Below are 130,218 nucleotides of genomic sequence, written 5' to 3' on the forward strand. Positions count from 1 at the left end.
AGCACTCTCATCTGACACTAACTTTTAGGAACTGTTTCTTTGGTCACATGTTGTTTAATCATGAAACATGCAGGTCCACAGTGGACAGTATTTTCATTCATCCTGAGCATTGGCAACCTTTCCAGTTTATTGCAACATGTGTTGATGCAGAACCCAATCCTATTTGTCCCTGAGCCAACAGCATTGTCCCAGCAGTGCTGGCTGTTTCAAGAGGCAGTCAATATCCATGTGAAGCCATGTTAATCATTTCCCTGAATACCCAGGGTATGGAGGGGGTGGGGGATACTGTATCACAGTCTGTGGGGCTGCAGTATAACGTGGAGGTAGGTCAGCTGAGTGCTCCATCTCATGTTCATAACTGTATGGTGGTGGAGCCACTGAAATGGGAGAAAAAAGAACACAGAGTTAAAAAACTGTTTTTCAGATGCAGCCTTCAAGTATTTTCTTGCTGATATCCAGACTTGCATGCAACTGATATAAAACCTGGCAATTCATTCATTTTTTTCCCCAGACTGCCATTATACAGTCAATTTATATCAATGTGAGTCATTGTTTATTGCCCTTTACTTCCCTCCTTAGCTGTGTGCCTACCAACAGGCTGTGCCTGTAACAGTGTCTGAGTGCCTGTATGGCACATGATACCAGGAGAATGTGGTAGAGCTAAACATTTTTGGGGGAGAAAGGCTGAATTTATCAGATCCATTCCCTTCCACCTCCTTCAGCAGCAACAGGGATTTATGTAATGTCAAAATGATGGCAGTCAGGGTTCTTGATCTCCACAGACACCTCAAACACCCTCTGGATCTCCAGGTGCCACACCATGGCAAACACATCAGCATCACACTCCCAGGGCAAGACATCTTAGCATGGCTTGGGCTGAGGAAGAACAAAGCTTTCACCTTGCTCACACCAATGGGGACATCTCAGGAGAGCCCAGCATTCATAAACTGGATTAGGCATTTAGGAGGCAACAAAAATAATCAGAAGTAGCTGAAAACTTTTTCTCAGTTACTTCTAATAACATTAAAGAAAAAGGATTAATTCACTGACAAAAAAGACAGTGAATGCTGCAGAATGATAGCAGGTAAGAACTAAAGGCTCTTTATCAGCATCCAAATAGAGTATTCTCTACAAATTTTAAGGTCCAGAGTCTCCTCATATGTCCATTTATGTCACCACAGATGCTCTCCTGTCCCCTCCATAGATGTCTCAGGCAGACTGGCAACAAAACAGTACTAGCAAAGAGTGGAAACAGAAACCAAGGATGTTTGTCATGGGGGAAGAGACTCAAATCCCACTGCGCCATGAAAAGCATGCTCTGCTCTCTTGAACACTGCACTGCTGCTGTGGCTGAGGCAGAAGCAAGAGCATCCTCACACTCGCTGTTCCTGTCCAAAGCAGGTAATGGCAGGGGCAGTGTTGGCCACAAGCCATGCAGCCAAACCAGGCCAGTCATTATTCCAGAAGTGTTCAAGACAGCAGGGAACACAGAAAACACTTCCAAGCTTCCCCATCCTCCTCTTGCTGAGAGGAAGAGCTGCTCAAACTGATGCTTGAACTAGAGGCCTTGAGGTGGAGTCAAACTGCCTAGAGATTGAGAGATAAGGGTGTGTCATTGCAGAAACAGACTTGGGGAGGAAAAGCTTACAGCCCTGGAGTTTTCATTTTGTTCTGCTTTTTACAGCTTGCAGCAACTATTTATTTTTGAAGTAGCTCTTCATGGTTGAGAATATTGCCATTTCCTTTCATACTCATCACTGTACACAAAACAATGTTGAAATTATAAGGATGATCACAGATGCTTTCAATCTAACTGGAAACTAATACTGTGAGGGAGAAAACAGACATTAGAGCTGGTATAATAAAGGAATACATAAAAAGTATTGCATAGCTTGTTGATAAGTATATATAATGCACCTGAGGTTCTCTGCAAACTCTGCAACAGGAGGGAATATAAAAGTAGGGATCTCTAGGAGTGGGATGACAAGACTTCATGCATGGAACACCTCTGTGTTTTATCACAATGAATTCCCAAAGTAATTGCTCCTGAATTGGTAATTAACAATGTCACTGAATTGCATAAACACCATTATGCTGCATCCAGGGCCTGCTTTTCTCTTCAACAATGTGGCCATTTCCATATGGTAGATGTGGAATTGAGGCAAATGTGCCTTGCAGACCCCAGCTGGCTTGGTGCCACCTCCTTTGGTGCTCCCAGAGTGGTGCAAGTTGACAAGTGTGGTGCAGTGAGTGACTCTACACCAAGCTGGCTCATTCACAGCCATATGTACCAGCTCACACTCACTCTGGACACAGCTGCACTGCCCCAGAGGCAGGAGGGGTCCCTACTGTCCCCTGGGATGCTGCAGACCCTGTGACACCTCTGGCTTAGACCCTGTGCCTTCCTGCTGCTGCCTGCACCTCAAAAAATGACATCACAACAATTCTAACTCACAGAGAAGCTTGCACTGAGCAGGTCCAACACTCCGCTAACTTTGACTAAGGCACAAACAGGTACCTCAGCACCATGTCCCCACCTGGGGCTGGGGGAAGGGGGTAGAACTAGGTGATCTCTTAAGGTCCACCCTAACCCAGTGCATTCTGTGATTTTATAACCATTGTCTAAATTTGTACTCCAAATTGCAGTTCAGGCACGATGCCAGATGAGTGCAGAGATTGAGCACTGCATTCCTAGCCAGCAGTCCCTCCTGCTGGGACATGCAGTACAGAACACCCTGCAGAGATGCCCACGGGCTTTTGTAGAAACCAGCTGAGATCCTGCAGCACCCAGCAGTGCTTGTGAGCTCTGGGCAAAAACCAGGCAGCTCAGGTGGCATCAGACTCCACATCACTACTCAAAGCCTTTGCACTATGGTCCACAGACCTTATTGTGCAGGTTTTCCCCCTTCTGTGATATGCCTGGCCTCCACTATATTGGACAATGCAAAGGAGCCAGCTGCACATGAAGAACAAATACAAAAACCAGAACATTACAGAAGAACAAGTGATCTATAGCCAGAGAGCCTCCAGCACAGGGAGATGGAGGCTTATTTGTCCTGTAAAATGCAGCACTGCCCTGAGCAAGGACTTGACACACTCCTGCAGGCTCCATGAGCCACCCACCTGTGAAGTGTGTCCCCTGGCCAGATCTCCTTAGCCCACCCAGCAGCTGAACAAGCTCTCCCAGACAGAGCTGTGCTGCCAGACACTGCATGCTGAGCTGCCCTGCCTTTCTCTGCAGGAGCTGTGCTATTCCCCTCCAGACTGAGAAGAGCCTCCTGCTGTAGTTACATTCCCCATTTACTTTGTGCCAGAGACTGAAATAGTTCATGCCTCAAACACTGATATAAAAGAGTTTTGCACATTATAACAAAAACTGCATAAAGAAGCTACAACCAAAGAAGCTTCCCTGAAGATCCCTGACAGGGATTTTGGACTGTAAGTTAAACCACCTAGATAAGATGCTATTGTTCAGGGAAAAACAAAGAAGGCTGAGGGAATGTATCCACAAGAAAGCCAAACCCAGCACAGATTCTTCCCTGGCTGTGTTTGGTGTTGGGGAGACCACAGCCCACAGCAGCCAGGTTTCCTCTCCCCAAAAATGAGGAGGGGCAGGAGTTTTTGTGTGTAACCTCTGGTCAGAGGCAGTGAACACCGATCCTCCCTTACACAAACCAGCCCAGCTGTGAAGCCCCAACCCCACAGATGACATCTATGGGACATTCATGGAGAGGCAGCTGAGGGAGTGCCATAATCCATCAAAGACCCCCTCCCCACCAAAGTGCCCCCCAGAGTCATTCCTGAAGCCTTGCACCACAGGACTGCACGTGATGCAATGAACCCAGAGTCTGTTGTAAGGGACAATGGCAAAGTCCCCCTGCCCCAGGGAGGTGCCTGGGTTTTCCTACCTGGACTGAGCCATATCATCCCATTGGATTCTATACTTTTTTGGGGGAACCATCACCTCCAAGAAGCCCAGCTGGAGAGGATCGATGGAACTCGCTGGGATCCATGGAGTGGTGATATTTTCCTTATTCTGTCTCTGTCACCTACCTTTCTGCCCCCCACATATTTTCTATTTCTTTCTCTCTCTCTCATGTCAGACCAAACCCATACTATTGTCACTGGCACATGGTCTCGTTTGCATCTTAATTTGGGCAGAGGCATTTCTAACAATTTTAATAACCAGATCATGAGTGTGGAGCTGTAACTCTCCAAGGATAACACTCCTGCCACGACCACAGGCACTCTGGCAGGGCTGAACCTTTGGTTCCTTACCTGGGTACGTGTTGATGGTGTTGATGTGCGTTGCTCGGATGACCCCGACTCGAGTCTCACGGGTGCTTTTCACGCACATGCAGATACAGATGGCAATCCCAGCAAGCACTCCCATCATAAATACTATGCCAAAAACAATTCCAGCTATCGCTGTGCCTCTGCAAGGGGAACGCAGACATGCAGTCAGACTCAGACAAATCATGTTACAAAGCAAAATTATTTTCTCCAGAGCAGCCTCTATGTGACAAAAACTGCATTTTAATTACTGAAAAGGCCTCAAATCTTGATCCAACAAAAGGCATGATCCATCAAGGCATGTGAATATGAAAAATGAAAGACATCTGAAAAGAAAATGAGAAATTCTTTCAAAGTCACCTTTGCAATTGTGTCAGATCACTCTGCTGATTTATCATACATTAAATCCTCCTGTTTTAGGACCATCTAAATTTATCTACTTTTACTTACATTATGAGGAACAATTCCTTCCTTTTCCCCTCACCACGTAGGATCTCTTTTTTTCTGAAAGGCTTTGGTGTGGTGTTGTAAGGTCCTCAAGACAAGGTGAGAGATGAGAATTTGACTCCATGTTCTCAGAAGGCTGACTTATTATTTTATGATATATTAAAAGAAATTATATACTAAAACTATGTAAAGAAAGAGAAAGGATACATCAGAAAGCTAGAAAAGAATGATAATGAGAGCTCACGACTGACTCCTCAGAGTCTAACACAGCTGATGATGATTGGTCATTAATTAAAAACAACCCATACAGAAGGAATCCAAAATGCACCTGTTGGTAAACAACCTCCAGACCCCATTCCAAAGCAATGAGATGATCACTGTTTTCATTTCTTTTCTGAGGCATCTCAGCTTCTCAGGAGAAAAATCCTGGCAAAGGGATTTTTCAGCAAATATCATGGTGACTTATTGGTATGATTTTCTTTTGAAAAGAAAGACCAAGTTATCCCCAGCAATATATTTCAGAAGCATCCATGTGCATGATATACTTTCACAGAATATTGTCATTGTTTTATTCTAGGTCAAAAAGTCCTCCTGCTGTGCTTCTGAGCCCACAGATTAAGGATAACATCCCTCTTCTCAAGGATGAGCAGCATAAAGCAAAGCAACACCACCCTTTCACACATTTGCTGCTTCAGCCAGCACACATATCTGAGGCTTACACAATTTCATTTAAAATGATCCAGAGGAAAGAATTTAACTCAGCTCCTGAAATAATGAATCCGAATTTCCTTGAAATTTTAATATAGAGAAAGGAAAGAAAGCTTTATTGTACTCACACGTTGGAGAAAAACCTTGGAAAACCTCAAAAAAAAGAACCTCACTAAGAGACACTGAAGAGCTTCCAATACTACTGAGAGCAAAATCAGACTTTTTGATGAACCCTGCTTCACTCAGGTTAGTTGCCAGCTACAGGCAGTTAAGCATGTTATATGAAAGATGCTATTTAAAGCCTACCCTTTCATGGAAAAAGCCCAGTGACTTGACAGAAATATTCTTACTTTGTGCCTCTCTTCATCTTCCAGCAAAGACTCCAAATTGCAACCTTGCTGGCAACCTTTCTACTGAATATTTTAAGCAATCCAAATGGATAGTTTGTCAGCACGAACAAGCCTCACTAGGAATTACTGCAATGTAGAGAATACAACAGGCACTGCAATACCACAAATATTAAGAGAAGTCTAAACCATAGTTTAGATTCCCCACAGAAGCATGGGAAAACATAGCAGGCCTGTTTTTCAAAATGCTGATCGTCTGCTCACTTCAAAAAACTGAGCAAGAATCAGGATGGACTCAATACTTGAAAATAAGATCTTCTATTTGGGAATCTAAATATGAATTTTAGAGCTTGTTTTTAGGCCCCAGCTATTCAGGAACTTGGCCATGATTTGCAGTACAATCACTTAATTGTGCAGCATAAGTAAACACAGAACATATGGTGTTGTAATAAATACACTGCCAGAGAGCTAAATTGTTTTCTGCTGTTCTGTAGCAATGAATGAAGAGTGTGCAGGGAGAACAAATCTGGTAATGTTTTGCAGAATATATGAAGCCCTAATTAACAGAAGCCTAACTCATGACAGCAAACACCTGGCTGTAAAACCAGTAGCTCAAAATGCCCAGGAGATCAAGTGCTTTGCATTAACCACCATGAGTAACTGAGAAATACACTTAGAATAACTGGCATCTAAGAAAAAAGAAGTCTTTTCCTTTCAGAGATGCTCTTGGAAGAAAATCAAGGCAACAATATCACTGTCTTGAGGGAAAATGTCATAGGAGACAATAGTTTGATTCAGAAGATGCTTTAAACCTTGACTCTCTTCATTCCAGAAGATTCTCTAATAATATCACAATTAAAAACTATGGTACCCCTTTTACAAACAAGTGATTCGCTACTGCTTTTGCTACATTCACTTGGTGGGTGAAGCTCTGTAAGCACTGCATCAGAGTTGCAGGGAACTCCTTTATGCAGAAATAATCCCTCTCCCAGCTGGATTCCCAGCAGCAGAACCAGTCACTTCACTGACCACTGCCCTCCAGTCCTGCCCTGCTCTGTTCATGGCCCACTGCTGCCCAGCTCCCACACCCCTGGCACACTCTGCCTGGCTGATCTGCCAAACCCCAGAAACCACAGAAACAGCTCCTTGTGCTTCCAACCAGCTGCACCCTGAGGAAAACTCAACCTCCAACCCAGAAGCATGTAACACACAGCACATATTACGTTTCCATGCTAAATTAAAATTCCTGTATTAATAAAGCCCGTTGTGTAACAGTTTAAATAGTTTGCCTTCACTATTTTCAAAGGCAAAGGCATCCCATTTACTCCAGAAGTGTTCAGCCAGATTCCATACCCCATTTGTGCTGAGAAATGGGTTGCACTCTTCATTGGCAAGACACAGCTGTAGAAAGCCCCTCTGCATCTGCCTCCACCTGAAACTCAACAAGGACTGAGGTTCACTGTTAGAAAAGGCCTCTGAGCCTAAGCACAACTATACTGATTGAGAGGACTCGAGGAGATGTACTCTTTCAAATGTACACAACAGAATACACATAACTCCATACCACAGCTAATGGTGAGTCAGAATGCAAACACACTCTGACTCACAGACCTGCCCTTGAAGCCCCTCACAATGGCCCCAGTGAAACCAGGAGCTCATCGCCTCCCCTTGGCTGCATCTCCTCAGCATCAAATCCTGGCAGGACAGTGGTCATGTAGCAGCTTTTCTGGGCACACAGCACAAAAAGAAACGTTTATTCTTTTTGTGGAAAACCTACAACTAGAATATATGAGTTGGAAAATCCCAGCTTTACAGAGACAGGGCAATGGAGTGGCATTTAAAAATATTTTATTCCAGTATCAGTCTCATTGAAGGGTGAGACATAAGAGATGTAAAATTCATTGCTGTTCTATCAGAACCCAAACTATTTCCTGGTTACAATACCTTATAAATAATTTTCAGCCTATTAGCCTTTGCCACACAATGCTACTAATACTTCTAACACCAATCACCTATTACTTACCCCACGTGGTCTTGCTACAATGCAACTTGCACAGTTTTAATTCTCCAAAATATGTGGTCTTTTTGCAAGGCCATCATTTGAAACTTGTTTCAAGTTCAATCTCTCTCTCAACAATGCCATCTCTATTCTATGGCCTTTCTAAGTCAGCACACCTTATCTCAGAGTTTGCATAGAACTGTACAAAAAAATGTACAAAATATACAAAAGCTTTGTGAGCTTTCAGTCAGGTTTTGAGAATTCTTTACAACTCCATTTCTCATATGTATGAAGAAAAATAAGCATGTATTTTTTTCTAACATGTTAAGGCTTCTCTTTGCCCTGTTATAGAATTTTTGAAAATAAATATCCTAAAAGCAAATATGCCTTTTTATTAAAGCCTGCTTGCTTTGTCCCTCTTTCACACATTGATATTGTAGATTTCTTTACAGAGATACAGAGGAATATAGTGGGGTTTAAAGCTGTTCAAGGGAAAGTGCCCAAGAGAAAAAGCGACGCTTCTTGTAGAAGAAGACTAAAGCAAAAGAAGACTTGGAAACTACACAGCAGAAATACAGAGCAACTAGGAAGTTTTTTAAAAAAGGGAACATTTTGAAATTGAACAGTTTGAAGGAAAACATTATGCAAAGTCCTGACAGGGGAGGTATAACTTACCCTGAAGAAGGCTTCAAGCATCAGCTCCTTATTGCTCTTCAGTACAATCTTTTATACCCTTCATCTTACAGAGCATGACACCTGTGTGCCCCCTGTACCCTTTGGTGGTTGGTCAGTGCACCTTGGCACTCCATGGCTCGTTACCTCCAATACTGTTCACCCGTCCTGCACACCTGTAGCCCATCAGGGATGAGGCTCAGCTGCAGCCTCACTCCCAATTTCCACAAACTGTGTGCCTGCAAAGTCCTTCACAGAAACAAAGCCAATAAAGAGGAGAGGACTGCCACAGAAAAATAATACATGGGAAAGTAAAGACTGAGAGGGGAAAAGTAATTTTAAAGCTGTAGAAATGTCAAGAGACACTGTCAAGATAAAAATCAGCTATTTAAAGAAGCAGCTTTTCTCCTGTTTTTAGCAACATCCCACTGGAAAGAATATAAATCTCATTCCCAGCTTAACATTTCTGGCCCAGACAGATTGGTTAATTTTTTACTGTATCACTTGATGGATTTCTTTTCTGCAAACCTGTCCAGTCTTGACCTAAGCTCAGGTAAATTTTAGGACCCACAGCCTCAAGTGGCAAAGAATTTCCTGACTTAATGGAAAAGAGTCATATAGTCACAGAATGATTTATGTTGGAAGGGACCTCAAACACCATCTAGTTCCAACCTCCCTGCCATTGGTAGGGATGTCTTTTAGCAGACCAGATAGCTCCAAGCCCATCCAAGCTGGCCTTGAACACCTCCAGGGATAGGACTTCTCTGGACAACTTATTCTACTACTTTGCCATCTTCTCAGTAAAGAATTTTTCCTTAGCATCTAATTCAAACTTCCTTCTGTCAGTTTAAAACCACTACGTGTCTGACAAACTGTCCCCTCTGTGACTATTCTTAATTAAATACCCAATAGTTTTCTCTGGGGATCCCAGCCCTCAGCTCATCACATACCAGCTACCCCTTCCTTCTGCACTGCATGTGATTTTACAGACATTTAGAATCATTCCTGCCAGCCAACTCTTCCCCTGCAGAAACCTGGTCCCTCTTGGCTGTTGTGCCTACAGATTCCTTCATGCCTTGAAGCCCTGGCCACTCCTCACTGCATTTTGTTCTCAACCTCTTTTGCTGTTTCCTGAGAGCATGGTATTAGATTTGTTTTTCTTGACTGTCAAACAGTCAGGAAAGAAGGTTTTTTGGCACTATTTACCATAGTACCAAGTCTCATTTCTGAGAGTAATGTCAGTCTAGAGCCCATGAAGTTCTCTGGGAGCCCAGCTCACTTTATAATACTGTATCAATTTGGGAACTCTCATTGTAGAAGGGACAGTGCTCTGCAGCAGAGATGCATTTATACTGGCATAAAGGTATTTTCAGCCTGAAATTGCTGATGTTAGCAATTTTACAACAATTTGACCAAGTATGGCACGTTGTTAGAAACATGTGAGGATCAATATTCCCACTGTCTTCACAATATTCATTACCATGTTACTGCAAGAAAGATGTGCCATTCTCAGACTTCGCTCAGCTCATCTCTTTCATCTCATCATCTTTCCTAATTCTAGTTCTTTATGAATTCCCCAATTAATTTATTGCCAACTCTCTGTATTTATGATTTGTTGACACTGTACCTCTAGAATAATATTAGTAACAATGCATGCAATACACTTTGAAAAACTACTGCTAATATTAATAAATGCCCTTTAATTTCTCACTCTTCAAGGCATTTGAAAAGAAGCATTGTGCCAGTGTCAAACTGCAACAAAGCTAACTGTTTTTTTAAAACTCACTCTCTGAGATAAAATAAAACAGAAAAATCAATGATCTTTCATACTCTGATCCAGATATTCTTGTTTGGAAAAAATTACTATTTGGACTCAGACTCAGTGTGATTCAGAGGGAGGCAGTGTTGGACTATTTATCCAATTTGGTTGGCAAACCCCTTGGTTACTTGGACTAATTACAACTGCAGCAGCAGCACTGCTCAACTTTCACCTCTCTAAGAATCAAAGCACAAGAGAAGTCAGGATGACAAAGTGAGCTTCCAAAAAGTTATTAAACCCCAGTTATGGATCACTTTTGGCAGTTGGGTTGCTGAGTATAGACATCTAGGAGAATCACAGGGTAATGGTATTTCTAGTAATTCTTAACATATCCTTTCTAACACTGATTTTAATTATAGTAGCTTCTACAAACTCCATGAGCTCAATGCAGGTGCCTAAGTCACTATTCTGACTTCTGGACATCTTACCAGCTAGATCCTGGAATCTCTGACTTATGGACAGTCAAACCTGCATTGCTTTACCCAGGAGTGTATCTTAGATGGTATTTGTGAAAAACGCATATTTTATGATTGGCTTTTTGAAAATATTAAAATGAATATTATATGTGTTATGTTAGAAAGTTATGCTGTATTAATTTTTTAAGCAATGTGTTGAATATAGTTTTAGGTTATAACATAAAGTTGAAATAGAAACTATGCTATGTAAGATACTTTTTTTTAAACAAAGGACTCGCACTGAGATAGCAGCCACAGGACACCTAAATCTTTCAGAGAAAGAGAATTTATTGCTCCATTATCAGGAGAAACAAACTTCCTGCCTCGCTCAGCCCTGAAGACCCCGGTTAGGACTACAAGGAAGAAATTGACACTGACCAGACAGAATCCTTTTTTCAAATGGAATTTGTGCATCATGTATGAGGTGTATGAATATGCAACAGATTATTGTTTTTAAGGGTTAATCCTCTGTTAACATGTGTCCTTTTTCAGGCTTATGCTGCCCAGAAAAAGGTACCTGGACATCTCTAACTCTTTGTTTCTATTGTCTCATATTGTCCTAATCCAAATTGTCCAAATTATTATTACTCTAATTATATTGATATTTTTATAACCATTTTATTACTATTAAACATTTAATTTATTTTTTTTTTAAAGTGATTGGCGTTTTTCACAGTATTTCTGCCCAGCCTGAAACCAAACCTGTAGAGTCACAGTTGCCAGAAAGAATGATAGTTCAGCACCTTTTGGCATATCTGCTGCCTGCCTAATGCCTGTAACAAATCCCCAAAACAGCCACAGATGACATGATTTTGGCGTGACAGGGAACATTCTGCACAAAGACACAGTGAGGCAGTGGTCAGCGAGACAACTGTGCAGACACTGAGGGAAAGGGTCAGGAGATGGAGCTTTTAACACTTTCACCAAGGCAGGATGCAAATGACACACAGATTAACTGATTTTTTAAAAAGGAAGAACTGCAATTGCTGTAATAAAAAGTAGCAATTCCTCAATATTTACAGGTCAATGCACTATACAAGAGAAGTTAACGCTAGACATGGAAACCAACAGAGAACTCTGCCATGCTTCAAGGCATTTTCAGAGATGCCCTTCATTATCTTGCTGTTTCAACAAGGAAGCTATCTTGTCTTCATTGTTTCACAGCTCTCTATCTGTTCTAATCAACTTCAGTTGCAGAGTTTTGCATAACAAAGGCCGGTCCTTCTTATATTTCTCTACATAAAACCATTTCCTTGACAGCCTTTTGCCATCCAGCCACTACTGCAAGCATTGCAGCATGAGCTGTTGGTGGAGGTGATGCCACATACTTTTTGTCTTTTCCTTTTATATATTCTCTGTATTCTTTACACATGTATTTCTAGCTCTGTAATCTATCATTGTATCTGTGGCTAGTTTTCCCACTACTTTTCCCCACCTTTTCCCTAGGCAGAAAGACAAAACATATTTCAGAGCTCCAAGCCCCAGGGGGTACAAGGCTCCATATTCTATCTTGGTTCTTTCTGGGAACTAAGGCTGAAAACCAGCTCTTCAAGACACATTTTCATGAACAAAGTTTAGTTTCCATCGGAGGGGGGAGAATTCAGAGAAGGCTGAACTGGGGAAAATTGCATCAGCACTTATGTCTCCAATTGGTGATTTTTGTCAATTATGCTGATTTGCTAAACTTACAAAACTGTATTCACCCCATGTGGGCGAGGGCATTTTGTGGAAACTTTCCCTATCTGCCTCTGGAGGCCTCTAATAAAGACCAACCTTTGTATCACCTCCTATACTGATATTATCTTGAAAGTGTGTTGTTTTATTTCTAGGTTTAAGTCATCACTGGCAGAGCTGAGAGTTAACCTCCTCTGCTGTCATATTTCCTTCACCTGGAATATCTTTGTTTCATTGGTTCCTTAGCCGATGAAAGGGAATTAAATGGTAATTTGCAGAAAATCCTACAGCTCCTAACATGATAACCATACCTATTTATTGCAGTTTCTGTAAAAAAAAAAAATAGCAGCAGGACTCTTCATTTCATTTAGGGGGCAGAGTGTGAAAAAATTTAGACTTTACTCATCTGTTTATTTAGAGCTGGGACCTAATCCCCAGACAGGGCATCCTCCAGGCATTTCACAGAAGGGCCTGTGTTAGCACAGCAGAGGCCAGGTGGCTCAAAGCACAATGAAGCCTTACGTTTTTAGCTTTTATATTTTTCAGATGCTGTACTACATTAGTGTCTAACTCTGAACTTCATACAGAGTGTTAGTTGTCACGGTTTTGGAGAGCAGCATGCAATAAGAACACAGTGAGTCCATGAAGCAACAGCTGAGGTTTATTGTTGGGTGTTCTTTTATAGGCTTCAAATTTCCTGCTCTTAAACATCTGATTGGTTGGAGTCTTAGCACCGCCCAGCTCACTGGCCAATGAAACGTCTGCGTTCAGGATTCAATGGGATTGGCTGAGGTCCCCCGTTTGAGTTTATTAACATTAATTATCATACCCAGGGGCTTGTTTACTTCTGTTCTTTAATGAGCTAGGCTGGTCGAGTTGGTGTCTGTTATGGCCAATTTATGTGTGCAGCCACAGACCGGCTGTAGCTGTCACAGTCAGCAAGCTCTCATCATAGTTTGGTCAGACTAAACAACCCTTCCAGGCCTGAGAACCAAGGTTATCATCACAGCCTCAGGCTTGAAAAGTATAAACAAAAGTAAACTGGGGAGAGCAAACTGGAGGAATGTGACTTAACGACCTGAAGCTGTAATTGGACAATTAACCCCTGATATGAAAACAGACCAAACTTATATCTGCCTGAAAATCTCATGACTGTCATCCATATTGGGTGTAGGTTGTGGGAATCATTAAAATTAGAGGTAAAATTGTATTTTAAGGCTTACAAGCAGGTATTGTATTCAAAATAAGCAAGCATTGTTTTAACCAAAGGTATGTGTACTTATAGTGGTTGGATAAATCTACTGTCAGTATGCTTTTGCTTTGTGTGATTGGTTAAAAAACTTTTAAAGTGAGTTGTAACATGGAGTTCTTTAGCTGCTGCTGAGGACGTGAGCTGCTGGCATCTTCGCACTGTCCCAACCATGTAATGAGACTGATGCTGGAAAATAAACCAGCTTGAGACGTGTTCCACAGCAGTCCTGTCCCGTTCGTGATTTTGTATATACTGTCACAGACATATTCTATGAAAAATCCTTTTGCAGGATCTTTTCTCCTGAGAAGCTGAGAAGCTTCAGCTCCTCCATGTTTTGCTGCTTTGGAATATGATTTGGAGAATTGTTTACCCAGCATGTGAAATTGTTTTTACTTGATGACCAATGACAGCCACCTGTGTCAAGGCTGTGAGCAGTCACAAGATTTTATTATCATTCCTTCCCATTCCTTTTCTTTGCTAGCTTTCTGATGAAATCTCTTCTTCTGTTCTTTTAGTGTAGTTTTAGTATATAATTTTCTTTTAATAAAATAAATATCATAAAATAATAAATCAGCCTTCTGAAACATTAAGATTCTCATCTCTTCCCTTGCCCTGGGACCCCTGTGCACACCACCACATTATTATTCTATATACACCTGTATCATAGCCTCTGAGAGGCTTCTGCACTGCCCACATCACTGGAAAAGCATTCAAGGAGCAAAACCAAACTGGAGGCTTTAGCTCATGTTGCACCTTCTGGAAAGCCCAGCAACGTTCCTGTTCATTTTAATGGAATTTGTGCAGAGACCAGCATGGTGAGGGAGGGAGCACAGGGACCCACCTGCTGAAAAAGTGTCAGGGCTGTTTCCAGTTCCCTGGTGGCAACACCTGCACGTGGAAAACAGCTTTGATTGCAAGGAGCCAAGCCATTTTCGATTCTACACATGGCATGCATTGAGCTTTGCAGGCACTGGAATTCATGGTCCTTTCCCAACTCTTAGCGTTACTTCAGTTGGACTCTTTCATTGACATTTTAATGAGTGATAAATCACTCCTGAAGCAGAAGCTTATTGCCTTTTCTTCCTTTTTTTTTTAAGTTATTGGAGAATGAGGGAAGATAGAGGAGACAATTTTGCCATTTAATGCAGCAAAGGAGAGGAAAATTGTAACCAAAAATCCTTTTCACAACAACAAAGTGAAAATAACATTGAATAAAACAAAGTTATAAAATATCTGAATATGAACAGATAACACTACCTTAAGACCAGAAAAAATGCCTTTTGACCGTTTCATAAATCTGATTCTGAGAATATAAACTTTTCCTCAAAAATGCATTAATTAAATGCATTTATTAAATTTCAACTCAGATTAGAGAATTTTACTGCTTTTAGAATTCTATGTGTTAGACAAATGAAAAATATTTAGGTTTTTTAAAATAATTAAATAATGATTGAATAATCTGGAGTGGTTCTTGGATGATCTGGCAGAAAAAGTGTGAATTAGGACATTAAAAACCTAACATCATAAATTATTTTATTCCATGTTAAAATCATAAAATATGTGCATTGCTTGAGCAACCATGCAATAGCTTTTTAAAACTGCAGTGCTAGCTAGAAACATACATTTTGAGTCTAAATAAATCTTTCTGAGCTTTGAATTACCCAGCAAAGGGATTTTTCCCTCATATCTTCATATGAAAATAATAAGACACTGAGAGTTTAATTTTAGAAATTCTAAAGCAGATTAAATGAAAAAAATGGTTTTCATCTTTTTCTAATGTACTTTAATACTCAAATCTTACCCCTGTGAAAGCAATAAAAGAGCCTCTCCTTCATTTTTTTCTTTCTGTCAGATTTACAGCACCAATTCAATTTTTCTTCCCCATTCTCTCTTCCCAGGTGCTGTGTCAGAGCTCATAAGGGGCACAAAAACCCAGTGAGACTAAGCCAGAGGACATTCTGATTCTAAATCACCATTTGCAAAAATCTACAATGAACTTGAGAGTATTAACATAAATCTTTGCAGGATTCAAACCTTATTACGAAGCATAAGCAAATTATGGTTTTAGTGGTTTGGAATATCCTCATTAAGCTTGCATGAAATGCCATTTACAAATGGAAAAGGTGTTAAGTGCTTGGATATATGAATCATTTTATGCTTCTGGAGAAGAGGACTATGAGTCAGAAAACTAAAAAATCCTGAAAATTAAACTATACTTAGAAAAACATGCTGTGGCTCCTGCAGGTTCCACGAAATGATGGAAGTTGCTTTATCTGGATGCAGCTACGCTGAGGCTGCAGAAGTCACCACATGGTAAAGACATGCACACACACATTAAGTAATGTTGAGCTAGGCTTGACCTCCTCCACCTCAGCAATCACTGGGGCCTGGAGAAGAGCCAGTTACTGATGAGCCAGCAATAACTTCCCTTGCAAACCCATGGAATCCTGGCTCAGCTACCTGCGTGGCCCAGGTGGAGGACAGAGAAATGCCAGCAGTGGGGTAACACAAACAGAGGATCCAGTCCCTTCATCCCCTTTCCCAGGAGATGGGACACTTCTTACTCCTGCAGAGCTGTGCAGAAGAGACACCCCCTGCACCTGGTTCCTTCCTCACAGTTTTGGTGACGTGTTACCTTGCTTTTTATGCTAATGAGATAAAGGAAAACAGAAACACTTTGCTCCCTCCTCGCTGAAGCACAAGGAAGCCTGGCAGAAGGCTCTTATCATATCTGAGAGTAGTTAAACACAACCAGGAACACCAAAGTGCAACCAACCTTCAGCTGCCCTTTGCCGTCCTGTGTGCTCTAGGAAGTCCATGCACTTTGCCACAGCTGGTGTTAGTCATGGGAAGAAACATCAGGATCCACAAGCCAGAAGACTGGTAGCAAAACCAGATGGAGTGACAATCTGAGCCATTTTGACAGAATGGTCTATAAACACAACATTTTGTGAAGGTTCCCTTGAGGTAAATCCTGCTGTTATGTCACAACGTGTTACTAATCTAAACTTGACACCATCTTGCAACAGCATGAAGGAGGTGACTGAATGCCATTACATGGCTTGCAAGATATTGAAAACATCAAAAGCATCCACAACCACTAAACAACATATTAATACTGTTTTCATTAGGATATATGCTCAATATGTCCAATTTTTCCCCCCAAGGATCACAGTCCATTATAGTCACTTCAGAAAAATGTGCAACTGCTGAAAAGAGCAGACAGGTTGGTCAACAGCACAGTCAAATAACACAAAGAAATTTTTACCCAAGAAAGCAGGCAATTATTTTCTTTCTATATATTGCAAACCACACAGCCCACTGACTAAACAAGAGTTATACTTTTGAATCAAGAAATATACTTAAATGTACACAGTTAACTAATACAGTGAATGTGATGAGTTGGAAGGGACCCATCAGGATCATCAAGTCCAGCTCCTGGCCCTGCACAGGACACCCCAAGAATCACATGTGATACACACAATGGATGTCTACTCTGCCATGTAAAAGCTCCCCAAAACAAACCCAGTCCACAATCCATCACTTAGAGAAGGGATGAAAAAAGTTGTTCCACAATTTCATATCAAAATGATGGGTCAATTTAAAAAATATCACAAGAATTAGCAGACATGTAGAAAAAGCTTGTGAAAGAAAAGATTCTCGATGGCAAAAAAAATATGGCTCTGGAAGAGCTTTCCAGTAGATGCAGCAGGGGTGAGCTACTGAGAACTGTGAACATTGAGCTTGGCACACTTATGTGTGCCTGTGATAGTGGGAGCCTGGTTGCACTGACCTAGCAGTGCAGGGCAAGCAAAAACCCTGCATTCAGAGCCAAGCTGCAGTAGGTATGAAAAACAATACACAGATATCAAAAGGACTTACATCCCTCTGAGTCAGTGCTAAGTCACCAAAGCTCTGGGAAAGCTCTGGGTGTAGGGAAAGGAAACAAAGAGCTTCTAATAAGAAAAGAAAGGACTATGCAGTCAAGGCAGGAGAGATGTAACAAGGTGCATAACAAATAGCAGAAGCATGGTAGCTTTGCAGAAGAAATTGTTATACAAGTGCTTGCCTTAGAGAAACAAAGCTGATGTTGCTCTTTAGGGAATCAACCATGTGTATTATTGGTTAGTCATTAGAACATTTATACTATTGGCTATCCAGACTCATGCTATTCCAGCCTGATAGTAAAAATATTATAAAAGCTATGCACACTTTTAATAAATGTTTCCAGACACACCACATCTGGGGACTGTGCCTCACATGTTGCATCTGGGCTCACAGATTGAGAGAGGGATTAACAGCCTCCATTCCAAACTTCTCTAAATTTAATTTTTTTTTCTTTTTTTTTCAAAGCAACTGCATTAATCAACTAGTCCCACAGAAAACACAGGAACACTCTTAAGCAAATATTTACTCCAGTACAGATATTTTTGTTCCATCAGGACCAAGGGAGATGAGATAGCACCCTTAGACCTGTCTCATGGCATAAGAGTGGCATCCTTGGTGGTACCAGAAGCGTGTCACAGATCAGGCAGTCTGAACTGCCAACTCAGCGAGATTAATTTGACTGCACAGCAAATTTTCTGAGGTACGAAGTAGAATTACGCTTTCCCACTTTGGGGAAGGCAAGTGGTAAATGAAAGAATAGAGTGATGTGAAGCAAAAAGGCAAATGGTACAATAAGGCAAAGAAAGTAAAAAAGGGGAATCTAAGAGTTCTAATCTAAGGTTCTTCAAGTACATTAAAGAACCAAAGAGGCCAATATAACAAAGAATTAATTGGGCCTGTCTGTGCTGCTGAAGATTTCTCCTTGCACTTCTCAAACTTCAAAGGCTAGATACACTCAAAAGCCAAGCTGAATGCAAACGTCCTGATTCAACAAAACACTGCATCACTAAGAGTGGAACATGTTTAAATGTGGCATGGGGTCTCCAGCACTGTCCTGGTGTGCTTTTCTATTCCCTTACCATCTGCTCCATGGTTGCTGTAGCTTTAAGGTTGGTCTGGGGGAAGAAGGGAGCTTTGGGGCTCTTATGCAGGCTTTTTCAAAGCCTCACTCCCCAGGCCTCCGTGATGCAGTGAGAGTGGTGGTTACTTTGCTGCCTAGCTAGTCTGGGATTTTCTTAGCTTAGGCAAGAAGTTGGGGTTTTCTCCCTTTCCTTGGCCTTGGAGACTATGGCAGCAATCCTTCCGTGGCCTTTGTTTTTGGGTTTTTTTCCCTGAACTGTTCAGTCCGGTTTGGTCCAAGGCCAGAGGGAACTATCAATTGTAAACTTTGTTTTGATTTTCTTCGTGTATATGCTATCACAGAGGCATCAGCAACCTCTCTAACTGAGAAAATGTTGAACACTTCTACCATGTCCACCTTCAGAGCCATCAGTGGTTGCCTCTGCTGGACATGGTAGAAGTGTTCAACATCTTCTCACAGAAGTCACCTCTGTGGCCGTTCCACTACCAAAAAGTAGGCTGTGCAAAACCAATATAAGAGGAAACACTCATTTTAAAGTGATTTTCTCCTAAACTTGTCTCCAAACTGACACAAGCACTTAAGGGGAACAAGAAAAGCAAGAAAGGAAAAATCGGTGATAGTATGTTGGACCTGGTAGAAGCAGCAGAACACCTTGAGTCTAGTATGTGACATCAAGTGAAATTGAAGGAGCTGGGGAGAAAGACAAGAATTAACAGGATTTTAGGGAGATGACACAATCAGGTCTAATCCTATGTCAAGCTAATGAGGCTCACTGACATCTCTATAGCAATCAGAATTTTATGAGCAGTGGTGCCCCACCTCTGTAGGAAAGACATTTTTGTGTTGTTCTTGTGAGCCAGCAAAGGCTTTCTGAAGATAAGGAATGTCCTGTATCTCTCTCAAGGTACCAAGGCTATCACCATGACAATGTGAAGAGAGAAAGTTAAAAGACACGGACTTCAGTTGGCTCACAGAGTGATGTGGCTCCTTTTCACCTATTGAGGGTTTTGTTTCTTTTTCATGACCAATGGGCAGTGTATGTGTTTGTTAAGCAAATGTAAATATCCTGTAAAACTATAAAGGCAACGTGTTGCTTTAATAAATAGCCCTATACAGCCTTCTGATTTGATTGTGTCTCAATTTCCAAGCAATAGCCTCACTGTTTCTCATCCTTTATATGAATAGTTGTCCTGGTTTAGGGCAAATTTGGGGGAAAACCTCTAAAAGGGTTTCCTCTAAAAAGCAAATTCAAGTGGTCCCTCTCCCAGCTGGTTTGGGAAAAAGATTTCCTTGGAGAAAAATGGAAAAAACTGTTTATTTAACAGGCAAAGCATTCACCAGCATAAAAAATGAACATTAAACAGTAAAACCTCTTGCTGAGATGACAAACTCAGAAAGTCCTTTTGTGGGCTGTAGCTCAGCTCACTCAGTCTCTTATCAGTCCCTCTGGTGCTGGAAATGCAGCCCAGGCCTGTGAGCTGACAGTACTCTGCTGGGTTGTAATGTCACCATCCGCTCGTACAAGCAGGAGTCATGATGGTTTATTAACTGATCTCAGAGTGCAAAAACAACACAGTGGGGATTTCAGCATTAATCAAAAAAAAAATGCACCTTTTATTGAGTGCCCACAGCAAATGTGATAGAAGGATTAGAAAGGAGATAAAGGATAGAGAGAGAGAGAAAGAGCAGGGGGATGTAGCTACCAATGGAGAGATGAAATCCTCATGGTCCAGCCAATAGATCCCTGTCACATCAGGGAGAATCTGAAAGTCTTTGGTTAACTCAGGGGTCTGTTATCGTCCTCCAGGGGAGGGGAACAGGTACAGGACAGTGGAGAATAAGTCCACTGAGAACAAGTACAGACAGTCCAGTTCTGAAACAGGACAAACCAGTCCCAGCAGTGAGCAGGATCCATTGTTTCAGGACTGGTTTCTATGGGAAACCAGTCTTGGTCCAGCGAACACATCTGCAGGTAACACTTGGCAGACATCCCAGAGTCCCTGTGTTACAATTTTAAGGGTCTCAGTCTCAGCCCTTGGGAGGGGGCTTCAATCTCTGTCCTTGATGACGGTCGTGAGGCAAATTAGGGAAATTTTGAACTGTCTCTTACATGGGTGCAGAGCAGGTTTAAACAGTTCCAAGAAAAAAACCACAGTGCAGGGAACTTCTCTGCCTCAGCTAAAACTAACTAAAAGCAAAGGAGAGCTCTCTCTCACTGTCTGTGCTGCAGACATCACAGTCCAGGAGAAGGATGCAGGGGAGCAAGTGCAGCTTCTGATAACAAACTGCGCTTCTTCTCTCCCTCCCTTGGCTCTCGGAACCATGCAAAGCTTATTTCGGGGCTAAACAGACAAAAGGGCAAAATTTATTTCTGGGCAGACAAATGGGGATGTGAGCATAAAATCACCCTAGGACAAATGTGAACATTCCAAACAGAGTGGAAATTTGGGACAGGCACACCTTAGGAACAGGACAGCAATGTGAGGGTGATAGGAGTCAGTTCCAGACAGCTGACACAAGAGCATGCAGAATGATGCCATGGCTTCATCACCTGGCACACACATATATTCCCACCAAAGAATGAGATCACATTATGGAAAGCCACTATATTTTGGCCACATGACAAAGACACATCCAGGCACAGACTGAAAAAAGACTGATGGAGAACAGGAACACCAGCTGACTAAGGTGCCAGCTGTATTAATTAGCAAATAAGTCACTTGCATATATGAGGAATTATAATCATTGCACAGGAGCAAAGTACCACCAGTAACACAAAAAAAAAAATTAAGACTTCAAAAGAATGGAGGAAAGCAAAACATTACTGTGTATAATGAAGAAACTAGAGAAAACAGGGAAAACTATGGTGGTGTTTCATCATACAGTTCGATTTTTAAACTTCTTGTATAATTGGATCAAATGGATAGCCTACACACTGAGTGGCTTTTTTTGCAGTTTTGCTATTACATACTTCAGCTACATTTGTCTGTCTGAACAAAAAAACCCCACGATTTATCAGTCATGGAAAGGCATTTTTACCCGTTTCCAATGGAACCCCCTTGTCTACAGCACTGAATAGAAGGTAAAGTCAATACAAAACCCATAGAGAAAGAGAATACAATGACTGGTGTAGATGGAGTAATGGAGCAATTCAATGGATGTATTTCCTGTCATAAAAAGGCTCTTGCACATTTCTTATGGCTTGCCAGCTTGTGAGTAATGAAGTATGTGATCTTCTAGCTACTTAATTGTTGTAATGTTTCTATGGTTGGGTTTTGCTTAGGAGTTATTTAATAATCCTTTTTTTCACATTCTATTTCTACCCTCCTTTATCACATAGATGATTAAAAAGAAAGAGATTTACTGCTTCTCTTTTTCTGATCAGAAAACTCATTTGGATAAAGTAACATACATGCCTTCATGTTTTCTAAGCCCTTAATTTCAAACAACAAACATCTGTTTAGAAAGTGAAGGTTATGCTAGACTCATTACCAGATTATGTGGTATGAAGAAAGACCCTGTTGTAAACAACAACTTCTGAGATGCACAGAAACAGATAAATGAAATGCTTCCATTTCAAAAGACAATTTAATGAAGTTCTTTTTCCTGTTTTTCTCCCTTCAAAAACAAGGTTCGGGAGATTTCAGAGGAAAAGGTTTTCATTAGTAATGAGCATCTTAGCAAAAAGCTCATAGATTTAAATCACAGAGGTCCTTTGTTCCTATTTAATTGTCAAAGGAAACAACAGTGTTTTAGTTTTGCCTTTTCCTCATTTATTAATTGCACAGAGAGCTGTTTCATGTAGCATATTTAATTCCTCCCAGAATCAAACTCAACAAAATCAAAATGTAAATGCTGCCCGAGCTGTGACAGCTCAGACTACTGGCAAGCAGTTAAGTCTGAGTTTAAATGCATATCCAACACAGAAGTCATGATCACATAATCTGCTTTTCCTGGCCTTATAGCTGTGCTGGATTTCCACAGAGGAACACCAAGGCTGCATTTTGGATTGCCTTTTGACTGGCATTCTGCACTCTGCTCGTGCTCAGCCTCACTGGACACAGGCAGAGAAAGAGATGATCTCTTTCCCAGATTGCTAAAGAGCTTCACCTCTTTTTAATTAATCAACACCACACATGTGTGACAACATTCACAATACAGAAAACAGCTCTTCTTTCTTCCCAGAGGACAGAAAGTTGTTTTGGATCCCCAGCTGGCTTGAGAGAATGTAAGTCTATGAAAGCTGACAATTATTAACCCAGATATTTGCCAGACAAGGATCTCCTTTAGAGAGTTTCAAAATAATTTCTCCTCTCCATAGCATTCAAATGACCCTTACTGTACTTTGTTCGTGTAAAACTATGGTAAATCAGAGAAGATATAATTTCTCCAACTCCTGTACCAAGCAGATAACCACACTGCAACCCAGCACAGGCTGAATCAAGGAAAAGTGTGAGGAGCAGTGCAGATGGGCTCTGATGGGCTGACCATAGCCACGTTCCCCACTGCCTGTGCCACTCAGAGTGGGGAAAAAGAGGAGCTGGGGATGGAGGAGTGAAATTGAGCCTGGGATAAAGCCTGAGGGAGGAGGGGAGGGAAGGGGAAAGTTCTCAAAATGAGATTACATGTTTAAAGAAGACATGTCCTGACCTGCTTTTAGGAAAAAAAAAAAAAAATCTGTGACTTAATCATGCAAAATTTCAGATCAAAGGAGTATAACAACTGCTGACTGATCTTCAAGTCTATGCACTGGAGTATTTAGCCATAAAAAAATCAGAATTATTAAATGTCTTCTTCGAGATGTGTTGTGGCAAACAGCACTTGCAAGAGCCTCCTCTAGTATTCAAATCCACCCAGATATACACAAACCCTTCCAAATGTGTCAGAGCCACTCACACTCAGCTCTAATTCAATACCTATTTATATTTGTTGAAGAAACACACCAAAGACAAGGTGCCAACTTGGTGCTGAAGGCATGGTTTCAGCATTTCAGCAGCCACTCTAAAGAACCCCCTGGTTAAGGCCTTCACACAGCACAGCTCTACATCAGGCTGGACAAATGCTAGTGAGCTATGCACTCACAGAAGTGAGAGATTGAATCTTGTTCTACAGGAACCCTCCTTCTTATAACGTGCTGTCCTATGCTCTTGTGTCCATCATTCCCAACCACACGTGGTCTGGAACAAGCTATTCAGAATGAGAAACTCCTTTGATGCTTGTACATGGAAAAAACAATTTTGAAATGAAAAAAACAGAAAAACAAATCAAAGCAAACATTCACTCAGTAATCAGGAAAAAAATCACTTGTCATTCTATAACATCCATCTTAAATACATGCTTTGTCATTTCCACATGAATGAAGGATTCTGGTGTTCTACCATAATTTTACTTACTTAAGCCCAGGAAGCATGTGATCTGTTTCAAACACTGTGGATCAATTCTGTATTAAAATACCATCACTCTGCCTACTCCTTCAAAGTGCCATAAAATAAACTGATGGGAACACTGGAACATTCCCCAGGTATCATAGCTGAAACAAAATTTGCATCAGAGGAGTCATTCTAAAAAAAAAAAATAAACTACCACCTTCCCACTCAGTCTTCCCCAAGTACCAGGCAGTCCATATGCCATGTCATTTTTATCCTCTCTGGTTTTAGTCAAGGATATAAACCTGTGATAGATGAGTAATGCAATGATTGACTCTCACAATTAACAGACAAATGTCATGTATATAGGTTAAGAAAAGTTTTATAGATTTATAGTTACGTTTTACCCCCTAGTGTGGTTATCAAGGGACAGCCAGGTTGGGACATCTGTGAGGGCTGGCTTGTCACCACGGTGACATCTGACCTCCAGTCAGGGTCTGAGGAAGTGAACACCACTGGACAGTGAAGAAGGGGTCAATGGACAGAACTTTGAGAGGGGTTAAAGGGTTAAAAGGCAAAGCATCCATTGTGCGGGTGAGCACATGGTGGGAAAATCCTCTGCTCCCAGCACCATAACATTTTCTCTATTCAGTCTTCTGTTGTACTTTTTATAAGGTTTAATAAACCTTTCTAAAATTATTAAAAGTGAGTAGCCATTTCTCACAAACCAAAAATAAGTCACAGACTGCATGCTAAAGGCTAAGGAAGTTTCTAGTCTAAGTGATGCAACAGAAAATAAGATGCCCTATCATGAAGAACCACATTTTATGTTTCATTTAGGTTTGCCCTTGCACATGAATGTATGACTTGTGAGATGTGACGTGAAAAATGCCTATGTTATGATTGGCTTTTCACAAATATTAAAACACATATTATATGTCTTGTGTTAGAAAGTAATGCTGTATTAATTCTCTTAAGTAGTGGGTTAAATATAGTTTTAAGTCATAATGTTAAAATAGAAACTATGCTATGTAAGATACTTTTTTTCTAAAGAAAGGACTCACAGCAAGATAGCAGCCACAGGACACCTCAATCTTTCAGAGAAAGAGAATTTATTGCCCTCTTATCAGAAGAAAAAAACTTCTTCCTGCCCTATGAAGAAGCAGCTGACACTGACCAGACAGAATTCTGTATTTGAATGGAATTTATGCATCATGTATGAGGTGTATGAATATGCAATAGGCTGTTGTTTTTAAGGGTTAATCCTCTGTTAACTCATGCTGCCCAGAAAAAGGTACCCGGACATCTGTAACTCTTTGTTTCTATTGTCTCATATTGTCATAATTAAAATTGTCCAAATTATTATTACTCTAATTGTATTACCATTTTTATAACCATTTTATTACTATTAATTTTTTGAAATTTTAAAAACAAGTGATTGGCATTTTTCACATGTGACTTTAGTTAAGGCCAGAGTCAGGTCCATTAGCAGGCAAGCTTCTCTTCTTCCTCACCAATGCAAAGACAAACAGCAGCACTAGAGCCTATGTTTTTTAATCAAAAGTTTATTCCTGTATTTTTCTCTAGATAGAAAATATTTGTAACCACTTAATTTCATCTGCCGTGATTTTTAAAGCACTGTGAAACATGCTATTCATACAACATTGTTAAAGGGTCAGACTATTCTCACCTAGAATCTGTTCAATAAATTCCACCAACAGCCAAAACATTATTTAACAAAAACAAACAAGTGAATAAAAGTGAAAATGAAAAAAAAAGTACTCAAAGCAATATGAATTTCAAATCCAAGTAATTTGAATTACTACTCAATCACTATCAACTCAGTGTGAGAAACCACTTCAACAAAACATACAAGATTTCTATTCACAGATCTCTTCAGCTCAAGCTTGAAACAAAGTTCTCACTATCTCTAAAGCTTAGCTCCAGAAATTATATTATTGTACACAAACTAAGGACAGAACCCACAATTTTAGCAAGCTTTCTGGTATGTTTCAAAAATTCATGTAACATGAGACCTCAAAGGAATACCAAAGATTGTAACCAGCAAGGAAAAAAACCAAACCAAACTGAAAACAACACACCCAAACACTGCCTCAGTTTATTGCCAAAACATAGCTTTGCCACAGCAAATTTACACTGACTTCATGAACACAGCACACCTTTTTTTTTAAGTGCAAATATACTCACGAAAAGACATTCCCAATGTAGGCATAATATGAACAGCAGTAGGGAGCAGTCCCATCACAGCAGTAAGCCTTGCAGCCATTATCACACTGAGCCAAACAATCTTCTGTTGAATAAAAAAAATATCACTCATGATGTCAAACATAAAAATCTTGCACAGCACAGCTTTGAAGAAAATGCAGTCTAACAGTTCCATACAACCACAGCACTGCCCTTGAGGTGTGATCTGAGTCTGTAATCCTAACGGCAGCCCATGCCCACTCATTCTGCATTTCAGACTTAGGTGCTTTCCCTATAGCTGGCCATATCAGCTCCACCTTATACTTAATCCTTTAAAGTGAAAAGGAACGTTTGGAAATGCCAAGAAACCGCAGACCAACTTTTCCATCTCAGCAAGGAGTCCAGAAGAAACCTGAGTCTGGGCTGCCTGTCTTGTTGATCTGGAGGGTGGCAAGAGAGAAGGGAGCTCTCTGAGAACAGGCTATTTCTCCCAGCCTAGGGCTCCCTCATCCCTTGCCATCTGGCAGCAGCTCCCCTCACTGTGCTCCAACACCAGGGCCATGGCCAGTGTGGTAGGGCAGTGCCCTCTCTGCCCCACTGAGGACACTTGAGGCCACAAGTGGTCCCAGCCACAATGCTCTGCTGGACAAAGCAATCTGTGAAACAATAAGAGAGCTCTTTACAATTAAGAAACACAGGAGAGCATCTATCTTTTTATTCCTATGAGAAGCTATTTTAACAGTATCTATCTCTCGTGCTGTCATGACATTTAGTGGCTTCAAAGCCCTAAGTCAGGTTCCCCCAAGAAGATGACACTGTACTGCCACTGCACTGTAAAAACATTCTTGGGGGTCACCGTTCCCACAGTCAAGGCTTCAGCTGCAGCCTGGATAAATTCAGAGGGACTCTGTGCCCCACACACCATCACCCTTGGTGACCTATTTGGTCACATACTGAAGTGGCAGAGACTCGAAATCAGCGATGGCAAACCATGCTTCTGCATTCCCAACGCACTGTAGCTCCCCCTTCCCAGGCTGCAACTCCCCTGAGAGGTTCTAATTCTCCCACTGCCATTACTGCCTTTCATCTGTGCTGACCCTTTTGGTTGGTGTGCAGGGATCCGGGCAACTCCTCCTCCTCTCAGCTTCTGCCACGCTCCCATTCCTGCCCCAAGCAGGTGAAAGTTCCCACCTTGCCCTGAGACTCCTTTGCTCACTGACTCATCTCCTTCGCGGCTGACCCATCTCACAGCCTGACTGCTCACAGCATTTTAGCAGCTCAGCTCTCTGAACCTGCTCACACTTGGTCTCTGTTTGAAAATGATCACCAGGCATGGGCTGGAGAGGGCTGCGCAACACAGCACATTGGTCAGCCCAGGCAGACACACCCTAACCCTGTGAGATGACCTCTGGATTAAACAAACACATAAAAAACCCCCAGAACAATCAACCCATCATTCTGCCAACCAGCCCTGCCAACAAGTGAATTAAGGCAGCCAGCAGGACACCCATCTCCAGAGGGAGAACAGCCGGCCAGGGGTAGCACAGGCACTTCTGCAGGAAGCAGCAATGCAGGACTGCCACACAGGGCACCCCATACCAAGGCTTTGGCACACCCCTGTGCCAGCAGCTCCGGGCTTTTGCAGTGTCACCTCTTTTCTGGCATGGGTACTCACGGCTCCAGCTGTGCCATGCCAGGACACCTCCAGGCTCTGCCCTGGTGGGAGAGCACCAAGGTGCCTTCACCCTGCACATCACAGGTCTATCCTAGGGGGTGGGTTCACAGAATCACAGAACGGGTCAGGTGGGAAGGGACCACGGTGGATTATCTGGTCCAGCCTGAACCATCCTAGAGCACATATGGCACGGGATTGCATCCAGACGGTTCCTGACTATCTCTGTTCAGGGAGACTCCACAACCACTCTGGGCCATCTGTTCCAGCTGTGTGGACACCCTCACAGTAAAGTTCCTCCTCGTGATCAGGCGTAACTTTCTGTGCATCAACTTCTGCACGCTGCCCTCCCCGCTCCTCTGCTCAATACCACCGAGCCTCTGCTCCATCCTCCTGGCACACCCCCTTCAGATATTTACAGATATTTATACACGTGAATAAGGTCCTCTTTCAGCCCTGTCTCCTCGAGGTTTACTCTCCCTGCAGCCAGAGAGGGGCTCCCGCTCTGCTGGGACACCCCGGGGACCCCCTTCCAACTCCGTATGCCAATTCAATCGGAAAAGCTGCCACATCTGACCAAAACTTGGCCGGCCCCGCTCACACCCGCCGCCCGCAGCTCCGCGCCCGTCCCCTGCCCCACGCCGGTCCCGCTGACCTGCCAGAAGGAGGAGGAGGAGGAGGAAAGGGGGAAACAACACCCCGCAGGCCGGGTACCTCTCCGTCCGGCCGCGCCGCTCCATGCCGGCTGCAGCACGGAGCCGCCGGCCGCCTCATGGCGGGGGCGGGCCGGCCTCATGGCGGGGGAGGAGGGCGGGCGGAGCCGGGAGGGCTCCTCGTACCCTGCGGCCGCCCCCGAGCGGGGCTGGCGGGTCTTGGAATGTTGGCGGCCTGTGTGTGACTCCGGTGTTCTCTTTTCTGCCTTCCCGCTGCCTTTGTCCCGCTCGGCAGCCGTGGGTGACCCGGTACCGGTGTCTCACCGGAGGGATGTGAAAGGCGGCGCCGGTGTTTGCGCCGCTTTGATCATGCGGTGTTCGAGGGGGCTCCTGCCGTGGTTTAAATCGAGATTGTCTTTAAAGTGGGATTGAAACTCTGGTTGTGAGAAAAACGCCAGTCACTTGTTTTTAAAATTTTAAAAGTTTAATAGTAATAAAATGGTTATAAAAATGCTGATACTATTAGAGTAATAATAATTTGGACAATTTGGATTAGGACAATATGAGACAACAGAAACAAAGAGTTACGGATGTCTGGGTACCTTTTTCTGGGCAAAATAAGCCCGGAAAAGGACTCCCGTTAACAGAGGATTGACCCTTAAAAACAACAGCCTGTTGTATATTCATACACTTCATACATGATGCATAAATTCCATTCAAATACAGGATTCTGTCTGGTCAGTGTCAACTTCTTAATCCTAACGGCGTCCTGGATCCTGAGCGAAGCAGGAAGAAGTCAGCTTCTTCTGATAAGAGAGCAATAAATTCTTTTTCTCTGAAAAATTGAGGTGTCCTGTGGCTGCTATCTGTTGCGAGTACCTCATTCCTTTCTTTAAAAAATATCCCACTTACATAGTTCCTATTTTAACTACTAAAGTTACCTTTTAACTACAAAACTACATTTATCATACTATTAAAATGTTAATACAGCACTACTAATCAATATGTGAAAAACGCCAATCACTTGTTTTTAAAATTTTAAAAGTTTAATAGTAATAAAATGGTTATAAAAAATGGTAATACAATTAGAGTAATAACAATTTGGCCAAAGTGAATTAGGACAATATGAGACAATAAATACAAAGAGTTACAGACTCTTTCTGGGCAAAATAAGCCTGAAAAAGGACACCCGTTAACAGAGGATTAACCCTTAAAAACAACAACCTGTTGTATATTCATACACCTCATACATGATGCATAAATTCCATTCAAACACAGGATTCTGTCTCGTCAGTGTCAACTTCTTCCTCTGAATCCTAACTGCGCCTTCAAGGCAGGAAGTTCGTACCTTCTGATAAGAGAGCAATAAATTCTTTTCTCTGAAAGATTTAGGTGTCCTGTGGCTGCTGTCTTGCTGTGAGTCCTTTCTTTAGAAAAAGTATCCTACATAGCATAGTTTCTATTTTAACATTTTTTAATAACTTAAAACTATATTTAACACAGTACTTAAGAGAATTAATACAGCATTACTTTCTAACACAAGACATATAATATTCATTTTAACATTTGCAAAAAGCCCATCATAAAATACATTCATTTTTCCCACAATACAGCAAAATACATACAGTAAATATCTGTGTAGAGCCATATAATATGCACTTTTCACAGGTTGTTTGTGGCCTGGGATCAGAGGCATGGCCTGTTTGTGCCATGGGGCCGCAGCGTGTTCCCAAACCTCAGATGGGCTCGTCTGTACTGCCCAGCAATGAATATGTTCCGTGACCAGGCCAGAACAATGCTCCTAAGTGCACTTCAGGAGTGATTTTTGATAACTATTTAAATGCTTCCAAAACTCATCCCCCTGTCAAAATTTCCACAAATATAAAAATATTTGCTTTGTGGTCTCACAAATCAGATGGGTTAGCTCTGACTTTGCATGAAGAGCTGCAGGTTGAAGAATGTGCTTTGGAAGGCTGAAATATGCACACAAAAAATGAAAAACATCCACAGGTTTTTCGCTCATAAAAGGTTTCCTGCTGTTGGCTGCTCTGAGGGGAAGGCTGACACAGAAACATACAATGAATCTTCTTTCCCAGACAGACCTGCCATCAGGTTTTTTCACTCTCATGTCTTTGTTGCAAGCATCCAGCAGCTACTCTAATAGAAAAAAGCTCTAGAAGTAAAAGCCAGTGCAGGGCTGCACCACCAAAATCACCTGTCCTTCCCTTCTCCACTGCATCTACCATTGTGTTCTCTGCATCTTGGAGCCTAAAGGCAGGCACAGTTGTTTCCACAGAGGGTTTGGAAGAAGCATAGGTAGCAGCACAAGTAGCTCTTGCTGAATTTTAATCCTTATGACTGCCACGGTGAATTCTGTTGGTAGGCCTGATGCCTTGGGGTTTAGCTTTTATATTTTTCAGATTCTGTACTGCTTTAGTGTGTAGTTCTGAGCTTCATATAAGGGGATAGTAAACTCTCTTCATAGTGAAGGTAGACAAAACAATTCCTTCTCTAGCTGGGGACTAAGGACAAACAATCCAAATCTCAGGCTGAAGAGCAGTTACAAAAGTAGAAATATTCAGCAGCTGGTCCCACAGAAAAAAGTGCTAGAAGAAAATGAGCCAAGCTAGAATTCCCTTTTTTTTTTTTTTTTGCAGCCTACCAGATGCACAGCCAACAATAAAATTATTTGTTTTCTTTCCCAGCGCTATACATGCTCATGTTTTTTTGGTCTCAAAGAGCCAGGATCCACAACAGAGATCTTACCTTACTTAACTGCTCCCACACTAACACGACAGAAAAACACTTGCCTTTTTCCTGGGCGCCGTGAGCACTCATAAAAACAACCACACGATGACGCTGTCAACTTGAAAAGAAAGGAGATGGAAAACAGGATGCGCACCTCGCCTAGCTCTAATCCATGCCAAGTGCAGATCCAAGTTGAAAACGTTGCTCCTCTCCAATCAGCTATGTCAGGACAAAAAGAGTTCGATGATCTTCCCCTTCCAAGTGCAGACTCGTATTTGCACCACGCTCCAAAGGCAACACGAACTCCTTTGCACTAATAAATCTTTTCACTCTCGCAGAGTCAGTTACAAACTTGAACATATCAGGCCAAAAAGCGGCTCACGAATATGTCAGCTGAAAAAGCTCTTGCCACCTAAAACTTTAACCAAACCCATCCAACTGCATCCATCGAAGAGAAGAACTTCTCAAAAGCTCTTCTCAAAAGAAATGGCATACCCTCCTCCTAAACAGGCGGCCTCCAGGGACTGACCCCATACAGAGGTGCCAGAACACTTGTTACCAAGTATTCTCTGCCCCTAGGAGTATATCAGCTGCATACCAAGACCGAGCGTGGAGAGTGCTTACCTTGTCCAAAGTAAGGGCACTGCCAGAATTCCAGAAGATCACCTCTGAGGAGTGGAAAGCACATCCCTATTTTGTACCAGAGGGTGGCCATCTATCCCCATTGGACAGTGTGAGGACCATGGTTCCTGCCGAGGTCTTTTAAATGTTCTGCTGATTAAAATAAAATAAAATAAAATAAAATAAAATAAAATAAAATAAAATAAAATAAAATAAAATAAAATAAAATAAAATAAAATAAAATAAAATAAAATAAAATAAAAATCACTACAAAACCAGCATGAACATCTCTGAAGATGGAAGGGATAGGCAGTTCCAGACCAGCCACAGGCTGAAATTTCACCTGCATTCACTTTTTAAAAAAATTTATTTTGATGTTCCAGTTAAATCTGGTATCTTTTAAGGACTGTTTGCACACTTAAGGTTATTCCTGGCCTGGTGGCCAGAGCACCTTAGCTGCAGTCTTGCTCCACACCATTGGGTGTCATCTTAAAACCACCAGTCCTGGACTCTGTAGCTTTATCCAGGCTGTATTTCAGTCTATTCTTGCTGTGCTTTCCAATAGGAATTTCTTGAAAAGGTGCTGTCCTCTTTTCCCTACTGCTATGAGTATCCTTAAAATTGCAAATGCAGGCAGAGGTCCAGCAGTCTGGGTTTGTGCAGCATGGAGGAATAAGGAGGCTTGTATGAAATGGGGGCAGAGATTTTATTGTACCTGCAGTAATAGAACAAGTGTGAATGGTTTTCAACTGCAAAAGGATACGTCCAGACTAGATATGAGGAAGAATTTTTTTCATTCTAAAGGTGGTGAGGCATTGGCACAATTTGCCCAGAGAATCTGTGGCTGTCCCATCCCTGGAAACATTCCAGGTCAAGTTGGCTGCAGCTCTGAGCAATCTGAACTTGTTAAAGGTGTCCCTGCTCATTGCAGGGGGGCTGGAACTGGGGGATATTTAAAAGTGCCTTTCAACCCAAACCATTCTGTGATTTGATGAAACTCACACTAATGGCAACAAAAGTCTGGAAATGGCTGCTGAGGAAAAGAGTGTGTTTGGGTTTTTTTGTTTTTTGGGTTTTTTTTTGTTTGTTTGGTTGGTTGGTTGGTTTTTATTGTTTTTTTTTTGTTTTGTTTTTTAATAATCCCAGATGAGGTTTGTTTTAAACAAACTTAGGTCAGAGGTGGCTTTCCTGAATTAGAACCAGTAGCGGGGCCAGGACACTGGAGTCTGTTTTAATCCAGATTACTGGGTGGTGGAAAACAGTCTACACGTGAATGTAAAAACCCTTCATGGGTGCCCTGTGCTGTCTGTACAGAATTCTCTGTACAGAATTCTCTGTGTAGCATTTTAGCACCTTGAGCAGAAAAGTTTGAAGCAGAGTTATGTCCTTGCTTTGTAGCAGACGGATGCAATGAGAGCATGGATGTACTGTGGGAAAACAGAGGGGTCAATGCTGGTGTTTGATGACAGCCCAAATATTGAACATGGGTCCAGATTCCCTCCCAAAACCAAATCAAGTTCACCTCTGGTTACATCTGTCTAAAGATACATAGAAGTGAACATGGAGGGGTACATGGAGGGGAGGAAGGGTGGCTTTTGGGCCCCTAGGAGAAGCACTGAACTCATCACCCAGCTCCACTACAAATCTCACCCTGTTCAAAACTCTCAGCCTCGTTACAGATGGGTCCTCACCTGCAAAAAAGAGACTGTCACAGCAGCATGTAGGCATCTCACAGAGAAGAGGATCTATAGCTCAACAGAGCCTCTTTCCTTGAAAAAGCCTCTAGTTTGTTTATGATCGAGGTTTCGTGATAATAAATCCCCTGACAGTTGAGGTGGGAGAGGTCACAGGACAGAGAGAGAGGCAGGGAGGTATCTCAGGACATGGCATCTGCATCTGTTTTTCTCAGCATCCCACTGAATGGGGAAGGAAGAGCCTCTAATTACATCTCACTGTTTCTTGTCATGGAAACAGCTGAACCAGGACCCTGAGCAGGCAGGTGAGGCAGTGCATGCTGGGCAGCTGGGTGTGTGTTGGGCTGCTGTCCCTGGTAAGGAGCAGATGGTTGGAAATACTCAAATACATATACAGTTTATTTTTTTCTCCCTCTCCTGGGGGAAAAAAAAAAAAAGAAAGAAAAAAAAATACAACACTTCTCTATTTCTTTGACACTTTGGCTTTCAAGGAAAGCTTAGAAGTCCTCCATAGCAGAATGTAGATCTGCCAGTTCTATCCCTCAAATAGAGGGGATACCCTGAGCACATCTACCTAGAAACAGTGATCAGAAAAAGGAAAAATGAAACAGGAAGATGAAACAGGAAAATCAGTGGATGTATTACCTCAAAATCCCAAGTATTACTGAAAAGCACTAGGTCAGCCCAAGGATGTTTGGAAGCCTTGAAGCAAGGATCCTCCTTGACTTTCTGTTTTCCCTCCCCTTCCTTCTCTTATTCTGTCACATTCAATGGTCTCCATGACTGCCTGGATTTCGTAATGATGATTAATGAGGATATTTGCACTGTGAAAAGGCTGCACACCTTGTCCTTGTGCCTGTTGTCTCTGAGTGACCAGACTCCTCCACAACAGGACATTTTTTGCCTGGTCCTCTCTTAAAGCTAATGACAGAGCAAAGTCTGGGCAAAGAGTAAATGACACAGCTGGGTTTGGACAAAAGCATGTCCTTGTCCTTGAATGGAAAAATGCAACAGGGATCCTTTCCCTCTGGGGAAAAAAGCTGTACTGTGTTTTGTTTCCCTTGTGAGCTGGCTCAGACCATGTTTGAGCAGATATCTGCCTCACAAGGACACAAAGCTGCAGATCTTGGGCACTGACAGACCTCCCATCTACACAAAATCTCAGGAGCCTTGCAACCCACATGTTCTTCAATGGTGATGCCCAAGTCTTTCCTTTCACTAACCAAGATGCCCTGGCAGGATGTGGTGGAGCTGGCAAGGAAAGCAAGCAGATGTTGGTTTCTTGCAGCCAGGAGGTGATTTCTGGACTAAATAGAGGATCCAAATTTGCAGGAAGGTGTGTTTTACTGGGGAATGCCAAGGGGAATGTGCTGTGCTGTTGCAGCCCATCCTGATCAGTGCTGTGCCAGCCTGCTTCTCCCCAGTCTCTATAGCTGCATCCCTAGAGGTGCAGACACGTGTCCTCTCATATTTACTATCAAATAAAACCTATATTATTGACTTTGCCATGTGGTCTCATTTGCACCTTCATTTGGGCAAAGGCATTTCTAATAACTTTAATAACTGTATCATAGGAGTTGTGTATCCTGTTTTGAAGGGATTTCTTTGGACCTAAAAAAGATACTTTCTGCAGCTCTGGTGTTAGCCTTTAGAAAAACCTATCCAATTTAAGATGAAGCTTAAATTGCTAAATCCAACAAGGTAATTTGTCTGATGAGGATAGGCAGGTTTTACTAGAAGGCAGATCTTTCTAGATCTTTTCCCTGCCTAGACTCCCAGCCTAGCGGGAGCCAAGAAGCTGTAATGGGAATGAATTACGACTTCCTTTTGCAGCCAGTTATGGGTCTGTCCATTCCCCATCTGACACTCATCTCCCCCAGCCTCTGACAGATGCACTGAATTACAAATTCACATTGCAATCCTGTCCAGAAGAGCCATGATAAATGGGGACAATTAGACAGTTATGTCAGCAGAATTGACCAAATACTTAAGCAGCTGACACAATCTGAATAGATTTCTATTAGGAGATGGGGATGGAAAGGCCATGTGGTCCACAACCAAACCAGTGGACTTGTTACATGAATTTCCACTCCGAATGAACAGGATTATTCACGGCTGTTGCTGTAAAAAGACAAATCTTGTAAATACAGACTCTCTGAGGAAATGTTTAGACAGCACAGTCCAGTTTCACCCTGACTTTCCAGCCACTGGGCCTGTGTGGGCATTCCCTTTCCATTTGCTCAATGTCTGACATTTACAAGATGTTGGATGCACAAACATGTCTCCAGCAGCTCCCAGCTTGGGGTAGCCCCAAGGGCCAAGTTCACTTTTGGGAAAATCCTGCCCTGCTTTGTCATGTAATAAATATGTTTCTTCTGGAAAAATTTAGGTATTGGACTCTTGGTTTTCCTCTGCTGGGTCAATGCTTCCCTTTTGCCTTCTCTTGTGGTGGTAGAAGCAACTCAGACTCTCCTTCAAAGGGAGAGGAAATCCTGACTATAAAAGCAATGACCATTTCCATCATTAAAGCTGTGAGTGATTAACTTGCAAAAGGCATCATAAAGGTGTCAGCTGTGCTTAATCGTATTTGGATGGCTTTATTACTCTGTTCTGACACATCATCAGTGAAATTACCCTAGAAATAAGCAGATGTGAGCAGAAGTGTCTCATGTGGTAAAGCACAGACTCTGCTGCACTGATCCAGTGTTAACCTGTGCTCAATAGACCACTAGTGAGCTATAAAACCATGAGGTGTTTCACAGAACAGAAAACACATGAGTTGTGTATTGCTGAGGTCTGGAGACATCATCAACAGCTGGTCCTGACTATCATCAGTATCTGAAAGCTAATGTAGGATTGTACCAATTATCCTTATTTAATTATTTTTTAATAGTCATCACTGTATAATTGTGCTTTTCTAGAGCAATAAGCTTATTTCCACCAAGGGGGAATATTCTGTTTTTTCTCCCCAAATCCATCCAGACTATTTCATTCATTGCCAAACAGCAGATACAAAGTGCAGTGTATCTCCAAATTGCTTGGATGCTCTTAAGATTGAAAAACATCTGGGAAATCTCTAATGCCCTTACAGAAAATATTGAATGAAGCACCTTCTTCCACCCAGCCTGAGTGTCACACTCAGGACTTAAAAGATGGATCAATTGGTAAGAGAAGCCAGTGGCACGAAGTCCCCAAGCAATTTAGTTGTCGTGTCCAGAGGAAATAAGCCACGCATTTGGGATTCACAGTGGGAGCAGGACATGTCCATGGCAGATGCCCCATCTCTGGAAGTATTCAAGACCCGGTTGGTCGCGGCCTGGAGCAACCTGGTCCAATGGAAGGTGCTCCAGTCCATGGCAGGGATTGGAATGAGATGAACTGTCTTGTCCCTTCTCACCCAAACCTTTCTGTGATTCCTTGGTTCCTTCAAAGATGGCATCTTGGAAGAATTTAGCAGCCAGGTTTCCCCACTGAATGTTGCAATCTTGTGGGTTTGCCCCAAGAATTTGCCATGATAGCTTTTCCCTGTGGAGACTAGTGGTTGTAGTTGCAGGATTTTAGTACTGAAATTAGAGCTGCTCACTGAAATATTGATGTGCAAGGAAGAGAGAGGAAAGCAGCTCAAGAAATGGTGGTTGAAGTGTAAGGCAGTAAAACAGGGTGTTTTCCTTGCCTCTTCCTGGGGAATGGGTTAAACGTTGGATTGAAACTCACAGCAAATATAAAGACAATTAAAGGTCCTGGAAATCTCAGCTAAGGATTTAAAGGTAATAAATAAATAATGCCTTAAGAGAGGAGTAACTGAGAGTTCTTGGCTGGGTGCATGACAACCCTGAGGAGTCAGGAAGGGCCAAATTTTGAGTATGTCAAGTTCCAAACAGCCCAGGGTTTTCATTCAAGCTTCTCCCTAAGCAAAGAAGAAGAAAAATGTCATAGTCGCAGGGAGTCTTGCTAATGGAAATATTCAATAACCATAATTTGAGCTTGGCTTTCTCATAAATTCAAAGCAATTTCCCCATAATATCAGGAGAATATATGGCCTTTCTTGAGGCAGCAGAAACACCAAATAAATCAAATTTTTAATTCACTTGAAAACATTTTCCAGCATTTCAGATTTAATTTGTCTGATGAGATGGAGTCAGATTGAAAACAGAGATGCAGGGAAGCAGGAAGAAAATCAGAACATAAAACCAAGCAGATATTAGACCATATGCATTAGTGAACCATAACAACAAAAAGGAAAGGAGTCACAACCCTAATGCCCTGAGAAGCAGTCTACCCAGAACAGTTTGAAGGACCAAATCTTTGACTTTTGTGGGTTTTCCCAAAAAATGTACATTTTAATAAATGGGTAATATATGACTACCTCTGAGCTTGTTGTTGCAAATGGGTTAAGAAATGCACAGAAATCAGGTACGTGGTCACAGAATATACTTTCCATCTCAAGGCTGGTCCAATTCACCTCTTGAGCATCCTAGGAAAAGGGTTTTTCCTAACTCTGCCAGCTGGGAGCTGAAGCAGTGGGGAATGTTTCTGAAAGTGACTCCTCTTCAAAACCCCTTTTCATACATGGGGAAACTGAGGCAGGCAGTAAGATGACTTTTCCAAAATTAAATTACAAACTGAGTAAGCCCTTTTGCGGACTTATAAAATTGCAGTTCAACCATGCTGGCAGTCTCTGTATTTGCTGACCACCCCCAGTAGCACCACTGGATTAGAAAGTGCCTTTTTTGGAATGGAAGCCACCAAGAGCAAGCCAAAAGTGATTAATCAGCAGATCTGTGACATCTTGTGCTGAACACCCTAAGCCATAGAATCACTGAATGATTTGGGTTGGAAGGGACCTTAAAAAGCATCATCTTCCACACCCCTGCCATGGGCAGGGACAACTTTCACTATTGGAGACTACTTCAAGCCCCATCCAGTTTGGCCTGGAACACTTCCAGAGATGGGGCAGCCACAGTTCCTCTGGGAAATCTGAGCCAGGGCCTCACACCATGACAGATAGGAATTTCTTCCCAGCAGCCCATCTAACCCTGCCCTCTCTCAATGGGAAACTATTCCCCCTTGTCTTGTCCCCCCATGCCCTTGTCCAAAGTGCTTCTCCAGGTCTCTTGGAGCCCCTTTAGACCCTGGAAGGGGCTCTAAATTGGCCCCAGAGCCTTCTCCAGGCTGAACAATTCCACCTCTCTCAGTCTATCCCCAGAGTAGAGAGGGTCTGGTCCTCCTCACACTGTGCGCCTTGGGATGGCTCCTCTCCACACTCTACAGAAAACCCTCCAGCAGAAGCTGGAATTTTGGGAATTTCCATGGGACTGTGGCACTGCTAGAGCTGGGATTTGAGCTCAGCACCTTCCCCCTCCACCCCACTGGCATCCCCAAGGACAGTGCATTCATTTGGAGAGGCACTGACCAAGCAATTCAGCCCAGGAGGGTTAAGGCTGATGGTTCCTGAGTGGCAGCTCATGCTGGGAGACTCATGATGTCAGATCCACTGGAGAGAGAGAATAAAAAAATGGGAATGAATTACTCTTCCCACAGTCTGTTTTTATTCCCTGCTGCTGCCTGTTTCTGGACAACTTGCTATTGCTGCATTTCAATTCAAGACTTATTAAAAAAATCACTGGAAAGGGGCAAAATTGACTGACTTTGCCTTGTTTCCAGCAGAAGAGATGAGATTTATTTTTAATCTACCTGTGTCTCTGCAATCATTACCTGCTTTCCAGCTGTGTTGCTAATGAGTGTCAGGACCATCATTTTACTAATGGAGAAACTGAGGCATGGGCAGTGACCGTGACATTCCCCAGGACATGGGTAGGGATTATTCCTGGGATCTGAAACCCCTTTATGTGGTTCCTGTGCTGCAGCCCCGAGCCAGTCACATGGAAATTGCACTTTATAGATAGCAATCTTACTGACTGCTTTTGCACACTTCTCTGTATATGATTTTTCTTATGGGTAATTATTATGGAAAAACAGTTGCAGAAGCAGAGGAGAGAGGCCATGGTCCATGTGGCAAATGAGCATGAGCTCCATGAGCAGACCTCCAGACTGACTGGTAAAGCAGAAAAATAGCGTGGTTTAGATTGGTTTAGTAAGGAAGCAGGCTAAAAAAATCTCCAACCAACATTTATGGATGCAGAAAACAGGAGGGTTTTCAGAAAAAATAATCATAAAATACATTTCCACATGTTGGAAACTGGAATCAGAGCTGCTTGAACAAGGGTGGCTGGTTTTGCAGTCCTGTACCTCTTTAGCATAAAAAGACTACAAGAAAGATGGAGAGAGACTATTTACAAGGCAGTGTAGTGACAGGACAAGGGGAAATGGCTTCACACTGACAGGGGGCTGAGTTGGATACCATATTGGGAAGAAATTCTTGGCTGTGAGCGTTGTGAGGCCCTGGCAGAGGTTTCCCAGAGAAGCTGCTGCTTGGAAGTGTTCCAGGCCAAAATGGATGGGGCTTGGAGCCACCTGGTCTAGTGGAAAGAGTTGTAACAAGATAATTTTTAAGGTCCCCTTCAATCCTGGTCATTCTATGAATTTATGTTTCTAAAATCTTTCCAAATGGGTTCCGGGAAATTGTGCAGTCCTACCTCCAGTAAGCAAAATCCATAAATTCCAGAAGGAATTTACCTTCTGAGCAGTGAGCTGGAAGAGGTATCAACTGGCACTTCAATCCTCTGTCAGTCATGTCATTGCTCTCCAATGCACAGAGCCAGGCTGTGGGCTGGCCGTGTCTCCATGGTCAGGACTTACCAGCTGTGCTTATCCAGGGAGGTCCAGGTTAGGAAGATTGGGGTAGGAAGGTAAGGACAGGCTGGGAAGGTCCTCTCCACACAGCCACCCCAAGATAGGGGGTTTCTAGGAATCAGGGAGCACATAAACCTGCAAGGAGAATTGTTTCACTTCTTTAGTGAAACTAGTTAGAGTAGGTGATGCTCAGGGTAAGGTGGGTGGATGTGTGAACATGCTGAAGAGAAGTGAGGTTTTTCTCTCTTTCAAAAAAGAAAAGGAACTTGGAAATGACAAGTGATTTTAAGAAATACTGCTATAGGTTGCAAATGCCTGTGTCTGAAATCTAGAAAAATGCTAAGTTGAGATTTAAGAGCTAATGCAACTATAGTTTTGTCAGTGGTGTGCCCAGCCCAACACTTCAGTCACACTGCCTTCCCCACAATGCTTCTTTCTCATTTAATGCCCAGAAATTACTGGGGACAACCCAAGGCTCAGAGTAATTGCACAGGCTGATCATCCCAGCATCTCCATGCTTGGCTACAACATAAAAAATGTAGACTTAGCACCAAGCTTTCCCTAACAGAACTAGGGAGCCAGCCAGTGACAGCGAGAGGCAGCAGAACATGGGTGCAAGGTGCTGCAGTGGTACATTATCATCATTCACAGGCAGCAAGGCGTGGGTTGTGCTGAGGTGCTGCTGCTCTGCTCATCTCTGACAAATATTGATATATTTAAACATGATCTGGACTAGAAAAACACAACCAGATGTTGCTGGCTCTTGGGTGACGGGATACCTGATAGCCATTCCCAGTTGTGCAAGGACTGACATTTACCTTGTGACACCACCACACCTCCACCCCAGGGGCCTTTCAGAACAGATCATGCTCTCCACAGCATGTTTATTAACCACCTCTCCACCCTATGCTCCAGCTGCACCAGGGATGACACTGCCTCTTGGAAACTGGACCCGCAGTGGGAGGCATGGCAAACACAGGGTCTGGGGGAGGCATGGCAAACACAGGGCCTGGAGAAAACAAATCACCACTTGACCAGAAAGAAATAGACCCCGAACTCCCAACAAAAGTTCAGATCAGTGTGGTTTGGGGTAATCAGTGCCTTATGAGGAGTAAAAGACCTTTAAGACCCCCCTGCCCTGTAGTTGCCCATCTGAGGTTCTGTTTCATTTTGCTCAAAAGAAAGTGTAGGTGTGCTGTGGAGCCAGGCTGGCTTGGAGCAACCTGGTCTAGTGAAGGGTGTGCCATGGCAGGGGCTTGGAATGAGATGAGCTTTAAGGTCTCTTCCAACCCAAACTATCCCATGATTCTATGATCGTCTTCCCCACCTTTTCTTCCCTATCTCTTCTACCTCCTTTCCACAGCAACCCTCTGCTTAGTCTGCTCAGGAGCAGGAAGATGTTCATAACCAGATCTCCTCACAGACTGAGAATAAGAGAAACCTCCCAGAACTCTGGCTGTTGGATTTGCAGTGGGTAGGCTGGAACCCAAACAAGCACCTAGGCATGATAGCTCTTTGTCACACCCACAGCAAACCAGCTCAGCAATACTATTTGCTGAATATTTGATATTTTTGTAGAAATTGAAAGAAATAGGGTTAATCTGACAACATCCATCCAGCTCTATCCCCACCAACAATACAAGGGAAAACATAGGATCACAGAATTGTTTAGGTTGGAAAAGCTCTCTGAGATCACTGAGTCGAACTGTTCCCCCAGCACTGCCAAGCCCACCACTAACCTGTGTCCCCAAGATCCACATCCACAAAGCTTCTGAATCCCTCCAGGAATGGGGACTCCACCACTGCCCACGACAGCCTGTGCCAGGGCTCTACAACCCTTTTGAGGAGATCATTTTCCCTCATATCCAATGTGAACGTCCCGTGGCATAATCTGCCATTTGCTTTAAGCCAGAAATCTCCCAAAATGGTCAGTCAGGCCAGTGAACTGTGAGCCAAGGCTGCAGAGCCAGACAGGAAAAAGCAGGTCGACAAAACAAATTCCACCATGTAAAAGCATTGATGTGACTTGGGATGGGTATTCCAATGACCAGAAAACTTCTATTTGCGATAAACAGCAGGATATGGCAAAATCATTGAGCACTGACTTTATCCTGAGGCAAACAACCTTCACAACTTGTACATTTGTGTATAAATTACTGCAATGAGGCAACACCACTGTGCATTTATGCACGGAGAAGATGCACAGTTGTTGTGGTCGTAGACACACAGATCCATTTTAAACAGACTCCCTGCTATATAAAGGGTGGCTCAACAGTTCCCCTTGACAGATGAAAGGAGAAAATATTCGCTGTCAAGCAACACCTGAGCAACTCAACAGGCAGAAATGGCTCCAGGTACTTTTTATTACAGTTTTAAAGGATTTGTCAGTGCTGCCATGTGTGTAGGGTGAGAGGAGATGATGATGGGGTGGTATGGGGTGGGATACACATGCTCTGTGACAGCCCTAACTTAAACTATTGCACTTTATAAACCAATGAAAAAGAATACCTTTCCCTGCAATGTGACTTTAATTCATGAATAATCTTTAGTCTAAATAGGCCAAATCCTACAGGCTCCAGGGCATTTCTCCTCCAAGGGGTATTGTCTGAGATTAAGTTTGTGGTCTTCGCAGCAGACGCTAGTGTGAGTCAGGTGTCAAAGGCTGAAAACATTTAAGGCTGACAAAGATCACCACATTCTGCAGTCATATCCCAGAGAGCCAGTCAGAGCACAGGTAATGCCACCATCTCTGCCCCAGTGAGGCAGACAGCCAGCATCACATCAGCAGTACAGCCTAAACCATGGCTACAGTGCGGTGCCTTCATCTGGCACTCATCATCCCCTGCTTGCTCATGTAACCAGAGTGCACCATGCTCTTTTCACGTGGGCAAGGACTCATGAGAAAAGGAAAACCATGAGTGTATCAGGGAAAAACATTGGGACACATACTAGTTTTCATGGAGCAGCCATGATTCCACGCAGGAATAAAGTGCTGGTAACGCTAGGAGAAGCACAAACTATTGGTGGGGGCAGGTCTCGGTGAAAGAATTTCAAAGAATTTTGGAGAAGGCTAAGCTTACTCTTGGTGCCAAGAGGCACCAAGGAAGATGAGCCTTCAGACAGCATGGACAGAAGAGACTGGGAATTAATTCCCAGGTGCCACTCCCCAAATCCTCAACCCGGTTTCCTGAGGATGGCTAACACCTTTTGCTGTGCCTTGCTGCAGGGTCATGGTTCTCTCCTCTCACCATTGCTGTGATCACTCTGGGACTGCAGTGGCCACAGCAAGCGGCTGCCTTTCCCACCGTGCCTCTTTCCAGCCTGTTTGCCAACGCTGTGCTGAGGGCTCAGCACCTTCACCTCCTGGCTGCCGAGACATACAAGGAGTTTGTAAGTGCTGTGGTCTCTGGTAATCTCCTCTGCTTTGGTTTTATGGCTTCAGGACTGTGTAACAGACTCCTTTCAACTATTGGTATCTGCTTTGTCCTCTTTTGATGAGGAGAGAGGGTGTAAACGGGATAGCACAGGTTATGTCCCAATCAGACTGGATCCTGTTTCCTCCTCTGCCCCCCTACTCTGATCCTGCTCTTTCCCCCTTCCCAGGACTTTGGCTGCCCAGGATCAGCTGGGACATGGCACAGATATGTGACAAGAATTTCCTATCTTGGTCACCTCTGGCCCTGGGAGAGTCTGAGTGCTTAAAACTATCTAGTTTCTTCTGCTGACAGGAGCTGGCATGAGCTGTCCTTGGGGGTCATTACTCCTTGGGAGAACCTAATTTAGATGTGGTTTCTGTTCACCTCAACACCTTGGCTTAGGATGACCTTTAGGCCCAGTAGCTATTGTGCCAACACAATATTCCTACCTGCCAACCCTGTCCAAAGGCACCTCATCATTTTTTTCTTGCAAAGAGTAACCATTCAGAACAGATTGGGAAGTGTCTGAGATTTCCAGAATATGGGCAATAGATCTGTGTGTGTTTGGGATGTCTCCATAGGAACGCACCTATATTCCAGAGGACCAAAGACACACAAACAAGAATTCCCAGGTAGCATTTTGTTACTCGGAAACCATCCCTGCTCCCGTGAAGAAGGATGATGCTCAGCAGAAATCAGTAAGTTTTTTTCACCCTCAGGGCAAGCACAGACCTGCCTGAAGAGCCCAGCTGTTCTTCACTGCAGGAACAGTGTTTTCATCTGTGAACACTTGAGTGCTTCATCCCTCTCCTCTCTTTTTGATTACTTGAACCCTGCATAAAGAAAGAAATACTTTTCTGGGCTACACTGTAAATCACATTCCCATCCCAAGCATGGGAAAAACTATTGTCTGCACAGGTCTGGGTGGTGCTCTTCAGCCTGAAAACTTTGTGTCTGCTGAAGCTGTAGGAGTGGTAGCATCTCCAGGTTTTCCAGAGGGAGCAGGACTTGCTATCAAATACCCCTGCACAGCTTTGACCCTTTCTTATCCTAATTTCAGGACATGGAGCTTCTTCAGTTCTCCCTGATTCTCATCCAGTCCTGGCTGACCCCGGTGCAGTACCTAAGCAAGATGTTCACAAACAATCTGGTTTTTGGCACCTCAGACAGAGTGTATGAAAAACTAAAGGACCTGGAAGAAGGAATCCAAGCTCTGATGAGGGTAAGTTGCAGCATGTAGCATGACTGTAGAATTAGACAGAACTAGATTAAATAGAGATCTCTCATACAGAGGGCCCTCAGCTCTCACGGATCCTTGAGATATCTCACCACGCTCTGAAGATCAGTGACTTTAGGACTTTGTTTACCTTTAGATAATGAGATCCTGATACTGCACATTGGGTTTCATCACTAGGGAGGATAAGAAAACCCAGAACAGATGTTAACACCCATTGCAAAGGGATACTGCTCAGGAATCAGAACAATTCACCCACAAAGTCTTCCCAAACCCAGCAACAAAAAAATATTCAGTTGTACTAACAGTAAAATAATATTTGCTACCATCTCCATGCAAAATACATCAAATTGTGGCAAATTTTGTGATTCACAACATTTTATAACAACATCTGTGTACAGATGGAAACCTGCACTCTGGTGTTTCTCTCATACACCAATACAGCATCCAGAGAGCTGAAAGCTGTGGGGTGATCCTCTTCAAGGAAGAACTAATCACAGATTCACATAATGGTCTAGGTTGGAAGGACCTTAAAGCTTATCTCCTTCCAACCCCACACCATGGGCAGGGACACCTTGAACTGGACCACATTGCTCCAAGCCCCATCCAGCCTGGCTTTGAACACTTTCAGGGATAGGGCAGCCACAGCTTCTCTGGTCAACCTGTGCCAGGGCCTCACCATGCTCATAGGGAAGAATTTCTTCCTAATACTTAATCTAACTCTCTCCTACTTTTGTAAAACCATTCCCCCTTGTCCTGTCTCTATCTGTCCATGTAAAAAAGTCACTCTACCTTTGCTCTAAGTCCCCTTTATAATCTACTTCATTTTTGCTTTGTTGCTTTAAATGATTTTAATGTATTATCTGCCAGGACACCTTTTCAGTTATGTTTATTCTGTAATTAAGTTTATCTGGCAGACTCACCCTGTAGCTGGAGCTCTGTGACCTGCAGCTGTGAGAAATGAGTCTGGAATACTGTTTACATCTTCCAGCATTAAAATGACTCTGAAAGTCAGACTCAGAGAGTAAACAGAGACTTCTGTCCTGGCACTTCAGCAGGAGAAGATAGGGATAGGTATCAGTACCACATCCAGATTTTTGTGCGGGTGAGAAATTCTTTACTGTGAGGGTAGTGAGGCCCTGGCACAGGTTGCTCTGAGAAGCTGTGGCTGTCCATCCCTAAAAGTGTTCAAGACCAGGTTAAAGGGGGCTTGGAGCAACCTGGTCTAGTGGAAGGTGTCTTGGCCCATGCAGGGAGGCTTCAAATGAGATGGTCTTTAAGTTCCCTTCCAACCCAAACCAGGTTGTGACTTCATGATTCTATGATTTTGGTCCCTGTTTGGGATGTGCTTGGGCATTAGGAGATGGTACACAGAAACCAGCCAAACTATCATATTTCACCCATTTATAGCTCCTTTTCCTTAACCAAAACTTTCCTGTTTGTGGCAGTTGGTGACCACAGCAGGGCAGGAGGAGTGCAGCTCTCAGCTCCAGATGTACATGGCTTGGGTCTGGATTAGAGCTTTGTTTTCTGGCAAAGGGGGAGAACAGAGATAATTATTTGCCTGGTTCCATCTCCTTGACTGGAGGAGGTACAGAGTGACCCTGCAACTTACTCTTTATTTTAAAACCCCAAAGACACACTCCTCCCTCCCTGCAGCCCTGTGCCCACTCCCTTCTCACTGTAGCATCACCCCAGCATCACTGCTCTTCCTGCAAACACATACACTCAAAAATATGTTTGAAATATTCTTTAAGACTGGAGGGAGAAAGCCCTGACCTCATTTAAAGTTCAGTGGGAACTGTGGCACGGGGCCTGTGGAAGATCATAGAATCACTGAGGTTGGAAAAGACCTCCAAGATCACCAAGTCCAAAACTGACCACTGCCTTGTCAACCAGACTAGTGGACTGAGTGCCATGTCCAGCCATTCCCTGAATTCCTCCAGCGACAGTGACTTCACCACCTCCCTGTGCAGTCCCTTCCAATGTTTAACAATCCTTTCTGCCAAGAAATTCTTCCTGATGTTCAACCTGAAACATTTCTGGCACAGCTTGAGGTTGTGTCCTGTTGTCCCGTCACTTGTTCTCTGGGAGAAAAGCCTGACCCCTACCTGACTCCACGCTCCCATCAGGGAGTTATAGTGAGAAGGTCCACCCAGAGCCTTCTTTTTCCAGTCTGAGCCTCCCCAGCTACTTCAGCTGCTCCTGGTGCTCCAGACCCTTCCCCAGCTCCATTCCCTTCTCTGGACATGCTCAAGCACCTCAATGTCTCTCTTGCCAGGAGGGGCCCATACCTGCCCCTGGGACTGGAGGTACCCCAGCAGTGCGAGGGCCAGGGGGCTGTTACTGCCCTGGCCCTGCTGAACACACCATGGCTAACACCAGCCAGGTGCCACTGGCTCCTTGCCCACCTGGGCACACCTGGGCTCATGTTCAGCCACTGGCAACCAGCACTCTCAGGGCCATTCCCAGCCTGGGGCACTGCATGAGGCTATTGTGGCCCATGTCCTTCCCTGTGGCCTCCAAATCCTCTTGCAGGAGCTGCAGGACCGAGGCCCCCGGGGTCCCCAGATCCTCAAAGCCACATATGAGAAATTTGACATCCACCTGCGCAGCGAGGACGCGCTACTGCAGAACTATGGCTTGCTCTCCTGCTTCAAGAAGGACCTGCACAAAGTGGAGACCTACCTGAAGGTGATGAAGTGCCGGCGCTATGGAGAGGGGAACTGCACCTTTTGAGCCCGGTGACAGCTCCCTTCCTGCTCCAGCCCCTTGCTGACCGTGGCTGCCCTACTTCTCTGAAAGAAAACTGGAGAATAAACCTGCTACCCCATACTGCCAACATGTCTGCTTCTTGGGGTGGGACAGGCTTCTGTGAGGGGCTGGGAGGGAGGAGCAGCCAATGGGACAGGGTGGATTTGGGGCTTAGGATGTGTATTTGGGATTAAAGAAGTGTATTTGGAGCTTGGGGGGATAGGGGAAGCAGATTTAGGGATAGCTTTGTACTGGGGTGTAGGTTTGGGACTGTGGGTAGGTTTGGAGCTGGGGAGGAATTCGGGAGTAGATTTGGGGCTGAAGTGTGGATTTGAGTCTGAGGAGGGTGGATTTGGAACTAGGGGTGCAGATTTTGAGCTGGGGTATGGATTTGGTGCTGAGGATAGATTTGAGGAGGTGGGTTTTGGGTTGGAAGGGATGAAGTTGCTCCAAAACATGTGGAGCTGGTACTGATGGCTGGATTTAGGGCTTGAAGGAACAGAGTAAAATAAAGAATAAAGTTCAAGAGAAGGTGGAATAGGCTTGTATCCCCAAAGAAGACTTTCCAGACATTTGTTTGGAAAAGGTTCTGGGAAAAGGTCCTGCTGTGTTTTATCTTTACTTTTCAGTATGAAAGTGATGAAGACCTGTCAAAGGTACTCAGAGAAGCTGTGACTGCCCCATCCCTGGAAGTGTTCACAACCAGATTTGATGGGGCTTGGAACAACCTGGTCTGGTGGAAGGTGTTCCTTCCCAAGCAGGGGGGTGGAACTGGACAATTCTTCTTAAGCCAGACCACTGTAGGATCCTACGCTGTGGTTCTATGAGTATGAAATAGTCTCTCTTGGTGATGGACATTACATGGCCAGAGCCCCAGTCCTGCTCCAAGCTGTGACACATGAGCACTGCCACAGCCATGTCCCAGCTCTGCCTCCTCTGTTACCAGGCGACTACAGGCAGTTGTTCACACCTGCTCACACATCCCATGTGTGTTCTGCTCCTTCTGGCCTTGCTACTGGCAGTGGACCTGTGCCCAAGGAAGGTCCACTGGGCGTTTCCAGGCAAACCCTGCTTCTACCTCAGCAGCAGAATTTGCAGGAAAAAGGGGTTTTCTGAGGGATGACAGTGTGACTAATTTCTTTGTAGAGATTTCACTGATGTCAGAGACTAAAATTGTTCAAGCCGCAAACATTAATATAAAGTTTTGCTCATTGTAACAAAACCTCTATAAAGAAGCTAGAACCAAAGAAGCCTCCCTGATGATATCTGATGGGCACTTTGACCTGTTAGTTAAACCACTAAGACTAGATATAGGGAAAGCCCATTAGAACCAGGGTGATTGACATAGAACATTCTGGGATTATATATATTCAGAATATATATATATTCAGAATATAATGGGTGGATCTGGGTTGACAGACGGGAGAGAGGGTTAGCACAACTTGGATTGACAGGGCCATACAAGGAAAGGAGGGGAGGAACAGGGAGATGGATACACTGAGTCACAGCCAAGAGGCGGGAAAACTTGGGAATAAACAACTGGGCAGAAACCATCATGAGGGGATAAAACGGGGGTACATGGACCAAACCATTGTACTCAACAAACACTGAATAGTGTTTGTTAAGTACAATGGTTCGGTCCCTAATAACTTTTACAATAAAACAACTGCAAAACTTATAAAAACATACTATCACAGGTATGTCACCACCCAAATGTTACCGGGCTTGCAAGGTTTCCTCAGGGGTGAAGAGAGAGACGAGAATCTGGACTCCATGATCAGAAGGCTGGATTTATTATTTTATGATATATAATACATTAAGACTATACTAAACGGCATCAAGAGAAATGTGCAGAAGCTGCTAAGCTAAGAATAGAATAGGAATGAATCAACAACGGAGCTCTCTCTGATTCTGTCCCAGAGAGAGCTTGTCTTTGATTGGCCCTTAATTGTAAACATGGAACGTGGCCCAATCACAGGTGCACCTGTTGCATTCCACAGCAGCAGATAACCAGTGTTTACATTCTTTCTCTGGGGCCTCAGCTTCCTAGAGGAGGGAAAAATCTTAAAGAAATGATTTTTCACAAAATATGTCTGTGACACCCAAAGAAAAGATGCCTTATTCCAGTCACTCCATTGGACCATAAGGAGGATGCTGTGAACAGCCACATCCTGGGGACACAACCTTAGTTGTTTCAGCCTTTTCATCATCCTTAGGGACAATGTATCCCCCTGCATCCAATTGTCCTGTTAGGGTTATGGTTTTCCTGTGTTTGGTGAGAACATCCCCCTTAGCCATCAGAGCCCTCATGGGCCTCACAGTCCCCATTGATCCAGGGTTTCTTCTCCTGGGGATTCCTCCTTGCTCTTGGAGACTCTCACCCCAAGCTGTTATTTTATTCTTGCACAATTAAATTAGCTGAAGGATCCATACATCTGAGACTGTGCTGTGGCAAACCAGGGGTTGAGCCAGTAAGGAAACCCAGTCTGATTGTGAGTGTAGAACGTGGAGCTGCCGAGGGACCTCGGTCCCAGCTCAGGTGGTGTGAGTGTAACTGCCACAGTGGGTCCTGGATGGTCCCACATGGAACAACAATCCCCCACAATGGAACAACATGGAACAACAATCTGCTGACTCATATAAGACCCTAGGCCATTACCTTTGGAGTCTCTTCTCTAAACACCTGACTCCCAGCACCACATGAATTCACCTTGGAACTCTGAAGCATGAAGGAGCCAAAGGATCCATGTTAAAATTCCCTGAGCAGGTTCCATCTGAATTCCAAATGTCTGCTCCTATGTTTGTCGGGTGATTTTGGTCTCTCTGTTGGTGCAGTGGGTGAAATAGCTGGAGTGGGCTGAGTATGAATGTGCAGCCTGATCAGTGTAAAGCAGACAGGAGCCCTCCCAAGGCCTACAGGGCCTTGGATCCCCCAGTAAGGCAGGCAGGGCTTTGGGGTCTCTTGTAAGTTGTTCAGGGTGATGGGGTCCCCCATAAGGCTTGCAAGGGAGCCTTGTTGGTTTGGAGCCTCTTGTAAGGTGTGCAGGTGTGTACTTAGACTTAAGCAGGAAGTCCATTACTCACTCATTTCTAAGGTTGGGAATGTGCCATAGCTATACTCTACAAATGCATGAAAGTAATTACATTCTTTGTGATTTGGTTTTCTATTTGTAAACAAGCAAAAAACCACCAGGTGTCTTGCTTTTTTACAGCATCAGAGTAGATGATGTCGTGTTAACAGATGGAGCCCTGGCATTGTTTGGGATTGGTGTGTGGATGTATTAAATTTAGATGCAAAGAATTCATATTTTGCTATTGTAGCAAGGCTTTGTCCTCTGTTTTTTGTGCAATCCTTCATGCAATGCATACTTCATGTAACATGCTTCCAGACTTCTGTGTGTGCTTCTCTGGGCCACAGGATGCCAACACTAGGGAGTTCAATTCCCTGGACATCAGACATGTAAATATAAATTTAAATATTTGAGATTATCATCTCTGGCTCAGTTCCGGGATATGATTCATGTAAGCTATTTTTACTGTTTTCCTTAGCATGAGTTGTGTTGTTTCCTGGAAGTGCTTGTTTCTCTCCTTTGGCTGTGAAGAAAGCTGGAGTGAACCTAGACAAATCTGGATAAAATATGGCTCTGGTGATGCTTTCAGCTCCTGGTTGCCTTTACTCATGTATACAAATAGAGAACCATAGAAACAACTATAGAACCATAGAATAACATAATTGTTTGGGTTGGCAGAGGCCTTAAAAGATCATCCTCTTCCAACCCCTGACATGAGCAGGGATGCTTCCACCAGACCAGTGTGCTCCAAGCCCCATCCAACCTGGTCTTGAACACTTCCAGGGATGGGGCAATCACAGCTTCTGTGGGCAGCCTGGGCCTGGACCTCACCATCCTGAAAATTAAGTGTATTTTGCTTGTGCCTTATAATTGGTTGTGCCTATTAAAATATTGCATATGTGCATTTGACTTCTTAATCAACCCTTCCAAGACACTGGAAGGGACACTGGAAGGGACACTGGACCAACATCCTCAATTCAGTTTGGTGCAGCAGTTCTGATCCTGAAAAAATGTCCTCTCAAACCCTAGTTCCTCTTTGTAGTGGGTGGCTTTGGCTGGATGCCAGGTGCTCAGCAAGCTGCTCTATCACTCCCCTTCCCAGCGGGCAGGAGAGGGAAAATAAGACAAAACGACAACTACTAGGTTGAGATAAGGCAGTTTACTAAAGCAAAAAGAAAGCAAATTCTTTTGCACGCGTAAGCAAAGGGGAAGAAAGTTTAACATCTACTTCCAATGGTCAGTCACTTCCCCAGAAGTAGGATTTTAGCATTTTGCATTTGCTCTGAAAGGCAAACACTGTAGGATAATGAATGCCCACTGTTCTTCATCCCTTCCTTAGCTTTTATATCTGACCTAACAGCATACGGTGTGGAATATCCCTTTGGTTAATTTGGATCAGCTGGCCTGGTTCTGCCTCCTTCCAGGATCTTGCCCACTCTTAGCCCTTGATGGGGAAGGGCAATGTTAGAGAGCACTGCTCAGAAGTAGCCAAAACACTTGTGTGTTATCAACACCTTTCTATCTACCAATGCAAAATGCAGCACTGTGAAGGCTGCAAAATTAACTTAAATGAACTTAATGAACTGGAAAAATGAACCTAATCTTTGTCAGATCAAATACACTTTTCCAAAAAAAGATAAAACAACTACCAACCTTGCCTCACAGGTATCCCTAGATCACCAGGACTGCAGCAGATCTCCCACCACTATGAATGAGGGTCATAAGCCTCATTTACACCTTGTGATCCATTTTGGACCAGCTTGGGAAAATGTGCAGCTCAGAAAAGGTAAGTAATGGAGCCCTGAGTGGTTTTGGAATCCTGAGATGTTGTGAATAAGACTTTATGGCGAAGATATAGTTTTGGATTTTTTATATAAGTTTTGGGTCTTTCTTTTTAAAGTAGTTCATCTCTGTGCTGCTTAGCTCTGAGACAAAGGCCATGAGGGAGAGTATTTCAATGGTTCATGTCTGTCCTGCTTTTGGCTGGGATAGGGATAATTTTGTTCTTAGGCTTTCAATGTTCTCTACTATAAGGCAAAGTACAGATGGATCCATTCCATTCTCTTCTAATCCAGACTCCAAACATGAGCATCTTCTCAGCTGTTCCAGTCTCCTCCTTCCCCTGAATCTTGTGGCTTATTTTGCACCAAAATACTAGCTGGGGATAATACCTTCCAGCCTATCTCTGCTCCTTTTCCTCAACACAGAAAAGCCATTTCAGGACAATGATTTCATTATACTTCTTTGATGTGGGATAAAATATTAAAGCAGATTCATACAAAATGAAAGACATTTTACACAGGAAAGAAGTCCTGACAGTAACCTAGATATGCCACAAAAATTGATGCCATCAGTAGGAAAACCTGCCCCTTGCCAGAGAAAAGTGGGGCAAATTATGAAAGATGCATAAGGATAGAAGGAGAAATGAAGTGACTGGAATGACAGAGCAGAAAATAAACACAGCAGGGTAAAGGAAACAAAAGATAAAAGTCAGTGGAGGAAAGGGGGAGTGAATGGGGTTAAATAATTCACGTTAGGATTTATAAGATTCTTGAGGAAACAAGGGACCATAAGTCATCCAGGAATCACTGGAGGAGGGGAGGGAACCAACCAGACTCAATGTGATATTCATGGCATTAAAAAGGGCTGTTGGATATTTTGTGCCTTGAAACTGAATTACCCCAAACAGGGCCAAGAGACATTTCCAAGATGAAATCCAAGAAGGGAGTATTTGCTACAATATATGGCTATAACTCATGCATATTCATTGTTTTCCTTAGAAAAGGTGTGGTTAGGCAAACTATTCCTTAGAACTCATCATTTTGTTAGCAGGCATAGGACACCCTGGTGGTCGCACTGAGGGAGGATCCACACCTTCCTCAGTGGTCCTTTGATGAAGGCTGGACGTCTTCCTTGCCATGCCCTTTTTACCCTTCTCCTGTAGGTGTGCTCCATCTCTTGTTAGCTGTTTCAGTGATTTCCTCACTGGTTTTAGCAAGCTTTGCCCTCCATTTTTGCAAGTGTTGTTCCCTGTTTCTAGCAAGTTTCATCTAGCTTCTATATTGGTTACAGCATATCTTATTCTTGCCCAAGAATGCCTAGGCACAATGCCTTAACCCTTTAAAAATAAGGAATTTGTTTTACATTAACAAGCAGAAGAAATTAGCATGAGTAAGTGTGAAAAATGCATATTTTATTATTGGCTTTTCACAAATATTAAAATTAATATTGTGTGTTATATTAGAAAGTTATGCTGTATTAATTTTCTTAAGTAGTGGGTTAAATATAGTTTTAGATTATAACATCATGTTAAAAAATAGAAACTATGCTATGTAAGATACTTTTTGTAAAGAAAGAATTCGCACCAAGATAGCAGACACAGAGCACCTAAATCTTTCAGAGAAAAAGAATTTATTGCTCCATTATCAGAAGAAATGAACTTCTTTCTGCCTCACTCAGCCATGAAGACACCGCCAAGATACAGAGGAAGAAGCTGACACTGACCAGACAGAATCCTTTGTTTGAATGGAATTTATGCATCATGTATGAAGTGTATGAATATGCAACAGGCTGTTGTTTTTAAGGGTCAATCCTCTGTTAACGGGTGTCCTTTTTTGGGCTTATGTTGCCCAGAAAGAGGTACCCAGACTGTCCATAAGTCTTTGTTTTTATTGTCTCATATTGTCCTAATCCAAATTGTTCAAATTATTATTACTCTAATTATATTGCCATTTTTATAGCCATGTTATTATAATTAAACTTTTATATTTTTAAAAACAAGTGATTGGTGTTTTTCACAGTGAGTACTTAGCACAAGTATACATAAGTGCTTAGCATAAGTTAGCATAAGAAAGCCTGGCAGACCTAGCTTGACGTGACTGTGACTTGACAACAAGTTTTAGACTTAGTATACCAGAGTAGCTGACAGGCAAGTAGGGAATCACCCGTGTGCAAGGAAGCAATGAGGAAGACTGGCTGCTTTAGGCTATGTAGATTGTGCATGGACAGCATGTGGACACTCACTTGAAGTATAGGAATCTGATGCAATGTATTTTTAATAGCTTGCTTATCAAATACTAACCTTAGATGTGTGTGGTATTTTTGATAACATTTTTAGATAATCCTACTGAAGTTTTTAAGTGTTGGAGAAGTGTTTGGTGGGGTGTGGACCCCTGCTCTCTCAACAACTAAAGTAAAATGCTTTTGCAGGCTATCCATTTGTCTGTCAATTCCTCTGAATCACCATTTGGACAGACTTTGACTTGGGTAAATCAGCATGGAGTCCATGTAGTTCTGAGTATTTACACCTTATCAGGACTGTGAGGAAACAATTTTCTGAAAAATCCTTTTTATAGGATTTTTTCTCCTGAGAAGCTGAGAGGCCTCAGGAACAAAATATAAACAATGATTATCTGCTGCTGTAGAATGCAACAAGTAGATCTGTGATTAGTTTCATGCAGTTGGTTTTAATTAATAGCCAATCACAGTCAGCTGGCTCGGACTCTCTGTCCGAGACACAAGTCTTTGTTATTCATTCTTTCTTTTTCTATTCTTAGCTAGCTTTCTAATGAAACCTTTTCTTCTATTCTTTTAGTATAGTTTTAATATAATATATATCATAAAATAATAAATCAAGCCTTCTGAAACATGGAGTCAGATCCTCGTCCCTCCCCTCATCCTAACACCCCTGCGAACAGGGTCACATTTAATTTTTATTTATGCCTCAACATTTTCGGGATTTTATGTTACAAACCTATTTTCTGACATCAGGTGGGAGATTACTGCATGGGCTGAGCCCCAACACGTGGCATGTGTAGAAGGTGCCCAACACGTGTGATCGGGGTGGAGACTGCCAACATTACAGTCCCTGCACAGGCAGCCCGTTTACAATGTGGAGGGAAGCTCTGTCTCTGGGGTGCCATCAGGGGAGAGAAAGCTCCCACCACCGGCCTGCAAGCCATTTTCCCTGCAGGCAAAACCCCGCTGTCCAGCAAAATTTCCCTGACTAGCCAATGGTCATCTTCAAAGGACCGGAATATAGGAGGACCCTTAGCACATAAAAGCTGTTATCCGCGCTATAATTAGTTCCTTCCATCTCCGTTTCTTGGTGGGGAGGTTGGCTCGTTTGACCTGTGCTCACCTTCTCCTTGCTCTCTCACCTGTTTCTTGCCCGCCTGTCTCCCCTGTTCCGCCTGCCCTCGCTTCGCTGCTTCCCCGCAGCAGCCGCACCCGGAACCTGCCTGCCACCCTTGGGAACATCCCGCCACCCCTGGGAACATCCCGCCAACCTAGTAACATCCCGCCGCTTCCCGAGCCTCTCCCGCCATCCCTGGGAACATCCCGCCGCTTCCCGAGCCTCTCCGGCCTCTTCCCGAGCCTCTCCCGCCGCAGCCGCTCCCGCCGCAGCCCATCGCTGCCCGCCATCCCCTTGTGACGCTGTTCGTGGTTCTGATCGCCGCCACGACCCCGCCGCAGGCTGTCGCGATGCTGTCGGGGGTTCTGACGGCTGCTGCGGTGCTGCGGCTTGTCCTGCCCGGCACCCAGGCCGAGCGGCGATTCCCCGGGTGTCCCGCCGTCCGTCGGTCCGTGCGGCAGACCCGCTGTCTGCGACCACCGGAGCCGCGGCTCCCGGGAGCGCTGCACGAACTCCCCCCGGCAGGGAGTGCACAGACGCCGGCTGCCGATCGAATGCCGACGGTGCATCCCAGAATCCTGGCGGTTCTGTCCCTGTCCTCCTTTCTCTCTCTTTGTGTCGTTCTTTTCCCATCTCTGCTTGACTTTCTGTCCTTCTCTGGTCGGGACATGTGGGAACACATAACATCCCTCTGGCTGTCCAGGACGGCCAACACCCCCGCCAGGGGGCTCAGAAGCCCTGGCACGGAGCCCAAAGCACCTGTGGTTTTGATTATGACCCCTGGAGCAAATTACCAACCTTACATGAAGATCTGCAAGCCACAACAGTTTACATAGAATAGTAGTGAAGTTATCACGGGGTGGAAAAGTAGATTTTGGGGTTTTTGGTATGGGGGTTCAGGAGGTAAGATGGCGGGAACTGGGTGTGTCCAGCCTTTCTCCTTCTTCTTCTTGGCCTCCATCTTCTGCTGTGATGTTGGCACTTTTAGATTGGTTTAGAGTAGAAGCTCACTGTCTAACATAGGTGATAGGCATTGGAAAGTAATTGTAAACATTGTACACATAGTTTTTGGTATAAAGACATAACACTGCCCTGGGAGCAGGCAGAGTGCCTGGAACTGTCCTGCTGGATGGACCTTGGCAGGGCAGGAGAAAATTTTTTATAGATAAGATGCAATAAACGAGACCAAGAAATGAAGAGCTCCGAATCCTTCTTCAAGCGCTCAGGCTGGGAAAAGAGACTTGTTAACATTCTCGGGGTCGCAGTGACTCGAAAGACCCTGAGAGGGACACATACACATCTTTATCAATAGTTCTCACATGTAATATTTGGCTCGTTTGTGCTTGATTTCATCTGAGAAGTCTGGTATTTAACACCCCATGGCTTCCCTTACAGCAGAACACAACAAGGACATAATCCATAAATCAGGACAGATTGAACAATCCCAACAGTTTTGGTCACTTCACACCACAGATGCTGTTGGCCTCAAAGCCTAATTGAATCCTCCCTCACTTCTGCCCTGGTCTTTGATGGATCTGTCTGGAGCCCTCCTTAGCCCCTGAACAACTTCAGTCACTGCCTCATTAAAAAGAACTAGCCCATTAATAAGGAGCTTTGCAGCATTAATCCCTGCCCATGCTGCCAGTGCTGCTGGTGACTAAAGCATCTCCAGTGTGAACTTTACACATCTCCTTATCCCTGGGCAATGCTGTACCCTGAAAAATCAGCAAATGCCCACAAAGCTGTGAGGCTTGGAGCCTACAAAGGTCTAATCCAGTCTGAATCACTCTCCCAAGCACTTTCTTCTCCTGCTCCTCTAGGGCATATTTACTCCCTGGACCAGTATTCTTACCCAGCTCCTGGATGGAGGAATTTAAAGTTTTGCCCCCTTGCTTCTATCTGTGTCCATTGCTTTAATGTCTGAGTTTGAAATACTACTTTTCTTCCATTGCTCTAATTTCTGGTCTCTTGTGTTGCTCTTATTTCAGCCTTGGCTTTTTTTGCTTGGGGGATTTTCTCCCTTCCCTCAGCCTTACACATTTACACCACTGCTCACACTAATCACAGCCCGGGCTAAAAGAACCTGCAACACACACCACAGCTGGCATGCAAAATTCAGCAGCATTGAATTAAGCTTGCTGGTGGGAGGATAGTTCCTACTATCACACGTATTACAGTAATCCCTCAGGATAAGATCAGGATGAGCAGGTCACAAAATTAGGGAAACTCTCAGCTGCAAAGACTTGGCAATCTAAAAGGAAAACCAAGGCAGGAAATCATGTATAATACATGGGATGGGCAGTGCAGTTAGTAACTTGATTATTTTTGAGAGTAGGAGGAACTTGAGGAGAACATAATATGTAGGGAAAGAAAAGGTAATGGAACAGAAAGTGGAAGGAAGCAGGTGTCTGAGGATAGCAGCTGACACCAGGAGGGAGGGGAGAGAAATGCTAGAAATTGAGAAATTAATAATTTTTCTTAATGAACTGTAAATATTCCAGTTTGTGGCAAAATTAAAATTTTAAGGTGATAAGGAAGTGATGCTGGCCTGCATCCCCGCAGTGTGGGCAGCTGAGGAGGGGGAGACTGCCCTGTTCGAGATCTCCCTACCTGCAGTGTTGCCTGCAGCTCTGCTGTCCAGCATTAGAGTGGCATGGAACTACTGGAACCAGTCCAGAGGAGGCCATGGAAATGCTCCAAGGAATAAAGCACTTCTGTTATGGAGACAGGCTGAGAGAACTCAGTGTTCAGACTGGCCAAGAGAAGGCACTGGGGAGACCTTAGAGCCCCTGCCAGTGCCTAAAGGCACTGAGAGAGCCACAGAGGGACTTTGGACAAAGGCCTGGAGTGAATGGGAATGGCTTCCCACTGCCAGAGGGCAGGGTTAGAAGGGACATTGGGGAGAAATTCTTGGCTGTGAAGGTGATGAAGCCCTGACACAGGTTGGCCAGAGAAGCTGTGGATACCCCATGCCTGGAAGTGTTCAAACCCAGGTTGAACAAGGCTTAGAGCAACCTGGTCTAGTGGAATATGTCCCTGTTCATGGCAGGGGGGTGGAATGAGGTGGTCTGTAAGGTCCCTTCCAACCCAAACCATTCTATGATGCTATGGTAAGTCAGAACACTGCAGTACTATATAAAATTAAATTAGAATTTTAATTTTTTTTTGTTTGTCTGAAATATTGTAGCCAGTCTGGTGGGAAAATATGTCACTATTTACACAGATGTTACACAAATGTTTTCTTCTGCCTTGATTTAGGTCAGCATTTAAATCAACTCTACTGCTTCAAAACCTATCTCTGGTAAATTTCACATTCTTACTTCAAACACATTTCCCTACATTTCCAACTGGTGCAATGAAAGTTGGTGGCCACTTTTCTGCTCTCACCATTCAGGGAGCCGAAGAGGCAGACAAAATGTCTTCTGGTGCGTGTTTTGGTTTGATTTTCTGCCTCTCCAAGCCACTCCTGATACTGATGGAAGAACAAGCCTATTTTTCAAGTTTTCCACCATGGATATCTAGGTTATCACCCATAATTGTGTAGAGATAAGATCTTTGGCTAACTGGACACCAACAGCTCCAGGGAACTAGAGCAAAACCTCCTGCAGGCAACCACCATCTGGCACTCGACCTTTGGACTGGTCTCCTCTCTAATAATTGTGGAATCATGGTAATTTTGTACAAGAACATTCAATTACTTAATCATAAATTACAAGCATCCTTGAGCTGCTGAGTGAGGCACACACTCAGTGCAATTATTCACAGACATTCAATCTCCATCCCTTTGTAGTGAATATTTAATTAGTTACTATGAGTTACTCTTGTCAGAGTAACTCCTCACAGGATGGCTTATCTGTTCTGCCTATCAGCTGGTGGGATATCTCAGGGCATCTTCCCCCCACATGAATTTGCTATTTGGTGAGATAACTCAAGTGGACATCTGTCTGGTAGTGAGTTATTTCTTGTGCCATTGAGGTGGCATTCCCAGCTGACAATAAACATCTTGTACTGAGAGTGAGATTGAAGGAAAAGAAGCCTGAATTTCTGACTGGCAGACACTTCACTTTACAAGCTGTAAAAGTTACACAAAACTTTCACAAAGCAGAAGTCTTCTGCACATTTCCTGGAAATGTGTGGGGCTTTTCTCTGAAGTCAGGACCACACTTTGTGGTTACTCTTCCAGAGGCTGAGTGAAAGGACTCTATGAGTGATTGACTCATCATCAATTGGTGTTAATTACATTGACTCCTAATCTATACTATTTCTTTGCTAGCTATAATATAGGCATGTTTATGTTGTGCACTGTTTTATGGAAATCTATTAGTAGTTATTTCTTTTAACCCATGTAGTAAGAAACTCTGTTTAAGGCCTTCTGTCTGTTAATCTCCTGTCTATTCATTCAGTAACTCATTTTATAATAGACCTTACTGGCCATTCCTGAGAACTTGCAAGCCAGAGCTTTGTAGGTGCAGGCTGTCTGAGTAAAGCTTCTGCCAAAAATCTGAACCTAAGGCGGAGCTGGTCTAAAGGCTCTCACTTGATCTTCAACAGGTTTAGAAACACAGTCATGACAAATATTCCTCTGTATTTTATCCCTTTAACAAGGAGGTTCTTTCCAACCTTCCTGCTACCAAAGAGAACTCCCTGCAGTGAGAACATTAGGAGGAGGAGGAGGAGAATGAGGAGGAGAAGAAGAAGGATGAGGACAAGGAGGATGAGAAGGAGGAGGAGGTGGAGAAGGTGTATAATGGACTTGCATTTTCACTTTGAAATATGTGAATGACTTCTCCAACCCCAATGCAATCTTCACATGAACTAGACCCAGCAAACCAAACCCTCTGGATCTGGAGGGCTATGGAGCTGCCATGCTCCATGGAGTTCTCCCCACCTCCAGTGAAGTACCTGCTTTGCATAACTAATTTGTGAAGGAAGAGCAGCCTTTTGCCTGAAGTAACCACTTTAGAAAAGTAAACCTAATCTCAGCTCTAAATGTTAGAACCCTTTAGCCTAAACCCAGAAATATTTATTGCAGTGTGCTGAGCCACTGCCTTACTGGAATTGCAGTCTGGGGACTCCATGCCATCTGTACAGGACAGGCTGTAGAACTGGATTGCATCTTGTTGGAGAATTTTGCTCAGAAATGGCTTATAGAGTTTTGTTCAGACATGCCATAATCATATGCAGCTGTTGGAAAAGTAAAAGGCAGCTGTGAGGAGCAAATTCTCACAGCCTGTTTCTGTAAACAACAAAAGTTCTCAGGCACGTTTATGTAAACAGCAGAAGTTCTCAGGTTGTTTTTTAATAACAAGTAAATATCTTGTCCTTGGATAAGTTTTGGGAAAGCAAAAGTTGACAAACATGGAGGCCTTGAGAACTTTCATAACAGGGTGAGAAAATAAATCTTGGATTCAATAACAAACCACAGGTATTGAAAACAAAAGGAGGGGTTAATGTGTAATCTGTGACCTATGATGAGCTCGGATTTGCAATATGCATGAGCTTAATTAACACCACTACAAAAGTGTGTAAGTGAGATCAATAAATTGGAGTTCGATGCTGATCAACAAAGATGGGTCGTCTCCCTTCGCTTTCAACAGCATCTCCCATCATGGTGCCACATGCATCCTATGGGGATCATAAAGGTTGGAAAAGACCTCCAAGATCGCCCAAGTCCAATCTCATGAACATACAGAACCTCACCCAGAAAATATGAACATAGAGAACAACCATGAGTTGACCAAATTTTTCCTATATTTCCAATTGTGAACAACCTCACAAATTTTCGCTAAAACATTTTTAGAAAATAAGCTGAGAAGAAATACTAATTTGCCAGCTTGATGTCTTGTCCAGCATTTGGTAAGGGCTCTAGAATGCCTCCCTGAAGAAGACAGCCTGAGAAAGTCGGTGCTGTTCACCCTGGAAAGCAGAAGGTTGCCTTGATACCTTGAGAAGGCTGACCTACAGCAGAGGCTAGACAGAATTAAAGAATAAAGTAGGGATTTATTAAAAGGCCTCAATGGATTCACCTTGGGCAGTACAAGAGCCCAGCCAGGGCTTCACCCAAGATGAACCCAAAATGGTCACAGAAATGGATGGCTGGTCATGAGGTCTCTCATTTTATAATCTCTGGTCCATTTGCATATTGGGGTAATTGTCCAATTACAGCTTCAGATTATGAAGTCCCATCCTTCTTGTTTTCTCTATTCAGACTACCACTGTTTATGCTCTTGGGCCTGAAACTTGTAATGGTTGTCCTTGGTCCCAAGCTAGAAAAGGAATTGTTTTGTCTCCCTACTCTGTGAAGAGACCTTACCAACACTTAATATGAGGCACACCTAGGCAGCACAGAATCTGAAAAATATAAAACTAAAACTTTAAGCATCACCTGGATACCTCAGAACATCTTCCATTATCTGAAGGAGCCTACAAGGAAGACAGAGAGGAACTCTGAATCAGGAAATTTAGTGACAAGGGTTAAGACTGAAAGAAGGGAAATTTAAGTTAGATATCAGGAAGAAGTTCCTCCCTGTGAGAGTGGCAAGACCCTGGCACAGGTTGCCCAGAGAAGCTGTGGCTGCCTCTGTAAGAGCTGTAATGAGGGATGCAGGACTCCAGGTGGCTCTTTAAAATGCAGTTTATTGTATCCAATACATTACAGCAGTCCAGGGTCGTGTGTGACAGAGCCTGTGCCCACAGCTGTCAGCTCCAGCTGCAGGCAGGCCTGGAGACCCTTTGGTTTGCATTATATACTTTTCTTTACTGAGCATCTTAATACAGAAGAACCAATCTATACCTTAACTTTTACCTATAGCCTATCATAAGTACTATAATTACCATATTCATGTTACTATTCTCCAGTCACTAAAAGTTAGTACATTACAGTTTAAGCTAGAAGTTGTGTTTCAGTTTTCTTGTAGTGGAAAATTCTGAGACCTTTTTTCTACTTGCAACATGGACAGGCTTATTTGCCTGTGCTATCTTTCTGCCTGGCAAAAAAATCCTTTTGTTTGAGGTGGTTTTATTCTTTGCTCTAAGTCATAAAACCCCTTCTAACGAACACACCCTTTACCTCCTTGGTTATCCAGTAAGACTGGCTCAGCAATCCTTTCCTTCTATATCAAAACTTGCTTCCATCTCTATTTCATTCTCAGGTTCTACATTCAAAAATCTTTCTGCCAAGCATACATATTTGTGAGACTTTCTTCTCAAACTTTCATCCTTCCCAACATGCCTGGCAGTCTTAAAGGCCAAGATGGATGGGGCTTGGAGCAGCCAGGTCTAGTGAAATATGTCCTTCCCCATGGCAGGGCAGTGGAACTGGATGATCTAATAAGGTCCCTTCCAACCCAAATAATTCTATCATTTGCTTAAAGTGATACCCAAATTGGCAATCAGTTGAGTATTAACAGCCTCAGAAGAAGGTTTGAAATATTCATGACTACAGCACAATGACAAGGGGATCTGCCAGATGTTGCACAAGGTGTGTCTCACCTGGCAATATCCAAACACAAGTTCTTGACAGTGGTTAAGCATTTATAATGTATTAAATCTTTCAAGGATCTTTGAAGAGAGTTGTCATTTCTAACAACTAGGATTCTGGAATAATCTCTGAAATCCAGTGTGATCCTTCCACAGGCTATGCATATGAATCTATCTCTCTGTTGCCCACATGAAATAGAGAGACCTTTAAAACCAGTATTGCTTCCCATCTATAAATAAAGGGAGAATTGGACCCATTTTTTTCTGTAACTTTGCTATACATAAATCAAGGCACAGACATGCTAACTGCATCACACAATAACTTCAAAGTGCTTGAGAGACAACAGAAGTTGTCATTCAGCTCTCACAATCAGCTTTATTTTATGCCAGCCAGACAACACACATTTCATGCGAACTATACATTTGCTCCAGCTGATGCTCAGACGAAGGTTCCTGACTTCATGTCAATTCATCCTTCACTAAGGTACTTGGTTCTTGCTCTGTAGCACCAGTGTTTTTTTCAGGGGTCCTGGAAGCAGAAGAAAGAGCATCATTGCAAAGCTATCAGAGCAAACAGCCGACCCTTGAAAACAAAATGCCACCCCTGAGGTGGAATTTTCCCAATGGCTCTGCAGAGTGTTCCCCAAACAACCACACATTTGATTTGTCCTCAGGCTGGCTGGCAAGTGGTCCTGCTCCCTGCAAGGAACTGGTCCAAAACTCATGGATGTCCACAAAACATGTGGACTTTTTGACCAGCCCTTGGTTTAACTGTGATCAGGATCATGTCCACCAACAGCTGCAACAAACACTTGCCAATTGATCATAACACACATCGAACAAAGACCTTGCTGTAAAATTGTCTCTCAAAGAAGCAGTTTGTTTCCCTCGTGATGGGTGGTAAAAGCTCTCTCACAGTGGAGCTGAGCTCTTGTGCTACTCAGGAAGCACCTGTTAAAAACAACCAAAGGAAAGTAAGCCCAGCTAACATATCCTAGTCCCAATTTGAGAGCACCCCTTTTCTCTTTGATACCCCCAGGAGACACCAGTATGTGGTGGTGGCACCAAGGCACTGGATGACTGGCAGGGTCACCTTTGTACCTGGATAGTCTTGAATGGCAGCACAAAATAACAAAGGCAGCCTGGAGTTAGGGTGGATGCTGCCAGTGGAAGCTCTGGACATGTGTTGGAAGGAAGGTTGGGTCCTGAAAGCACAGAGGGAGGGATGGGGAAGGAAAGACCTGTAGGGAACAAGGGCATCAGTCTTCACTAGGAAAGAGGAGGAGGATCTCTGGGGATGAGGAGAGACATGGATGGATGGGAATGGGCCTGTGAGGATGCAGAAAGCAGTTGATGATGCACGAGAAACCTGCTAAGATTTAAAATGGGCAGCTTTACATGGTGGTTGCATCAAGGGACTGTGGAGATCCCCATTTGTTCCCCAGTTTTGCATAATTTTTGTGCAGGGAGTGGTTCCAGGTTAGAGGAGGGAAGGAGGGGCTGACACCATGGAGTGGCTGGTTACCATTTTCTTGGTCTATGAAATCAACCCAACCCAGACATGAGAAAACCCATTTCTGTGTGAGAGGCTCATGGGGCAGGACCATATGAAGAGCCCTGGCAGGACACCTCTCTCAAATACTCACCCTCACCTTGCCCTTTTTGCTTCCTACAAAGAGACATTTGCTGCCAGAAGCTGTTGGCAGAGGTTGGTAGGAAATCTGCTGAGTTCTTTCAGCACAGTAGCTCCTATGGGAATGAGGTGAGCTCAGCACCACAAATCAAAGGAAAATGAAGAGCAGCTTCTCTTTGGAAAGATGCCCCACTCTCAGGGTAGGCCACGTCCATACTGCTGATGCACATCTGCTGGGACAGGACCCATTGTCTGTCTCTGGAGGAGGCTGGAGAAGCCTGCACATCCTTGCCAGTGGAAATGGTGCCCAACAGCACAGCTCTTGCAGTTTGAAGGCCATCAGTAACTACTGCAGGTGCCAAGCACATCTTCACACCTCCTTTAGTGAGGGAGGATGCAGGAACCATGGGACATGATCTCAGGTTGTACCTGGTGCATGTTGCCAGTGTGTACATGATGATCCAGGTTCAACCTGATCCAGGTGGGCCAACACCAGAGCCATCCCACCCGCTCCTTGGTATCCAACCCTGCTCTTGCTCTTACACCCTGCATTTCAGAGGAGAGCTTTGAAAGTAAAAAATCATCTCTCCCTGAAGCAACATGAACTGTTTTCAATCCACCAACATTTTCCTGAGACCTTGTTAGAATCCCCAGGGAAATTCTTCCATCTCAGCAGCACTAGGGTGGTCCCACCCTGTTGAGACAGTCAGAAAGATGCTGCCTGCATTGTGTGTTCTTCCTTTTAATCTACTGGCCCTTTTTCCATGACTGTGTGCATCCTTCGGCCATGGATTTCAGGACTGAGGAGGAGAAAGAGTGTCCCATCACACCCCCTGGCTTCCCCTTTGTTTGCATGCATATAGACAACTGTGTGATTGTCCATCCAAACCTGTTTTAAACTGGAGGGAGTGTGAGTGGTAGGTAACTACGTTATTTTCCCCCAGAGTTGGTGTTCAGAGACAACAGAGCAGGCACAGCAGAGAACAACCATGGCTGTTCCCTGCAGGGCGGCACAGCGAGGTCTGGCTCTGGGTACCAGCCTTGGGAACAGTGAGCTGGCAGTGTGCAAGTAGGAGAGTTGAAAGGAAAGCCTGATCCTGAAACATAGCAATCCCCAACACACATGAAGTAACATTTATAAATGATTTTTGTTTAAGCCAAGCAAGGAAAGAGTTTGAAGACTTTTGCCCTCATGAGGGCTGCTGATGGCAAATTGTTGTGTGAGAAGGTGAGAAATGTAGAAGAGATGAATTGGAGGTGGCAGATTTCCCCTCTTGTTGTGTCTGAGAGAGCAGAAAGAGTATGAAATTCAGCAGGGGTTTGTTTCCCAGAGTGAGCACAAGGCATCTGGAAATAACTAGGGATGTTCATGGGCCACCATGAGCATACATAGCACCATCCCCTCTTTGCTGGTCCTGATATAACCACATGGAGCTGGGATTTTGTGACTTGGGGTCTAAACTTGCCTCTGACAGCTCCAGCAATATTATCCTGTTCCTCAGAGATATGGAGGACATGCTCACATCTCATCCCTGTTCCTCTATGAATTCACATCTTGATGTTTTGGTGGCCTCATATCAAAATGAGCTGGTGACTTGTATTGTCTTCTGCAAAATTACTTTAATTTAAAGCACTTTAGCCATTTGGGAGCTGTTATGAGTCAGTATAGGCACACAGAAAATTAAAAGTTGCCTTTAAGAGACCTAGAAGCAGCAGGAATCCTCTACCTGAATCAGTGGCACAGAAACAGCAAACAGCCTCAGGCACAGAACTTTGATGCTGAAGGAACATTTCAAAGAAAAAAACATGAGAAATCTGTCCTTTCTTTCCCAGAGAATTCAGGTGAGGAGACAGCTCTTGTCTGTGGAGGAACCACCTTTTGGTTGGTGCCCTTATCCAGGAGGGCATTGGCAAGTTCATGTTCCTCAAAAGATAGAAAATCATTGATTTTTGGGCAAGTGCAATTCCCAGTAAGATTATGAGTAGGTTATGACAAGTCACTTCTGTCTTCTGAATGCTGTGTTGCCCTTTGTGCACTGAAGCTTGTTGTCTTTAAAAACAACAACAAAAATGCAAACTTTTTTTGTACTGAAAAACGGTCTTAACATGGTACTTTATAATTGGCCTCAGTTGCATTCTTTAGAAAAGGCACATCAAGCAGTAGATGTAACACTCTGAATTGTATCAGGGAAGTGCAGAATTTTTGCCTTGTTCTATACCTCAGCAGGCAGAGGGGTTGCTGTCCTTGCAAAGGTGTGAGACCTGTAAATGTGTGTTTGGGGCCAGCAAGGTCTGAAGAAGAAAGTGCCTGGTTGTGAAATCTGGCCTGATGTAGGTGTGGGATGAGCAACAAGGAACTCAACCCTTCAGGGTTCAAACCACAGCAGCAGATAGGCAAGCTCTCACAGAGTTCTGCTAGGAGAAATGTAGATGTTAGAAGACTTCTCCATACCTTCAAGTCAGATGAGGACCTGAGCAGCATGGATGAATCATGTCCTAAATACTACTCAGACCCTAAAACTGCAGCTGAGATTTTTTCAGTGCTTTTTTAGTGGTGGAATCTATAGCTTGCAGGAGGAGGCAGCAGCCCTGTGGAAGCAAGGCAGGTGGAAGTCATGGTGGCACATAGGAGAGGATGCAGGATATCACCTACATCAAGGGTTTGATCCTCTTTCCCAATGCTTCTTTCCAGCACCTACACCAAAATTCCTTCAGCCTGGAGATGTCAGGCACAGCCCAGCTTTGTCTTGCTTGTCCTAGATGGCATTTCCAGGCTTCTCACTGAGGATTTGAGGTCCCCACACATTTCACCTCTTGCGTCTGCTCTTGCAGGCAGGACAGGACAGGAACAGGTGCTGAAAGAAGCCCAGGGGACTGAGCACTGCTTGATCCCTCTCCCATCCATATCCACCAAACTGCTCCAGTTTTGCCTCTCTTTGGGTCCTCAGACCCTTGAAACCAGACTGCTGACCATGCTCTGAGCTCACTCAGCAGGACCAGGAGGCTCCTTTGCTTTCTGGCAGGCTGCTGTCACACCACAGGCAGAAAGGGTCACTGTGAGGGTAGAGGAACTGAGCTGCTCCTGCAACTTTCCATGTTTATAAGGAGCACCTGGGAAGAAGCACCATCTCCATGTACACTAACAGCTCCAGCCAGCACCAACCAAACTAGCACTTGGAGGCAATAAATAGGGACAAGGAGGCAGCAAGGAGCCATCTGAGACTGAGTGACAATAGGGTCCTGATGTACTCACAGGTAGAAGGACAGGTCTAGTCCTCGCCTGGGATGAAGGAAGCAGATGTCCAGGGCACCTTCTCAGCCACAAGAAGCCTCCTGGGCATCCATCTCTGAAACATGCTAAGCCAGCTTTTGCTGATTCCCCTGAGAGATATATCTGCTTGGATTTCCACTGACACATCTCTGCCCACTGTTTCCTCTCACAGGGGAATGTTGTTCCTTTACCATCAGCTGCTTCTGCTCTGGGCTACAAGATTTCTCCTTCATTCTCCTCGACTGCTGCCTTTGTTGAGCCACCTGGCAGCACAGGGCATCTCTGCAGGAAGGTGGAGAAAGGCCAACCTCTTTATCAGATGCACCAGAATGGCAAGGGCCAGAAGATCCTGCAGCTCTGAATGTGCCAGGCTCCTACACTGACAATAAAGCTTGTCCCCGTGGCTGTAAAAGAAAAGAAACAAAAGTACCAGAGGACAAAAGCATGAGCAGGGTCATCCTAAAAGCAGACAGATCTGCAGAAGCAAGACTGACTGCTTGACTGGCCACCAGGACAGACACACAAGGCACTTGCAGACACATCTAGTGAAGTCATACCAAGAAAGGACAGAGAGAGAAGGGGCAGTTGGTAGGTGAGGTATCATTTATTCAAGCAGTGAGTGATATCACACAGTACAGACAAATAAAAAGGCTTACAGTCCAAGAGAGACAGGACATGAGACAGTATCTGAGGGAGGATGGGAAGAGAGTCCTTGGTGGAGCTGGGTATTTGGGGTGATGTGGAGGGGAAAGGTGGGAGAAAGCAAAGGATTGGAGAAGCAGCTGTGGGACAGACATAGAAAAGCTGGCAGAGAGGATGGAGGGAAAATTCTTCTGAAGGCAAGAAGGAATGGTGGTGTGGTGAGCAAATGGGGTCAAGATGGGGAGGTGAGGGCATTGCAGACTGCAAGGGAGGGAGCCAATGGGGAGAGATCTCTGATCGGCAATGAACCTTGGGGAGAGGGAAGAGAGCAGGGGCAAGGGGGGCAAAGACATTCACTGTCCTGCAGCTCCAAAGCACTATCTGTCTCATTAAATTCAGGGCACACTGGGGGGTTGTGTCCCTGCTGAAAAATCACAGGATCACAGAATTATTTGGGTAGGAAGGATCTTGAAGATCCTCCTTGTTGTTCCAACCCCCCTGCCATGGACAGGGGCACCTTCCACTAGACCAGGTTTCTCCAGCTCCAGTACAACACTTGCCTTGAACACTTCCAGGGATGGAGCAGCCACAACTTCTCTGGGCAAATCTCTTGGGTCCAAGCAAGGTGGCCACAGCTGAACTTGTCTTCAGTTGTGTACTAAATACTGAACCAGGCCAAGGAGCAGGTCAGTCCAATGGCCAGGGGCTGGATTTTCCTGCCTTGACCATCTGCTCCTGGAACCATCAAGTGCCTATAGGTGTTATTAACTGACAAGAGCAGACCCATCTGCCACCCATCGTGTGGTGAGATTGCCCCCACCATGTGCCATGCAGGGTGCTCCTCACTCCTTGCTGTGACCCCGTTCTCCAGACCTCTTTCAGAGCTAGAGAGGACACACCAGCTCTTTTTGGGGACCCTGGGGTTGTTGCATGCCACATAGGCTGGGGTGGGCAGAGGACAACAAGGAAGGTTGAGAAATGCTTTCCCCTTCCCATCTCTCACATTGAAACACATTGAAGGCAGTCAGGGCTCTCACATATCACTAAGATCTGCCACTACCATCCATCATTTTTCTGGCGGGTGGTCCTTGTTGTTGGCTTCCATGGAGTAGAGTTCCTTCCCCTAAAGGACAAGCTGGCATTTTAGAAAGCATAAAGATGCCTTCAATCCACTCGTAGGATTTTGTTTTATTCTTGCTTCACATGTCCTCCACCACGGCAATCAGGATTAGGGAGTTGTTCCCAAGGCACCCTGTAACAGAAATTAAGACTCTTTACAAGCAATTCAGAGTTCATGACAGACCACCAGTCCTGAAGTACTCAGAGCTGTGTTACCCCTTATCACACATCCCTGAGCTTGGAAGTAGACCCAGTGGAATTAGTGGAATTGTTCCCAACCCAGAAAGCTCAGGTGAATAAGGACAAATGGAAGTAAGGTGCCAATTCCCCAACTGAATCAAACTTACCATGACACTGTTGGAACAAGGCAGAGCAGAAGCCCATGTCTGAACACCACAATATTTTCCAAATGTGGAAAAGATACTGTTCTTGGAGTTGAGCACATCCATATCATCATGTTTATACTAGGGAATTTCTCCTTCCTGTGTGGCTCCTCTTCTTCATCTGATGGCACTGTTGGTTCTTATTCCTTGGATGTTGGGAGGTACAAGCTCTGTCAGAAGCATCTTCTTAAAGTCTCTTTCTCTCCTGCACTGCCACATTTCTAAATAAACCCTAAATCAAAAGAATATCATGACACACGAGGCTGCATTTGTATAACAGCTGATATGTCAGCTGGTGAAACATCCTTTTACCAGTCAAGGATTTAAAAATTATAATGGAGCTTTTCAAAGGGAGCTCAGTTCTGTGCCCAAGCTGGAGTGGAAGGACGGAGAGTGTCAAGGAAAAACTTCTTCATCCACCCATGCACCAGGATCCCAGATGAGTGGACACCATGTAGTTAAAAGCAGCTCAGTAAAATTGGAAGGGAGGCAACTCCTCATGGGACTGCTCATGGCAGTCAAAGCGACACCTCTGCAAAGCCTCTGATCACTCTCAGATCACAGAATTATTTAGGTGGGAAAAGACCTCTAAAATACTCTGTTATTAAGTATTTGAGAGGGAGACTCGACTTTCAAAATTCAGTTTATTTTTTACTTCACCCAGGCACTAACAGTGACAAATAAATGTCCAGCCAGTGCCTCAACATCTCCACACTAAATGCTCTTGTAAGGCAAAGCACTTCATTTTCAGTGAAGCCCTCCAGCAGAGCCCTTGGGAAGAGGTGGGCAGTGCCAGTCACTAGTGATTTGGTGAAGATTAAGGGGTCAGTCAGTACCAGTGGGTTCAGACAGTGAAGGCTAAAGCCCAGGGATGGCTCCTACTGCTCCCCTGAAATGCATCCTGCGCCCCATTCTGCATTTGGGCTTTGCAAGGCTGAGTGAGTTCAGAGATCAACAGGGCAGCAAAGGTGTTTTCCACTTTGGGCAGCTGCAGGGAGGAGATGGATTACCTGTGAAGACTGCAGCATGGGAAAGACCCTGTGCCTGTGTGTCGTGGGAGAAGCACTTTGTTGCCCATCGTGGATTGTCACAGATAAGCCCCAGTAATAACCAATCCTTTAGAAATGAGCATTTTCTCCAGTACCAGCTGTACAGAGTGAGATGGTAAATCCTGCAACATAATCCCAGCTGAAACACTCCAAAAACCCTATAGATAGGTGTGGTTCATGAATGGATGGAACTGGTGGGGGAGGGAGAAGGGAAGGCAGGGTGATACAGAGGACATCAGAAAGCAGCACTGTTACTAGCATGTGGTCACAAATGGAATAAGTTCAGAAAGTGATTTATAAACAAGGCAGGGATGTGAAATGGCACCCTTAGCAACAGGAAGGTAGAAAAGGTTTGGTGGCCCATGGATGTCAACAGAGAGGAGGAGGAGGTGGACGAGAGGCTCCAAGATCATAGAATCATGGAACAGTTTGGATTGGAAGGGACCTTAAAGACCATCTAGTTCCAAACCCCCTACCATGGGAAAAGACACCTTCCAGTAGACCAAGTTTTCCAGGTTTGGTTTAGGGAGAAAATAAAAGCTGTAGGCAGTTGAAAAAAGTGTAATTAACATTGGTAAATACACATCATCCACCCTCCCTCCAGCTCTCAATGGGATTTGGTCTCTGCTCCCTGAGCCAGGACAAGGTGGACATGAGCAAGGCACTGCACAGACTCTCCACTCAAAGATATTTTGTATAGAAAACAAGAGAACTTGGGCCATCCACATGACTTCACTGTCCATCTTTGCATTTGCAAACACTTCCAGCTCATGCCAGACTGGTCTGAGATTAGCAGCCACCTAAAGGGAGTCAGACTGTGCCAGCCCAGCTGTCCCCACAGCAGGCATCAAAGTGGCAACTCTAAGGAACACAACCTCGTTTGGACAGACATTTCTTCCACTTAACTGCACTTCTGATTGAGAAAACAAGATCAAGGAGGAGGTATTTGTCTTCAGCATTTATTTATCATTGGAAAAAAACCCTTTGAGCAAGCAAAGATCACAAGCACATCACAATCAATTGGCGGTACATTAACGTGTGTGTGTGTTTGTGTGTGTGTGTGTTTGTGTGTGTTTGTGTGTGTGTGTGAGACTCTCATCAGAATACCAACAATGAAAAAGCACCACAAGGAGGTGTGCTTAACATGTTTACAAGAGACAATTTGTGATACGCAACCAAACCCAGGCCACAAAATATTAATTAGACACTTCCTATCTGCCTCCGAGAGGCAAGAGGTTGTGGAATGCATGGGCACCAGGTTTTGGCACCGGCTGTGCTGCAGATGAAGAAGCAAGTGATCAGTGTGCAAAGCAGTCAGAAAACAGGAGCTCAGTCAGCAATTAGCACCATTTTGCAGAAAGGAGTAACAGTACAATACAGTGAAAATGCGAAAGCAAGCAATAGCACAGGAATTCTTACAGGGTAAAAAGCAAAACATTTCTTTTTTCCTTTTTACAAGAAAAGTAAAACATATTACAAATCAGCAGTGGAACAGAATCAGCATTGTGGTAGCTGGAAACACAGAAGAGCAGAGCACTGTTTCCCAGTGGGATTGACAAGTTCAGAGCCCCAAGTGAATTTGAAATGGCCGAGATTTGGTCTCCTTTCTGATAAACCTGAGTGGGTTGGATGGGCATAGAGTCTGTGGAAGGTACAGCAATGCAGGATTTCACCCTGAGGCTTGCCTCTGCTGTAGTTCCTGGTATTCAGTGCAGTGCCAGCCCATGTGCTTGGATGTGTGTGTGCTTGTATGCATGCTGCAGATGTGGTGCATATGGAACACAAGACAGGATTTCTGTTCCTGTTTTGCTGATGTGAGAGGAAGGTGTCCAGGCCTCACCAGTCTCCCTGGATCTTTCTGCAAAGAAAACCTTTCAAGGACCATTCATCCCACCCAAAGACAGGTGTCAAAAGCAGGCAGCTCAATGGTCCTTGGAAAGTTCCTTCACTATAGAAGGAATTAAAACCACTGGCTAAAACTTCATGCCTAGCTTTGTAGTGAGCTCATGGAATAGCTTGGGTTGGAAGGGACCTTCTAGTTCCAAGCCCTCTGCCACCAAAAGACTTCATGTGTTATGGAAACAGAAAGCTACATTTTGACCACTCACTGTGTATGTTTCAAACATTGTGATAGATGCTCTTCATTAAGAAGAAACCATCCCAAGCTGGATAATCAGCAGTTCATCCAGAGCCATGGAGATGCTTGGATGAGGTGGTCTGAGCATCTTACTGATGTTCCTTGGTCAAAATTTAGTTCACCTTGAAGTCAAGGGCTAAATTCTCATTGAATTCCAGGTGAAATGGTAGCAAGTATGGTGTACCTTTAAATGTGAAACTTAGGACTGAAAAATAATAGGAAGAATTGTTTTGCACGGTCTGTCCTTATGTAAGATTGGTGTGTTGAGCCATTTGAACTGTCTAGTGCCTTCCTGATGTGTTCTGCCTGCTGTGACATATCAGCCTCACAGCTTATGTTACATCCCGTAGGAAAGGACATTACTGAGGAGTGTGACAATACATAAAGCATCTTAAAAGCCAAGGAATCACACCAAGTCTTGGGAGCTGCTCTTCTCTGGCCAATTGTCCCTTATGTGACAGGTTGGAGGAGCTGTGAGCAGCGTGGCAGCATGCCTCCCCGTGAGCTCAACACAAGCCTTGTGCCAAGCTGCTCTGGACATGGAGCTGAGCAGTGCTGCAGGGGCTTCTGAGCACTCAGAAAAGCAATGATCAGTATGGACAGGTCAGCATCTCCATGAGGCATGCACATTAAAAAAAAAAAATTAAAAAAAAAAAAAAAGGCAAAGAAAAAAAGCACTACATTCACAAAGATTTCCACAGTTTTACTTCCTGGAGGATTTTCCCTGGTTTCCTCCTAAACAGCAGAGGTTTAAATATATATATATATTTCTATATATGAATATATATTTTCCACATACACAACCTGACTAGCTCATAGCACACAGTTCTAACACAGCTAAGCTGGGGATTACACCACTGAATTCAGAACACTACATTTACTGATACTCAAAGGTTTAGGCTGTTAGCGCAAGGCAAACAGGACACATCACATGATACACTGAACTTGGCATTTATTCATTACTAAGGCCAGCAAATGTCACTATCTGTATATCACAGAGCTTTCCTCCTCATTGGAACATTTCACTCAACCTTGTAGCCCACCACTCACTTATGTTTCCAAAAGACTAATTCTAATGGGATGAAACCCCAAAAAAGGGACTCCTCGCCCTCCCAACCCATCCATTTTTCTGCTCGATAGCTTCACATCTCTAAAATACCCCTAGCAATAAGACTTTCCTTATTCCACCACCTCTACAGCAACACACCACCTCCCCACTCTACTTCCCATCTCTGTCTTCATGCTTCCCAATTGTCCACTGGAAGTTTCAAACTGGACTTCACATTAGGAGAGAAAATTTGGAGCTGCAAAAATAAGGAACAAGAACCCTGCATGGTAATTTGCAGCCACTCTGCTATGGGAGAGTCTAACAGCTCAGTTTAGTGGGACAAAAATGAATCCTTATGTATTTAGGACCCAATCCAGAAGTTAGGCACATAAATTTGGATTGGGACCACAACTCTCCCACTGATCCAGTGACCCAGATTCTCTGGCATGCAATGCCCTTCTGTCGGGCCAGCTCATACTCGCTGACAAATGGTCCTGCTGTGTTTCGGGCTTCCAAACTGGTCCTGGGGATTTCCTAGCGTAAGAGCACAGTAAATAGGACTGAAACCCTGAGATCTTGTCTGGAGGGAGTCTAGGCATCCCAGAAACTTTTTTATGGCCCTCTTGAGTTGCCCATGAGCCAACATGAACATAAACAGCTGGAAGAATAGACACAACGGGGGCTGACAGCTCTAGCCAACCTTGGTGACACATTTCTTTCTACCCTTTGGAACGTCATGTCTGCAAACTAAACCACTTTTTGAAACCTAGCTCTGCCTGTTGGCATCCCAGAAGTGAAGAAAGCAGATCAAGATTCAAAGCAAAACAGGAATAATTAATAAGATCCATAACTTAGGGGAAACAATAGGGAAGAACAACCTGCTGACAACCTAGTCTAACCTGCAATGTGACTGGAAAGTCTTCACTGCTCACTGCACCTTCCCTCACCAATTTTTTTTTTTTTTTTAAATCAAGGACTTCAAGTGGTATTGATGAATGAAGTTGCCTTGACGCAGCTAGATGTACTCCCAACTACCCTTGGGGAGGATTTGGCCCTTTACTTCCATGGGATCTCCTTTCCTGTTGCTTCTTGGAGCAGAATTCCCATCAGTGCCAAAAGGGGAAATCATTCTTGGTGACACCACTGATTTTGGTGCATTTACAGCATATCCCTGGCACCAGGAATGAACCTGATCCTCTCTGCCTCCAAACCCCTTTGCCAGGTGACACCAGTGGGAGATGACACAACCATGGCCAACCCAAAAGGGCCTCATGGGATGAGAGCACAGCCCCTCCTTGGCTCAATGGGCACTTCCATGCTGTCAAAGCACTGAAGAACCAAGCCCAAGGAAAGGGACAAGCTGTTGGATGTAATCACTGTTGATCCATCACCTTCATCTCTCAGGACCCTGCTCATACATTCTCACATCCCTCACTCTGTGCAGAGCCGTGCAGGCAAAGCAGAACAACCTGACCTCAGAAACAAGGATTTCCTAATCCTCCTTGGAAATAAAACAGAAAAGCTTCTAATACAATCAGAACAAAAAGCAGATTAGAAGCCTCTAATTAATTTTGTGGCCTTTATTTAATCAAAGGGAAAAAAATAAAAAAAGGAAGGAAGGAAGAAAGAAAGAAAAGGAAAAAAATGAGAAAGAAAGTGCAGTGACATTTACTCTTTTGCCTCAGCCAGTTTATTGTTCATCTCTTTACTTTTCTCCTTATCTTCTGGCTTTGCAGTGTTGGAGGTCTCGGCGCTCTTTTTCTTGGCAGCCCGGCCAGATGCAATCTGCTTGTCTTTGGCCTTTTTCAAGGGTTTATGGCTTGTTGTGGTCTTTTTTGGTTTGGAAGGCTTTGTGCTAGGCTTTTCCACCTGCATGGAGAGCGACAGGCAAAACAACGACATAGGGATGGAGAAAAAGAGAGAGAGAGAAAGAGAGAAGGAGAGACACAAGGACAAGCAGAAAACAGGATTCAGATCTGAAGCAGCACAAATTTTACTTATCTGCTCATCTCTGCACTGCCACAAAGGCAGGGGACCAGCTGAGCTTATGCTGAGTGGCAAATGGCCAGCTCCTTTCAGGATGCCCTGAAATCAGTGCCCCTGGAGCCGGCAGAGCCCATTGTATCCAGATCAGGATAGAGCAGAGTGAACAGGAGAGGGAATATTATCAGTAATTTTATCAATTTCTGCATCTTATTCTGACTTCAGGAGGGATTTTGCAAACCCCCAGAGGATTGTCTCTCTGAAGCAGAGAAATTATGCTCAGGGCAAAGAGACTGCTATAAGTCTCCATCTTTCTTGCAGCAGAGGACTCCTCTGTTTGTCCTAAACAGATTCTCAAAATTGAGGAATATTACCTTGGGATACCTGAGGTGCAGAACACTAACTGGCACATGAGAAAATTCCACAGCATCTTTTTTCCACACCCCCAAAATAGGAAGGACAGTTACAAAAACTAAGGGAGAACAGAAGCCTTCATCTTCTACATGCTCGCCCTGTAATCCCTCTCAGTCCTCACAGATCTAAGCACTCATCAACTTAGGGAACAACTTACGGTCCTCTGTTTAAAATTTCACAGACTGACTCCTTTAATATGCAGATCCTCTGCTGGTCCTAGAAAACAAGGCTGGAAAACATTCCAGCTCAGGCCCTTCTCAACATATACTCTCGATCTAGTCAAAGCTAGAAGTGCATACTGTCAAAATCTGTATAATGCTCTGAATTAACACCAGATCTCTGGCTTCCAGCATAAAATGTAATGTGGGGCTCCTAAAGTTTTGGAGGCAGGAAGAAAAAGATGCCTGGATAATTACATAGGAAATGACAACAGAAAAACCCTTTTCATCTCAGCCCTACCCTCACTTGACGTAGGGCACTGTTGTCTCCAAAGTGCCTCAAGCTGTCCCAGGGCCCATAGAATTACAGAACAGCTGGAGTTGGAAGAGTCCTTAAAGAATATCTCCTTCCCTACCCCCTGAATAGGCTGGGACATCTTCTACTACACCTGGTTGCTCCAAGCCCCTTCAAACCTGGCACTGGACACTTCCAGGCATGGGGGAGCCACAGGGCCTCACCACCCTCACAGCCAAGAATTTCTTTCCCATACCCCTTCTAGCCCTTCCCTCTGGCAGTGGGAAGCCATTCTCCATTGTCCTGTCCCTCCAGGCCCTTGTCCAAAGTCCCTCTCCAGCTCTCCTGGAGTGCTGTTTGGCACTGACAGGGGCTCTGAAGTCTCACCAGAGCCTTCTCTTCTGCAGGCTAAATAAACATCCTCAGCTTTCCCAAGCCTGTGTCCATAACAGAAGTGCTCCCTCTCTTGGAGCATCTCCATGGCCTCTTCTGGACTCAGTCCAACAGATCCATGTCCTTCCCATGCTGAGGACCTCAGAGCTGGGGCAGAATCCCCTCCCTGACCCCCCTGTCCATGCTGTGGGATCAACCCAGGACCCTGTTGGCTTTCTGGGCTGGCAGCACACATGGCTGGGACATGTTTAGCTTTTTATTCACCACCATCTCCAAGGTGGATCCCAAGATGCTGGCTGGAATGAGGATACCACACAAGGGGAGTGACAGCCAGCAGTGTTCAGCCCAGCCTGACTGCCCTGGACATGTCCCACCAGGAGCAGTGATGGCCCTGGGTCCCTTCTGCCGTGTTTCTCACCTTTGGAGGTTCTTTGTAGGGCTCACAGTAGAGAGTGCGTATCCTTCTGCGCTCCAGGTATTTGTTATCAGCTGGAGAAGGCTTACTGGTTTCCCCCTTGAACTGAGCACTGTAACTGGTTTCATGGATCATTTTCTCCTCTGGTGGCTTGTACTGGGGCTTTGCTTTTATCGCTTTCACGGGCTTGACATCTATCCAGGGTCTGAACTCATTTCTACAGATCAAAAAGGAAAAGGGTTCAGGAATTAAACCAACAGGAGAGCAATGATAACATGAGGGTGGAGTACTGCATTGATCAACCAAGTCTATGTGGAAAGGATTTTGCCTCCATCCAATCAGATTAACATAGAAACTGTCTCCCAACAATTCCTTTTTTACCTCATCCAAAACCTATTTACACATTATGAGAAATTCAAATGAAATGTAGTCTGTTAAAGTCAGTAGTCCTGGACACCCCTTAGCCATGGCTGTAAGTAGAAATTGTTATGATCCGACCTACATTGCACCTGTTAGACAGAAAATTAGCAGTGTCTGCTAAGACCCTGAATTCCGAGGACCTTGAATGTCAAACTGAAGAACCAGGAATCTCCTGGTGCTCTTGTGAGCCCCAGCTCTGCCCGCAGACCAGCGGACACAGCTGCACTCTTCCTCCTCCTCCTCCTCCTCCGTGCCACCCCGGGAGCAGCTGTGGCGTGTGTGTGACCTGTCGAGTCTCCCCACCCAAGCTGATTTTTAATAAAGGCATTGAAAAGGAGAAAGATCTCCTGCCCTGTTTATTTCAGGTGGTGAGGAGCTTTCTCCCAGCAATGACAGGTACTGAAAAGTCCCAGTCCAGCAGTCACTCCTGAGGGCAGTGGCCCACCAAAGGCAAGGAGCAATGGCAAGGAAGGCTCAGTGGTAGCAGAGAGTCCCCCTGGGCAGGATGAGAGGAATGATGGATTTGTCTTTACAAACAAGCTGTGGGTCTGCTGGTAGGTAAAACTAGCACTGGGAGATAAAAGAAACAATGGGAAGGGTTCCACTGATTGTTGAATGGAAAAAGATATTTGCTTTTACAAATAAACTTTAGGTTTGCTCATAAATGAAATTAGACATTGAAAGATGAAAGAAACAATGGGGAAGAAAAACTCCTAAATTCCGCAAGAATTTAAAATTAAAAGGGAGGGTTATATATTAGAGGGGAATCTTTGGTATCAGGCGTTCCGGGAAGTCTGTACCTCTCCAGTACCTCAGCCAATGGGGAAAGAGAGAAGGGAAATGTGCCCAGGAAATTAGGATAAAAAGGAGGCTGCATGCTCCAAAAATTGGAGAGATCACAGAGGAATGCTCCACGGCCTCTCCCTTTATTCGAATAAAGCCAGGAAGGACTCCTCTGTCTCCTTTTTGGACACAAACTTCTGGTGTTTTGTGGATTGATTTTCCTAACAAGGAGAAGACCAGCACCAAAACCACAACCGGCAAACACCGAACCATCTCCAGATAAAGAAACTCCCGACCACCACACTGCCTCTCCCCCTCCCCCAGAGCCATTCCAATGATATGCCAAGGCCCTGGCAGCATCTTTTGTCTTTCAAATCAAGGTCCATTCACCATCTCTATGACAACAAATGGAGGAAAATTCCCTGAAGAAATAAAAGGAAAACCTAACCCCCAACACTAGGGAAATTACCTCTGTAAGGGGGCTGCTAGTCGATCCCTTCCCGTAATACTTTTGAACACCTTAATCAGCTTCAACCAAACTTGTCAAACGGGAATGAAGATATTTGGGTTTACTTCTATGAAAATAAGCACTGTATTGAGTCCAGAGGATCAGGAAAGCTTAAGTATGGACATGTGCATGTCATCAGAGGATGCTCAGGCAGGGATGCTAGAGCTGCGAAAGATCATCTGTTGTCCTGGCTGAGGACAGAAAACCCAGCCCGCCACCCTTGCCTTGCCTGCCCTGTCGTCTCCTGCTGCAAGGAAAGCAAAGCGCATCCACGAGTTCCAAGTAGGAGCTCTCGTTGTCAGGGAGCAGAGCAGGGGGGTGGGAGAAAGAGTAACACCACCTTTCCCTTTGTCCTTCGAATCACACGCTTGACTGCAGAGCACCGTCTTTGTGTGTGTGTGTGTGTGTCCGGTCTTTTCTTTCTGGGGGCAGTCCATGAGATTTAGAAATTTTTAATCTGTGAAAAATGCGTATTTTATGACTGGCTTTTCTCAAATATTAAAGTGAATATTATATGTGTTATGTTAGAAAGTAATGCTGTATTAATTTTTTAAAGTAGTGTGTTAAATATAGTTTGGGGTTATAACATAATGTTAAAATAAAAACTATGTATGTAACATACTTTTTTTTAAAAAAGAGGGCTCCCACCGAGATGGCAGCCACAGGACACCTAAATCTTTCAGAGAAAGAGAATTTATTGCTCCATTATCAGGAGAAACGAACTTCCTGCCTTGGCTCAGGTGTCCTCGAAGATGCCATTAGGATTAATAGGAAGAAGTTGACACTGACCAGACAGAATACTTTGTTTGAATGGCATTTATGCATCATGTATGAGGTGTATGAATATACAACAGGCTGTTTTTTTAAGGGTTAATCCTCTGTTAACGGGTTTCCTTTTTGGGCTTCTGCTGCCCAGAAAAAGGTACCCGGACTGTCTGTAACTCTTTGTTTCTGTTGTTTCATATTGTCCTAATCCAAATTGTCCAAATTTTTATTACTCTAATTATATTGATATTTTTATAACAATTTTATTACTATTAAACTTTTAAAATTTTAACAATGAGTGACTGGCGTTTTTCACAAATCTATCTGTTATTTTTGCCTGTTGCTGCTTGTTAGTAAAGTATTTTTTCAGTTATCTACTAGTCTCTGTTTCTTATTGGTGGAAAGGCATTGTTAGAACCTATAAAGGGAGACAGCTCATTCCAGAGCATTCTCCTTTAAATAACCTCAAATCGAGACAGAATGACAAACTCAAAGTTCATCCTAAACTCCTCAGAAGAGATTTCTTCCTGGGATCCACTTTTGTTCCAAAGTAGACTATATATTTTCAATATGTAGCAATAAATAAAATGGCGGACTAATTCTCTCTGCCCATATCTAGCTGTCTGTCAGATTTCTTTCCTAGTGTTATAGGTGAATATATGCAATGCAATGGCTGGCTCTCACAATTAAGAGATTAATATTATGTGTATGCTAAGAGAAGTTTTATTGATGTATGGTTATGTTATTGTGATGTGTTCTCCCCATACTCCTCTTTCCCCTCCCAATTTATTGTGGTCACAGGGTGGCCTTGATCGTCAGGGCATTTGGGGAGAGGGCAGGCTTGTTCCTGGAGGGGCACAGCATGGCAACACCTGACCTTCAATCAAATTGCAGGAAAGGAGTCTCCACTAATGGACAGCGCAGATTTGACCTAGGGACTTTGGGAGGGACTGGGGTTACCTGATGCAACACCAGGGGTATAAAAGGCGGAGCAGCCGTTTTGTGGATGGTGGTTTAGTTCCATGCTCCCAGCGCTGTAATTTTTCCTTATTCAGTGTTTTGCTGTATTTTGTTAAGGCTTAATAAACCTTTGAAATTTTAAAAGTGAGTGTCGTTTCTCACACTGGCGACTTCAAGACCCATTAGCTATTTTCCGTTGTATTTGTGGCAGAAGTAGAAATCTCAAAGGTGAAAATCACAATAGCTTTCCTCAAGATCAGTGAACGGGCACATGGGGAGTATCCAAATGGTGTTCTGCAGCTGAGGGAAAGAGGCAAAGTTCATATTGCTCACTCATTCTCAGGACAGCTGAACAACCAGCCCCCATGGATCGCCAGGTCAACCAGCAAGACCACAGATTGCATCTACAGAACCAGACACAAAGGATGAAGGCTGTTGTACTGTAGATGTAGGGAGCAGATTTTAAAGGTGGAACACAAACCAGCATTTATTCATTCTTCTGCTCGTAGAATGCTGGTTTATATAGAAGCGAGCTCCAAAACAGCATGACTGTATTTGTTACCACATTGCCTAGCAACTTCATTAACAGATCTATTATGCAAACATAAACATGTAGGAAGTGACAGGCTTTTCCCCCAAACCCCTGTGATCTCTGCAGAAAAGGCACAGAAAAGCCTTTTATTCCCTGTGGGCTGTCAGGGAATGCATTTCTGCAACAGAGCTGGGCTCTTAATGCAACAATCAGTTTCATTGGACTGTGAAAAATGAGACTGCTTGTCTCCATCCTTGCTTTGCTGGTCTGAATGCAGATGTAACAATTCTGTGAGTACTCAGCTCCACTGTTCTTGGTGATTGGACTTCACCCTTGACTACTTTATGTCTCCCAAGATGAGCCTTTGCAGGCAGATAATGAAACAGCCATTCTTAGGAGGTGAGGGCACATTGATGCACTGTGTCTACCAGCTCTGGAATAGCTCAGCCACAACCTCTGCAAAGAAGGCTGCTGATCTAGAAATACCACACTTTGTTGACAAAGGAATTCTAAATACCAGTGTGTCACATATGTTCAGTACACATCTAGAAATAGTGGGTTGCCCAGAGAAGCTGTTACTGCCCCATCCCTGGAAGAATTCGAGACCAGGTTGGATGGGGCTTGGAATAAGATGACCTTCAAAGGTCCTTTACAACCCTGACTATTCTGTCATTCTGTGTTTATATTCTAAATCTAAATCCACATCTAAATCCTTTTGAGGCAAAGTTTTTAACATCACCAGCTATTACACTACAAATGGTCCCTTCAAGTATGTGAGAGAGCAGGGGCCACGTTCATATGGAACTCTAACACATCTGGGATGGACCAGCAATTGTACCACATCCACAGAATCAGACTGGTTTGATTTGAAAGGCACTTTTAAGTTCATGCCATTCCAACTGCCCTGCCGTGGGTAGGGACAGTACTGACTAGACCACTGAAACACTCAGTGTGTCCAGCTCTCCATATCTGACATCCAGAGCACGCAGAGACAGTGAAGGAGGAGAGAATCCCTGACCATTTACTTCAGCTACAGCTCCTGCAACAGGCTGGTCTCAAAGCCTATTAGGATATTTAGGCAACACATAAGCTTTAAATAAGTGTTACTAGATGTCCTGGATTGTAAGGTAAGTGTGTATTCTATTTGCCATCTGTTAGAGGTGGGGCAGTTATCTTCTGTTAATTGGGCAGTTTTTCTTTATCTCTCCCTCTGGGGAGATATCTTCTGTTAATGGGCCATTGAGTGTCACTGCACGACTGAAAAAATTACATCATCCCATTGTGAGATGCTCCACCCAGGGGGAGGAGCCAAGCATTCCTTCCTGGATATAATCTGAGATTTTGGGACACCAGAGCAGACTTTTCCCACTGGATTCCCAGAGGAGCAGCTGTCTTCTCCACTGGATTCCTTGAGGAAGACCAGGCCCAAATACACCACCACTGGACCTTCAGAGGAAAACTACACCCTTTTACAGGATCCCCGCTTCAACAGAACCACACCTGACACTCCAGGAAGACTGCAGCTTTGAACTGGACTGCTACCAATACCCTGACCCACAGGGTGTCAGGGGATTCTGTCAGTAGGTTTTTTTGTTTGTATTATTATATTTGTATTTTTAGTTTTCCTAGTAAAGAACTATTATTCCTATTCCCATATCTTTGCCTGAGAGCCTTTTAATTTCAAAATTGTAATAACTCAGAGGGAGGGGGTTTACATTTTCCATTTTAGGGGAGGCTCCTACCTTCCTTAAGCAGACACCTTTCTTTTCAAACCAAGCCACTAGAATAGATACACTCTGCTGATTTCATCAGTGCCCAGAAACTCAGCATGGTTAATGAGAATTCCTAAGTCCCCCCATCTCTACCACAGATGAGTGAGGGAAAACAATCTGCTGGGAAGTGCCCTTGGAATATGCCAGTTCCTGAATCCAACCAGACAATTGCTTGGAAAAGCATTAGTTACAATGGACCAGAATTGCAGCCAAGAGTGTGCTAGCAACTTTGCAACCTGGATCTCCATGTTTGAGTGTCAGGCACAGGGAATTTCCTAATGCAAGGTATGAAAGAGAAGGCAGGTGCCCTGCTTGGGGTCTGCATCTCTATTGCTTGTAGGGGTGAAGGGGATGTCTCAGGAAGGTAACCTAAATTCCCTTCCAAGTGTGATGACTCTCAATCAGAGGTCTGTCTGATACTGTTCAATGTCACCATGACCTCATGTTGTCCAAACAATGCATGGCACAGCTGCACTCTCTTAAGGCAGTTGTATTGTACTTCCTGTGCAATGCCCTAGTGCTGGAAGTCTTCAAGGTCAGGTTGGACAGGACTTGGAGCAACCTGGTCTAGTGGAAGGTGTCCCTGCCCATGGCAGGGAGTTGGAACTGGATGGTCTTTAAGGTCCTTTCAAACCCAAACCATTCTGTGATTCTGTCGTCTGGAACTGGCCTGATTCTCCAGGATCTTTATGTCACTCAGAAAAGTTGTTATACATTTAAACACTTATATTCAGTGAAGAAGTGAGAGGAAAATTAGTAGCTTTAAGAGTTAATAAAAAAATATGCTGGGTATAGTAAAAAATATCTGTGTTCTAAGTTACCATATTGGTTGCTCCTGTAGTAATAAAACTTATGCTGGTTTGGAGAAAGATCCTGTCATTCTGAGACTTCCCTCATTATTATTCAACATTCCAAGGCACATTTGTGGGCAAGGTACCCAAAAAATTACAAATTCCTTCTGCAATCTGAAATAAGCCCTGAAAATGTTACTTTCCCCTTATTTTCAGAACAGCAGGTCATAGTGGTGTCTAGACCTTTGAAGAATCCTGCGCACCAAATTAGCTCTCAGAGTATTCAAGGAATGTGCTAGAACCCATTCTAAAAGAGGCTGGTCTCACAGCTCATTTAAACCTTTGCTCAAGTAGCAAGTATGAACCGTGGACCAGCTCCAGTCTGGATGTAACCAACAGGTACTTAGTTCAGCTCTCAAATTTTTATCAAAGGGATTTTCAATGCTCTTAATTTTGCTGAGGAAGATTTTAATAACTGCTCTTTCAGTGTGAAATGGGGGGTTGAACTGAAATAGCAGCCGAATTTGTCTCCTAATTTTCTGCCTCGCTCTGGTCCCACCCTTACAAAGAATAATTAGAATTTACAGGGAACCCAGCACTGGCCTGAAATAAACCTCAGTGAAAAAGAGTATATCAGGTATCAGGTGACCTTTTGCAAGCCACGTTCAACAGAAAAATTTCCCAGTGAGGTTAAAGAGAGTTTATGTACCTACAGAGCTGATGAGAACATAAGGCTGTCCAGGGCAGGGCAGATGCCTCACCAATGCATAGGCAGTGGATCTTATCAGATGACAGTAGCCTGGGGAGGTGATGGCCTGATCCATATCCATTAAAGCCTAGCCTGGTCTCCACATGCACCAGAGAACACCACACTGCTCTTGTGTGAGGCTTTGTCCACCCTGGTTGTTTTAATTGCATTTTCCCTTTCACTGAGGATTGCTGAAGCTGGTGGCAAGATGAAGGTGACCTGAACACCCTCTTTGAGCCCAGCCAGGGCACACTGGGGTTAAAATGAGCTCCCAGTTGTCTCTGGAGATGTTTGTGAAGTCCTGTGTAGGCACAGATTGCCTTTATCTACTGAGGTCAAAGGAAAGACAAAAGGGGAGGGAGGGAGGGAGGGAGGGAGGAAGGAAGGAAGTGGCGGAAGGAAGGAAGGAAGGAAGTGGCGGAAGGAAGGAAGGAAGGAAGTGGCGGAAGGAAGGAAGTGGCGGAAGGAAGGAAGTGGCGGAAGGAAGGAAGGAAGGAAGTGGCGGAAGGAAGGAAGGAAGGAAGTGGCGGAAGGAAGGAAGTGGCGGAAGGAAGGAAGTGGCGGAAGGAAGGAAGGAAGGAAGGAAGTGGCGGAAGGAAGGAAGTGGCGGAAGGAAGGAAGGAAGTGGCGGAAGGAAGTGGCGGAAGGAAGTGGCGGAAGGAAGTGGCGGAAGGAAGTGGCGGAAGGAAGTGGCGGAAGGAAGTGGCGGAAGGAAGGAAGGAAGGAAGGAAGGAAGGAAGGAAGGAAGGAAGGAAGGAAGGAAGGAAGGAAGGAAGGAAGGAAGGAAGGAAGGAAGGAAGGAAGGAAGGAAGGAAGGAAGGAAGGAAGGAAGGAAGGAAGGAAGGAAGGAAGGAAGGAAGGAAGGAAGGAAGGAAGGAAGGAAGGAAGGAAGGAAGGAAGGAAGGAAGTGGCGGAAGGAAGTGGCGGAAGGAAGGAAGGAAGTGGCGGAAGGAAGGAAGGAAGTGGCGGAAGGAAGGAAGGAAGGAAGTGGCGGAAGGAAGGAAGTGGCGGAAGGAAGGAAGTGGCGGAAGGAAGTGGCGGAAGGAAGTGGCGGAAGGAAGGAAGGAAGTGGCGGAAGGAAGGAAGTGGCGGAAGGAAGGAAGGAAGTGGCGGAAGGAAGGAAGGAAGTGGCGGAAGGAAGGAAGGAAGTGGCGGAAGGAAGGAAGTGGCGGAAGGAAGGAAGTGGCGGAAGGAAGGAAGTGGCGGAAGGAAGGAAGTGGCGGAAGGAAGGAAGTGGCGGAAGGAAGGAAGGAAGGAAGGAAGTGGCGGAAGGAAGGAAGGAAGTGGCGGAAGGAAGGAAGGAAGGAAGGAAGGAAGGAAGGAAGGAAGGAAGGAAGGAAGGAAGGAAGGAAGGAAGGAAGGAAGGAAGGAAGGAAGGAAGGAAGGAAGGAAGGAAGGAAGGAAGGAAGGAAGGAAGGAAGGAAGGAAGGAAGGAAGGAAGGAAGGAAGTGGCGGAAGGAAGGAAGGAAGTGGCGGAAGGAAGGAAGGAAGTGGCGGAAGTGGCGGAAGGAAGGAAGTGGCGGAAGGAAGGAAGTGGCGGAAGGAAGGAAGTGGCGGAAGGAAGTGGCGGAAGGAAGTGGCGGAAGGAAGTGGCGGAAGGAAGTGGCGGAAGGAAGGAAGGAAGTGGCGGAAGGAAGGAAGTGGCGGAAGGAAGGAAGGAAGTGGCGGAAGGAAGGAAGGAAGTGGCGGAAGGAAGGAAGTGGCGGAAGGAAGGAAGGAAGTGGCGGAAGGAAGGAAGGAAGGAAGGAAGTGGCGGAAGGAAGGAAGGAAGGAAGGAAGGAAGTGGCGGAAGGAAGGAAGGAAGGAAGGAAGTGGCGGAAGGAAGGAAGGAAGGAAGTGGCGGAAGGAAGGAAGGAAGTGGCGGAAGGAAGGAAGGAAGTGGCGGAAGGAAGGAAGGAAGGAAGTGGCGGAAGGAAGGAAGGAAGTGGCGGAAGGAAGGAAGTGGCGGAAGGAAGGAAGGAAGGAAGGAAGGAAGGAAGGAAGGAAGGAAGGAAGGAAGGAAGGAAGGAAGGAAGGAAGGAAGGAAGGAAGGAAGGAAGGAAGGAAGGAAGGAAGGAAGGAAGGAAGGAAGGAAGGAAGGAAGGAAGGAAGGAAGGAAGGAAGGAAGGAAGGAAGGAAGGAAGGAAGGAAGGAAGGAAGGAAGGAAGGAAGGAAGGAAGGAAGGAAGGAAGGAAGGAAGGAAGGAAGGAAGGAAGGAAGGAAGGAAGGAAGGAAGGAAGGAAGGAAGGAAGGAAGGAAGGAACAGGACAAGGTTTAATCACTTCAAGCTTTCACCTTCTTTGAAGGACTTTAAAGAAAGGCTACATTTGCTCAGCAATAGCACAGGGTGTTCAGTGTATTCTGCTGACAGCAGCTCTGCGGGCACTGAGCCAGGCCAATTCCCTCTTCTTGATGTACATGTACAAAATAATGAATATTGCAGAAAAAGGAGATGGGGGGCTTCATGCTGGAGTCCTGCACAGGAGGGATATTTCAAGCTTAGTCTGGAGAAGTACATCTTGGTGAAAAAAGAAAAATATTCTGTTTTTTCACTGAGAAAAAGGAAAACTTTACAAAATGTTAGGCCTGAAACATTTAATTAATTCTAAAATGAAACTTTAATTTTCTTTTTCAGTTTCTTTAATTCTTTCCCATCCTATTTTTTCCCCTTATTCTACTCAGGACAACGCCAAAAACTATGAATCCTCCTATGAAGCAAAGTGCTTCACAAGGAGTATTTCAGAACATCATATTTCTCTTTAATGTTTCTCTAAGCAAAACAGCAACAAAAAAAAAAAAAGACACACTTGAGCCAAACTAAGCAGAAAATATGTCCAGGATTTTCAAATTATTTTTCCTTTCTGGAATGCAGTGTCACTTACTTTTAAGTATTCTCCTGCTCTTAAAACCAGAAAAGAGGAATTTGGTGAAATGAAGTAGTGGGAAAGCCAGAATCCATAATAATGGGTGGTTGAACTCAATGCCAAAGGAGGACACTGAACTTCAGTATATAATGAGATTTATTTAATTCATGGTTGTTTAGATGCATATCAAGAGTATTCAGAGTTGTTTTCAGCATCTAACTGCTCCTGAAAAACCATGAGCCGAAGCAGGAGTTATTCCATGATACAGGAATCTCCTCCAGCCCCCCTCTGGATGTCTGGTTCTGGCTGTGATTGGCCAAAGATGCTGGCCTAAATGGGTTCCAGGCAAATTCTGCTCAGAAAGGATTGCTCAGATGAGGAGCAGGCTTGTGTTTTGATCCTAAAGCTGTTCTCTTTTCTATGGTGAACAAAAAGAAATACATTTGCACTCAGCATAAACAGGTGCATTTTCCTGCACACACAGCTCATTTTAAAGATAAGCCTGCTCAATGGTTCCTGCTTTGCAAGAGCCAAAACCTGCCTCCTAACCCATTTCCAGCCCCAGAGGAATTCTGCCCCATGCTGAGGTGCCCCATGCAATAGTAAACAGTGCAATGTGCTCTTGCCTCGCGGAGAAATAAACCAAAAATTCTGGGCCAGAGTGATTTCTTGCTTCACCTGACATTTTACTGCAACACAACGTGTCCTCTGCACCCCAAAATACTGGAGCTGTTGGAAAGAGTTTGGAGGAGGCAGCAGAGATGCTGTGAGGGCTAGAATCCCTCTGTTCTGGAGACAGGCTGGGGAGCTGAGGGTTTTCACCTGGAGAAGGCTCTGAGACCTTAGAGACCCTGCCAGTACCTAAAGAGGCTCCAAGTGAGCTGGAGAGAGACTTAAGACAAGGGACTGTAGTGACAGGACAAGGGGAATGGCTTCTCATGGACAGAGGGCAGGGTTAGATGGGATATTGGGCAGAAATTCTTCCCTGTGAGGGCGGCAAGGCCCTGGCACAGGCTGCCCAGAGAAGCTGTGGCTGCCCCATCCCTGGAAACATCCAAGGTCAGGCTGGATGGGGCTCAGAGCAACCTGGTCTAGTTGAAGGTGTCCCTGCCCATGGCAGGGGGGTGTAACAAGATGATCTTTAATATCACTTCTAAACCAAACCAGTCTGTGATTCTGTGATTCAGCCATTTAATTCCATTTTCCATCCCAGACTTCTTTAGTTAAAAAGTCAATTTCAACCAATTTCTGATTTCAATGGTCTTGTTAACATACAAATTTGCCACTGCAGTGCAAGAACACCCTTGTCACTGCCTGCTGCATCCAGTGGCCCGTCTCCAGCTCCTATATGGAGGCTTAATGTCATATTCATCCTCTAATCCCTGTGCTATTCTCTCGAACACAATAATTTACTGTTAAGCTTCAGTGAGATTTTGAAGGGTACAAAGAAGCTTCTGGTGGCCAAGAGCATTTTTTCCCCAAACATTAGTAATCAGCCTCTAAGACATGCACATACACACAAAACACATGTACAGGGAGCTAGTCTGTTTGGATAAGCCAACTGTGTACAAAAACTAAAACAATGCAAAATATATTAATGAATTAATTTGAAACTTGGGCAATGGACAATGGAGTGAATGTGAGCAGGATGGGGAGGGATCAGTATCTCTAAACATCCCTGGTTAGGGCCCATCAAGCACAGCACTGGCACAAAAGAGGAGAAAATACTCAGTCTCCAAGAAGGTGACTTCAGCACTGGCTGAAGGATGTTATGATCAAGAATATGTACTGGAAAGCATGAAACCAAGTCATTTGGCAGAGCAGAACCATGTTGCCATCCATTTAGAAAAGCTGTTTGAGTCAGCAGCCCCCAAATCATGGATATTGCATTGCCTGAGGACCATGCAATGTGGACTTTCAAGGAGGATGAATTATTGTGCAGGCCATCATGATTAAAATGTCACAAAACCAGGACTGAAGGTGACAGTGAGCACTGCAGAGGGCCAAAGAGCTGAGTAAGACACAGAGCTGTGGGTGAGTAACTCTAAGAGTAACACCCCAGACAGTGTGAAGAGGTGCATGTTTGATGCAAAAGGGTGAGATAAATCCTCATGCCCAGACTGAGTGGCACATCTAGGCAGCTTTGTCCCACAAAATCGACTTTGCAGACCTCAGAGTAAACATCAGCACCCCCATGATTGTTTCCTTCTTTCCACTACTGCCTTCAGCTTAGATCTGCTCTCCAGCCTCCAGCCTGCACCCAGTGCCCTGTGCTCCCAGCCACAGGGAGAGCACAGTCTGGGGCTGATAGAGGATTTCCATCAGCATCTGCAACAGCCCAGGAGCCCAAAGCTATCCCTATCCCTGGCAGCTAAACACCTGCCAAAGGGAACAGCATGGATTCTGGGAGCCTAACACTTGGAGATCCCACAGCAGAAATCACAGACACCAGGAAAAGGTGTATCTGGGGAGAGAGGTTAAACCAAACAACACTGACACCTCCTGGTGTGAATCACAGCCCTGTGGAAATTTACCAGTTTGCGCCACTCTGAATTTCCCTGTGTATTATAAACTTGTGGGTTCTGCTAAGGAAGGGACACATGTTGGCCATTCCATAGAGCAGTTTTCATGTTGTCTCCATACAGGCTCAAGCCTGTACAGATGATGAACTCAATGTTACTGTCACCAAGGAAGCCAGACCATGCAGCATGCTGGAAAAGCTCCCAGGGTGATCACAGCCTGAGACTGCTTGCAGAAATAATCCATCTGTAAATGTCATGTTCACCCCTGGAAAATGGGTCAGGATCAGGTCAAAGTTCTGCTAACACACCATTTAATTGCCTGTACATCTATTCTCCAGTGGGCTGGTCTAGGAGCAGCAACTCAGCCCCCTTGTCCTCCATAAGGACAGATGACTGTAAAATTTGCCACACAGTAAACCAACAAAGCAGTTTGTTTAGTATCCATAGTATGGACGCTTTGACACAACATCATCTGTATGGACAGAGTGCTGTAGGATTGGGAAAAGTGTTGCTACAGGCAGTTCTGGATAGGCTGCAGGAACCAGGACATGAGAAGAGCCTGTAGCAGGACTTCTGCCCCTGCCACTGAAAAGCTTTTCTGTAACTCAGGAAATCTTGCTCTGAGTTAAAAACCACATAAGCTTTGGTGAAAGACAGTTTTGCCTTTCATTGAGTTATTTTGGTGCCACAGGATTGATGCTTTCAGCTGACAGTAAAAATCTTGCTGTGGAAGCAGATGTGGGAAGATAAGCTGGAATTTCTGACTGACAAACAGTTCACTTTACAAACTATAACAGCTACACCATATTTTCACAAAGCAGAAATCTTCTGCACATTCCTCAGAATGTGTGGAGTCTTCCCCTCGAAGTCAGGACGCCTTTCATGGTTGCTCCCCTGGTGGCTGAGTGATCGGACTGTCCGATCATCAATTCGTGGTCAGTTACATTGACTCCTAATCTATAGTGTTCCTTTGCTAGCTATAGCATAGATACATTTTTATTGTGCACTGTTTTATGTAATCTAGTAGTAGCCTTTTGTTTTATCCTGTGTAGGAAGTAACTCTGTTTAAGGCCTTTCATCCCTTAAGCTTCTGTCTTTTCAATAAGTAACTATTTTATAGTAGACCTCATTGGCCATTCTTAAGAACTTGCAAGCCAGAGAGATTTAGCTGTGGGTCACCTGAGTAAAGCTGGTGCCAAACATCTGAACCTAAGGCAGGGCTTGTCTAACACTCTCACTCGATCCATAATAGAGCTAAAGTGCTCTTTTGGGAGTTTGCTGGGTCAAAGGGCACCCCATATCTGACTCTCTGTTCAAGACAACACACACAAATGCACAGAAATACGGAAATGTGAATTAACGAGGCTCATCTATTAGGGTCCCAGGAATAAAAACCCTTAAGAAGAAACCTTCATGTTAGGAAAAGTGGAAGAAATTACAAAGACAACATAGCATTGGAAATTCTTCTCTCCTCTAAGCGCAAAGATTTTTTTTAGTGTAATTCATGGTGAATGCAATGATGTAATTCAAAAATCTGATGGGATGCAGAGAAACTGGCAGCTGCCTGCCTCTGCTCATCCCCATGCAAAAAGGGCACAATGAATCACTGAATCTTTAAGAATGGAAAAGTCCTTTAAGATTATCAAGTCCAACCAGTCCCCCAGCACTGCCAAACCCACCCCTAACCCATGTTTCCAAGTGCTATAACCATCTGTCCCTCTTAAATCTGTGTTAAATCCCTCCAGGATGGGGACTGTACCACTGCCCTGGGCAGCCTGTGCCAAGGCTGAAAAACCCTGACCTGATGGCCTTGTGAGCCTTTGGTTCTAGTGGGATTCTTGGCAGAGAGATGTTTTCAGCACCTCATTTAAAGTGTCTGAAGACACAATTTGCAGATGAACTAAAAATACATTACTTCAGTTCATCAGAAAACTTCAGCATATGCATAGTGGCACTTAGCTGCTCCATAGAGGTAAATATGGACAATAAAAACCTTTCTGAATGAGAGTTTCATGCTGCAAAAGCTCTGAATGAACCCATGTGAATCCATTATGCGACTTGTAAGAGGAGAATCTGGTGCAGCAAAATGTGCTAGGAAAATAAGCTTTTTAAGGTCAAATGAAGCCATTGCATTTCACAAACTCAGTGTCATCAGTCCTTGAGGGAGATCCATCAGCAGGATGAGGAGAGAAGCCATAGGCATCAGCTTTCAGCAAAGACAGGACAGATGGTTGGTTAAAGAACTGAAGAACTACTGCCCAAGGAGATAAAGGACAAGTGCATCTCACTACCTAGCACTGCTGACAACACCTCTGGTCCAAATTCACGGAATTCCAGAATGGCTGAAGGGACCTTAAAACTCATGTCACTCCAATTGCACTGCCATAGGCAGGGACACCTTCCACTAAACGAGGTTGCCCCAAGTCCCACACAGCCTGGCCTTGAACACTTTCAGGAATGGGATAGCCACAGCTTCCCTGGGAAACCTGCACCAGTGTCCATTCACACTGCTAGGGGAGAGTTCATTAAGTCTGGTTATTCTCATGGGAATATGCTGGGTAGGGATTGCTGGGGAAACCCTTCTTCCCAGACTTTATGGGAAGCTCTGCTGTGAAGCTGCTTGAGCCCATCACCAGCTCCTTTTCCCTGCCCCTTCTCCAATAGGTGATACTGCCCCTTCTCCAATAGGTGATACTGCAGTCCATTGCATGGGAACTGTGAGGTTTGCCCTTGAGGCAAAAGACAGAGATGGGTGGTGGTTGGGACCACAAGAAAGATTTTGTCTGAATTTCTTCAATTATTATCCAATTCATGGGTACAGAAGCATGGGTCTTTCTGGAGAAAGGTCAGGACATCACTGCTGGCAAGAAGCAGCCTTTCGGTCACAGCAATATAATTCAACTTGCTGTATTTTGCTTCTCCATGCAGGGAATCATTATTTCCCTTCTTCCTTTGTGTTTCTCTTAGATTTAATTGCCAGTCTGCATGACAGTGCAATTGCTCACATGATGGGCTGGGGGGGAAGCTTTGGGCTCTTTGGCTGGTTTTTTCAAAGCCTTACTAGCAAGGCATTCTATAACCCTGTGTGGTTCGGTTTTACTTGCCTAGCTTGGTTCTGTTGGCCCAGAAGAGAATCCTTTTCCTTCCCTGGCCTTGGAGAAGCAGCAGCAGCAGCAATCTTTTAGCTGCCTTTGAGGTGAACTGAACAGCTGCTGGTCTGAGACCAGAGAAGCATGACCAGCAGCAGCGGGAGATGGGTTGCTCTGTTCCAGCCCCCAAACTTTGGGAAACTGAGCTGGGGACAGAAAGTACACCAAGAGGCTCCATCCCAGACGCTCAAACTGCTGTGAGAAGCTCCTGTTTGTTTGGGTTTTTTATCCTGAGAGAGAAGCCAGCACCATTTTGTACTGCATGTTGTAGCAGGTATTTTCCCTGCCATTTTGGGTTTTTGTTCCAGTGTGTGTGTGTGTGTGTGTGTGTGTGTGTGTGTGTAAGGTCTGACAATTTAATATTTAGCAGTTATTTACATTTTCCCCCCTTGCCTTGTGGAATTCTGTATGTTAACAAAGTGTTGCGTTTGGGTTTTTTTCACTTTAATTTCCTAGGGTGAAAAGGGATTGTTGGAACCCTTTTAGAGGAGATGACTCATTATAGAGTGTTCTCTCCTAAATTTGTCTTAAAACTGAGACATCAAAATCTGAGTTTCATTTAATATATGAAAGCAGTTCCAGTGGGCTTTCATAGAAGAACTAGTCACCTGGTTTCAAATGGTTTACATGTCCAAGATGGGAACAGGTAGATGCTGAGAAAACGAAGGTTATGAATAGAGATCCCCATGAACATTCATGGAGGGGAGTGAGGAACAAGGGGACTGAGGAACAAGGACCTTCACCACTACGTAAAGAAGCAATAAACCAAGTCCAATGGCACAGTTAATACCCAGAATATCACAATGTTGCATCCCAAGACATAGAAGGGGATGCTGAGGCAGGGATGCCTTGAGACATCCCTTAAGTCAGGGGACACAAAGAGATGCTCTCCCACAGTTCTTGTGCCTTTATGGTAATGATGCAATTTGTGTCATTCCTTTTCCCTCCCCAGTTCTAGAATGTTCTCCATTCCCATTTCCCCTATTAGTCCCCATTCCTTGCAGCTCCTCCCCTGAATCCCAGTTAGTTGTTACCCTCTAACCCTGCCTCTGTACCACCCCTTTCCCTCAACCCATTGGCCCTCAGATCCGACACTCCGCCTCCCTTGTCCCCTATATAACCCTGGACCCTCCTTTGTTCTTTGTCCCTGGTTCCCTTCAGTGTGATCTCAATAAACACCCCTGGAATGCCATACAAAGAACCCCTCCTGCTTTTCTCCCTGTTAACCTTCCAATAACATCCCATGGTGAGTGTGCTCGGTGCACTGAGCCATCCCCTTGTCTCAGGAGGGCGGTGGCTTCAGCAGCTCCTGCCGTGCTGCCACATCACAGAACTGAAGAATGGTTTGGGTTGGAAGGGACATTAAAGATTGTCTTGTTCCAGCCCCCTGCCATGGGCAGAGACACCTTCAACTAGACCAGCTTGCTCCAAGCACCATTTAACCTGGCCTTGAACACTTCCAGGCACGGGGCAGCCACAGCTTCTGGGGGCAACCTGTGCCAGGGCCTCACCACCCTCACAGCCAAGAATTTCATTCCCAACATCCCAGCTAACCCTGCCCTCTGTCAGAGTAAAGCAATTCCCCCTCATCCTGTCACTCTTTGTCCAATGTCTCTCTTTGAGCCCTTTTAAGTACTAGAAGAGTTTCCAAGGTCTCCCCAGAGCCTTGATCCTGTGGTAATTAAGTTTTTCCTTGCACTGGGCTGGAGCAGTGACACATGGCTGAAAGTCCAATGCAAACAGAGTCTTGAATAGCACAGAATACTTATGTCCATAGTGCTCGTGGAAGGTAAATTTATCATCTAACTCTGCAGCTGCCTGGCATTATCCCTGTGTCCACCTTCAGTGCAGAGCTGAGGGAGATACTGATCTGAGGTCACAGCTCTAGCTGCTCTCACCACAATGGATGCCTACAGAGCAGAAAAGCCTGAAGCTCAGCTCAGAGACCAAGCAGCCAGGATAACCTCTTGTTTTCTGTTCCATCACTGAACTTGGGGTTGTTGTAACAACCAGGTACCATGTAAGTGATCTTGTGTTTTAACATCTTAGATCCTCCAAGCCAAAAGTACTTCCTGTGAAAGCAAATCTCACACACATGCTTAGGGTCCAAAGACACCCAATTTTATCCCATTTTAGTGTATAAGGTCAAATATAGACATATAAATCAAACTTGTATTTATGTATGCTTTGTGTGCATAATATCTTATTATTGGAAATGGAAGGAGAATTCAAATCCATGATGCTTTATCCATCCTCAAGGCTTATCTTCTAGTGGTAGTCCCCCTGTACAGAGGTTTAAAATCACAGATTCATGGAATAGTTTGTGTTAGAAGGGAAAGATCATATAGTTCACCTTCCCTGAAATGAGCAGGGATATTTTCAACTAGATAGCTTGCCCAGATCAGGTAATTGTTTATATTTATTGTACAAATAAAATAACTATTAAAATACATAATACTAATAAAATACATACATTTTAATATATACTATATAAATATTTACATACGCTATATAAAATGCATAGTAATAAAAATATTGTTGCAGATACTTTTTGCAAGAACTACTCCCCAGGAAACCCTTCAATCTGTCCTCTTTATCTAAGAGGTCTAATGAGATGACTATTCCACAGCAAACATTTCTGCAGCTTGATGAGCTGCATTTCCCCATTTCCAACCATGTCCCAAGTGTGTGACACATGTCAGGCTGCACACAGCATAGGTAGTGTGACAACAACACAGCCTTGAATAATGCAATACAGATGTGGATGAATGCAGATTAACCTACATTTGGTCCAATCATCTGCCTCTGCCATGCTTACATGTGTGTATTTGAGGTTGTCCTATTTCTTTACAAAATTTTATACATATGATGCATCTAAAGTATTTTTTAACATTCAGAAGTGACAAGTCACTGGCTCTGACTGAATTCTGCTTGTCAATTGATGCCTTCCTGTGCAATGCCACCACTGAATGTTTCTGTAGTGGAAATTAAGAGGTTGTAATTCTTTTTAACTGGAAAAACCATAACAGATCTGGGTGTGAGCTAAGTAGATGAAAGAAGAGAGCTGGGACTTGAGCAAAGATTTTAAGATAAAGGATTACTGAGCTAAGAGAAAGGCTGAGTTGGATTTCCCCTCCCATCTTTACTCTTACATACTGTGTTATTGCAAAGGCTGCAAAATCCAGTTATAAAATTGGTTTGTGCTGAGACATTAAGTTGCAGAGTTCGCATAACATATGTGGAATTACTGGAGAGGAAATGTGGATTATTCCATTGAAATTGCCCTGGGTGCTGTGAGGAAAGTTATTCTAAAAAGCACCATGAAAATCTAGGACAAGGCAGAGGGGGTTTAAACTGAAAGCTGGGTGATTTAGATTAGATATAGGGAAGAAATTCCTCCCTGTGAGAGTGGTAAGGCCCTGCCCACAGCAGCTGTTGCTGCCCTATCCCTGAAGTGTCCAAGCCAAGCTGGATGGAGCTTGGAGTAACCTGGTCTAGTGGAAAGTGTCCCTGTCCATGGCAGGGGGTGGAACTGGGTGAGCTTTTAAGGTCCCTTCCAACCCAAACCATTCTGAGACTTTGTGACTGAAGTGGGATGAAGAGAGAGTTTCAGGGCACAGCGTGGGAGAACTAGGAGTTGGGAAAACTTCTTTGGAAGAAACAAAGCTTAGGATGCCCATGCATTTTTTTAGGAAACCATACAACACACCAGCACAAGTCACTGGGACAGGGTTGGTGCAATGGAGAGCAGAATAAAGGCCAATACAGTTTATCACTTTCAATAGTGTAATACTCAGTTCATTCCACTTCAGTTAACATATCTTTCTTTAGAAGCTATCCCTACCACAGGGAGACACAAAAGTCAGATGAATTGCAGGAAATGAAAAAATGCTCTGCATTTTTCTACCCCAAGCTTGGGAAATTGCCAGGATCACTTAGAAATCAATAATGTAATGGGGAGGACTCACTGACTCCAGCTCTGTAACAACCTGATTAGCCCCATGGTACCAAATCTGTAAATACTGGGACCACCAAAGCTGCCTTGGGGGAATATGGGGAAGAGACAGCAGAAGGCACTGGAATAGATGCTCTATTGTGAAATCTCCTCCTAACTGCTTAAAAACAAGGACTGGTATGAGTTTATCAAAGTGATATGAGTGAACAAAGTTGATATGAGTGAACAAAGCAGCTAGTGGTCTCTGCAGGTACCACCCTGTCCACACCAAAGCCATCACAGTGTAATAAAAAAAGGGTAAGGATGACAGTAGGAAAGCTTTATATGGAAAACTTTATATGTGAGAAAGCATGTTGTGGAAGAAAAGCTGTTTGATAATTAATTGGTTATTTTCAAGGGCTCCTCCAGTGTTTGCATAGAGTATAAGGCTCTGAAAGCAAAGCTCAAACCAAATGAGTTGTGTCTTTATAACAAAGGTGCTCATGTCTAGAGGGCCCCACTGTGCTCCATCAAAAGCATCATGGTGAACACACCTGAAATATCAGGGAGACACACCATTGACACACACATGAGAAAAAAGATCCTAGGCTGTGTGCACAGCTGCCTGTGCCAGCAAAGGAGCTCTGTAAATATTGTGTGCAGCAATCAAAGCCTGGAGAGCTGCACAGCTGGGAGAAAACCACAGAAACACTCAAGAGACTCAGGGCCTGTTCCCATTTTGGGGAGCATCTTGCATTGTCATCATTTGCAAAGCTGATGGGATGTTACCACTCAGGGATCTGATGTCCTGGGGTCTCTTGGCACCTCCAGGTGCCTGAAACATCTGGAGGAGGTTGCAAATGGGCTGCTTGCTCAGAGACAGGGCTGCACTGATGCCCCTGTGGCCAGATACACCTGGATTAGATGATGGTGCCATTTAATGTGGATGTAAATAGCCTTAAAAACATATCTGGATCATAGAAGCCCACTTCCCAAGAAAGGTACCATTAACATAAATCTGAATAAAAATATTCCTCCACTGTGCAGTCTCTGCATGCATCACCCATGCCAGACCTACCTGCCAAACCCAGCTGCCAGCACACAAAAGTGTGCACAGCAATCCCTTTCTTAAAGAAAAAAAAGCTCCCAGGCAGTAAATTTAAGAACTAAAAAACAGAAGCACTACTTTTATAAGTCTTCTGTGAAGAACTAGAAGGAGGATTTGTTGGTACAATGCACTTTTGTGCACACAGCAGATGTTTACAGCCTCTCCAAGCCATTTGTATCCTGCTGGGTAAATTATTTGTCTCATTTGAAAATGAGGCGATCTACAGATACTTCTTCCTTTGGAGTTGTTCCAAACTTAATCAAAAACTAAAACATGCTAGGGACAAATGTATTAAGCAGATATTTAATTGAGAGAAGAGATGATGGAAAAAGGCAGAGTTCTTGTCTCCCAGGCAGAGCATGCAAGCTTTAAACACACTCTCAGATTGATTGCAACTGACAGAGCAGAAAGGCTCAGAAAAAACACTCCTTCCCTTCCCATAAATAATTCACCTCCTGTAGCAGTTCATAAAATGTTTATATTAAGTAATAATTCAATTTTGCATTGCAAAAAGAAACCCCAACCATGCTAGCCAAGAAAAAAAACAACCCAAAGGAGGATGGAAAATGATTGCTTGGAAGCTGTCATTGCTAAAGCAATTCAATGGGGTCATTCTTGGCTGTACTCTGTCCTGTTTGGTCAAATCCTGATCCTGACCTGAATAGGGTTTTCCATTGATCTCTGCAACAGCCACATGAAGCCTGCTCTTGAGTCATAGAATCATAGAATCATTTCTATTGGAAAATACTTCTGTGATCATCAAGTTCAGCCATTAGCCCAGCACTGCCAGGCCTACTATTACCCCATGAACACAAGTGCCACATCCACACACTTTCTGAGCACCATGAAGTGTTTTCCAGCCAGGCAGGGCAGGTTCAGTGCTCCCACATTAAGCTCTGCTGTCAAGCAATGACGCTTTTGATTTCAAGTCAACATGGACGGGAGGAGGCTGTGAGCCCACTAACAGGTTATCTGTCTTGGTTGCAAAAATACATAGGGTCCAACATGGAATAAAACTCCAACAGTTGGACCCCAACATGGGATGGAAGACTGAGAGCATGACAGGGAGGAGAGAGGGTACTGGGACAATGATTGATGATCAGCAGAAGCCATCAGAATAACAGAAATCAAATGTCACCACACAAACACCCAGGCAGCTTTTATTAAAATTGTAATTGCTTGGTCCAACCTATGCCCTGGGGAGCATAAAGAAAAGCTAGCAGCACCAAGGTCACTGCAGGCAAAAAGATCAATGCAGAGAATGAGTGATAATGATTTTCCTTTCTCCTACATTCAGAGAGGGAGACTGTGGAGATATCCTCCTGGCATCTTCAGAGATGCACAATATCCCTTGAACTTTGTCCAGCAATGCACTTAATACATTTTTAACTTTTGCCATCCAAGTTTTGCTCCTCTGGGCTGTGACACCAGCAGGTTTGAGCATCCTAACCCACTGTTACATTTCATAGATACAAAGATAATTATCCATTTCTCTCTTCCAAAACCATTCCATACTTTCCAGCTTCCTGCAATGACCATGCCTGCTGCACTCCTGGCCTCTCTAATGAGTATCCTCAGAACGTTCTCTGGTCCACAACTGCTGAAGTACAAAACCAAAACCTGAACAAAAAACAATTTACCCAAGTCTTGACTAATGTGGTAAGATGTCACCTTCTTTCCATGTTTCTCAGTACTCTACTTGCCCCAAAGTATTTCATTTGGAGTGCTTTTGTTCTTAGTTTATTATTTTTGAAAATGAAGTAACAATTACTGGCATGTGATTTGTGATTCCCTGCAGAATTGTTCCTCCACCAGCTGTCCCCATCTGCACCAGCACCACTGCTGATCCCTGCCCTCCCTCTCCTAAACTGCTGCTTCTTTGTTTCAAGAGATTTCTTCAATATGTCAAGAGCTCTTTGAATTCCAATTCAACCAAAATTATTTAGCCAAACATAAGTGAAGGACTCAGCACAAGATTACATGGATGAAATATGACTCTGGACAGGCTCTGACGTGATAGGGTCCTAATGCCACATTTTGCCTTTATAATCTATAATCTCTTACCTGTAATAAAGTGTCATGGTTTGGAATGGGAGGAAATTCAGGGAAGTGATGCAAAGTGTGAAAAATGCATACTATATGATTGACTCTTCACAAATATTAAAATGAATATTATATGTGTTGTGTTGGAAAGTTACACTGTATTGATTTTTTTAGTTGTGCTGTATTAATATTTTTAAGTAGTGTGGTGAGTATAGTTTTTAGGCTATAGCACAATTTTAAAATAGAAACTATGTGATGTAAGATACTTTTTGTAACTAGCTCAAGGAATAGATAAGATAACCAAGAAATTCTTCACATAAAGGTAACACCAACAAGACCCCAAAATCTCAAGAGAAGAATTATTGTCTCCTTATCTGAACAATCCAGACTTCTTCTAGACTTCTAGGAGCCAAGAAGTGATGGGGAGGGGGGGGAACAGCAATTAAGCAGGAGACACCCTTTGTTTGAAAAGAATGTCTGAATCATGTATGAGATATATGAATATGCAACAGGCTATCAGGCTATTGCTTTTAATGGTTAATCCTTTGTTAGCGAAGCGTGCTTTTGTGGCAGAGTGCAAAAAGCACCCAGACATCCATAATTTTTTTCTTTTTATTGTCTTTTTTTGTCCTAACCTTGATTGTCCAAAATCTTATTGTCCTAATTTTTTTTTTTACTATTTTATTACTATTAAACTTCTAAAATTTTAACACAAGTTTTTCACGCAAAGATAACCCTTTCAATGCTTCAATCCTCCCTCGAGTGAGAGAAAGGAGCAAGATGCAAGCACGTAAAGGAACAACGTGAAGACATTGAGGTCAGTGAGGAAGAAGTCAAGTCCCAGATGGGAGGGGTGAGAAGATGCCTTATTTATGGAGCTGAAATCCTCTTGTAAGCTATGGAGAAAGGACTCTTTTTTCCTTGTGATGCATGAAACCATGGGGAGATGGAAGTGTTCGAATAGATATTGAGTGAAGGCCTTCATGTTAAAGTAAGCAGATGTTGAAATGGCTGTGATCCCATGGGAAGTTCGAACAGAGAAAGAGAGTAGTCCTGTGCTTCCAGGAGAAGAAGATCTCTGTTCCCAGGGTTTAACATGATTTTAGAGATAGATAATGAGAACTTTTGCCTTTGAACAGCTCATCTTTAAAACAATACCCCATAAGTTGACATGGCCCATTGACAAGCTGTGGGAAGGCTTGTGGGAATAGTAAGGATTTCATGATGGCAGATTTCCCTGGGTGGCTGCTAGTGGTGAGAAAATTGAGAGCTGTGAGAGAACTGTTTTTTCCCTCTTGTGGAGAAGTCTCCAATACCTTAACAAGAGGGACTTGTCTCCCTAAAGGAACTGAAGAAAGACTATTTTAGAGGTGGTAAACTGACTGGAAATTTTAAGTTTTGTTTCTTTACATTGTCAGTGGGAGAGAAAAGATTGTGGGGGGAGGAAAAGTGTTCTGAAGGGCTTGTTTTGATTCTTACTATTTTTTCTTTTAGTTGCTTTTAATAAAATTTTCTTTATACCCTTTTAAAGTTTGGAGCCTGCTTTGTCTTTCTCCTAATCCTGTCTCATAGCAGGAAATGAGTGCATTGGTGATTGGCCAGTGCTGAACCCCCCACACTCATCAGTGCATTAATTGGGGAAATCTCAAAATTGGGGAAATCTGAAATTGGCAAACCAAAACCACTACATAAAGTACCAGTTAGAATTACAGGAGGAACATAGTGCTGCAAATGCAAATTGCCTGTTGGATATTTAAGGCATCCTACACCTAAAGAGGCTCCAAGAGAGCTGGAGAGTGATTTTGGACAAGCGCCTGGAGAAACAGGACAAGGGAGAGTGGCTTCCCACTGCCAGAGGGCAGGGTCAGATGGAATATTGGGAAGAAATTCTTCCTTGTATGGTCCTGGCCACAGGTTGCCCAGAGCAGCTGTGGCTGCCCCATCCTTGGATGTGTTCAGCATCAGAGTCCTATTGGTGGGCTATTCAAGGATGAATCTGAGATAAATGACCCCTAAGTGATATGAAAGACCTGCACAAAACTGAATTTGTAGTCATCAGCTGAGAAAAACCCAAGGAATGACATAAGAACTCGAAAGCTGGTGTCCCTCAGGCTGTCCACCAGTGATCCTTGTCAGATCACCTGAACATGGACATCTGTTTACCTGCAGGGTGAGTGTAAATTAATGAAATCAAAGGAAAAAGAGGAAAAATCTAGTTTTAAATATATTTTATAAATAAATATCTTCTCCTTCCACAACAGCTTACACTGAACTTCATACAGTAATTTCCTATAATATTTCATAAGTAGAATATCCTTGATCATTTGTTCCTGTGGAAGCTTGAACACATTTCCTGCTCCTGTGCAGCTTCCCACGGGATGTTTACACACAGGAAAGAAGGATGCAGTGTGCACAGCAATTGAGGTCATGGTGATTCCCCTCATTTCCCCTTCTGCACAGCACATAAATGCAGTTTCTATGTCAAGGGCATAACCCTGAACCTGGACACTGCCAGACTTCAGGACCCAGTAATACTTCTGTGGGCTGGAATGTGGTGCTTGCTGAAATCCAGACTGGGGACCCAGGTTAAATCAGAACTGTTTGCAAGTGTTTGGAGACTTTAAAACAAAATACAGCCTCTATTTCAGTATTTACAGCTCCCTTCATTAGAGCAACATGGGTATGAAAGTGGGGTACAGCAGTGCACCACCTTCACATCTTCACTTTTCCCAGGCCATAATTACAAGTCAAGTCTCTGTTTCCTCCTATTTTGCATCATGTCCCAAATCTGACATGAAAAGACCAATTTTACACAACCATCCAGTTTGATTTCCCACCCAATTTCCGTATTAAATATCAGTGTGACATAGCCCAAAGCCTGGTTACGAGGTCCTAGCACTAACTCCTTGGAGCACCCCTACTGCCCAAGAGGGTGTGAGAAAGATGATGATATGATGTGTACATCACCACTGATGGACCACTAGACATCAAGACCCAAGACTGAGATAGGATGGGCTGGACAGACACACCTGGCTGCAACGCACAACCACAGTGTGTTAAATTTAAAGATTATTAAATTTAATAATCCTCCTGGAGTGTCAGGTGTGGTTCTGTTGGAGCAGGGATCCTGTGGAAGGGTGTAGTTTTCCTCTGAAGATCCAGTGGCGGTGTAGATGGGCCTGGTCTTCCTCTGGAAATCCAGTGAAAAAGGCTGCTCTGGTGTCCCAAAATCTCAATTATATCCAGTTAGGAATGCTTGGCTCCTCCCCCTGGGCAGAGCATCCCACAATGGGATGCTGTAATTTTATCAGTCATGCAGTGACACTCAATGGCCCATTAACAGAAGATATTTCCCAGAGGGAGGATTGGTTTGTGGAAGAGATAAAGCAAACTGCCCAATTAACAGAAGATAACTGCCCTACCTCTAAGGGGGCAATAGACACTTATCTTGCAATCCAGAACACCATATAATGATCTATTAATCAAAATAAAGCAGTTATTAATAAAAAGCAAAATTTGTTTGCAATAGAACACCTGCAATGCTGGATTTGGGGAGAAAAAATGAGCTGGAGTCTAAAGGAGTAACTTGGTGAACAGCCCAGTTTGTGTGTATAGTATTTCAGTAATATATAAAAATAGATATACATAGATATAAACATAATATATAAAACATTAGTATATAAAATATATTAGTCTATAGAAATAAATAATATAAAATTACAAATAATTATATATCCTTCCAATGTCCTTTATATATGTATATACACATATACCATATATATATGCCTATATACACCTATATATATGTATATAAAAAGGACATTGGGAGGATACCCAGATGATTGAGTTATACAACAAGAGAAATAAAAATTCCATTCTATAAAACTTTCCTAAAATGTCCCTTTCCCTCCTGGCTGGTGCTGACCATGATAGCAGAAGAGCATCCCTGCTCTTGCCCCAGTGGAGCAAGGCTTAGACAAAGACACCATATGAATATATATATATATATATATATATATATACATACATACATATATATATAAATACATTCAGATCAGAGCAAAGAACAGTGAGATTGATGCAAGATTGAGTGCAGAAGTTGTTTAGCTGGCAGGAGACAGGAAAAGGAAAGGTCATGCTCTAAATGCAAGACGAGACGTATTTATAACATTATATGTCTTAGTGATTTATTTGAAAAAAGAAAGGATGGGTAATCTAAACTAGTTGATCTCTCTCCTCTTTATTTACTTTGTGTTACAGTGGTGGCTTGAAGCCACCAAGTAAAAGTGTGATCTGGCCTCCAGCATCATCAGCTCGTGCATCCCAAAGAAGGTGGTGGTCTCACCAGACACAGAAGTCTGTGGAAGGGGAGGAGAGATGTTTGACATGTCCTTTGACACGATAACTGACTTAACAGACAAAAGAAATGTGAAAATCTATTTGGTTTCAGCAAAACATTTTATCCAGGGCCACGTGAGATATTATTAATTAAGCCAGTGAACATGAACATCAGCAGAATGGGAACCCAGGCAAGGAAAATGACAGTGATGAATGTTGGAAGGCTGAGCTGCAGCCTGGAAGAAGGTTAGCAGTGTTTAACATTATGGAGGTTGACTTTGGCACTACAAAAGTAGGGCAACGTTGATGACACATAATGACACAATGCAGCTGGGAGCACCAATGTGTAGGATTGGGAAATCACAGGGGAAGGAGGGGATTGACCTTGACTGCCATGTTCAAAATGGAATGAGAACTAGTAGTGAATTCTAGGCTTGGTATGAATCACCAGAATTTATTGCTACGGGAGGTAATTGCCTAAGGAGGAGAAGAAGGAGAACAGTATGGACATCCTTGTTATCAAAGAGTAAATGAGGGATTCATAATGAATCCATGATGCCCACAAACACAACTCGTGAGTCTTTAGTAGGAATGAGGACCTCATCTCCAAAGGGCAGTAGTATCCATCTCTGTTTAAGAAAAAGAGATTTCATCTAGGAAGAGCTAGAGAGACAAGGCTGATACCAGGAAGTAAAAATGTTTACTCCCTAGCTACAGAGCCAAACCATGTGGATGTACCTGGAGACACTGAGCAGTGACATTTGGGCAGGGGAAAGTCACTAAGTATGACAATAAAACAGAAAAAATATAAGAGAGAAATAAACCAAATAAAACAGCAAACTGCAGCCTGTCCATTGGCCCAGACTGTAAATGAGTTGCAAATCATCAGAGAGTGAGGTCTCGGCACAGCCTTCCTGCTGGCATAATGCAGCTAAAAATTCTGCATTTCTGAGACACAGCCTTGGGTGTTACTCATAAAGACTAAATAACAAACCAGACAATTGGACTTTGGGGTTCAGAGGGTCCCATCCAGCTCCATGTGCCCAAAGGTCTCTCTGAGGTGACCCAGCTGAGCAGGAGCAGAGGAATAGTTTCTCAAGCATGTTGACTCCATCACCTGAATGCCACCTCCATCTCTTCCTCCTGCCCTACCATGTCCTAAGGCATGCACTGACCAGCTCCAGTCCGCACACAGTCAAAGGAGCAAAATTCAGTTTTACCTACATTGCTGAGCAGCTCCCCCTTGGCTTTTGGGGCTGGATGTTGTCCACCTTGAACTGACTGCAGGGAATACATTGCCACGTACTCCAACTTGGATCTTGCAAATGTCCCCAGGTTGGAGACACCACTGGTCTTTCCCAGCTGATGGACTGCATCCAGAGGAGATCAAGAGTGTGGCAGAACAGCTCTCTGCCTGCATGTTGTGGTCTGACACTGGCCAGATGGAAGGCAACCACCACAGATGCTGCTCACTCACCCTCCCCTGCTACAGCTGGGCAGAGCAAAAAAATTAAATGAAGGGTTCATGAGTTGAGATAAGGACTCGGAGAAAACACTCCAAGGGCAGAACAGGCTCAGCTTAAAAGTACAAAATGAATTTATTGTTAACAAAGTCAGAGGAGGATAATGATAAGTAAAATAAGCCCTTTAAACACCTTTTATTCCCAATCCTTCCTCCTTCCCACCAACAGCTCAGGGAGACAGTGGGTGGGGTTTTGGTCAGTTCATGACCTGAAATCTTCTTCCACAACTCAGGGAGAGAAGTCCTTCTCCTGCTATGTCATGGGGTCCCTTCCCACGGGAGACAGTTTTCTGTGAACTTCTCCAGCATGGTTCCAATCTCACGAGCACCACACCTCCCAAAACTGCTGCAATGTGAGCATCTTCCATGGGCCAACATTCCTCCCAAAACTGCTGCACCATGGGTCACTCTTCCACAGGGTGCAGCCCTCCAAGGACAGGCTGCTCCAGCCTGGGAGCAGGGCCCCCTCTCTCCACCAGGCCTCCCACTGGATCACAGCCTCCTCCAGGCATCCACCTGCTCTGGTGTGGGCATCTCCCCCACGGGCTGTGGGTGGATCTCTGCATCCCCCATGGATCCATGGGCTGCAGGGGGACAGCTGCTTCACCATGGTCATCACCATGGCCTGCAGAGGAATCTTGGCTCTGACACCTGGAGCACCTCCTGCCCCACTGCCTTTGGTGCCTCCATGTCATTTTCCTCTCATGTTCTCACCTCCTCCTTTTCTCTGGCTACAAAAACACTGTGTCCCACTTTGTTTTGATTTTCTCTTAAATGTGTTATCACAAAGGCGTTTCCACCATCTCTAATTTTCCCAGCCTTGGCCAGCAGCATGTCCATCTTCAGAGCCATCAGGGCATGGCTCTGCCAGAAATGGTGGAAGCTTCCAGCACGTTCTCACAGAAGCCACCCCTGTGGCCACCCTGCACTTCCAAAAACCAGGCAGTGCCAAACCAGCAAAGCTTGTATCATCCATCTCCATGCTCTGTGTCTTAATAAACACTAGGGCCATTAGCCATTAGTTACTCATACAACCCATCCCTGTGGAATCAGCAGACACTGTGTCTCCTCCTGCCACTGAAGGTTTGTATCAAGTGACCCCTGAGACAGAGCTCAGCCTTTGCCAGAGCTGCCAACATCTCTCTGAATGGCCTTTGCTGGATGGAAGAAACATCCTGCCCCTTCCCTTTCACCTGAGAAAACTGGATCCCTCTGCCTACACAGTTACTTTAATACACACTCTCATAGCTGAAAGAACAAGGATTTGGAGAATGGTATCTGCTCAGGAACGTTCTCCAGCAGTGCAGTCTGGAATAGCCCTCACTCATGCTATTAAACCTCTTTAACCTCTAAAACGAAGGTGGTTGCATCCAGACTGATTGTAGGGATAAGTTCTTGGCTTGGGAGTGTGTGCTACCAAACTCAGTGTGAGAAGAGGGCTAGGGACAGTTCTAGGAACTGGAGTGTACATGATGCTTCCACATCCAGGAACATGTCCTGGGACTCTTTTAATTTACTAATACAGACATTGCTATGGATCTGATCAGAAATTTCAGAAGGCAATGGAAAATCTCCCATCTTACAGCATAAGCAGTGTTATTAGCATTTTCACCAAGATAGGAAATGTGCTCCACTGGAGATTTTCAAGAACAGGTTAGATAAAATCACAGAAACACAGAATGGCTTGGGTTGGAAGGGACCTCAAAGCTTATCTGGTTCCACTGCCCTGCTATGGGCAGGGACACCTTCCAGCAGACCAGGTTGCTCCAAGCCCTGTCCAACCTGGCCTTGGACCCTTCCATGGATGAGGCAACCACAGCTTCTCTGGGTACCTGTGCCAGGGCCACAGCACCCTCACATCTGTGACCCTGTTCACAGGGATCTTAGGATGAGGGAAGAGAGGAGGATCTGACTCCATGTTTGAGATGGCTTGATTTATTATTTTATGATATATATTATATTAAAACTATATTAAAAGGAATAGAAGAAAGGATTTCATCAGAAGGCCGGCTAAGAATAGAAAAAGAAAGAATGGTAACAAAGCCTTGTGTCTCAGACAGAGAGCCCGAGCTAGCTGACTGTGATTGGCCATTAATTAAAACAACCAACCTGGGCCAATCACAGATCCACCTGTTGCATCTACAGCAGCAGATAATCATTGTTTACATTTTGTTCCTGAGGCCTCTCAGCTTCTCAGGAAGAAAAATCCTAAGGAAAGGATTTTTTATAAAAGATGTCTGTGATACACAGCCAAGAATTTCTCCCTGGTATTATCCCTTCTAACCCTGCCCTCTGACAGTGGGATGCCATTCCCCCTTGTTCTGCCCCTCCAGACCCTTGCCCAAAGTTCCTCTCTGGCTCCTGGAGCCCCTTTAGGCACTGACAGGGGCTCTGAGGTCTCCCCAGATCCTTCTCCAGTCCAGGCTGAGCACCCCCAGCTCTCCCATCCTGTCTTCAGAACAAGGAGGAGCATGGATTTCCTGCCCTTCTGTACCTTGGTCCAGCCTTCCTGTGTGGACATCCCTCCCCAGATTATCTCTGCTGTGTCTCTGAAAAGCAGGCAGCAAGTCTCCAGTGCTGACTCATTCATCTCTGTAGCTACTACAGATTCTCATTTGCTCCACATCCTCAGTACCTCCAGGGTTTGGGATGAATGACAGAACATTAGCAACAGGCAATTCATTAGTACTAGAGGCAGCCCAAAATTTTCCATTGAAGCCTTTATTGTCTTGTTTCCTCTGCTAGGAAAGGAAGTTGGTGGGAGGGAAAAAATAATTGGTTTGGTAAAAAAAAAAAAAATTAAATCTGGTTTCACAATATTACTTCTCGGAGGAAATTAATTTTCTTAGTATTCATTTTGATACCCTACAAAGGGGGTAAATGTTTCCTTTAAGTTTTGTATCTTTTTATTTTCAGGGAATAAAGGTAACAAAAGAAGCAGAATGCAAGACAAAGAAGAAGGGGAAAACAACACCCAAGAAACACCTAATTCTATCATTTTCCCATAATTTCCAGATAAAAATGGAAAGCATTCATTCATTCCTTCTTTTATTTTTGTCAAATGTGCTTTTAATTGTTTCACATCCACCAACAAATGCCACTGTGAGGACATTTTGTTGCTTGTTCCCTCTGATCCCAAACCCCAGAGCCAAGCCCAGCCCACTCCATCCTTTGGGAGAAATGCTCTGCCCATCCCATCCAGAAGTTCAGGAGGAGAAATCCCCTCACCCAACACAGATAAAGCCCTCACAAAATTGAACAAGAAACAGCTTCATCCACCACCAGAGGCTTTCCGTGGGGCTTGTCACTGACCTGGCTGAAGGATTTCCTGCTCCTTGGTGTCCTTCAGGGTCCACAGGCCACCCTGGGAAGCAGGACCAAAGGGAAGGGAAGGGGGAGTGAAGGAGATGTAACCTGCCTTGGCTACCTATAAACTTGGGCAGCTCATGTGCTGGGGAGGGAAACTGAGGCAAGAAGCCCCTCAGTGCTGGAACCTTGCTCGACCATTGCACACCCAGTGAGAGCAGTGGGAAAAAGTCCATAAATAAATCCCATATATAACTGAATAGCTAATAAATTATAGTTAATGAATATATACATATAAAAAAATAAATAATGTAAATACTATGAATAAGAGAAATAAATGCTAGAAATACTGGAAATAAATCCTATTTATTCTGTAGGATCCCTGGGCACAGGCAGTCTCTGGCAGACATGGTCTCCGTGATATTCACCTGTCCAGGAACACAGAGGTTAAAAAAGAGAATTCTTCCCTTTAGCATGGACTTCCCCCATGACCTTGGGCTAGTTGCTGACTCTATCCCTTGCTCTCAGGTATTCCTCACATGGAAATAATACCCAGTGGGACAGAGCAAGCTTAAAAACTCCTGCTGGTCTGCTCTTTGGTTTCACCAAGGAATTGTTTCCCAGCCTTGGAAACATGGATTTGCAGCAGTGACAGAGCACTGTAAGGGAATCTCCCCCTGACTCTCTGCTGATGGAGAACCTTCATCCATGCCCAAGGAACAAAGCCCCATGTGAGCCACCCTTGCTGCTCTCTAGCAAGAGGTCATGAGGGGGTAATTTTTGGCTGCTGGGTGGCCCATAAGGTTGCCCCAATAGGCTGTGAGTCTCCGTCCCTGGAGATGTACAATATCCACACAGCATGTCTGCAGCCAGGCTCTTGGCTGTAATTAGGATTGGGAGAATTTGGGTTTTTTATAAGAATCCAAACAATAAACAACACTTAGAAGATGCCTAATTTGAACAGAAAATGAGAACAATTAGCCAAAACATCACTTAGGCATTAATGAAGAGGTGCTTATGTTCTATGGCTGAGCGTCAGATCAAACATTTCTGCAAGGAAGAAAAACATGGAAGTGGGAGAGCACTTTCCCAGGTGGAAAGAGAAGCCCTGAGAGTATTGTGAAAGCCAACAAGCAGCACAAAGAAGGCTGAATCCTTCTAGTTCCTCTTAGGTTTAACATCCCTGCTGATCCAACCCCTTTCCTTGGGGAGGAATCCTAGCCCAGTGCCTTAGGAGCAGAGTGGAGGGATAGGAAGGTGAGCAATCTGCATTTAAATATGCAAATAAATCCCATTATCCTTTGTAGCAGTGGACCAGAAACAACACATCAGCTCTCCAGTTCCAGGAGAAAGCTTTCTGCTTTAGCCCTGCTGTCTCCCGCCCAGACCTTACAAGGTGAGCAGACAAAAAGCTGAGTCTCAGTTCACAGATTTCAGGGCTGTGTCACTCCCAGAGACTCCTTTCCCAACATTCTTCAACCCTGCAAAACAGAGGCCCCAAAAATCCCTGGGCACTTTCTCATGTCTCAGCCAAGCACCACCATCACACCTGGATGCACCTGAGCCTCCAGCATTACCCAGTGAGAGTTAAGAACTGATGCCAAATGACAGCAAAAATCAGGATCTCACTGCTTGAACTGTTTCCCACTTAGGGAGGGGGGAAAGCAGATGACTGTCAGCTTTGCTCAGTGGGACAGAGGAGGCAAGTCCCAGCTTCATCTGAAATCTGCATGAATGTGTTGCCTGCTTGATGGCCCGGTGTCACCTCTAATCTCCCCAAGAAGGAAAATAAATCATTCAGAGGCATAAACACCCCAGCATTCACACAGCTATAGGGAAAAGCAAAACGGCTGCAATCACACTTTTTGTCACCGCAGCTTTGCTCTATGCCACTTCCACCCTGGCAGGGGTGGGCTCTGCCAAAGAAAGTGCTGGAAAACACAACTGCAGCAAGCCCTCCTTGCAAGCGTACGCGCAGGGCAGCCACCCCATCACTTGTTTCTGCATTCCCAACACATCGAACGCCCTGACCCGGAGAGAAACAACAGCAGCAGCTCGCTGCGAGGAGTTTCACACTCGGAATCCCAAACAAGGTCTCTGCTGCCGAAGTGAAATAAGGGCATGCATTCCTAGCTGGCTGGGGAGGTGCTGGGGGGACAGAGGGATGTGTCATCCCCTGCTGCGCTGCATTAAAACATGGCAGCGTCTGAAGGCTGCCCCACCCAAACGGCCTAGGATGCGTGTCCCTCATCCTGGCGCATCCAGGGATGCTTTGTCTTGAGCGGGGCCAGCCTGAGACGCTTCCTGGGATGCTCCTGCCCCTGGGTGGGGCACCCATCTGTCCATGATGCGGTCAGGCTGCCGGTCCTCTGGGCTGGCTGCAGCCTGACAGCCAGCGATGTGCTTGGCAAGGACCAGAGGTGACTTGCACATTCCACAGAGGTGACCCCAAACATTACCCCTACGGAAATCCAAGGTGGTAGGTGTCTTTGAATTTTGGAATGAACAGGAGGGGGGGAACACAAAGACACTCAAAGCTGCTGCCAAACCCAACAAACCGCCAACAAAAAGTGTCCATGTATTCACTACCTGCACAATACCTCCTGCTCCATCATCGATTCCCAGGGAGATGGGGAATTTAAGGACACTCCCCGCGCAGGAAATAGGCAAGCCAAGCCCCCCCGGAATGTCTCACAGCCTCACTCCCAGAGTGGGATGCTCCTCCAGGGAAGCGCACAGGGGCTGGATAAGAGCTGAGGAGGGGCCGGCGGGGTGGGGATCAGGATGGATACCGAGGGTGGGGGGAGGATATGTCTTCTCACCTGTAGGACGAGCTGACCCCCGCCGCCACCTCCTCTTTGATCTGCCTGTTGACAGCATCGGCAGCCGCCCGGCCCCGGCTCGGCTCCGCCGGCTGCCCGCCCGCCTCCTCCGCCTTCCTCCGACCCTTGTCTCTCCCATCCCCGGCCCGCGCTGCTTTGGGATGCTCATCCTCCGCCTCGGGGTGCTCCTCCTTCTTCTCGGGAGCGATGTGCACCTTCCGCCGCTTCTCCTGAGCCGGCTTCTCCGGGGGAGCGCGGTCCAGGGCCAGGACGGGGGAAGGTCCCGGTTTGGGGATCCAGGGATGGTCGCCCCGCTTGGGGATAGGCCAGGCACGGAAATCCTTCTGGTACTGCGTCTCCTTCTCGAAGGGAGTGTCCGAGGGCTGGTACTCGCTCTTGGGCTTGCAGCTCGGCTCCGGCCGCTGCACCTTCCAAGGCTTGTAGTCGTGCCGCATCACCGAGTCGGCCGGGGGGGAGGCGTGCGGGGCCGGGCCGGGCCGGGCGGCGCCGGGAGCCGGCTCAGCTCCCGCGGCCGCCGCAGCCGCCTCGCCGCCCGGCTGGGTCTCGATGGGCGCCGCGGGGCGCGGCGGGGGCGCGGCGGGGTGCTCGGTGGCCTCCGAGTATTTGGTGAAAACGAGCGGGACGGCGATGTCCGCCTTGTCCAGCTGGTTCCAGAAGCGGGCGATGCAGCAGGCACGGGTGATGCAGGGCCACGCCATGGCGGCCCTGCGCCGGGAGCGACCGCTCCGCGCTCCGAGCCCCGCACCGCTCCCCGCCCCGAGCTCCGCGCTCCGCCCGCAACGCGGAGGCGGGGACGGCGGGAGGGGCTTGCACGCACACGGGCACGGGCACGGCACGCACACGCGGGACACACCTGCGCGTCCCCGCACGACACACGGTGTCATACATGGCCATGGGTGTGCCCACATCTGCACGGCTACACAGCTCACACACATGTGAGGATGGCTATGTGCGTGTGTGCCCACACCTGCACGGCCGCACACACTTGCAAACACATGTGAAACACACCCATGCACGTGTGCACACGCATGCTTGGTCACAGGCCTGCACACACATGTACACGGCACTCAGGTGTGCACTCACTTGCATGCAGGGTGACTGAAACCTGCACATGCTCATTTTAAACAGCTCGTGTGTGTGTGCACGCAGCCGCACTGCCACAGACCTGCACAGCTGCACACACGGGAGGAGACGCATCCATGTGCGCACAGACCTGCATACTTCAGACACACCTGCACAATCACACGCCTGCACACATGCATACCAAACAGCCAAACCTAGCAAACACTCCTCTGTGTGCGCACACGTGCATCGTCACACACCTGTACACACATGGGCAAGTCACATACACGCATGTGTGGACACACCTGCACAACTGATCACACACATCCACACATATTTGCAAGGTGCCCATGTGTGCAAACACGTGTGGTCACACACACACCTGCATGCATACGTAAGAGATGTGTGTGTTTGTGTGCACACATCTGCACAGTCACACACAGCTGCACGCACATGTGCGGACATGCCCATGTATGCCTGCATGTAACTGCAAGGACAGACACCAGAGCACAAACATGCAGGAAATGCCCATGCATGTGTGCAGACACACTAATGCGTGGTCACATACCTGCACACATGTGTGCAGGGTGCCCATGTGTTTGTGCACATGCATGCATGGTCACTCACACCTGCACACACTCACTCATGTACAGGAATGCAAACACACATGCAAGGCACCCTTGTGTGCACACACCTGCACAGGCATATTGCACATGCACACGCGTGTCAACTGCACACAGACATGTGGACATGCAGAACCACACAAATCACATTCACATGTGCAGGTTCTCATGTAAGTGTGTATGCAGTGCACACTGACATTTGTACACACAGATGTGCACACGTGTGCACACACATGACTGTACACACATGCAAGCACATCCAAACACATGCACGTATACTCAAACCTGTACACATACACAGAATTCACAAAATTCACAGAGTCACGAGGTTGGAAGAGATCTTCAGGATCATCAAGTCCAACCCATGCCCTAACTCCTCAACTAAACCATGGCACTGAGCACCATATCCAGTCTTTTTTAAACACATCCAGGGATGGTGACTCCACCATCTCCCCGGGCAGACCATTCCAGAACTTTATCACTCTTTCCCTGAAAAACTTTTTCCTGATATCCAACCTGTATTTCCCTTCCCAACACTCATCCCTGCACACACATCACAAGCATGCACATGAACTGAAAATGCACCCCGTGCTCACACATGCACAGTGGTATGCACACCTGCACTCACATGTGCAAGCACATACATGCACACAGACATAAGCATGAACATGCACACACATATGGACACACACAGCTAGACATGTCTGTCCACTCACATGTGCACATGCTGCATATGCACATTTGTGTGCACAAGCACATTCCTATATGAACATGCATGCACACACATGCACATGTGCACATACATGCAGATGCATACACGTGTCCAGTCTCACAAATGTGCACGTGCATTGCACATGCATGTGAACACGTGAACAGATGCACCCATGAGCAGACAGACGGACATAGACACAACATGTGTGTGCTCCCATGTGCATGCACTCATGCACAGATACTTGCTCATGTGTACACATATGAGAGCTGCCCAGGTGTGTGCACACGTATGTGCAGACACACACACACACACACACACACACACTTCATTATTTCCTTTCGCCTCTTTTGCAGTCGCAAACCCACACCAAAACACCCCCTCCCATCTCCTGCTGACGGCTTCTTCTGAAATCTGATTCCCAGGGTGGATTCCCAGCCCAAATCCCACCCTCCTTTCTAGCTTTGCCTCTGCCTTCACCCCATCCATCATGCCAGCCCTCCAACCCTTCTGCCATCCCTCTGTTTCTGCATTCTGCCATCAGTCCCTCCACCCCTACCTCACTCTATTCCTCTCTCTCTTTCTCCATCACTTCATTCCTCCATCATTTTATCACTCCATACCTCCATCTTTCCATTCATCCTTCCATTCCTCTCTATCTCCATCCCATTCTCCCACTGTCCCTCCATCACTTCCTCAACCCCTCCATTCTTCTCTGCATCTTTGTCTTTATTCCCTGGTGCCAATAAAGTCCATTTGCACCCAAATCACATCCACACTTGGAGCCCTCCAGCCTTTGTCAGCCTTGCAGCACTGCCAGCATTTCCACTGGGAGCAGAACTCAAATAAAACCAGGGAAATCCACACACCCAAATGCTGAATTACAAAGAGAAAAAGCAATTCCCACTCACAGTGACTGCAGCTGCTGGGAGTGCAGTGAAAAGCAGGATTATCCCTGTGGGGATTGTTTCTCTACTCTAATGCTTTGTATTCCCTTATTGAGTCTTAGGCCCTGAGGACTTTGAGCTTGCGTTTGGTATTTTTCTTCGCTTGTCTTTGCCTGAAATGGCTTAATTTCATTCTTACCTGCAGGCAAATTGTGGAAACTCATTTTAAGGATGGTATTGGAGCACTCAGTGCTGGGGATGGATGGCTCAAAGAGCCGCCTTTGGAAAGAGAATAAATAAATTTCAACTAGAGGTGTCCTTACACAGACATTACTTTGCCTTCCAGAACTGTATCACTCCTGCTATTACATCCAGTGCAATTAAACGTGAGGATTCCAATTAAAGATTTAGGAAGCTCCTCAGTATTTCCCAAGCTGGGACCCAAGCCATAGTGCTCTGGAGCATCAATGCAGTGTGTATCACCTTTGTAAGTGTGCAGTGTGCTCCTGCACATCCACAATAGATGTGCTTATCCCTGCTTAGGCTGGGCTTTGAAACAGAATCACAGAATCATTGAGGCTGGAAAAGTCCCCTAAGATCACTGAGTCCAACCATTCCATCAGCCCTGCCAAGGCCACCACTAAACATGTCTGTGAAAAACACGTTCACTCTCCTGAGAAAATTTAAAAAGTTGACTAAAGGACAATAGGAGACAAGGACCACAGAGCAAAGGTTATTATGGCCAGGTGCATCTTGGCACTCAGCTAAAACCACACTGTTATCTTTGGAGATACACCTTAAATACCTTTTCCCTTACATCAGCTATTGCACATTCATAGACCCTTATGCATAATAAACTTTTCCCAAACTAGTTTACATATTTTTACATGGCCCTTCCTTGGGTCCACCTTTTTAGAGCATGCATATCCCTTGGTTGTGATTTTAGTCCATTTTTATCATCATCTTCAGTTTTGGGCCTGGGTCCACACTGTTTTCAGACAGTGAGTGCTGATAGTTGGCATATCTGTAGCATGTGTCCTCATCCTGTGTTCACTGGATGTTATCCCATCCAAGCAGGCATTTTAACACAAGCATACTTATATCACTATTTCACTACTATGTCTGAGCTTAATTAACACCAGAAATAAAAACTATATCTTTATGACAAAGTTACTTCAACATTACACATATAAAGTCCATTTTAATATCTGTGAAAAGCCAATATTATAATATGTGTCTATAACATGTCCCAAAATGCCTCATCTACATGGCTTTTAAATCCCTCCGGGGATAGGGATTTCACCACTGCCCTGTGCAGTCTTTGCCAAGGCTTGACAATCCTGCCCACGAAGAATATCCAGTCTAAACCTCTCCTTGTGCAACTTGAGACCATTTCCTCTTGTCCTGTTGCTTGTTACCTGGGAGCAGAGCCCAACCTCCACCTGGCTCCAGCCTCCCTCCAAGGAGTTATTATGAATGGAGGTGAGCTTAGACAAGTCCTGCCTTTGGCTCAGATCTCTGGCACTGCTCTGTCTGGGGCAGCCTGCACCCAGATCGCTCTTGTTCACAAGTTCTTCATAATGGCTGATCGGGTCTATTACAAAATTAATTATTTATTGAATAGGCACAAAATTAACAGATATAACACTTTGAACAGATTACTTACTACACAGGATAAAACAAAACCAACTCCTAGTAGATAAAATACAGTGCACAATAAAAAGGTACCTATATTAGAGCTAGCTAAGAGATAGTATAGATTAGGATTCAATGTAATTTAGCACCACATTGATGATGGAGTACACATAGAATTCTTTCACTCAGTTTTCAGGGAAGTATCCACAGAATTTGCATCTAAACTCTGGGGAGAAGTCATTCACATTTCCAAGGTGTCTGTAGGAGGCTTCTGCCTCTGTGAAAGTTTGTGTAGCTTTTATTGTTTGCAAACTGAAGTGTCTCTCAGTCAGGAATTCCAGCTTATCTCCCCACATCTTGTTCCCAAGGCCAGTTGTTTATTGGGAATTCCACCTGACAGAGAGAAATAACTCACCAGGTAGGCAAGCTGCCCTGTGTTAGCTCATCAATTCATGTAGGGCAGGGAGAATGTCTGGAGCTGTGCACCATCTGATGGATAGAGCAGATAAGCTCTACTGTGGTGGGGGGGAAGTCCTGCCCCAGGAGTTGAAGACAGTGAGCAGGTTCCCCATTTTCTCCAGGTTGAAAGGTGAAAAGGAGCCTTTTTTCCTCCAGATTGAACCCCCCCTTATCGCTCAGCCACTCCTCATGTTCCTGACCCTTCCCCAGCTCCATTCCCTTCTCTACACGGTCCAACTCCTCAATGTCCTTGTCAGAGTGAGGGGCCCAGAACTGCCCCAGGACTGGATGTGCCTCAGCAGGGCTCAGCACAGTGGGATGGTCACTGCCCTGGTCCTTTTTGGACACACCATTGCTGACACAGGTGGAGTGCCCTTGTCCTCCTGCCCATCTGGGCACACCTAGGATCATGTTTAGCCACTCTCAGCCTGCACCCCTTGGTAGTTTTCAAGCAGCTGCAGGGGAGCTGTGAGGGCTCCAATGATAGAATCATCATGGAACTGCTGTTGTCAGATCCCAGCTCTGTGTTTCCATGCACACTACAGGAAACATCTTTTGCATTTGTTATAGATGAGTAATGAGATGATTGGCTCTCACAATTAAGGGATGAGTATTGTGTGTATGTTAAGAGAAGCTTTATTGATGTACAGTTATGTTATTGTTGTTTGTTGTTCAGATGTCCTCTGTTCTGCCCACAGTTCCCTTCCAACCTGGTATCATTGCCACCAGACAGCCTCGGTTGTCAGGGCTATCCAAGATATGGGGAGGGAAGGCATGTACCTGTGAGAAACAACTGCTCACTTTGAAAATTTAAAAAGGTTTATTAAACCTTAACAAAAATACAACAAAGGACTACCTAAGGAAAAAGCTGCAGCGCTGGGAACTGCCCCTCGTGGATACCACACGGCCAGTTCATCTTCAAGATGGATGCTCAGCCTTTTGTACCCCTGGGGGCTGCATCAGCCAGCCCAGCCCTCCCAAAGTCTGTCACTCAGCTCTTCTTTGCCATTTATCAGTGGAGATTGCTCTCTTGTGACTCCATTGGAGGTCAGGTGTTGCCATGCTGCACCCCCTGAGCAACCCCTGAGCTTTTCCATTCCCCAGTGCCCCATGCCAGGGACACCTGTGCAGCTTCTTTGTACCTGTCCTGGACAGCCCCGGCTGTGTGATGGCAGCAATACAGGGGGAAAGGGAACTGCGGGGAGAGCAGAGGGCATCTAAGCTACAGTAACATAACTGTACATCACTAAAGCTTCTCTTAACATTCACACAATAGTTATCCCTTAATTGTGAGATCCAATCATCTCATTATCCATCTACAGCATACCCAGCCCCTTGCATGGGGCAGTTGGGAATGGGGAAAGCTGGTTGCTGGGGGGCACACCATGACAACACCTGACCTCTAATCAAGTTGCAAGAAAGTCTCCACCAAAGGAGGATGAAGAAGAAGTTAACTGGTAGATTTTGGCGGGGGGACCAGGGTTGCCTAGTGCAACCCCTGGGGCATAAAAGGCAGAGCAGACATTTTGTAGACGAGCACATGGCGGCTGGTAATGCGCTCCCAGCTCGCTGCTATTTTTCCTTATTCTGTCCTTTGTTGTGTTGTGTAAATGTTTAAGAAATCTTTGAAATTTTTAAAAGTGAGTGGTTGTTTCTCACACATTGAATGGACTATGGTATTACAAAAAAATGTATATATGTATAGAAACAGGAACAAGAAAAATTGGAAAAGAATGACCTTATGATGGTGACCCAAGGTCTGGAAGGAAGATGTGCAATCAAAGTACTGCAATGGGATCAAGTTTTCTGACTGGTGAAGTCCAAGACTGTGTTTATTTTTAAATGGTCTCAATAATTTCATTTATCTTAAAGCTGCCATGGTGATTTTTGAGAGTGTGAACCCAGTCTTGCTCTGAGAACTGCTGCCCACAGAGGCCTTGTGCATGTTTGTGGACTTTCCTGCAGAAAACCTTTCGAAGTGTGTTAAGAAGGATGAAGAAAGTCTCACAGATATGTATGCTTGGCAGAAAGATTTTTAAATGTAGAGTCTGAAGAAAGAATAGAAATGAAAGCAAGTTTTGATATAGAAGGAAAGAATTGCTTAACCAGTCTTACTGGATAACCAAGAAAGCAAAGGGTATGTTAGTTAGAAGGGGTTTTTATGACTTAGAGCAAAGGATAAACCCACCTCAAACAAGAAGATGTTTTTACCAAGCAGAAAGATAGCACAGGCAAACAAGTCTGCCAATGCTGCAAGTAGAAAAAAGGTCTCAGAATTTTCCACTGCAAGAAAACTGAAACACAACTTCTAGCTTAAACTGTAACATACTAACTTTTAGTGATTGGAGAATAGTAACATGAATATGGTAATTATAGTACTTATGATAGGCTATAGATAAAAGTTAAGGTATAGATTGGTTCTTCTGTATTAAGATGCTCAGCAAAGAAAAGTATATAATGCATTGTAACCAAAACCAAAGGGTCTCCAGGCCTGCCTGCAGCTGGAGCTGACAGCTGTGGGTACAGGCTCTGTCACACACGACCCTGGACTGCTGTAATGTATTGGATACAATAAACTGCATTTTGGAGAGCGGCCTGGAGTCCTGCATCCCTCATTCAAGCTCATATTGATGGCGCCCATGTTTTAGTTGGCAAACTCTGACTGATGGGCAGTAAGAGACCTCCTGGTGAACTCAGAAGGAAGCAGCTGCAAGGATCAGGCACCTGAAGGAGGGTGACCAGAGCCCGGACAGGAATTGCTGCTGGACAGTACCTGGATCAGAGCCCCAGTATGCAGCACCTGCTGCATAGCTGGACAGAAGGTGAGCACTGGGAATAACAGGGCAGAATAGGTCTGTCACTCAGAGGGATGTGTATCAGCATTTAAAATCTTTGATTAAATCCAGTCCAAGTAAATTACCAAAAAAATAAGTTAAAAATCTTCTAGCATGCACTGTGGAAAATGCGTATTTTATGCTTGGCTTTTCGCAAATATTAAAATGAATATTATATGTGTTATGTTAGAAAGTAATGCTGTATTAATTTTCTTAAGTAGTGGGTTAAATATAGTTTTCAGTTATAACATGTTAAAATAGAAAGTATGCTATGTAGGATACTTTTTCTAAAGAAAGGACTCACAGCGAGATAGCAGCCACAGGACACCCAAATCTTTCAGAGAAAGAGAATTTATTGCTCCATTATCAGGAGAAACGAACTTTTCCTGCCTCGCTCAAGCAGGACGACGCCGTCAGGATTCAGAGGAAAAAGCTGACATTGACCAGACAGAATCCTGTGTTTGAATGGCATTTATGTATCATGTATGAGGTGTATGAATATGCAACAGGCTGTTGTTTTTAAGGGTTAATCCTCTGTTAACGGGTGTCCTTTCTGGGCTTCTGCTGCCCAGGAAAAGGTACCCGGACTGTCTGTAACTCTTTGTTTCTATTGTCTCATATTGTCCTAATCCTACTTGTCCAAATTTTAATTACTCTAATTATTTTACTATTTTTATAACCATTTTATTACCATTAAACTTTTAAAATTTTAAAAACGAGTGACTGGCGTTTTTCCCATGCACTGAGATCAAATTCACAAATGCCGATCCCAGTCTCTGTACCAGAGACTACCGGGACTCCGTAGGGGTCAAAATATCCAATGCTATTTCTCGCCGCGACAAAGCAGCAGCAGCAGCGGGTTTAGCCCCCGCTTGCCGCACGCTGGTAGAAATCTTCTGCAGCCTTTTCCCCCTGCCATTCCACCTGGATCCTCCTCCCCGTTTCCAGGTTCTGGGCAGGAAACGCTCCCTCACTTTCCAGCCTCGCCCAGGTTCTGCAGCCGCGGGCAGCGGGGGCAGGGACGGAAGGAAACCGCAACTGCGGCCGCGGTGGCGGAGGTGAAATAACCTGGAAGCTGTTCTGCCTCCGGAGATGAGGCTGAGCCTTGAAACACAAGACTAAGAAACCCCGAGAAACAACCAGATTTGTTTAAAAACGACCCCAGGCACTCCCCAGTGCCTACAGGAGAGGTTTCAACCCCAAAAGAAATGCCGAGCCCCTCCGGAAATTAAGGAAATTACAGAGCGGGTTTTACACCAGGGCAGCCCCCACGGCCCGGGCACCGCGACCCTCCGGTGCACCCAAGGCGGGGAGGACCGGGGTGGGCCGGGGAGTTGAATCCGTAGGGACAGCAGGACCCGCCACTGTGAAAAATGCGTGTTTAATGCTTGGCTTTCCGCAAATATTAAAATTAATATTTTATGTGTTATGTGAGAAAGTTATGCTGTATTATTAAACATAGTTTTAGGTTATAACATAATGTTAAAATAGAAACTATGCTATGTAAGATACTTTTCTAAAAGAAAGGACTCGCACTGAGATAGCAGCCGCAGGACACCCAAATCTTTCAGAGAAAGAGAATTTATTGCCCCATTATCAGAAGAAACAAACTTCTTCCCACCTCACTCAGCCCTGAAGACGCCGTCAGGATTCAGAGGAAGAAGCTGACTCTGACCAGACAGAATCCTGTATTTGAATGGAATTTATGCATCATGTATGAGGTGTATGAATATGCAACAGGCTGTTGTTTTTAAGGGTTAATCCTCTGTTAACAGGTGTCCTTTTTTGGGCTTATGTTGCCCAGAAAGAGGTACCCGGACTGTCTGTAACTCTTTGTTTTTTATTGTCTCATATTGCCCTCATTCAAATTGTCCAAATTATTATTACTCTAATTATATTACTATTTTTTATAACCATTTTATTACTATTAAACTTTTAAAATTTTAAAAACAAGTGATTGCCATTTTTCACAGCCACCACCACCAAGAATCACCGAGGGAGCCAAAAAATCACCCCCCAGATCTCCTACTCTTGAAGCTAGCAAGGCTTTACAGAAAATTACCAATGCTCTGCAGAATAGACAAACACATCGCTATGTTCCAGATAAACCTTCTTTCCTTGCAGTCTTAGGAGAAACGCTGAGACTGTATGGCCTCATATTTCAATAGGACTCCTCTCAAAATGATCCTTTATTGATAATTGAATGGGTTTGTCTTGCTTACAGGTCACCAAAGACAATCTTCCCATCTTTAGAGATGATTTCTCAAATTAACATCAAAGGGCAAGGCTTTTTTCTATAGCACAAATCTGCAATCATCCGTTTACCTGTGATTGAATCCTATTTTGATTGGGCAATGCAAAAATCAGAAGATTTGCTGTATGCTTTGTTAGATTTTCCAGGTGCTTGCTCCATTTATTATCCAGTACACAATTTGATCAAAACTATATATTATGCTACAAAGAGAAACCCCTGATCGCTGAAGAGCCTTTAGATGCAGGTACTCTCTTCACTGATGGGTCAGGACAAACACACAAAGCAGTAATTACATGGCAAAATAAAAACACTCAATCCTGGGAACCAGATGTTCAAAAAGTCCAAGGTTCTTCTCAGATTATTGAATTGGCAGCAGTTGTAAGAGCATTTCAGCTCTTCCCAGAACCTTTTAGCCTAGTCACTGATTCAGCATATGTTGCTAACATTGTAAAGAGGATCGAAGGGGCTGTTTTAAAAGATTTAAGCAACCACAAATTGTGTTTTGGCTGTCCTGTCTTTCTCAAATTTTGTTACACAGAACTAATCCTTATTTTGTTGCTCACATCAGAGCTCACTGTGGTCTCCCAGGATTTATGGCAGAAGGGAATGCACGATCTGATGCATTGGCATCCACAGCGTGTGATGAGGGAACTGCAGGAGACATTGAAGATTGCATTTCTGTGCTTCCTGCAGCTACCTTGCCTAACATTGTTGAACAAGCTAAATTGAGTCATGCCTTTTTTCCCCAAAACGCACAGGCCCTCAGACGAGATTTTCACATCTCCCTACAGCAAGCACAAGCCATTGTAAAGGCTTGCCCTGACTGCCAACTTGTCCAACCTATCCCTTCTACAGGAATCACCAACCCAAGAGGGTTGGAAAGTTTGCAGAAATGGCAAACAGATGACATAAAGTACCCTTCTTTTGGGAAGCTTAAAAATATCCATGTCTCTATTGACACATTTTCAAATGCAGTGTTTGCTTCTGTACATACAGGAGAAACAGCTATGCATGTTTGCCAGCATTTTTCACAAGCATTTTCCTCATTAGGTGTCCCTCAAGAAATTAAAACTGGTAATGGCCCTTCATATGCTGCACAAGAATTGGCCTCATTTTTAAATGACTGGGGTGTTCACCATACAGAAGTGGATCTGTGTTGCTGTTTCGGGACTTGCTGCACTGAGAGCTGTTAGCGAAATGAGTTGTTCTTAATATAACAGGGAAGTTTTGTGGGAAGAAGGATGTGGACCTATTGGAATGAGTCCAGGGGAGGCCACTAAAATGATCACAGGGCTGAAGCCCATCTATTGTGGAGACAGGCTGGGAGAGATGGAGGTGTTCAGACTGGACAAGAGAATCACAGAACCACGAGGCTGGAAGAGACCTTCAAGATTATTGAGTCCAACCCCTGCCCCAATACCTCAACTAAACCACGGCACTGAGTGCCACATCCAGTCTTTCTTTACACACACCCAGGGATGGTGACTCCACCACCTACCCGGGCAGATCATTCCAGTATTTTTTCACCCTTTCCGTAAAAACTTTTTCCTAATATCTAATCTATATTTCCCTTGACGCAGCTTAAGCCTGTGTCCTCTCATTCTGTCCATTGCTGCATGGAGAAAGAGACCAACCCCACCTGACTGCACCCACCTTTCAGGGAGTTGTAGAGAGCAATAAGGTCACCCCTGAGTCTCCTTTTCTCCAGGCTGAACACCCCCAGCTCCCTCAGTGGTTCCTCACAGGGTTTGTGTTCCCAGCCCCTCTCCAGCCTCGTTGCCTCCTCTGGACGCGCTCCAGCGTCTCAAGGTCCTTCCCAAACTGAGGGGCCAGAACTGGACACAGCACTCAAGGAGTGGCCTCACCAGTGCCCAGGGCAGGGGCAGAATGACCTCCCTGCTCCTGCTGGCTCCTCTTGCTCCTGGTAAAACACCTCACAACAGCCATTAGTTCCTTTGTTCTCTTATTTTTCTAGTAAATTGCTTAGGCAGGACTTTTTGGCTTCTGTCCAGTTGGCTATCCTTAAGTTTGAGGTGAAGTCACTTCGGAGCTTTTTTCCTTTTCAAGGAGACAAAGGATAATTTTGTCACTCTGTCAACAGGGGGCACATTCCTACAGGCCTGGTCTTCCATGAGAATCCAGTGGAAAAGAAAGCTTCTCCTCCGGGAATGCAGTGGGAAAAGTCTGCCTGTGGTGTTCCAACTTCCAGTAATATCCGGGTAGGAATGCTTGGCTCCAACCCCTGGGCAGGGCATCTCACAATGGATGCTGTAATTTTATCAGTCCTGCAGTGACACTCAATGGCCCAATAACAGAAGATACCTCCCAGAGAGAGGATGGGTCATGGAAGAGATAAAGGAAAACTGCCCCACCTGGTTTTAACAGGTGGCCCAATTAACAGAAGAAACTGCCCCACATCTAACACACAGCAGTAGAAGACACACCCCCAGCCACATCTTGCATTTGCAGCCTAAGACAATTCTCGTTCAGGCATCAGCAATGGAAAAGCATCATCAAGTAAAATCCATTAGCTCTAATCAGCAGAATTGATGTGCTGGCTGCAAACATCTCTGAGAGGATGAGAGTAAATTAGAAAAAAAAAAAATCTGTTTTTAAATGACAGCCACCATGGCAGGAACGAGGAATTCCTACTCTAGCCTCCTCTGGGAAAAGGATGTGGCCTAGTGTGATGCCACATTGAGGGACATGGGGTGGCCAAGGATATAGGTGTCATACAGCATCAGACTGCATCAGCCTGGGGCACGATCCTACCAAAAATGTTATTATTAGGAAGAAATTCCTCCCTCTGAGGGTGGCATTGCAAAGATTCCCCAGAGAAGCTGTGACTAATCCATCCCTGGAAGTATTGGACAGGACTTAGAACAACCCACTCTAGTGGAAAATGTACTTGCCCATGGCAGGGAGTGCAACAGGATGATCTTTAAGGTCTCTGTCAACCCAAACCACTCTGTGATTGTATGATTATGCTAAAGACACCATGGTGTTGTACAAAGCAGAGCAACAGGAATATTTTGCAGCCCCCAAAATCACCAGTGACTTTGAGCAGAGCACCAGGCAGTGGTTCCTGGTCAAGCACCCCCTGTGCAACAATAACCAGGATGTTTTGGAAGCTGATTAATAAGGTACCAGATAAACCTTCTTCTCCTGGCATCCTCACATCAAGCCAGGGCAACTTTCAGTCAAACCTAAGCTATTGGAGACCATCCAGGGACACTTTTGATGGCTTCTCCTGCATTTTGTGATGGCATGAAGAGCAAGATGACTGGCAATGACCATGGGAGCAGATTTTTCTGTCTCTGCAGGATCCAATGGCAAAGGTGGACTGCCTTCCTTTCTCACACCACCAGCTGACATCTCATCACCTGCTGTCTGTACACATTCTCCCCCACACCCTTTACACAGATATCCACCAGTTCTTTTAGGAAATAATGCTATGGCATTGTGAGAACAGCACAGCAAAGCTCAGGGCAAGACCTTACGGGAGTGCACTGTGGGTTTATTCAGGGAAAACACCCTGCAGTGGTAGCCATCACAAAGGCAGGCACCTAACTCCTTGGTAATCACTGATGAGAGTCAGAGGAAGGGGATGGCAGCTCATCCCATTGCTCCCAGGAGATCGCTGACAAAAGCTGGGATGAAGTGAAAAGGAGGAATAAAATCAGGTAGTAGCCTCGCATCTTCTTAGGAGCATTTTCCCTCCATTTTGTAGGAATGGAGATGCCCTGGGCTAAAGGCAGGTGAGACTCCATCTCCAAAGGCAGAGCCAGACCACACTTGCAGCTCCCTCTGTGCAGAGTGCTCAGCTCCACAGTGCCCCAGGGAGATGCAGGAAAGCTCCATTTGCTCTGCCTCTTCCAGGCACTCCCTCTGCTCTGCAGGACATGTCCTGGCACCAATCCCTCCCATGGCCAGCATCTATCACCAGGGACAGGAGAATATGACAACACTGCAGGTGACAATTTAAAGGGGAGTTTTAGTGGCCTCTCACATCTTAAATCATTTTATGATCATGCACAGCTTCTTCCTGGTGGGTTCACAGGGTTCAGCCTGGGGTGTTCTCGTTTTCATTGCCAAATGTGCTTTGATTCATGTGTGTTGTGAGAGTGTTTTGAGGCCAAGTGGGACAGGAGCCAAAGCAAATCCATATCAGAGTGTTGCATAAAGAGAATAATTGAAATGCATAAAAAAAAATTTGACCAATAAATCAATGCTCCAAAGTACATAAAATTCTTTAATGGAAATCACTGGCATAACACAGCCAGAATAAGAAGTGATTTCATCACAGGTAGATTGCTCCACTAAGTAACAATGGCCACTGAGAGAGGTGTTACAGAAGATGACTTATTGAGAGATAAAAGTAGCTTAATTTTCCCAAACTAAATGCAAGCCATGGGAGATTTAACAAATGCCTGTATATAACTGAAAAGGGAAAAGGAAGGGGAATGTGGTTGGAGCTTTGTCATGGCCCAAGGTGTGCAAATGCCTGAGTGGGTTAGGAAATAAGACTGATTAAGGTATCAGGATATAAGATACAGAGATCAGAGCTCAGTGTTTGGGCATGTCTGAATGGTTAGCAAGTCCTGAGACACAGCTCTGCTCTTCCCTAAAACAGGAAGGAGGAGGCTGGGGGGGAAGGACACCTCCTTTCTCTGTATAACTTCCTGACAGGAGGGGGGAGCCAGGAGAGGGTCAGTCTTCTCACAGGGAACAAGAGACAGGATCTGAGGAAAAGGCCTCAAGTTGTTTAAATTGAAAATCAGGAAAAATTTATTTCCCAAAAGGATTGTTGGGCCCTGGAACAGGCTGCTCAACAATCTGTGTTGTGGTGGAGTCCCCATTACTGGAGGGATTTAACAGTTGTGTGGATGTGGCACCTGGGGACATGGGTTAGTGGTGGCCTTGGCAGTGCTGGTGGAATGGTAGGACTCCCTGATCTTAGAGATCTTTTCCAACCTAAATTATTCATTATTCTGTGATTCAGAGAATTTAAGTTCTATTTTATCTATACTCAGCAAGGAGATGCATCTCTTCCAGTTCCTCCTGAGTGGAAATCTGTGATTTCTCTCTTAATTAAGCAGAAGTTTTCGAAGTTCTCCATAAGTATTTCTTTTTCTCTCCTCAATTAAGAAAGTAGAAAGACAAAAAGCAAATGACATAACCACAGCATGGCAGGACATAAATATTTACTACCTAGCTGAGCATTGCTTGACTCCTTGGTCAGATCTTCCATGGGCAGCATGTTCCAGGGCTTGAAAACTGTTTTAGGGAAGGAATTTTCCCTAATAAGCAATCTAACCCCTTCTTGGTCCCACCATCCACCTCTCTGACAATGCTGATGTTACAGAGTCCAGGAAGACCAGGAGCCCTGGGCCCACAGATCTCCCCACAGAATTCTGGAAATCACAGATGGTTTCTCATCAGAAAACATCCTGTCTCCAGGTAACAGTGCTGAAAGAAGTAAAAACCTCTTTTGCTTTCTTGAAGCAGTCAGCCTACTGACATTTGCAGTAGAAAACAAAAGATGGGGAGAGATTTGAGTGAAGTCTAAACCAGTTTTAGCTCAATTAAAGCAACCAATACTTTTAGGAAGAGATCCCTAGGGGTTTCACCAGAGCCCTGTTATCCTAGTGATTTGGGGAAACTGAGTCTAACAGATGCCTTGAAGTCCAGCATCTTCCTAGGCCTGACAAAGAGGAGGGATTATTTTTCAGCTAACATCCCTGATTTGCTTCTGCCAAAGGTTGTTTTTAGTTTTATTCTGTAATTCTTGGCTGCAGTGATCTTGGGATTTGAAATGCCCCTTAGACATGTGAGTGAAGCCTTTGTAGATGGCCAGTGCTTTCACAGTGCTCATTGTTTAGTTCACAGTATTATTCTCTATCCTGGTTACAATGAGACCTTTGGGCTTCCCAGCCCTCTGATGAGATGATTTTGTTGCTTACCTGAGGGGCTTGTCAGTTTCTGGAGGATTTTTTTCCCCCCAAAATTTCTAATTTTTTTCCCCACATAGTCAATTGCATCTCTTTGCACATGACAAGGGAGAGGCTCAGACTGTGCACCTGCTTGGAGATACAAATGCAAATCAGGAGGAGTATTTCCTTTCTCTATACAAATGTGTGCAAGGATGCACGTGGAAACTCACGTGCCCCATCCATCCACCATCCACCCATGTCTTGGCAGAGGCATGAGGCTCATGTTCCCTGTGCTCAGCAGTGAAACACCCTCATTTTATCTCCCCATCTCCTTCACATCACCTGTGAACAAAAGTGACCTGTCTGTGCTCATCCCTTCTGCTTTTCCCTTCCTGCCATGCACAGGGTGATTTGTAGGGGAAGGGGGAAAATAAAACTGGCTTATAGGCCTCACTGTCTCTGCCAATATCCAAATATAGCAAAATTTGAAAGAGACATGATCTTTTGAAAGCAGGATTGGGCCTTGAATGGAGTTTACTTTCCAGATTTGGGTGGCAGAA

The 130,218-nt window shown here is 44.5% G+C and overlaps 3 protein-coding genes across 3 annotated transcripts; 1 reads left to right on the forward strand and 2 right to left on the reverse strand.

Annotated features, from left to right (window-relative positions):
- Window positions 1–243: 243 nt before the first annotated feature.
- Window positions 244–28,618, reverse strand: CYYR1 (cysteine and tyrosine rich 1). Its single transcript, XM_058018712.1, has 4 exons — window positions 28,534–28,618; window positions 26,210–26,312; window positions 4,279–4,436; window positions 244–377 (listed from the first exon to the last, which is right to left on the reverse strand). Exons 1-4 carry the CDS (start codon window positions 28,616–28,618, stop codon window positions 244–246), a joined length of 480 nt encoding a protein of 159 aa, XP_057874695.1.
- A 54-nt stretch (window positions 28,619–28,672) lies between these two features.
- On the forward strand, window positions 28,673–47,736 carry LOC131096081 (somatotropin-like). The gene is given in 7 exon segments (XM_058044320.1): window positions 28,673–28,840; window positions 42,643–42,701; window positions 43,574–43,703; window positions 43,705–43,737; window positions 44,345–44,461; window positions 44,824–44,985; window positions 47,536–47,736. Coding segments are annotated over 7 exon segments (870 nt in total).
- Window positions 47,737–72,475: 24,739 nt separating this feature from the next.
- On the reverse strand, window positions 72,476–114,023 carry MAP6 (microtubule associated protein 6). The gene is made up of 3 exons (XM_058045195.1): window positions 113,242–114,023; window positions 78,379–78,592; window positions 72,476–76,586 (listed from the first exon to the last, which is right to left on the reverse strand). The coding sequence occupies exons 1-3, from the start codon at window positions 113,958–113,960 to the stop codon at window positions 76,386–76,388; spliced, it is 1,134 nt and encodes a 377-aa protein (XP_057901178.1). The 5' UTR covers window positions 113,961–114,023; the 3' UTR covers window positions 72,476–76,385.
- Window positions 114,024–130,218: the final 16,195 nt, after the last annotated feature.

The sequence above is a fragment of the Melospiza georgiana genome, chromosome 2 (genome assembly GCF_028018845.1).
Source record: "Melospiza georgiana isolate bMelGeo1 chromosome 2, bMelGeo1.pri, whole genome shotgun sequence".
In the NCBI taxonomy this organism is placed as follows: Eukaryota; Metazoa; Chordata; class Aves; order Passeriformes; family Passerellidae; genus Melospiza; species Melospiza georgiana.

Bases quoted from the DNA above. Each gene is read 5' to 3' on its own strand.
- CYYR1 (XM_058018712.1), bottom strand. From the start codon at position 28,618: ATGGAGCGGCGCGGCCGGACGGAGAGGTACCCGGCCTGCGGGGTGTTG. The intron at 4,437-26,209 runs GTGAGTATATTT...TTCCCCTTGCAG, and splicing joins TACATTGGGAATGTCTTTTC to AGGCACAGCGATAGCTGGAA. The intron at 378-4,278 runs GTAAGGAACCAA...CTCCCATTTCAG, and splicing joins CACCATCAACACGTACCCAG to TGGCTCCACCACCATACAGT.
- MAP6 (XM_058045195.1), bottom strand. From the start codon at position 113,960: ATGGCGTGGCCCTGCATCACCCGTGCCTGCTGCATCGCCCGCTTCTGG. The intron at 78,593-113,241 runs GTGAGAAGACAT...TTTGATCTGTAG, and splicing joins GGGGTCAGCTCGTCCTACAG to AAATGAGTTCAGACCCTGGA. The intron at 76,587-78,378 runs GTGAGAAACACG...CTCTCCATGCAG, and splicing joins CCTACAAAGAACCTCCAAAG to GTGGAAAAGCCTAGCACAAA.